Here is a 144179-nt window from a genome sequence, read left to right as displayed (position 1 = left end):
CCCTGTAGGCCTAATCCACTCAGTTTATTATTAAGATTATGAGAATTTTTTTACCAGGGTTGTCTTAATTATTCAATAATATAATTAGACTCGTGAAAGTGTCAACGATTTAAAACAGCGAATGCGAGTCAGGCACGGAACGTGGTGCGCAAATAAAATAGAAAAAAACCGTGCATTCAGATGTGATGAACATTTCGGCTCTTCTTTCGAACCATCTCTTCACCATTTATTGAGATAAGACGATTTTATTCCTGCAGAGTTTGAGGCAGAAAGTTTCTTTCTTGAGGAGATGTCGTGACAAGCAAGCTGGTATGCACGGTTATAATAGACATTTCCACTGTGAAAAGGAAAAATATATTTAATCAATCGTTAAAACTGAAAGAGAAAGGAGAGAGCTCACCTCAAGGTCTGAAGCAGTCAGAAAAGTGCAAAAATTAATTATTCAAATCTTGTTCTTTTTTTATGTAGAGGGTTGGCAAATGTCATCTTCTGCAGCATCTTTTTTTCCTCAATATTATCTTTTTTCTCTGCTTCTTCTGGTTCTTCCTCGTTGTTTGAATCAATCTCATTGTCAGGATCGGTCAATGTCTCCTCAAAATGTTAAACAGTTACGTCGATTTCTTCATCGTAGTCACAGTAATCTATTATAATGTCAATGTTTGTGCATGCTTGACCTCGACAGTTGAAACAAGTCACAGAGCATCGCAATCCAGCTTTTCTGCAGCAGCAATTCACTTTGCAGCCTTTTGTGAATTTGCAAAAGATCTTTTTCAGAATATCCTGCAGAACGGCTTCTTTCGTTGAAAAAAACTGGAAATTAACCATTTTTTGTATATTTCCAGCCCCAATCTTGAGGATTTTTTTTAACTCTGCGCCACTACTGAATCTGATGGTAAACTCTGAAAGAGTGCAGCTGTTTCAGTAGGTGGTAGCAATGTTGAACATTACTTTCAACATAGATTTGGCAAAGCATGAAAATCGAAACTCATCCAAAAAACTATTGCTCTTTGCTCCGTATAAAGCAAGAATACATTTTTGTCCAGTTATGTTAATGAAATCTGAATGAGCATCCGGATCTCCAAAAATGTTTAAAATATTCTGCAGATAATATTCTTTTCTTTTTTAACAGTTTAATAAATTTTATTTTACCCTGCCTGAAAAATGTAAAGTTGTATCGCAACCAGTGAATGCGTGAAGAAATAGAATATGCTCAGCAATATCAGGAATTGGAAGAAAGTAGATGAATAAATCTTGTGCTCTGTTTTTCCCTTGCTCGGTTTCATAACATAAATGTTATGAATCAAATAAATTTTCGCCAGTAATAAAATAAAATCAGTGTTTAATGATCGGCCTGACTGGCAATATATTAAAAATTATAACGACGTTTCGACCTCTATTTTGGGTCCTTATCAAGTTTATGCTGAAAAATATAAATTGCCGGTAATACATATAAAAAAGGGGAACAATAAATGTTAGATTTAGATTATTGTAAGGTTGTCAGTAACACTAAAAGATCAATATCGTCGCCAAAAATTTTCAACTTGTGACGTCCTGGTGATGCAAAGTTACTCAATCTGGCAGAACGCCTTCGTTGATGGGTTCTTCTTCTGCGATTAAGGGGATCCTGCAGTGACTGGCGAACTTCCTCGATGTCGATAATGTCAACCTTTCTAATTTTGTTTTCCTTATATCTGTCTTTGTCTAACGAAATGACATCTGTCCTTTTTTCGATTGCTCGCCATCTCTCGCAAGATCCGGCAACTACTGTTGCTGATCTTCTTGTCATTTGCATCCGTATTTGCATTAGGTACTAAAATAATTTTTCGATGGATCTTTTTTTGTACGCATTAAATCTTACTTCTACTTGCACGATATTATTCCTACATGTTTTCCCAAGGGCAGATGATAAAAATTATGTATGTATAAACTGCAGAATTTTTGTTTTAAGCAAATATTGTCGTCAGGTGACAGCTGCGTATGTGCCCAAATAAGTAACATTTTTAATTTTTTGGGCGTTTTTGATATATAAAATCGCGTTTTCTGCCCTAGATTTTTGTGCGTACTTTAATTCTAGACCAAAAACTTGCAATTCTGTAAAGCCAATTAAAAGATCCATCGAAAAACGATAATGTCGGTAAATCATACGGCTGCAGGATCCCCTTAAGAAGGTAAAACCCTAGGATAATTAACTGTCCTCGGCGATGTGGATTGTGACTCCTCAGTAGGCCAGTCAAATTAGACATTTGAGGTCGAAAGTGATGCGAATTCTTTTATTCCTTTTTAGGGGGCGTGTAGGGGGTGTTTAGAAAAGCTTATTTCTGAGTTGTCGTGTTATTTGACCCAGAGCTTTTTGAGGAAAAGAGGGGAAACCAAAATTTTCGCGGTTTTTTGCATTTATCTCGTTTCGATAAATAGATGGCACTTTTTCGCTCCTGAGAAAGTTGTAGGGCTTGAAAAAAAACGAAGAAAATGAGCGGACCCCAAAAATTCAATGAATTTCGATGTAATGTGCGGCAAATGGTAGGTATTTTTATCCTCTACTTAGTCATTCTTCAATTGCATTTATCAGAAAAGAGACAGAAGCGAAAAACGTGCCTCGAGTTCCGAATGAGCCTGAGCTCAATTTTTGACGAATCGGAACGAGTCACCGCTCATTTTCTTTGTTTTTTCAAGCCCTACAACTTTCTCAGGAGCGAAAAAGTGCCATCTATTAATCGAAACGAGATAAATGCAAAAAACCGCGAAAATTTTGGTTTCCCCTCTCCCCTCAAAAAGGTCTGGGTCAAATAACACGACAACTCAGAAATAAGCTTTTCTAAACACCCCCAACACGCCTAAAAAGAAAAAAAAAGTTTGCATCACTTTTGAGTAAAAGCCTTTTTTTGTCTAATTTGACTGGCCTACAGATCCGTTCAGGATATTACGTGTATATATATATAAAAGTCACGTCGTCTGTCTGTCTGTATGTACGCAAACTACTTTTACATTTATGGGCCGATTCTCTCGAAATTGGTACCAAAGTGTTGCAAATTTTTCGGGGATGAAAATGTCGCGACTTTTTTTTTTGTTTTACGCCCTCCCCCCACCCACCCACGCACGCAACATACGCACCTACGCGTATACACACCCACTGTCTGACCGCAAACTACTCATTTATTAGTGGACCGAATTTTTATCAAGGGTACATGAAATAGGGGTAGAATTTCCTGGGGAGTGCCATAAAATCGGTACCGATTTTCTGGAAACCGGTTTTTTTAATTTTTTCCAATTTTTCGGGAAAAATTGACCGAATCTCAAAGAATTGTATATGAAACAGGGATAGAATTTTCCAGAGTGCTATAAAGTGTGTAATTGTTCGTTACCAATCTTTTGGAAACCGGTATTGGGAATTTTTCCAATTTTTCGGGAAATACGTGACCGAATCTTAAAGAATTATGTATGAAATAGGGGTAGAAAAAACTAAAAAATGTAATAGAATTAGAAAAATTACTAATATAGTAAAAGGGTTTCCGATTTCTGTTTAAAAAAAAGTGTACGTGATTGTTCCAATTTCCGCAAACTTTGAGATATCAAACTGAATTTTTTTTATGGATAATTTTTCGTTACCGATTTTTTAGAAACTGGTTTGAAAATTTATCAAATTTCGAGAAATATCAAGTATTAATTGACCGATTTTCTTGAAACCAATGCCAAAATTTTTTTTAATTTTTGGAGCAAATTCAATTTTTCATTAATGGATAATTTTTTATTAATGTATCGATTTTCTTGAAACCGGAGCCAAAATTTTTCTAATTTTTTGTTGATGATTTTGATGAAATTGGTAGCAAAAGATTACTAATTTTATGGAAATGGCTACTATGGGTTGAAAATTGGGTTTTATGGGGTTCTATTAGTGCTCCTAATTAATGAGTGAGTTCGGGGAGAGGGGAATAGATTTAGTCTGTCTGTCTGTACGCAAACTACTCATTCGTTAGTGGACCAAATTTTTACCAAAAGTATATGAAATAGGGGTAGAATTTTCCGGGGATGAAAATGTCGCTGCTTTTTTTTGTTACCAATCTTTTTGGAAACCGGTTCCGAAATTTTTTCAAATTTTACGAGAATTAATTGACTAAATCTTAAAGAATTGTACATAAAGTAAGGGTAGAATATATATCTCCTAGAGAGTGCCATAAAGTATACAATTTTTCGTTACCAATCTTTTTGGAAACCGGACTTGATCGTTAGTAGACCAAATTTTTACCAAAAGTATATGAATATTCGATGAATTTTTTTAACTTTTTTCCAAGATTTAAGAGTATAATATTTATTACAAAACTTTTGATACAAGTGTTTTATGGAAGGGCGGAACAAGTATAAGATATGGCTCGCTCCACTCTTTCTTTTCTTTTTTTTTTTTTTCTTCTCTTTCTTCTCCACCGTCGCTCGTTCACTCCCTCTCTCTTGGGGTCAATATCTTTATACTTTTTTAAAATTTCAGTTAATGAAAACTGGCATTCATTTCGCGATGTTCTTCGAGAAACGAACAAATAAAGTCAATAGCTGTTTTTGCATATTTTGTTTCGGGACGTCCGGGAACCTCGTACGTTTTCAAAGAATGAAAAAATTTTCGCATACATAAACAGTGATATTGACTTTGGGCTGCAACTAAATCCATTACGTTTAAGATGCGCATACTTACAGTTTCGCACCACGTATCTCTTCTTTTCTTTGCAGTTTCCAAAATATTCTCTTCAACTTGCATCGTACTGATCACGTGCACAGTATCGCGCCTTGCAAACTTTGTTTTTTTTTTTTTATAAATTCTTCCGATGCATCTTCCGCGTAAAACAGACACGTTGTCTTAAAGTCGAAAGATGAAATGCTCGATCTTTGGGAGCCGATTACACTAGGAACAGCTTTCTCCTTGGCTCTCAGTAATGCAATTACAAGTTTTTTATTTATATAAGATTTCTGGCACTTGACGTGCACAGTTACACAGTTTAATCCTGTTGGAGGTCGAAACAAACTTGCGGCTACTACAACGATTATTTATTACAAACGTAGACCGAGTATAATGTGTGAGTATAATATATATGTAATGGAGTAAATTTTCCGCGTGCGGTATCACGGACGAGAACTTTCTGTCTGAGGTATAAGTGGGGAGCCTCTCGGAGCCCTGCGCCTTACATGAGTACCAACGCCTTATAACTAAACTTTGCGTTACTTCTCGCATGACCAATATAAACATAGAGATAATTGTACCTCGATCGGTTTGTCATACGGACTACCTTACATTCTCCTCCTACAAATCAATCTTACATGTTTAATGCGTTAATCAATATTATATAATAGACATTTGTTTACAGCTCCAATCAAGTTTCTCTCTAGACACTGCTTTCGTAAAGCAATCGGCAATCATTTTGTCTGTGTTTAGGTATAATACTTAAAAATCGCCTCTCTCTACTTCATCGCGTACAAAGTGGTATTTTAAGTTAACATGTCGAGTTCTCTTAGATGAACTGGCATTATTTAGCCATTGAATCGCAGCTTGGTTGTCGCAATGTACATTAATCGGCGTATTAAGGTATTCCTCACATCTCAATTCTTTTAGTATATTCCGTATCCACATTGTGTCTTTAACTACTTCCGCTATTGCGCATAATTCTACTTTGCATGTAGAGTTCCCTACGGTTCGCTGTTTGTTACATCGCCACGATATAAGCGAATTACCTATGAAAATAGCTCCTCCTGAAAAAGACTTTTTTTTTTCACCGTTACCCCAGCTTGCATCCGAATATGCTTTTAGTGTCCCAAATTCTTTATCATATGATAGTCGTTTATTTATAGTTCCGCTCAAATAACGCAAAACTCTTTTACCTATAGTATAATGTCGTTTTTCAGGACAATGGTTGTATTGTGATGGGTAAGACGTTAAGCTATATCTGGCCTTGTTCGGTTAGCCAAGTACAATAGTTGTCCAATTAATTCTTGATATGCGTTAATATTGTTGAAAACAGTCTGATGTCGCTCCAATCAACCAGTGTATTGTAGGCGCCTTAAGGGTCGACAGGAGTAAGAGTGGAGACCTCTGTCGGCCGGTCGGGAATTACGGATTCGCTTTTCCCAAAGTTTAGCCTAATTAATTAACGAATCTCATTTTACTTATGCTCGTTTTAATCAGTAAGATCAGCCGCAAGCTGGTACAGAGCCGGATTTTGGAAAAAGGATCGAAATAAAATTTATAATAAATGTGGGGAAACGCGCAGCTAGACACGGGTCAGGTTGGGTCAGCTGCGAGTCCGTATTTTATTTATAATAAATTATTAAGAGCCAAAATGCAAAATCCGGCTCTGTACCAGCTTGCGGCTGATCTTACTGATTAAAATGAGACTAATTTTAATGAGATTCATTACGTAATTAGGCGAAACTTTGGGACAAACGATTCTCACTAGTAAGAGCAGCTTATGGGGAATTTCCGTGGTAACATACTGACAAGGGCTGTGTTCAGAGGTGCCAATGGTGCTGTTTGCCCGCTGCCTGCGCGCCTGGTGGGGACACGCACACAGCTGACGGAGCCGTGTACGTGTGCGCTGGGCGCTCGGCGGCGACTCGGCGCGGCTCGGCCAGCTTCGGGCGGGTAGAAGAGCGCAGACAGCCATAGCCGGTTCGAAAGTCGTATGCGTTAGCGCGTAGGCTGACTTGGCTCGTCTATTATGTCTCGCGTATCCCTTCTCTGATGTTGATTTATAAATAAAATATATATTATGACATTGCAGATGACAATAAAATATCCTTCCCACACTAGTCGTGAAACACTATCGTGTGTTTCTTAATTATTTAAAAGTAATGAAACTAATAACAAAAAATGTTAGTAAAATTGATCGCAATTACATAAATAATATCTAATAAAATTATATTATCTTTATTTTAAAAATAAACTATATAAAAGAAATAAAAAACAGAAAAAGCGTAAATAATAGAAATCCACTCTTGGCCAATATGTACGCTTTCTTCTAAAAAAAATCATGTTATTAATTTAGAAAATAAATTATTTTCAACACAAGAAAAGTGAAATAAAACATTAAATTATATATTGTTTGTTTTAGAAATATTGTTTTGATAGTATAATTACTTTGCTATTAGCAAATACATATAAATATAAAATTAAAAAAAGGAATAAATTATTTGTGCAACAATATGATAAATTTATTGTAATATTTGTTCTCAAATAAATGCATGGACAACGTATATATTTGTTGGAAACCGCGAGAAGGTGGTGGTCTCTTCCGTCAAGAGAAAATGTAAAAATTGTTTTCTTTAATATTAACAATTCTTTACATTTCCTACGAATGCAGATAGAACAGAGAGAGAGAGAGAGAGAGAGAGAGAGAGAAAGACAGAATAGGTATAAAGGATAAACATAAAATAGATATAAAAGGATAGACAAAAATATACAGGACAGAACATAGAAAAAAAGTGTGCAAGTAGAAACTTGCACATTGCTTCCTCATAGTTTTTAAGTGTGCAAGTAGAAACATGCACATTGCTTTCTTATAATTTTTAAGTGTACAAATTATAAATTTGAACATTACTTTCTCACAATTTTCAAGTATGCGAATTATAAATTTGCACGTTGCTTAATCAACATTTTATTTAGCTCATAAAGCTTCCTCTTATGAGGAAGCCTTTTATATGTATAATTATTAGTAAATATTTATTAATTTGGCTTCCTCGAAGAGGAAGCTTTATGAGCGAAATCTTTTGGAACGTATCTATTTTAACATCCCGACTAGAGAAGTAAGACAGTACTCCATCTTCCACCTCGAGTACCACCGTACTTTGTATCGAAAAAACCTAAGTAACAAGTGGTGGACGTAATCTTTGTATCTCCAAAAATCTCGAAAAAACCTAAGCAGTAGTATTTTTATTTCCAAAAAATTATTACTCAAGTGATACACATCACAAAATTACGTTACCTTATCAAAAAATGAGTCGCGCTTCAAGTGACCTATTATTACAATTACAAAAAAGAAATGATATCTATTTTTAAATTACAGCGCCAATTACAGAGAATATACACTGACAATGAGAAAAAAAATTTGTCAATCCCAAGAAATATTTAGTCCGATACGTTCAACTAAACATTTTAGTTAGTTAACTAAACATTAGTTGAATTAATTAATTCTTGATTAAAAAAACGAAATAAATTGTTGAAACAACTAATATTTAGTTAACTAACTAAAATGTTTAGTTGAACGTATCGAACTAAATATTTCTTGGGATTAACAATTTTTTTTCTCAGTGTATTTTTCGAGATACAAAGATTACGTCTACCACTTGTTACTTAGGTTTTTTCGAGGTATATCTTCCACCTCGAGTACCACCGTACTTTGTATAGCGCAAATTCTTGTGTAAATAGGCTAATAATATCTGCAAGTAATTTCTCCAATAAGGTTGACTTTTTTGGTGGCTCTGTATCCACTTTTAAACAAAAACTTTCTCGTCTACTCTTGTAACCTGAATGTTCTCCATATTATGTTGTAAAATTTTAATTTTATCTTATTGTTCTTGTTTTTCTTTTCTCTTTGTACGCTAAAGGGTTTATTACCCGTTAATAAAGTTTATTATTATTATTATTATTATTATTATTATCACAATGTCGACGGCAAAAACATTGCCATAATGAGCGTCGTGCCATCAAGTTGGCGACAACATTGCTCGTAGTTGAACTCTTTTCCACACTACACAAGAGGTAGAGCAAGGCGCGTTCGCGGATATTTTTTCTAATTCTGTATTACGTTGCATTTTGGCACTCAAGTCAACTGTAACCCTTAAAGACTATACCTCAAGTCTCAATTTTGAACAATTTAAATTATTGGCAACTTTTTCTAATTCTGTTATATTCTTCAGTTTTTTCTACCCCTATTTCATATATAATTCTTTAAAATTTGGTTGATTAGACCAACTTTATAAGGCTTCTATGTATGTACACAGATTCTCCGAAATTTCAAACGTCTGTAAAAACTCAAGAACTGATTAATTAAATCTTACAATATTATATATGAAATAGGGGTAGAAAGAACTGAAGAATATAATAGAATTAGAAATAGATCGATATCTAAAATATTGAGAAAACTACAGCGTAAAACACACTTTTCTAAAAAATGAAAATCCCCTTAAAATCCATACCGGTCAACAGATTTTAATAAAATTAGAGGAGAATATACTTTCTATGATACTCTATTTGTGTGCAAAATTTCAACCCGGTATCTAAAAAATTGTAGAAGTAGATACGTGTACAAAAAATCTGTACACACACATACACACATACATACTTCCGGACATTTTCTATTTATATGATTTCTTGACATTTTGGAACATTCTAAATTTATTTTCATTTAAATCTCGAAAAATTTTTTTTTTACTATCACAAAGCTTCCTTTATGAGGAAGCAAAAAGAAAAGAGCATTAGTTTTAAGGTCACTTTACACGATTTATAATTCACGACAGTTTGTGACAAAATTGCATATATAAAAAACAGGGGGGGTCCCAATTGCCTACAAATCGATTGCCTACAGTGTCGTTTGCCAACATCTCATTTGCCGACAATTCGTTTGCGCACAAAAATTATTGCCTACAAGTCGATTGCCTACAAGCACTATTGCGCACAATTAAAAAATTAAGAGACGAATGGACGTTTGCACACAAGATACTATTGCACACAAGCCGCATTGCACACATAATATTATTGCCTACAGATCGATTGCCTACAAGCACTATTGCGCACAATTAAAAAATTAAGAGAAGAATGGACGTTTGCACACAAGATACTATTGCACACAAGCCGCATTGCACACATAATATTATTGCCTACACATCGATTGCCTACAAGCTCTATTGCGCACAATTAAAAAATTAAGAGAAGAATGGACGTTTGCACACAAGATACTATTGCACACAAGCAACATTGCACACATAATATTATTGCCCACAGATCGATTGCCTACAAGCTCTATTGCGCACAAATAAAAAATTAGGAGACGAATGCACACACGACACTATTGCGCACAAGCAACATTGCACACATGAGGTCCGGTTTCTATTGTTGAACGGGCTACACTAGTTCAGAGGGCTGTACTTCTGAATGAACCGCCCTTCCGATTGAGACAGAGTTTTGCAGGTGATTTTGTCACGATATCTAGAGATTATTTATCGATGTCCTATCTTCGGGTTTTTAAAATAGTTTTCCGCCCTTCCGATTGAGACAGAGTTTTGCAGGTGATTTTGTCACGATATCTAGAGATTATTTATCGATGTCCTGTTAGAAATAAAGCGGGTAGACTTCCCGAAAACGGCCCCCCTCCGATTTCGATGAAACTTTGTGAAAAGCTTCGTTTTGGGTTAAAATGAAAGCCCTTAAAAGGAATTTTGGCGACTCCTATGATAAAGCCATTTTTTTAGATAAAATGATAAAAAATATAAGAAAATCTTCGTAATTCTACAGGATGTTATAAATTGAATATATACTGTTTGTATTTAATGATTTAATGTTTTTATTATATACTTACAGTAGAATACATAAATAATATGCTTTGTAATATATTATACTTTCCACGCGAACCGAGGTTCACGCACACCCCCCCGTGCTTTCGGGGGAGGTGCGGTAGTCCCGAAATAGTTCACGCATACACTTTCCACGCGAACCGAGGTTCACGCACACCCCCCCCGTGCTTTCGGGGGAGGTGCGGTAGTCCCGAAATAGTTCACGCATACACTTTCCACGCGAACCGAGGTTCACGCACACCCCCCCCCCGTGCTTTCGGGGGAGGTGCGGTAGTCCCGAAATAGTTCACGCATACACTTTCCACGCGAACCGAGGTTCACGCACACCCCCCCGTGCTTTCGGGGGAGGTGCGGTAGTCCCGAAATAGTTCACGCATACACTTTCCACGCGAACCGAGGTTCACGCACACCCCCCCCCGTGCTTTCGGGGGAGGTGCGGTAGTCCCGAAATAGTTCACGCATACACTTTCCACGCGAACCGAGGTTCACGCACACCCCCCCCGTGCTTTCGGGGGAGGTGCGGTAGTCCCGAAATAGTTCACGCATACACTTTCCACGCGAACCGAGGTTCACGCACACCCCCCCCGTGCTTTCGGGGGAGGTGCGGTAGTACCGAAATAGTTCACGCATACACTTTCCACGCGAACCGAGGTTCACGCACACCCCCCCCCGTGCTTTCGGGGGAGGTGCGGTAGTCCCGAAATAGTTCACGCATACACTTTCCACGCGAACCGAGGTTCACGCACACCCCCCCCGTGCTTTCGGGGGAGGTGCGGTAGTCCCGAAATAGTTCACGCATACACTTTCCACGCGAACCGAGGTTCACGCACACCCCCCCCGTGCTTTCGGGGGAGGTGCGGTAGTCCCGAAATAGTTCACGCATACACTTTCCACGCGAACCGAGGTTCACGCACACCCCCCCCCCGTGCTTTCGGGGGAGGTGCGGTAGTCCCGAAATAGTTCACGCATACACTTTCCACGCGAACCGAGGTTCACGCACCCCCCCCCCCCCCGTGCTTTCGGGGGAGGATAAAAACATAAAGTCACGTTACGTTACGCTACGTGACGAGTCTTTTGCGGTAGCTCCAAAGCAAGGCACACCCACTTTTCGTAACAGTAACAGTAAAGTTTTGACCAATTGCGTTGCTCAATTCTTACTTCTACGGTTATAGACGGCCGAATCGAGCAGCAACGCGATTGGTCGAAACCTTACTGTTACGTTCTACAAAAAGTGAGTGTGCCCTGCTTAACGCTCGTTGTAAGTATCAGATAAAATAACCAGAGTTGGGTTATTACGTCACATGCTGAAATCGTCTAATTAGAACCTAGAAGTAGAGCTTGTGACGTCATAACTCAACTCGAGTTGGCTTGAAACCCGACCCAGTCAAAAATGCTATAAAGCCACCGGCACACGGATTATGTTTTCCGGCTGCATTGCTTGCACAAATACCTCGTACCTGAGGTAGAGCGCCGCACACTTTGTTTACGATTGTCAGGCTAAAATCTAAAAAAACTATTTAAAAAACCCGAAGATAGGACATCGATAAATAATCTCTAGATATCGTGACAAAATCACCTGCAAAACCCTGTCTCAATCGGAAGGGCGGTTCATTCAGAAGTACAGCCCTCTGAACTAGTGTAGCCAATTCAGCAATAGAAACCGGACCTCATGTGTGCAATGTTGCTTGTGCGTAATAGTGTCGTGTGTGCATTCGTCTCCTAATTTTTTATTTGTGCGCAATAGAGGCAATGTAGGCAATCGATCTGTGGGCAATAATATTATGTGTGCAATGTTGCTTGTGTGCAATAGTATCTTGTGTGCAAACGTCCATTCTTCTCTTAATTTTTTAATTGTGCGCAATAGAGCTTGTAGGCAATCGATGTGTAGGCAATAATATTATGTGTGCAATGCGGCTTGTGTGCAATAGTATCTTGTGTGCAAACGTCCATTCTTCTCTTAATTTTTTAATTGTACGCAATAGTGCTTGTAGGCAATCGATCTGTAGGCAATAATATTATGTGTGCAATGCGGCTTGTGTGCAATAGTATCTTGTGTGCAAACGTCCATTCGTCTCTTAATTTTTTAATTGTGCACAATAGTGCTTGTAGGCAATCGACTTGTAGGCAATAATTTTTGTGCGCAAACGAATTGTCGGCAAATGAGATGTTGGCAAACGACACTGTAGGCAATTGATTGTAGGCAATTGGGACCCTCTCAAAAAAACATTCAAAAAATTAGAGGTACATGTAAAAAAATATATACATATACAGACATATGTATACATCATACATGCATTAATTATATATCTTCAAATGTTTTCTTATAGATTACAAAATACAAAACATAACAAATAGAATTATATAATTCTTCTGTCGTGAATTATAGATTGTCTAAAGACTCTAAAGTAACCTTTACACTAGAAATACCAAATAATTTTCTACCGTTTCAATTTTTAAAAGTAATGTTACATTAATCATGTTAAAGACCGAATAAATCGAATAATTTTTTTATTACAATATAAATTTTCTACTTTAAAAAACAGAATATTAAAAAATAAAAACGGTCGAAAATAGCTTTTGGTATTTCTAGTGTTAAATCGGAAAAAGTGCACATGTTTTACTTAATATAATACTGAAAATGATAACATATTTATAGCAAAAATATTTCCGTTCTCATCTAAACTATTACGAAAACTACAGCCAATTTTTGAAATTAATAAAAGAAATATGTTATAATAAAATCAAAATAGATATAAAAATAATGTTATTACAAAAAGAACAGATATAAAACTTAATTTATAAACCACGGATTACATATATACATATATATACATATATGTATTTAATGAAATAATAATATACATATCTTTCTTCCACATTTTTTACACAGAGTGGGCATTTAAAATAGAAAAAGTTGTTCGATTTTGCTAAGGAAACCATTCTATTTAAGGAATGTTGTACTTAAAAGTACAATTTTGTGGGCAAAATTATGTACAGCTATTTAAAAAAACAACATTTTAAGGGGGTAGTACAGTCTGGCAGAGGATTGCGGAGAATCAATTTCAGGATTTATTTGTGACAAAGTGGTAGGCCATCAGGTTCATGGTGTATACGATATTGAAGTACATGTTTAGGTGCATTTACAGTATTTTTATATAAAAAAATATTAAAAAATGTAGGAGTTATGAGTCATCTCTTTGCACGCGCGTTTGACTACAATGTAGGCAGTAGCTCCTGTACGGCGTGCCTGAAATGAAAAACGCAAAAAGGGTAATAAATTTAAATGTATTCCCCACCGGTTGACGTTCGAAAATTGTAAAAATGTTAAAAATTGTGAAAGAGTTATAGCACTTAACAAAAAGAAGTTGGCAAAAAGTTCATTGGCACAAAATAACTTTCTGCTATAACTCTTTCACAATTTTTAACATTTTTACAATTTTCGAACGTCAACCGGTGGGGAATACATTTAAATTTAATACCCTTTTTGCGTTTTTCATTTCAGGCACGCCGTACAGGAGCTACTGCCTACATTGTAGTCGAGCGCGCGTGCGAAGAGATGACTCATAACTCCTATACATTTTTTAATATTTTTTCATATAAAAAATACTGTAAATGCACCTAAACATGTACTTCAATATCTTATACACCATGAACCTGATTGGCCTACCACTTCGTCACAAATAAATCCTGAAATTGATCCTCCGCAATCCTCCGCCAGACTGTACTACCCTTTTAAAAGACTGTCATTCAAAAGCGTACATTACGTACGAAATACGTACATTACGTCCGTACATTCAACGTACGTTGAATACTTCGTCAAATAATAATTTATTTTTCTCCTTACCAATGACTATTTTTAACATTTTATAACTATTTTTAACGTTTTTAACATTTTTAATATATTGTAATACAGACCGTAGCTGTGTTCCGCGAAATTGACTGCCAGTGCTGAAAATCTATAATACATGTGACGCGACCTATACATTTTTAGTACTGGCAGTTTCGGAACACGACCAAGAGTGACATAATTTATATTATATTATTTATTATATTTCTTTATTATATAAATACATAAAATATACAAATATAATATATAATTAGACTTAGCTTTATATGCGATCAAAATTATGGACCTTTGATCGCGTATAAAGCTGGGTCTAATCAAATAAATCTTAAAAAATTATATATGAATTAGGGGTAAAAAAGACTAAAAAATATAATAAAATTAGAAATAGATCGATATCTCCAAATTTGCGGAAGTTAGAGCAACCACGAACATTTCCAAAAAAATTCAAAATTTAAAAAAAAAAAAATCTTATTGCCAAATTCAATACCAACCTTCCTTGAATAATACTCTATCGATTAAAAAAAAAACATCTCAATATCTCAAAAATTACGGAAGTTAGAGCATATATACGGACAACAAAAGCATACATACATACACACGAACATTTTTTTTTAGGCGATATTTCGACGTTTTACAACAATCTGAACATATTGGCAGAAAAAACTCAAAAACCAATCTCTTCGTTGGTTTCTTCTACCCCTATTTCATATATAATTTTTTTAAATTTGGTTGACTAAACCCAACTTTATACGCAATCGAAGGTTCATATACGAAATTCACGAAAACAAAGCTTCCTCTATGAGGAAGCAATAATATATGTATAAAAAAGCAATATAAAGAATAAAATGAATAATAAAATAAAAGAAATTATATAATATTGTTTTGGAATTTATAATAAAAATATGATGTAAAACATCATTCATAATTTGTATGGAAATAAATATAAAGTATTATGTGTGGAACTTGTATTAAAACTAGCTGGTTACCCGGGGCTTCGCCCCGGCGTCTTTTTTTATAACTTTATTATATCTAGCTAATCTTATATCCACCAATATATGATTCATAAACACATATTGTCAATTGTAACTTTTTTACATCGCCCATGATCCTCACCAAATTTAATAACAACCTTCCTTAAATGATACTCAATCCATCAAATAACTTATACATTTTTTAGACATAAATCGGCAACCCCTTCACCGATTCTCGCCAAATTCAATACCACCAACCTATCTTTAATGATACTTTATCTATAAAAAAATTAGCTCGATATCTCAAAATTTACGGAAATTAGAGCAATCACGTAGATTTTTTTTAGACAGAAATCGGTAACCTCTTTATTATTAACAATTTTTTGAATTCTATTATATTCCTCAATTTTTTTACCCCTATTTCATATATAATACTTTAAGATTTGGTTGATTAATTTTTAAGAATAACGTTCAAACATACCCGTAAGAATTTTATATATTAGTACAGCATTCTCGAAAAGTTAGACAAATTTTGGCCGGTTTCCAGTAAATCGGTCCATTAATAAATGAGTAGTTCGCAGTCAGTCAGACAGACAGACAGACATTAGGAAAATTTTAGAACCGATATCCTAAAAAATCGGTGATGATGCGGTTCTCAAAATACGTCTACGGTCTAATTAAGTTAGAGTATCATAAGATAGTATATACCAAATTTGGTTGTTCTAATTTGAAAACTGTAGATTTGCATAGCGGACAAACATACATTCATTTATATAGAGATAGAGATAAAAATATGAATTTATTACAATTATATGTATTTCTTGTGCTAATAATATAATAATTTGTAACAACCCAGATAGCACAGCTGATCTTTATGAATTCAAAAAGATCTGAATCTGATTTTTATGAATTCATAAAGATCAACTGTGCTATCTGGGAAAGTATAATCGCTTATCCATTTTTATATTAGTAAGCTCAATTTTTTTTAAACGTATGGATACAAATTTAGTAGCTTCGGTCACTGCTTTTTCTATATACGTCCCAAAATCTTGTGACACATGTAGATTTCATACTGGCAATTAACATGGATTTGATTCCTTTAATAGGTCTTTGATTTGCATTAAAAATTTGTAGAACAACGTCCATCCAGATTTGTGCATTGAATGCATTAGAAACCATCTCTTATATAGTTCCTAATAACTTTTTTCGTTTTTTTGTTGCTTGCCTATTTATTTCCATACAAATAAAATAAATGATGTTTTACATCATTCATTATTTATACATTATATTACAAAAAATAATAATTTAAGGTGCAAGAGATGCAGTATCTTTTTACATACATTATAATTAGTATGCAGGAAATAAATGAAAACATAGATGAATTTTGTGTTTTGCTAATATATTTATAGAAAATCCACAATAAACTTGAATGATTTATCAAAATGATTTTATATCAGCGGTGCACACGTAGTTTTGTTGTTAAGATTTTGCAGCAAATATTGAGATCCTGATGTATTTAAAAATTAGATGGATAATAATGTTGATTACACTCCGTTTTTTGTTCTTTTTTTTAATGTTATAAAACTTTATTTCACATTATACGAAAATATTTCACAATAAGTTTTATTTCTGTAATATTATAATATGTCATAATTATATATATATATATATATATATATATATATATATATATACTTATTGCAAAGTGTTCTCATAATGATGTTTCTAATTCTCATTTATTTCTGATATTGTCGTATTTTAGAGAGTGACTATAGAAACTATAGCAAGTAAAAAAGTCGTTATTTTATTTTTCTTCTAATTTTTTCCAATACAGAACTGCCTAATTGCGTAGTTTTGTAATAAAATTATTTTAAAAATTATTTGACGAAAAATTGTCACATTATTTGCATGAGTGCATCTGTTCCTGCAATCTATGATGAAATTATAAGTCCAAAAAACGGAGTGTTTAATCAACATTATTATCCATCTAATTTTTAAATACATCAGAATCTCAATATTTGCTGCAAAATTTTAACAACAAAAGTACGTGTGCACCGCTGATATAAAATTATTTTGATAAATCATTCTAGTTTATTGTGGATTTTCTAAATACATCAGCAAAACACAAAATTCATCTAAAGCGGGTGCTTGTTAGCCTTGGTACGTTACTGCCTTCTGCTACGGACGGCCAGAAAGCATTTTCAGGCCGTATTGCTAAAGCGGGGAGCACGCGGCAACGCCGCACAGACGCGGCAACGCCGCAGTCTTAGCATATGTCTCTCTACCGTGCGCCCGCGTGAGCAGTTCAATGGTGTGTGTGCGTATTCACACATAAAACCTAGAAGTTAGTTTCTCGACGTTGGCGACACTGAAACGAAGTTTCGTATTGTCACCGCGCGAGGTCTCCAACATCAATTCGGAGTTCGGCCGTGACTCCTGTCGACCCTTAATGCACTACCAGCGCCACCATCTAAGTTTCCTATCTATATAATTTTTGTTTTGTATCGAGTCTTCTCTCTCTCTTATATAACAAGTCATACATTTTATTATCAGAAAGATATTCAAGCTGTATTAAGTTGGACAAGCTCTGAGTTATAATAAAAGTTCAATATATAAATATATCTATACAGAGCAGAATTTAGTTTCGGCAGATTATCCAGATATCCTTTTTGAAACTTTTTCCTTTTCGAAATCAATTTCCTTAATAGGTTATGGACCCGAGCAACACGTTTGGAATTACACCATTTGCTGGGGCTGACTTTTCGTCATGGAAATTCCGTATCCTAGCACTGCTGGAAGACAAGGAAGTTGGAGAACATGCGAAAAAGATACCGACAGCCACAGATCTAGAATCCGCTGCTTGGAAAACGTCAGATGCGAAGGCGAGGAATTTAATCGTACGGTGTATCGCAAATTCACATTTGGATTACGTGAAGGATAAGTCTACCGCCCACGAGATGATTAATTCCTTGTGTGCCATATTCGAACGCAAATCGCTAGGAACAAAAGTATATCTCAAAAAGAAGCTCATGTTCATGAAATGCGAGAAGGACAAACCGCTTAGCAATTTTTTTATGGAATTCGAAGCTGCCGTTCGAGCCTATAAATCGGCGGTCGAGGTACAGTCGATGAATCAGAACTGGTTATATTCTACTAATAGCCATGCCAAGTGAGTACAACACCGTCGTTGCTACACTCGAAACACTCGAAGAAGACGACTTAACCATGGATCGAGTAAAAGGCCGCCTATTAGAAGCCGAATTGAAGTTAAAGGGCGAAAAAACAAATACGGACGGTACGGCTGGAACACCGCTATCCTTTGAAGCACAAGCTAAAGTAATATGTTATAAATGTGGTAAACCTGGTCACAAGGCGAATAAATGCAGAAGTGTAGAAGTAGGCAAAAATGTAGAAGTAAAGTCGCAAAGAAGAAGTTTACTAAGCAGCAAGCAAATTCAGGTAACACGAGCAAAGACGATACTGCAGGTTCTGACAAACCATTTGCATTCATAACGTCATCGTGTAAGAAGGCATACACAAATTTCGAAAGTGTCATTGACTCAGGCTGCACTGCTCATATTGTAAATAATGACTCGCTTCTTCCTCAGTCACATAATTTAGACTCTCCTATCAATATCGGCGTAGCTAAGGATGGTGAATCCATGTATGCTGTCAAAGGTGGACACATACCTATGAACTTAATGGTCAATGGGCGGGAGAAGTCTGGAGTTTTGAAGGATGTACTGTACGCCCCATCATCACGCCAAAATTTGATTTCCGTCAGCAAGATTGATCAAAGTGGCGGGTCTGTGGTATTTGAAAAAGGCCAAGCAAAGATTTTTATGGATAGAAAGCTAGTTGGAGTAGGTGAACTAAAAGGAGGTCTCTACTATCTACAAATGCATACATCCAAGGATATTGCAAATACTACTGTTTATTGCAAGAACAAAGTAACCATGCTGTGGCACAAAAGACTCGGTCATCTGGGACATCAAAATATGTGCAAGCTGATCACAAAGAAGATGGCAAATGGTATCGATTGCAAGTTCGATGATCTAGATTTCTGCGAAAGCTGTGTTAAGGCAAAACAAACCAAATTGCCGTTTAATAATACAAGAGTCCGGGCTAAGAGACCACTTGCTTTGGTGCACTCTGACGTTTGTGGACCGTCAAACGTTGCCAGTCATGATGACAGAAGATATTTTTGCACATTTATCGACGATCTCACACACATGACTGCTACTTACCTGCTGAGGAATACAAGTCCATGGCAGAAGCTCATTTTGGTTGTAAAATTTCCCGATTGCGCTGTGATAATGGCGGTGAGTATTGCTCAAATGAAATGAAAACTTTATGCAAGTCAAAGGCGTAACATTAGAATACACTACACCTTATACACCGGAATTAAATGGAGTTTCAGAGAGAATGAACCAAACTCTGATGGAACGTGCCAAGTCAATGTTAATCGAAGCCAAGGCTCCTAAGGAACTATGGGGCGAAGCTGTTCTGGTTGCCGCTTACCTGACAAATCGCACGCCTACTGAAGCTGTTCCAAATAAAACTCCATATGAAGCTTGGTATGGTCACAAGCCAGACCTATCGAAGCTGAAGGTGTTTGGTTGTTACGCTTATGCTTTGGTGCCAAAAGAGAGACGTACTAAGTTGGATGACAACACAGTAACATGCATTATGGTTGGCTATGGTCCAAATGGTTATCGTCTTTGGAATCCTGACACTCGCAAATTGATTTATTCTCGTGACGTCAAATTCGATGAAAGCCGTGTAGGTGATGTAATTGAAGTCGACGAAGAAGACGAAATAGAGAATGATGCGCCTATACGTCCGCAAACTCCTGTTAAGACACCGTCGACACTGAGTACTCCAGAGTCTCCTAAGACACCGCCAACCGCAGTCAACAAGAATGCAAGGATGTCGCTGAAGAGGACGAGTGACTTTGAAACTCCTAAGAAACCTCCAGAAAGTGAAACAGATGATGAATTGCAACTCCTGATGCTACTCCTGCTGAATCGCCCTCGACTGGTCGCCCGCAACGTATTTCAAAAATGCCTATAAGATATAAAGACTTTGTCCTTGATGATTTTGAAGGACACATGGCTTATCACGCGAGTGACCTGCTAGACGATGTACCTAAGGATTTTAAGGATGTCGCCGATAGACACGACGAAGCAGAGTGGCGCGCAGCAATTCAAGAGGAACTGAATTCACTGGTTGAAAATGGCACCTGGTCTGTTGTTAAGAAGCCTAATAACATCAAGTTAATTGGCTCTCGTTGGATTTTTAAACTAAAGACTTCCGAGGACGGTGAAAGGAAACCTAAAGCACGACTTGTAGCTAAAGGTTACATGCAAAAGGCCGGTATTAATTATTTTGAAACGTATTCACCGGTAGCTCGATTGTGCACAATCCGACTGTTATTTGCTGTCGGCATACAACACGGGTTTGAGTTTTGTCATCTGGATGTGACGACAGCTTTTCTACACGGACATCTAGAAGAAACTGTTTACCTGAAGCCACCTGATGGAGTACCGGTACCTGATGGTTATGTTCTGAAATTGATCAAGTCATTATATGGCCTGAAGCAAAGCCCCAGGTGCTGGAACGATCGGTTTCATGAATTCATCCTGACTCTGGGTTTTGTGCGTTCCGAATCTGATTATTGTCTCTACGTGTTAGTGGTTGGCCTTACAATCATCTATCTTGTACTATATGTAGATGACATGCTCCTATGTGACAACAACTCAAACGTCATAAACTTTGTCAAACGGAGATTATCAGAAGAATTCCGGATGAAGGACCTCGGAGTGGTGAAGACGTTTATGGGAATGACGGTAACTATCGACAATGAGAAGGGCGTACTGACCATTGACCAATCCGAATACTTGCTACGAATACTGGAACGGTTTGGCATGAAGGAATGTAATCCCGTGAGTACCCCAATGGAAATGAACTGTAAACTGAGGCGAAATGACGACGCTGATGTTACTGAACTCCCATACAAGGAATTACTTGGAAGCCTCATGTATTTGATGTTGGGTACCAGACCTGACTTGTATGTTTTGCTGTTGGGTACTTGAGTAGGTACCAAGACGCTGCCACTGATGAGCACTTTGCACATCTAAAGCGAGTGCTGCGATATCTGAAAGGCACTGCGAATATAAAACTGGTGTACAAACGCTTTACTAAAAGGCCCCTGATTGGTTATGCCGATTCGGATTGGGCTAACGACTTGGACGACAGAAAGTCCACCAGCGGTTTCCTATTTCAAGTATACGGAAATACTGTCATGTGGTGTAGCAAGAAGCAACCAATCGTTACATGCTCTACCACTGAGGCAGAATATGTGTCTGCCGCCGCTTCAGCCATGGAAGCTTCCTGGTTCATTAAAGTACTGGTTGACTTGAAGATTGATCTAATGCTGCCTGTAGTGATTTACGAGGACAAACCAATAAGGTTGTATATACGTCTCTCGTAATCCAGAAACCAAGAGGTCTAAGCACATTGACGTAAAGTTTCACTATCTTTGCGAATGTGTATGGAACAAAAGGATCGAACTCATCGGTATACCATCTGCAGAACAGGTGGCTGATTGCCTGACAAAACCCCTTGGAAAAAAACTCTTTTTAAATTGCAGGACCAAACTAGGCTTGGAGCGAGGGGAAGTGTTGAAAACAGTCTGATGTCGCTCCAATCAACCAGCGTATTGTAGGCGCCTTAATGCACTACCAGCGCCACCATCTAAGTTTCCTATCTATATAATTTTTGTTTTGTATCAAGTCTTCTCTCTCTCTCTTATATAACAAGTCATACATTTTATTATCAGAAAGATATTTCAAGCTGTATTAAGTTGGACAAGCTCTGAGTTATAATAAAAGTTCAATATATAAATATATCTATACAGAGCAGAATTTAGTTCCGGCAGATTATCCAGATATCCTTTTTGAAACTTTTTCCTTTTCGAAATCAATTTCCTTAATAGATAGATTCAAGTATCGATGACTTGCCCTTTTTAAAATTCGCGCGACTCCTCTCAAGCCATCGCCGGACTCTGACCCGCAATTCCTGGCTGCTCTCTCTAGCTTTGTCGAAAACACCGTGTTTTTTACACGCCAGCCTGCGCATTGTTGATGTGATACGTAATATCCTCGCCGTGACTGTTTCTATCAGCACACAGAGGAGAGAAATGTATTTCTCGCGAGAGAAGGTGCCTGCTCGGTGCGAAGCCAAGACATTTCGCAATCTCGGAAACTGTGGAGAGAAAGAGAGAAAATTCTGGCTGTTATCGATATATTTTTAATTACAATATATCGCTGTGTCTCAAACCTGCCTAAAAGTATTTAAAAAAAAAAACAGATTTTATAATGAATATACAAAGGAATTTATTGCTGTATCTTTCAAAAATATCTCTCGGCATCTTTCAGTTTCTAACTTGCGACTCTTAATTCCGAAGGGTGCCGATTTCAGTCCCGTGTTTCTACGTAATACACCCTCATGTAGATGGGCCACGCGAATATACGTACGTACAGGCAGATACGGCTCGCCCGAATCTAGCAATCTCCTACTCGGGAATATGATTAGGAGTTATAAAACCACAACGCGCGAGTGTCGTATCTTATTAGGCTCTCTCGCGGCATCTTACGAGGTGGTTCTCCGTATTATGGCTAGATCTTATTATAATCAGACTTTCATTCTCGTGTACAAACGCAAAGATCCCTCGACGCACCAACGCCAATGCACTAGTCGAGGAGCCAGGAATAATTCAACAGGAATATTGTACTTGTTTCGTATATGCACTACGACACGGCAGCGCCTTTGTTCAATGTTTAATCAAATCGATCTATTCTACTTTTCGAAAAGATAATATCGTTTGAAACTCGGTCAGATTCTTTTTAAACTGATGCAGTCGTTAACGATTCGACGGTGATCCGCTTATCTTTGCCGCAAGCTACGAGATTATAGCGTCCAAAGAAAGTATTCGAATAAATAACGAGGTAAACGAACGAGTAAACATAAATATTCGCAAGCTCCACGGGGCGTGTTCTCCCAACTAGTCCACGACGTGACTTGGCTCACCGCGAGAAGATGACGAGAAGACGCGTATAACTCTGCAAGAACTTTTTGTCGTTTCGCGAATATCCGTCTGCGCATTCTTACGCGTATATGTATATGCGGGCCTCGTGCACGCCACTATTTCGGTTCGCCTTAATGGATTTCGCAGTGTTACGTCAGGACCCCGGAATTTAGGTACATTGGTTCGACGGATAGCGAAGGAAAGGGTATTCGAGGGAGGGGTAAAGGAAGACGTAACGAGATCTCTATGGTATCTCGGGTTCACGCTGAAAGGGCGCGTGCCTCGAGTCGAATGCACCTTTCGGAAAACTCTAGTCGTGGGTCAACGTCCAGAAGGGACGCTATTACGCCTACTGAGAGTTTTCGTGCACTCGCGGTCCTGTTTTCGGTCAAGGATAATATCCCTATTACCGGGGATCGGACCTTGTGCGATTTAGAGAGGTAGTGAGGGGCGAGGTTTTATTTATAAATGAGTAAACATTGAGTTTATTTTAATCAAATAATTACAAGATTTATTGTAAAGGAATAGAACAAATATTATTACAAATTAAAGAATCATTATTGTAATATACGTTGTATATAATAATACGTGGAAGTGTGGTGTGTGGGCGTGTGTGTTGACATTTGTCCTGGTACAAATTCGGAAGATCGGGGAGGATTTTTATAAAGATAGATACTCTGCTCGTCAACGATACATTTGGTGAGTAGATTGGGAAGAATAAGTGCTGACTATGTATGTGAGTAAAAACGAGGGTTCAAATTTGGTAACATAGTTATTGGAATAAAATATTTAAATTTATAAATTTATGATTACGTAAAAGGCTATGATTACGATACGATGATTGGTTAACGGATAGTTATAAATTTATACATTCATATACTATTTCTATAGTAGGGGATGGGGAACGCGGGGAGGATTCCTCGAGTACTTCGATACTCGAGTCGGAAAAGGAGGGAGAGGGTGATCTGTCACGATAAAGGGTGGTGGAACTAGAGGGGGAAGGAATTCCGTCGAAAGGAACAGGGGAGAAGTTGCAGGGTGATCTCTCCCGGAACTCCGCGAGTTCCTCGGAAGGAACTGGAGAGTAGGAAGGTTCAAAAAGGGGGGAAGATTCTGGGGTATCGGGGAACACCCGATACGCAAGGGAACAACGGGCAGATGAGGGAGATCGGGAAGAGGGAGAATCGGGGATAGCGAGTTCGATATGCGGAGACTGTTCGCGTCTTAGAAATGAGGCTAAGAGCTGTTGCTCCACTATGCGGGCGCGCCTGTTCCGAAATAGCCGATTTCGGATAGTTATCCCCAAAAACTTGCGGCGGTGAATTTTGACTTCACTAAAATTATTTTGTGATTTTGATTTCGAAAAAAGAGGGAGATTTAAAGACGATTTTATACTTATATATAAATATATATACGTGTTCTCAAGTATGGTATTCACACATATATATATGTATACTGTAGGGATGTATATAGATAACCGAGAGGGTATCTCGGACTTACTGTTGACGGTTGTGATTGGGGAATCTCTGAGGTGACTGGGCCGGATTCTTCCGGAGGTAGGTTCGGCTCGGTTCTGTGATGTGTCTTGACGCGCACAGAATCGACTCGCGACCCGACAGAAATCTAGTTTCACTTGAGGAATACAGCTGGATGATAGTTGACAAGTACGGCTGGTAAATATAATTTTAAGACGTCTCGGACTGGATCAGAAGTGCCTCCAACTGCACAAAGTCGCGATTTTTATAGGAAGGTTCGAAGGATGGAAGGGGTGGATTTCGTGTGGGATGTGTCTGGTTTTCGTTTAAAGGATTTCTGGTTGGCGGGATGTTTCTAATTGTTATTTAAGGAAATTCTTATTGGGCGAGATGTTTCTTGCCCAAGAGGTAGATTTGAGTTTACGCCTATCCTAAAAAGCTAGAGACGGTTATCGATTTTTCTAGTTTTCCATTGGTAACCCCCTCTTAAGGCCCCACTGTCTTATTGGGGGTGTAACCCATCGGTTCTTTTCAGTGACGCATTTGTTTTTCGGCTATCGCCGATTTCTCTTTTATTAGGGTTCCTTACTTATCTCGCGACCCCGTTTCTATGCTGACAGACGATCCATACTTCTCAATTTTAAGTGTAGTTTTATTGCAAACAGAAACTTCCGCCACGTCCTCTTAAGATTTCTAAAAGCACGTATTAGGTTTCGTTTCTGTTTGTCGGAACATAGCACGGCCAGTTTTGAGTGAGTCGCGAGATGTAATACAGATCCCCATCATCCCTCGTCTGAAGTTAAGGCTCCTTTCTGCGCGTCGTGTCGCCGGATTTATAGTTATGGGCCTTACGAGGTTGACGAGAATCTGGTCACCATATCCCCCGTCTGTTAGTAATTTATTATCTGAGAGGGTGCTTTTAGTTGCCCAAGCAAATGGGTAGTTTGATCATAAAAAAAGAAATGCGAGGAGATCTAACCTCACCCCGATCGATAACCGTCCGTACTTGGCTTGTTTATTCTAATCTTAGGGCTATCTTAGCCGCATAAGAATTCCCGCGAAAAAAGGGATATCGTAGAGTCCGCTGGACGTAACAGCAGTAATTGTAAACGAGCGATTGTTTACGAGCGGACACGTGCGCATCCTGTACACGGACATCCTGGTTTAATTTCCAGTCCGCGTGTAACACATGCAGGTAACTTTCCAAAGTACTTTGAGCGTATCCGACCGAGATTTATTTTAAAAGCGTGACATATGTAAATCAAAACTTTGTTAAATACGTAATAAATAGGAGCCATCCGTAACCACGACCGATCGAATTGCTCCGTTCGACACGGCGACGGCGACGACGACGGCGCGGCGGCGGCGACGACGCCTCGAGTCCCGTCGGATGCGCCGACTGATGCTTTTTGCCATCGATAATAAATTATCCATTGCGATATTTCTTATTGTTAGCGGGATACTACCAAGTGCGTCTGAGGGCTCGATTGACATCGTGGTCTCCATGGTATTTATACATATATAGCCGGTGTCGTGGTCGTTAATCAAAGATATATGCTTTGACCGCGCCACTCCCCATGACGGGCCTTTCCCTCCTCACTATCGACTCGATCTCGCTTTTATTTTTGTATTTTCGTAAGTCGACAATTGCGTATTACAGTTTATTGCGTATTACAAGAATACAATTTAATACAAGTGTCGCGCGTCTCGTCGCGTAAAATTCTCGCGCTCTCTCTCTCTCTCTCTCTCTCTCTCTCTCTCTCTCTCTCTCTCTCTCTCTCTCGCGCTCTCGCGCTCGCTCGCCCCATCGAGATATAGTTCCTCGTCAGCGTTCCCCAAGATAAAAAAATTAAGAGAGAAAAAGAGAAACCTTATATACTGGTGTGTCGTGTGTCATATGTTATGTGTTATTGCCTTATATACTCTATTGTGTGTCGTGTGTCATGTATATGTGTTACTATATTCTCTCTCTCTCTCTCTCTCTCTCTCTCTCTCGCTCTCGCGCTCTCGCACGCGCTCTCTCTCTCGCGCTCTCGCGCTCGCTCGCCTTACCAAGATATAGTCCCTCGTCAGCGTTCCCCAAAATATAATCCCTCGTCAGCGTTCCCCAAGATATAGTCCCTCGTCAGCGTTCCCCAAAATATAGTCCCTCGTCAGCGTTCCCCAAAATAAAAAAATTAAGAAAGAAAGAAAGAGAGAGAGAGAGAGAGAGAGAGAGAGAGAGAAACCTATTGTACGTGTGTCGTGTGCATGTGCATGTGTTATGTGCTTATATACTGGTGTGTCATGTGCATGTGTCATGTGCATGTGTCATGTGCTTATATACTGGTGTGTCGTGTGCATGTGCATGTGTTATGTGCTTATATACTGGTGTGTCGTGTGCATGTGCATGTGTTATGTGCTTATATACTGGTGTGTCGTGTGCATGTGCATGTGTTATATATTATTTTATTATTTTTTTTCTTTTTTTTTCTTTTTTCTTTCTCTTTCTTTATTATTAATATTAATAATTAATAGTTATTATTATTAATAAAGAAAGAGAGAAAAAAAAGAAATAAAATAATATATAGCACATGACACATGCACATGCACACGACACACCAGTATGTAACACATGCACATGCACACGACACACCAGTATATAAGCACATGACACATGCACATGACACACCAGTATATAAACACATGCACATGCACACGACACACCAGTATATAAGCACATGCACATGCACACGACACACCAGTATATAAGCACATGACACATGCACATGCACACGACACACCAGTATATAAGCACATGACACATGCACATGACACACGACACACCAGTATATAAGCACATAACACATGCACATGACACACGACACATGTACAATAGGTTTGAAGCGATGCGAGGTGTGTTTTCATTAAAATTTTATAACGTTTTCGAAATTTCGTCAACGTTTAATAAATTGCAAGCGAAACGTGTAATATTATATGGAAAATGTCCCAAACGCGCAATCTTATATTAAAGACTTGTATATATAATGGAGATGCTCAACAAGGTATAAAGTATCCTTCTATATGGTAACATGTTGCGTTTGAATAAATTTTTAAATGCCCCATTGGGCTCACCTACTATAAATTTTCTGTTTCAATAGTAATATGGTCTTTAATTAACATAATTATATTGTATTTTTAAAAATTCAATTTTTGTATATATATAATTTGTTTATTTCAGTTGCCTTTCGGTCTTGAAAGGGAGTGCTACATGTTTTTAAGATGCGATTTTTTTTTTTTTTTACAATACATTTTATATTACATTTCTTTACTATCAGTTTCATTTTGTATTTGTACGTTTCTTAGGTCTTTCCTGTGTTTGGTCACTTTCCTCATCCAATCTGCTCCTTTTCCTATATTTTTCAAGATGTCCAAGATATTTTTATAATCTCTTAGAAGCTCCACGCAGTCAGACATCAAATGCTCTAGTGTTTCCATTTTCTCGCCACATATTCTACATTCTCTTTCTTCTTCTTTTCTCCAATACTTGCTTCCTTCTTCCTCACTTCCGCATCTATACCTTGCAATCATTCTCTGGTCTCTTTCTTTATATTTTCTTTGTAGATACTTTAGGATGTGATCTGTTTGCAGTTCTTTGTACCTAGCGCAGTACTTTTCCTCCTCTATCCTTTTCTCTTGTTCTGTTTTTTGTCCTTTCCGGTCCGTCATTATTAGTTCTTCCATGTTTTGTTCTTTCAGAGCTTTCATTTCCTGTTTTCCTTGTGCTAGGACTAACTTTCCTATAATATTGGTTCTTGTTTTTTTCCCATTTTGTTTTCTTCCCTTTCTGTCCGTTTTATATCTCTTTCCAGCACTCTGCAATTATTTTGTTTGTCTGCCTTTCTTTTGTCTTCTCTTTGTACTTTATCGCTCTTTTTTCCGGTTTCTATCCTGATTTTGTCAATTTTAGTTTCTTCTCGTATCAGATATGCCAGTATGTTAAAATCCAATCCTAAAGTCTATCTTATATATTTTGATTACAACTTTTCCATCTTTTTCTTCTTTTTTCCATCCCCATATTTCCGCTGCATATAAAAAGATGCTTTCCACTAAACTTTTGAACATTTTCATTCTCCTGTCTACACTCTCCCTGAATTTCCTCTGTTCAATACTTCATACTTGTGCCATTGCAATCGCTGCCTTCTTCACTGTTTCTTTTATATACGTTTCCAGTCCTCTGTTTTTTGCTTCCTCATAGAGGAAGCTTTGTTTTCGTGAATTTCGTATATGAACCTTTGATTGCGTATAAAGTTGGGTCTAATCAACCAAATTTAAGTGATTTATATATGAAATAGGGGTAGAAGAAACCAACGAAGAGATTGGTTTTTTGAGTTTTTGATGCCAATATGTTCAGAGTGTTCTAAAATGTCGAAATATCGCATCAAAATCGCCTGTCCGTATGTGTGTATGTATGTGCAGATTTAATGTCTGTGGTTGCTCTAACTTTCGCAAATATTGAGATATCGGGCTGTTTTTTTTTAATCGATAGAGTATCATTCAAGGAAGGTTGGTATTGAATTTGGCGATGATCGGTAAAGGGTTTCTTTTTTTAATTTTAATTTTTTTAGAAATGTCCGTGGTTGCTCTAACTTCCGCAAATATTGAGATATCGGGTTGTTTTTTTTTTTAATCGATAGAGTATCATTCAAGGAAGGTTGGTATTGAATTTGGCGATGATCGGTAAAGGGGTTCTTTAAAAAAAAAAAATTTAATTTTTTTAGAAATGTCCGTGGTTGCTCTAACTTCCTCAAATATTGAGATATCGGGCTGTTTTTTTTTTTTAATCGATAGAGTATCATTCAAGGAAGGTTGGTATTGAATTTGGCAATGATCGGTAAAGGAATTCTTTTTAAAAAAAATTTTTAATTTTTTTAAAAATGTCCGTGGTTGTTCTAACTTCCGTAAATATTGAGAAAATAAATATAATCATATATAATCATATATAAACATATATAATGATGTTATATATATGTAAATATATATAATCATATAAGACCATATATAGTCAATATATATTAAACATTACAAGGAAGGTTGGTATTGAATTTGGCGATGATCGGTAAAGGGGTTCTTTAAAAAAAAAATTTTAATTTTTTTTAGAAATGTCCGTGGTTGCTCTAACTTCCTCAATATTGAGATATCGGGCTGTTTTTTTTTTAATCGATAGAGTATCATTCAAGGAAGGTATATAATCATATATAAACATATATAATGATGTTATATATATATAAATATATATAATCATATAAGACCATATATAGTCAATATATATTAAACATTGTGCAAGTAGAAACCTTCGCTCACAAAGCTTCCTCTATATGAGGAAGCCAAAACAAATAAATACTAATAATTATACATCGAATAAAATACAAACTTCCTCATAGAGGAGCTTTGTGAGCGAAGGTTTCTACTTGCACATTTCAAAACCGTAAGAAAACAATGTGCAGGTTTCTACTTGCACACTTAAAACTATGAGGAAGCAATGTGCAAGTTTCTACTTGCACACTTTTTTTGGAAGTAAAACCCTAGATATTTTTTCTTTTCTAAACACTTTCGGAATCTATTTCCAGATCCACTATATAAAGCATAAAGAGCGTTGGACTCGTAGGGCATCCTCGCTTTACTTCTTTGATTGTCCAAAATTTGCTTGTTGTATGATTGTTTACTCTGACGACGTTTCTGGTTCTCTGATAAATCTTACCTATTCTTTTTCTGATCTTGTGGCTGATTTCTGTTCTCTCCATTATCTTATTCAGTTCTTCTTTGTCCATTTTGTCAAATGTGGTGCTTAAATCCGCAAAGAAGGGCTAGATTTTTCCTCCCTTGTTGACTAATTCTCTGTTTGTGATGTAATTCAAAATAAAAATGTCATCTATCGTGCTTCTCTCTATCTCGTCTAAATCCTGGTTGCGTTTTTGAGATGATGTGTTTGTCTTTTACTTTGGCCTTTAGTCTTTCTTCGAGTACCATTGCGTATATCTTGTACGCCGAGTTGAGCAACGTTATTCCTCTATATAATTTTTTAAATTTTTCTTATTTCCTTTTTTGAAGATTGGGGCAATCACTTTTTCTTTCCATCTTTCCGGCAGCCCCTCTCCTTTCCATACCCTGTTTATAATTTCTTTTAACCTTTGTATTACCTTCCTGCTTCCATATTTCATTTTCGAGTCCATCTTCTCCTGGGGCTTTCTTGTTCTTTAGTTTAGCCATCTGTCTTTGTATTTCCGCTGCAGTTATCTCGTTTTCATTCTTCTTTTTCTCGTAGTTATTTTTGCCATCTTCTCCCTTCCTCCATTGCTTTAATGCCGTCCTTGTTTTCTTACTTACTGCTTTGCTTAGTTGTCCCATATCAGCTCTCGTACCATCTCGCCTATTACCTGTGCCGTGTAGGTTATTTCTTTTGTTGTTTCTATAAAGTATCTCATGCCCTCTTCTGTCCATATTCTTCTTTCTACACTTATCTCTTCTTGTTTGACGTCTGGATTTGCACCATTTTCTGTGGAATAAATGTGTATTCTGATCGGCAGGTGGTCTGATTGAATTTTCTCCTCCACCGTTAAATTCACCATGTCTTTTTTTAGCTTCTGCATCAACTATCCCATAATGTATTATCGAGTTGCCACACATACCTATTGTTGGTTCGAGAATTATTAGTGGACTGTATTTCACTGGATTTCACTTTTTTATTGAGAGAATCTTACAACGACGTTCGCTTTGTATCACGGTCGTGGCCATCTTGTCTTTTCAGAAACGGTTCTCAAACATAATAGTAATAAGTGCCACACTAGAGTGCGCTGCGCGCTGATTCAAATTTTAGTGAACATACCGGCCCACGTTGAAAGGCACTTTCAAAATTAATCAAATAATTGATGTGTAAGACAAATAAAATTATAACTTTGAGCTATTAAGCAAATAAGGAGATGAATATTTTATACTAATGAATGCTAGAAGTAGACTAATAAATTGAAAGATAATATAAGAACATGACTGCTAGAACAATTGATAAAAAACGTTTTCTTAAATCTAATTACAACTAATTTGTACATTTTTCTTGAGGTAGCGGACAGAGTTTCGCAGTTGTAATCTTGGTAGTCCCTGTCGCTGTTTTTACTGTGGCGACTCTCGCCACTTTGTCCTTGCCTGGATGAATGGAGATGATGCGTCCAAGCTTCCATTTAAAAGGAGGAAGGTTATCTTCCTTGATAATGACCAGCGTACCTTCCTTAATAGACTCGACTGATTTTGTCATCTTAGTGCGTTGTTGCAACTCGGAGATGTATTCCTTGTTCCATCGCTGCCAGAAATGTTGTTGGAGCTTCTGGACTAGCTGCCACCTAGACAACTTTGACTCAGGGAGATGCATTAGTGTCGGGTCTGCCACAGATGTAAATGTTCGACCGATCAAGAAGTGAGCAGGTGTAATAGGAATTAAATCGTTCGGGTCTGAGGACATTGGAATTAATGGTCGAGAGTTCAACAAAGCTTCAATTTGCGTAAGGAAGGTATAAAACTCTTCAAACGTCAAAACTGAGTTACCTGCTATTCGTCTTAAATGATGTTTTGTGGACTTTACTCCGGCTTCCCATAAGTCACCGAAATGCGGAGAGTGAGCGGGAATAAAATGCCACGTGATACCTATTTCACCAGATACTCTTTCTATGTGTTTTTCGCTTCATCTGTTAAGAATTGTGCAAGACTCTTTAGTTCTCTATTAGCACCGACGAAATTAGTTGCGTTATCGGAATATATGTGTGCTGGTTTTCCTCGAGAAGAGAAGAAAAACGTCTAAGCGCAGCTATAAAAGCCTCCGATGTCAAATCGGACACCAACTCCAGATGCACCGCCTTTGTCGCGAAGCAAATGAACAGACATACAAATGCCTTACTTGTTTTACTACCTCTACCCTTTCGATCTTTTATTAAAAAAGGCTACGGCGTAATCGACGCCCGTAGCATGGAAGGGTGCAGTTAGAGTTACACGAAATTTGGGCAACTCACCCATCAGTGTTTGTATGTGTTGTGGGTTGTTTCTAAAGCATCTAACACAACTACGTACAGTTTTTCTAGCAAAGTTCCTGCCTCCGATCGGCCAGAAACGTTCACGTATAGAAAATAGAAGCAATTGCGGTCCGGCATGAAGTATAGTCGTAAATGCTTACTCGCGAAAAGTAATTTAGTAAATTGATGTTCAGATGATAAGACTATAGGATGTTTTTTATCGGTATCGAACTCTGAGTTCTTTAATCTCCCACCTACGCGTATAAGACCCTTATCGTCAATGAAAGGACTGAGTGAAGCTAGTCTCCCCTTTGTTATTGGCTCACCCATTTTTAGCATCTGAATTTCATTCGAAAAGGATTGCACTTGAGCTAGCTTCGCAAGTATATGTAACGTTTCTGTTAATTCTGCAACTGTAAGAATACCTAATCTATGTTTATCACGACGTTTGCAATTATCTATGAAGCGTTTGCAATAAGCCATGATACGTATAAGGTGATTTAAATTCGCAGTAAACTTAAAAATAGACGAATCCGTTGAGCTTAGAGTACAAATCGTCCTTTTAACTTTTAAAGTGTTGGTTTCGAGTATTGGCATGACTGGCCATTCGCGATCTTTTTTCAATAAAAAACCTGGACCATGCCACCAGAGCCTTGATTGTGCTAAGAGGTCTAAAGACAATCCACGAGACAATAGGTCTGCCGGGTTTTTCTTAGTTGGTACGTGTCGCCAATTGTTGCAATCTGTTAAATTTTGAATTTCTGCAACACGATTCGATACAAACACCTGCAATCTGTTTGGCTGCATTCGTAACCAATTAAGAACTATACGAGAATCAGTCCAGCAGAAAATATCATCGAATGACATATTGATAGACTTTAACGCGCGAGTATAAGAGCTGCACAGAGTTCCAGCCTCGGTATCGTTTGCAGCTTAAGTGGAGCTACTCTTGTCTTGGAACATAATAAGTAAACATTGACATTGCCTTGAGCGTCTACTGATCTAATATAAACACACGCGCCGTATGCCTTTTGTGACGCGTCCGAGAATCCGTGTAATTGTAACCCTTTATAATCTTTACAAACCACATGTCGCGAGATTCTAATTTGTTTCAAATCCTTTAATTGCGTGCGAAAAGATATCCATTTGGAATGTAAATCGTGTGGAAGAGATTCATCCCATGTTAGCTTGTGCAACCATAAATCTTGCAACAACATTTTAGCCATAATAATACACGGACTCAAGAGACCCAGTGGATCAAATATTTGAGTTATTTCGGATAATATATTTCTTTTAGTCACCTTTGTCGGTGTTAAATCCCTCTGCGAATATATTAGTACATCGTTGTGTGCCTGCCATACTAAGCCAAGAGTTTTTGTTAGACCACCGTCTGTGAAGTTTACGTAATTTGGAACTTGATCCTCTATAGGGATATCTTGAAGTATCGTGGGCTCATTAGAAACCCATTTTTAAAGTCTGAATCCCGCTGATGCTAAAACACTTGAAACCTTGTGTACTATATCTATCACCTTTTTTATAGAGTCGGCTCCTGATAAAAGGTCATCGATGTAAAAATCCTCGCGGATAATCCTTGCTATTTCGGGAAATTGCTTCGCAATCTTTTCAGCTAATTCTAGTAGACACCCAATAACCAAATATACTGATGCTGCGCCACCGTATATGACAGTGTTTAACTGATATATTAGTATTGGACCCAATGGATGTCGACGCCATAGTATTCTTTGCAAGAAACGTTGTTCAGGTGTGACAAGTACCTGCGCCTAAACATCTTTTCTATGTCTGCTGATATTACATATGCGTGCGTTCTAAATCGAATGATTATTGCGAATAAATCATGCTGTAACGTAGGACCTACCATTTGAATATCGTTCAAAGAAATGCCGTTATCAGTGGGCGCTGAGGCATTAAAGACAACGCGGATTTTTGTAGTTAAGCTTTCGCTACGCAAAACACAATGATGTGGAAGATAATAAGCAGCCTCTTGCATTTGAACATTTTTTAGTTCCGTCATATGTCCTAATTCCTCATATTCATGCAAGAATGACAAGTATTGCTCCTTAGTGGTGGGAACTTTATTCAATCTTGCCTCGAGATTAATTAATTGTCTTGGCGCCTTTGAATAAGACTCGCCTAATACACTCGGATCTTGTCTCAAAGGAATATTAACAACGAATCTACCGTTCTCGTCGCGTCTATACGTTTCAACAAATAACGCTTCACACTCCTTTTCTTCCTGTAAGAGTGACTTCTGATTGGAACATTCTTCGAGTTCCCAAAACTTTGCGATTTGATTGTGTATATCAACACACCTGCTCAAGTTACAACGTACTGAATCTGTACTGGGATTTCTTAATGGCCCTGCTGCTACCCAACCCAATTTCGTTTTTTGCATTGTAAGAAGTTTTTTTCCTACCTTAAATTGTCCAACGCAAAGTAAATTCCAAAAACAATCTGCTCCTAAAAGGACGTCTATCTGAGCAGGTATATGAAACAAGGATCCGCAAACTTAATATTCGGCGGTATTTGCAGCTTCTGTTTGTCAATTCTCATATGTGGCAACGATCCTGTTATCTCTGGAATAATGAGACATGATATAGCGAATTCATAATCATTGTGATGCGCCTTTATTCTAACATTGCATTTATGTTTAATCTGACATGACGAGTTATTAATAGCTTCTAGATTAATGTGTACTTCACCTTTCTCTAATTGTAGTTTTTCACACAAAACTATTAGTAATTAGACTGGATTGTGATCCAGGATCGAGTATTGCACGTGCCTTATGCATCTTACCTTGCTTGTCCTTAATAAGTATCAATGCTGTTGATAATATAACGTGACCATTATTTGCCTGATTATGTGAACATAATACTGCTGTATTAGAATTCTCTTCGCTGCTATCTGCGACTTGAGTGGCTGGAGATTTGTCGAAATGTATCAATGTGTTGTGTTTGGCAGAACCAGCTGTTTTCTACATGAACCAGCTTTACAGTCCTTAATAAAATGCCCTGACTTTATGCAATTGAGACATAATTTAGCGTTCTTTAAACAGTCTACCCTTTTTTGAGCTTTGTAAGCTCTAGGAACGTTGGACATTGTGGCACGCGATGCGCCTCTTTACAGACCGCACAAGTTTGTTTCTGAACTAGGAGTGATTTTGAATTACTACGATCTGCTCCTTTTAATTTATGTGCCCCCTTGCTATTCAATTCTAACGTTTCTAATAGATTCGCCCGCGAGTTGAGGAAAATTTTGAAATCGTCAAAAGTCGAAAGTTTGTAATCTGCACACTGTTTTTCCCATTCTCTTGCTGTAGTGCTATCTATCTTTGTTGAGATTAAATAAATAAGTAACGCATCCCAGTGATCTGTTGATTGTCCCAATGCATTTAAAGCTCTTATGTGTTTGTTAAGCGTGTCTACAATATCGCGAATTTGAGCTGAAGACTCTTCTTTCATGTAATTAATATTGAAAAGCGCCTTGATATGATTCCGAGTCAACAATCTTTTATTATCGAAACGACCGCGTATTGTATCCCATGCTACAGCGTAGTTGATAGCCGAGAACTCTAACGATTTTATAATTTGAGCTGCCTTTCCTTCTAATGCAGCCTTTAAATAGTGAAACTTTTGTATTGGATCTATAGTTTCGTTTGTATGTATAAGCGACTGAAAAGTGTCTCGAAATCCAATCCATTCTGATACATCTCCCCGGAATTTAGGCAATTTAATAGTAGGTAATTTAATACCGGGAGTCTTATAAATAATGTTTTGATTCGCTTGCCTTTGGATGTTAAGAGGATTCAAAACATCATTCTGCTCTTGTGTATGTGGTGCCGGCATCGTTGGTTGTGGTATAGCTGCACCGAGAACTTGTGTCGCACTGCCGCGAGCAAGTAACATTTCTGCTTAAACTACTACATTGTAATACTCTTCTTCGAACTTTTCGCGATATTCTGCCGTCTCAGCTTGGTCTACACTAATTTCGTCGATCTTTATTTGTATTTCGTCATATCTTGTAAGCACTTTGTGTATGCGTTTGAATCGCTCTATTAACTCTTTATGTCGTCTAACGCCTGCGTTGTATCTGGTGAACCGGCGATCACTTTATTAATGTAGTTTTTAAACGTAGTGACTTTACCCTTTTCATAACCGCGCGCTTTTATTAATGCCTCCATTGTACCAATTGACGCGTTTCGAGAAATCACCTTGTTTACTTTGACAGCTGTGTATTGGGATTTTTTTTTTTTTTTTTTTTTTTGAGGTTAGTTCTCTCGGCTGAGAGAAACTTAGTGCCTTCGGTCCCACCCCGGAACCATACGACACAACGATGCTTGACCCAGATTGTGATTATCTTCTTAGCTAGATGATCTTTCCTATCCTTTTTATATAGTTATAAATACTTTTAATAGTAATCCATTCCTTATTCTTGAGCGTTCTTGTAATGTCGATTTCTTCATTGATTCCTCTCCGTCTAAGGTCCCTGTCTAGTATCTCTCTTTCCTCGTCGTACATGCTACATTTCCACAGCACATGATCGATACTCTCGCACTCCTTGCCGCAATCGCACCTGGCGTCCTCTATATACCCCTTTCTTGCCAGTGACTCGTTTACGTTATAGTGATTACTCTCAGTCGGTTAATAAGTGTTATGAAATATCTTTCTTCGTTCATCCCATGAAACCATGGTTTTTTTTCTTTTCCTTTTATAGAAATTTTGAAAGTAATAGATGCCTTTATAACTTGCATCTTTAGTTATGGAATCTTGAGTTTTATTCCAAATTTCCTGTCTAAATCCTTGTCGAAAATCCATAAATGGTACTTTTATAAATTCATCTTCTTCCTCTTCTGTCGCTTCCTTTGCCAATTTATCTGCTGCCTCGTTGCCTTTTATTCCCACATGTGACGGTATCCACACGTAGACTATCCTCTTCTTTTTTTCTTTACAAAGTCTGTAATGTCTTTCCCTAATTTCACTAATATATCTGTTCTTGTATACACTAAGATGGTTATTGTTAATTGCTAATAATACTGCTTTGGCATCTGATAGGATTGCTATATCACTTGGTCTGTTATCTGCTTCATTTTCCATAATTTCTAAAGCAGCCTTGATTGCTACTGCTTCTGCAGTAAACGTCGAGCAATTCTTCGATATACTAATGTTGTACGCCTCCTCCTGTTCTTCTATCACCACACTCGCTCCCAATGATTTGCCTCCTTTCTTCTTCGATCCATCCGTGTATATTATGGTGAATCCTTCTTCCAAGCCATGAGTATTTTTAATTTTTTCTATTAGTTGAGCATCTGTCACTTTTTTTCTCTTACGACAATATCCAGTACTTAAATTTATGTTTACTTTTTGTGTAACCATGTCATATTCCATGTCGAATATTTTGAATTTTCTTCTCGGTCCCATCTTCTTTCTACACCATTTAATTCTTCTCCATGCCTCTCCTATAATACTTCTTTGGTGTAACGGTTGTCTATATCTAGCATAGTCTTCGTTTTGTACTAACTCTTCGATTTTTGTACATAAGTCTTCCTCTCCGTATATACTAATCTTACTTGGAAAATTTCTAGCTAATAATTCTGCTCTGTCCCTGAGTAAAGTTACTTTGGCTTCCGCTATGATAACATTATTTGGTGTACTATTTCTATACCCCAACGCTGTACGAATTCCTAAATATTGAGTTCTTTCTATTTTTAATTTTTGGTCTGCTCTTTTTGGAAAATACACAAAGTTTCCATAATCGGTTATTGATCTAATCAAGCTTTTATACAACATTAAAGCTGTATTAACTTCCATGCCTTTAGATTTTTATTCAAATACACCATTAATGAATTTGCTTTACTAACTTTACCTTTTACTTCTTGGACCTGTTTCATAAATTCTAGTTTACTGTCTAACCAAATTCCTAAAAATTTCGCTTCTGTCTGCGCATTTATCCTAGTATTGTCTAATTCTATATATGTATTATTACAGCCAACATGTTTTGAAAATTGTATCAATACTGTTTTCTTTGGTTCTAGTTGAAGTCCTAACTCTATTAATTGTTCGTTAATACTATTCACAGCCTTCTCTAATATACGTTTATTATTGTCTCTATTATGTCCTTTGACATATGCTGCTATATCATCTGCAAATTGTACTGATTCATATTCTATCTGTTCTTTATTCGTTACATTATATGTATATAACGCATATAACAATGGGCCAAGTACTGCTCCCTGCGGTAAGCCTCTATAAACTCTTCCATGTTCGGATTCTTGTCCGTTAATAATAAATTCTGTATCTCTATAATATAACCATTTACCTATAAACTTTCTAATATTAACTGGACATTTAAGTTTCTTTAATATTGCCATTAGTATACTATAAATTACGTTATCATATGCTGAGGAAACATCTAAAAAGGCCGCTAGAACATATTGATTTGTATAAATACCGTTCCTTATATCTGTTGTTAACCTGACCAAATTTTCTGCGCACGACCTGCCTCTCCTAAATCCATTTTGGTCCCTAGCCAGCTTGTTGTTTCGTTCCGCCCACCAAACCATTCTTTCATTCACCATTCTTTCCATGACTTTTCCTACGCAAGATGATAAAGCGATTGGTCTGACTTTTTCTTTTCCAGCCTTGTTTATGAACATCGTTTGGTATTTCCTCCAGTCTTCCGGGAACCAGTCTGTAGTCCATACTTTATTGCATATGTCCAGCAGTACTTGCTCCATTTCTTCCGTTAAGTCCTTCAGCATACAATATTCTACTCCGTCTCTTCCAGGGGCTGAATTTTTTTTTTATTATTTGCAGTGCTCTTTTTAATTCTTCCCTTGTAAATTTATCTTCTAAGCTGTCTTCTGGATTTTGATTTCCTTCTTGGTCTATCATTTCTACTTGAACACTTGAGGGTGCTAATTTATTAATTTTTTTTCTTATTTCTTCTTCTCTGTTTTTATCTTTCCAGCTTTATGCTCTTTTTTCTTACATTTTTGAAAATCCTCATTTTGTTCCAAACATACGTCTGACTCGTAATCTATTTATTGATGCACAAAAATTATCAAAACTCTCTCTCTTTTTTTTTTATTTATGATCTTCTTTGCTTCTGCTTTTCTCTTATTATATTCTGCCAATGAATGAAGATCTTTCTTCTTTTTGAAATTTTTTAATGCTCTTTGTCTTCTTGTTATTGCCTCATCACAATCTACATCCCACCATTGGACTTTTCTTCCTCTTGGTTTTTCTTCTGTTCTTTTTTTTTCTGATCCTCTGTTGTCTCTCTTCTGTCTTCCGTGATGCTTTTAATAGTTGATTTAATTATCTTGATAAAATTTGAATATTTTTCTTCCCTGTTGATCATGTTTCCAAATAGTGTTTCTTTGTATTCTTCCATGTTGTCCTGTATTATTTTATTCATTGTATAATTATATTCACTCCATCTAGTTTTTTTGGTCGAGAATTTATTTGTTTTCTTCTTGTAACTTTCAATTTCTGTTATTAATCGTAGTAATACTGGATGATGATCTGAGTCCCATAAGTATCATTGATTTGTTCATATTCAATATTGTCATATATCTTGGTTGAAGCGAAAAACAAATCTAAATTATTTGAACGTTGTCCTATTGCTCCCATTCTTGATAGAGTATTTAAATTGACACAAATATACTTATTATCATACATATTCTCATACAGGTATTCTCCTTGTTTGTCTATATCGTAACAATTCCATAAAGTATGGTGAGCATTAAAATCGCCTGCGAATATTGTCTCTAAATTTTTTGTTTCAAATTTGAATATGTCCTTCCAGACTCTATCCGTTATTTCTCCTTTTATAAATTGCAATAACATTAAATTTTTCTTTTGTATTTATAGTTCTTATACCTATAATATCAAAAATATCGTTTATTCTTTGCCAACCATTTATAATTTCAAACTCTATATTTTCTTTGATACTAATAGTAACTCCTCCGCTATTACCTCTACTCGATTTATTATATGATTTAAAACCTGGTATATAAATATTATTTTTGTTACACTTTGTTTCTGTAAAAATGATTATATCATATTCTTGTGCTCTTTTTATTATCTCATTTTTCTTACCATGAAATCCTCTACAGTTCCAATTAATGATTCTTAAATTGAATTTATCTTCGTTTTAATAGTGCTGTGCAGAATCCCGACGGTTTTCTACACGCTCTATCTGTTGCGCTTGTTCTCTTATAAATTTCTTCTTCATATCGCTGATAATCGTTCTTTGATTATACATCTTTTCCTCTAGTTCTAATTCCTTTTTCTTCCGTGTTAAATCTTGTTTAATTTTATGTTGTTCCTTTGCTTCTAATTCTTGGATCATTTCCAATATAGTTCTCCTAAATTCCAAGTCTTTTAGTAATGTGGCCAGATTTGTAATGACATCATCATTGTTCCAGCCTGTATTCTCCGATTCTTCCTCTGATGTCTCCTTGTCCCCACCTTCAGGTTGTCTTTCCGCGTTCTTGAGTGCGATACCTCTCTTGTCTTTTGTAATTTCTTCACATCTATTATCGAATTGTTTAAAATAATTGTCTTGTTTCTTCTGGGTCATTAATTTGTCCTTGAATGGACTTGTTTTCTTCCTATCATCTTCATATGATATTTCTCTTCTAGAAGTATGTGGATGTTCCCATCTTCCTTCCATCTCTTGTCTTGGTTGAGTAAGTTTTGGCCACTGGGTTGGTGCTTCATATCTGTTATATGTTTGTTCTTGTATTTTATCTTGTTCATTTCCTGTCAATATCCTTTCTGCTTCCATACGTGATACGTTGTTCAATCCCATGGCCAAATTTATATTTTTATTCTTCTCATATTCTCTGCACTTTTTCCATGTAGATCTGTGGTTACCTCCACAATTTCTACACTTTGTTTCTTTCGTGCAATTTCCGTGAGCCAATTCTCCACATATTATGCATCTCTCTTCGTTTTTACACAGGGCCTTAATGTGTCCAAATCTGAAACACTTAAAGCATTGTTTGACCGATGCGATAAATGGTCTAATTTTTATCGCCGTTCTACGTCCAAACATATCCATGCTTTTATACGGACTTTGTCGCCCGTGAATGTGATTATCAAATTGCCTGTGTCCTGTTCTGTCAAAATCTTCTTTTCCTTGTCCCACTTTTTTCTATACATCCTTGCGATTCGAATGACATCATCATGATCGTCCATCGACTCCCATAGCTCGGGGATGGTTTCTCCCCAGTCCGAGATTACCCCGACAAATTTCGATCCTCTCTGGTCTATTTCTGCCGATATTCCAGTTTCTTTGGTTAATTTGTTAATTCCCTCTAAACAAAGGTTAGCATTAGTACAATCATCGAATTTGCAGATCGCCGTTGTGTGTGATAACATTATGATATCCTTCGGGGAAATTTGTTCCCTTGTCGCAATTCTCCATATTTTAAATCTATTCTTACCTCGTTTAGTTTGTATATTGTCTTTATTCAGTCTTAGGACTAATCTATACGTAATATTGGCCCCTTCTTTAAATTTAACCTGTTTTTGGCTCGATAATTCCGATGCATCAAGCTCATTAATCCTTTCTAACACACCCGCACGATTCTCAAATATCTCCCGTGCCGATCTATTCGTTGATCTGCTACTGTCCGACATACTCGTATTTCGTTTATCTTTCACGCTTGAATTTATTTCAACGTTACACGAGGTATTCGCGTGTTGCATCACGTCCGAATCTAACGGTTCTACTTCCATCTCACTCGTCATTTCACTTCTAGTGTCTTCCGCGGTGATATTACCTGATTCGTGGATCATTCTTTCCTCGTTACCTGATTGGTCCTCTTCATTGTTGTCCATCTTCGTGGCAGTCTGTTCCTGTATTTTGGCGCGTTTTTCTTTCGCCATCTTGTTTTTTGGCTCAACCAAATGCCAATCTCCCTCTTCCCTCGAGAATCCTCGAGTATCTGCACAATCCTTTTCGTCATCAACCATCCTCTTCTTCTCATTAATAATCTTCGTTGCTGCATTTTCCATTGCTGTTTTCTTTGCAGCACTCATCGGTATCTTTGACTGCACATTCGCCTGCTGTTTGGCCTTCATTATTCCTGATCTCGTATAAAACCTATTCCCCCCTTCACGGGGGGAAATTGACTTTTTCCCCTTTTCTTTTCCTATCCTCACTACCGGTGATAAGACTCGCGGATCCCTAAACCTCTTCCCTTTGTCTAAAAACGAGTGTTACTATTCGCGATTCTCGTCTAGGTTAAAACGCGTGTGTTCGCTACGGCGGCCATCACGCAACTCTGTGTATTGGGATAAGGATAGGAAGGTTAGAAAGTTGCTCTCTTACTTGCCGACCGTAAGACAATAGTGCCTTCGACACCAGCGCTCGCTGATTGGTTTGTTTCCTTTGTCCTGCTTGCTGCCTCGCTCGCTACGACAATGGGCGCTGCCTCTTCTTGTAGGAAGACGACGAATTATGGCGGGATACCTCCTCTTGCCGGAGAATGGCGGTATTACTTTTCCTTGCCGGAGAACTGCGATGATGCTTCCCCTTGTTGGAGAACTGCGATGATGCTTCCCCTTAATTGTTGGAGAACTACGATGATGCTTCCCCTTGTTGGAGAACTACGATGATGCTTCCCCTTGTTGGAGAACTGCGATGATGCTTCCCCTTAATTGTTGGAGAACTACGATGATGCTTCCCCTTGTTGGAGAACTACGATGATGCTTCCCCTTGTCGGAGAACTGCTGGCACAACCAGATTGAATGTGACGTCGCTTCCAATATGCGTTCGTCGATCCTGCGTGTTTGTGAACGCAATGTCCGCCTTGACGACGGCCCTCTCACAATGCTGTCTTTGAACGTTGAAGCTTGCGCGTTTTGTGAACTCAAGACTTGCCTCGAAGACTTTCTTGTTGCTCGATGCTGTCCGTATGATATTACGAACGTTGCGAGTGTTGAAGCTTGCGTGTCCAGGAACGCAATAACGCTTGCTTGGAAGATGGCCTCTCTCTTGGCGTAACCGGATACTTTACGTTTCGTATCGCAGTTTTCAGCTTGCATGCCCTATAGGTTTCCGGACTTATCTACCTCTTCTGAATCGCTCACTTCGATGCCTTGTATCCGGCTCGAAGGACCATGTTGGTTCGAGAATTATTAGTGAACTGTATTTCACTGGATTTCACTTTTTTATTGAGAGAATCTTACAACGATGTTCGCTTTGTATCACGGTCGTGGCCATCTTGTCTTTTTCAGAAACGGTTCTCAAACATAATAGTAATAAGTGCCACACTAGAGTGCGCTGCGCGCTGATTCAAATTTTACTAAACACCTATATACGTCCATTCTTCTGCTTTGTCTCCTTCCATATTTCCGTTTAGTATACTCCATCCTTGTTCTTCTATCAATTCCAACATTGTTCTTTTTTTTTGCATTTTTTATCTTGTCCCTTGATTTTCCTGTTATTGTATTTCCAATTTATTGTGCCTTTGTCTCCTATTCTTGCGTAGAAATCTCCGCCAATCAATATTCTTCTGTTCTGTGGACTGTGAATTATCTGCCGTAAGTCTCCTATTGTTTCTTTGATTTCTCTGCTGTATACTGTTGCGATTCTCCACTCTGTGTTTTTTGAATCAACTCTTTTTTTTTTGAATGTCTTCCTGCTCGTTCATTATTTCTTCTTTCTTGCCATTTTTTGTACTCATCTACATTCAACAAATTTTCGTTTATTGCAATAAACGATAAACATAATCGATGAATCAATACAGCGCAAATGCGTCGCTTTTACCAAGTAACAAAGACAAAATGACACTTGTATTTCGCATTGTTTTCGTACCATTTTTTCAGTCTGTTCCGCGCAGCCTCGGGGGGGGTCTGGGGGGGGCTTCGCCCCCCCCAGTCACCCAACCTCTGTCCGCGCAGCCTCGAGGGGGGTCTGGGGGGGCGAAGTCCCCCTCAGCCATCCAACCTCTGTCCGCGCAGCCTCGGGGGGGGTCTGGGGGGGGCGAAGCCCACGGACCGCTTAAACCAAATAATAAATTACAACAACTAAAGACCTTCTGTTAGGGTTGCGTCCAAGGTGCAAAAATCTCAATATGATACAAATTTAGATAGATTGATAGAAATTTATTTAAATATTTGCTAGTAACTGATCCAACACGTGGAATCTGTATTTCCTTAATATCGTCCAACAATAAGATATCGACCAAGATTGTGTAAAAACATGAAAATATTGACAAGTGATCATCTTCCAAACGTCAAGGATTAGTTGAAGAAATAAAAATAAGAAATGGATAAGAGTAAGTATAAGGAAAGTTTGAATTCTGCTCAAGTCTCGATCGACTTGAGAGAATTAATGATTGAATCATTTCATCATCGCGACGAATTAGTAAAAGCTTTTTTAGTTTTATTCAGTCATCGCATTTCGTCGCATAGTAATACGTCATCTCGATTATACAGAAAACGTGTATCACACGTATAACCCGCGCGTGTCTACCAAATCTTCCCAGATTGACTTTGCTCGTTCGATCGAGAATTGCTTTAAAATATGCTTTTAGTGTCCCAAATTCTTCATCATATGATAGTCGTCGTTTATCTATAGTTTTGCTCAAATAACGCAAAACTCTTTTACCTATAGTATAATGTCGTTTTTCAGGACAATGGTTGTATTGTGATGGGTAAGACGTTGAGCTATATCTGGCCTTGTTCGGTTAGCCAAGTACAATAGTTGTCCAATTAATTCTTGATATGCGTTAATATCACACTCTTCTTTTGATTCATCGGATATCCCATCTTTTCCCTGTACAATTGGCGTATTTACAGGCTTGCATTCTAGCATTCCATGTTTACCTAATAAATTCTTAATATATTCTCTTTGGTAAAAGTGTATCCCTACGTCATCGGTTGCCACTTGTATACCGAGAAACATTATTTTTGATAAAGTTGTTTCATTAACATGAAGCTTTCCAAAGTAAACTTTTTATTCTATCGCAGGTCTTGCTATTATTGTCAATGGTAGTGAAATCATCGACATATGCACCGAGTACAAAGAAACACTCCTCATCTGGTTTGTAAAAAATGCAACTCTCTGATGCCAACGGTATAAATCCATTTTCTGACAATTTTTCTTTCAATGTATAATACCAGTTTCTTCCAGATTGTGGCAGTCCATACAAACTATAAGTCTGCAAACATTTCCTGCCCCAAATCGTATCTTCAGATGCAGGAGGTATTTCCATATACACGGTTTCATCTAGTTTGCTATTTAAATAGGCCGTTTTTACGTCGAAAAATCTCACATTTAAGCCTTTCTTAGCTGCTATTGCTTTATGTTCTCCATGCCTCTATACTTGACACCGGCGAGTATGACTCTTAATAATCGACATTTTTTATCTGATTGTATCTCGCCGCAACTAGTCTCGCTTTAAATATATACCGTCGTTCTCTTAATCTTTCTTAGTACTAAAGACCCATTTACTTTTAACAATCTTTACGTTATTAGGACGCTCAAACATCTCCCACACCTAAACATCTTCCAACGACTTGTTTTCATCATTCATTGCCTCTAGCCAATGTTTCGAATTTTTGTCTTTACATGCTTCGCGTGATGATTACGCGGTATATTTACACGTATGTTGGTGTTTACCCTGTAATCTTGGAAAGCGCCTTACGCCTTCTTTTACCAGGCGTTTTTCATTTTCCCTTATGTATTCTTGTTTTCGTCTTGGAGTTTCCTCTCGCGTACTACCCTTCGGTCTACCTAATTTACGCTCATTTATATCGCAATCTCTATCCGCGTTCAATTGTAAATTATCTTGGTTTATTACATCAGGCTCCTCTGTAACATTTTCGTCCTTGTCCGCGCTTTGCTCGTCAGAGTCTGTATCTTTTTCTACGTCATTATTATCAACCGAGTTGATATCATTTACGAGGTCTTTGATATCCCAACCTTCATATATATCTTTTATTTTGCGATTATTTATGTAACAACTACCTTTCAGACTCTCATTAAAGGTTACATTTCGCTCCTCGACGACCTTTCTATACTCGATATCGTACAATCGATACCCGATACGTTCTCGCAAATACCCTACCATTATAGCTTTTCTACCGCACTAGGTTGTAATTTATTACGCGCATTCTTTGGAATATGATAATACGCACGCAATGCACCCAAAAGTTTTCAAATATACAAGGTTAGGCACTTTGCCTTTCCATAGCTCATATGGAGTCAAGTCTTAATCTTTCTACGAGTTGTATTAGCCGTTTGGGTAACGTATGCGACTGCTTCGGCCCAAAAATACAACGGTAGATTAGCTTCATATAATTATGTACGCGCGCGTTCAAGTAATACTCAATTTCCTCTCTCTCTCTACCTTTTCATTACTTTCTGGGTTATACGGAACCGTTTTTTCATGTTTTATGCCTGCTCTATTAGTGTACTCTTTTTAAATTCGTTATTGATAAATTCAGTGCCGTCTGCTATCAGTACGAATCTGTTTTATTTTCATACATAATATATTCTCGTATCTCTCTTTGAAAATTTTAAACTTGATAAACGCTTCATTTTTTTGTTTAAAAAAAAAAAAAAAAAAATAAAATACATACCACTGTAGTCATCGATTATTAATAATATATACCACGCACCCCCCAGTGATTCTACCGGCATAGGCCCACAAATGTCCATATGCAATAGTTTTAACGGTTGAGCACTTTGATCGTACGGCACTGATTTATGGGGTTTCCTCGATAGCTTGCAAGTTTTGCACGCATCGCATTCAACATTTTAAATGTTGTTACTTTTTCCTATCGCAATATTTTTCTTTACTAGTCTCTGCATGTATTCGTTGTTTATGTGACCCAGTCTACGATGCCACAGATGGTCGACATTTCCTGTAAATTTTTCATGAGCCATCGCATTAACAATACTATTATCCGCTCCAGCGCTGCAACATTTATAATCATTATTAGCACCTGACCATGGACTCGTGTTAATTACAAAATGATTATTCACTCGTTAACCTCTAATTCGTGGTCCATTATGCCCGATCTACAATAGCTGTAGTAAGCTGTAGTAAGCTTCAAGCCGTAAAAAATTGACCAATTACAGGCGAATGTGAGGAGAATAATCAACTGTGATTGGTCAATTTCTTACATCTTGAGGCTTACTACAGCTTACTACAGCTATTGTAGATCGGGCATTTATTTCATTACAGACAGCAAATTATTACGCAAATTAAAAACATGTACAACATGTTGCATTATTACATAATTTGGTATATCCATATCATTTCGCACTCGAGTTTTATAGAGCCTATCCCTTTTGACTTTGACATTTTGTCGACCGGCTAAATAAACTTTACCATTAATCGATTTAAACGTTACAAAATTCTTCTTATCGTTAGTCATATGCGACAAACAACCACTGCTGTCTATGATCCAATCATTTATCAAGTTTCGGACATGTTATTAACGTTAAAAGTTTGAAAATTAACGGCATCTACCTTTTGCTCCGATACGCATTCCGCTCTCTTACAGTTGTTGTTATTTTTATTATCGTTTATGTGTTTCACGATTTTCGGGGATTTGGCCTTGTCTGTCCTTTCGATGGTAACACAGTCTTTCGCCACGTGACCCAACTTTTCGCAAACAAAGCATTTCTTCTTACTGTTGTATTTCTTCTTACAATCACGTGCCATGTACGCCTTCTCCTGACTTTCTCCTACATTCTTCTTCTGCAGGTCCCCTTTTTTCTCCTTCCTGCACTTTGCATTTCCTGGACTTTGTCCAACCTTTTTTCCCCTCAGAGTTTTTAGGATCTCACGGGTTTGACTGAATCTGTACAAGTCCCCTGACGACGTTGTAGACCAGCTGGCGATCGGATATGTGTAAACCGGCTGCATTGCACTTTCGCTAATCCTCGTGCACGGCTCATGTACTCGCTGACCGTTTTGTCATCCGTCATACTGATGATCCAGAGTTTTTCTCCAGCATCAATCGCTCAGTCTTCCGCTTGTCCCGTGTACGCGTCGAGTATTGCATTCCATAATTGTTTCGCATTATATACGGCAGCAAACTGCAATACATGTTTGTCACTCGGCGACAGTCGTATGCGCGCTACGGCGTCAGCATTTTTCTCATGGGACATTCCGCCTGCTCTTTCTTCTTGTCGTCTCCCACTGGCCTAGATCACAGTTTATGGCACTCTGCAGTCTTTTCAACTGCAAGACGGATTCCATTTAAACTCGCCAGTGGAAATAAAAATCTCCCCTCAGTAACGGGATTGTGGGCAAGGCAGTTTTGTCCGCCATAGCTCCTTCACTCACGTTCCTCGCACGTTATTGTCTTCTCTTTGCCTCGTTTCGATAAACTGGGATTGCCTTTCGCAAACCACGCTCTGCTACCAATTGTTGGAGGTCGAAACAAACTTGCGGCTACTAAAACTATTATTTATTACAAACGTAAAACGAGTATAATGTGCGTGAGTATAATATATATGTAATGGAGTAAATTTTCCGCGTGCGGTATCACGGACGAGAACTTTCTGTCTGAGGTAAAAGTGGGGAGCCTCTCGGAGCCCTGCGCCTTACAAGAGTACCAACGCCTTACAACTAAACTTTGCGTTACCTCTCGCATGACCAATATAAACATGGAGATAATTGTACCTCGATCGGTTTGTCATCATACAGACTACCTTACAAATCCCCTTGGAAATAATTGTTTATTGTCTTTTCTTTCTCTACTGCTCTCGATAAAAGTTTTAATCCCTCTCTCTTTGACATCAACTGTATCACCGCTGGATAACGTCTCCTCACAAATAAAACACAGCTCCAAGTTTATAATTTTATTTTAGTATAAAAACACGAAAAACACATGCAGCGTCGACCAAAGCCAATGCTATACTAAATTTTGACCTGAGCCCATCAGTCACCAAAGGACGTATGAGAAAGCCGTTGTGTGCTAGACCCTTCTCCGATACATTTTCAGTCAAAAGTTTGGGGTACGCTATAGATGTTACATTTATTAGAATTCACTATTTATTAGAATATTTAGAATTCACATTTAAAATTAACCGTAATTTGCACAACATGATAATTTAACAATGTTTTATTGTAAACAGTGAGATAATCGTCACTACATCTTTTAATTTATTTAAAATTTTGGATGCTCCTAGCTTTTAACAAGGAGTGTACTTGCAGCACTGTCGAGTAAATAATACAAAGCCAGATGTGTGAAACGACAACGGTTCACTAGCATAATAACAACACCATTTACCTGAAAAGTGAGATACGGCGAGATAGAGTCGCTAAAACCGTCTGTTACAAAAAGTATCCTACTCTTTCTGGCTCTAGCGCCAAAACTATTGGTCGTAGGAAAAAAACCTATAGGTTTTTTTTTTTTTTTTTTTTAGAATTTAATTCTTTACAATATTGCATTAAACTATTTTAGCTCAAGTCTAATGGAAAACAAGATGATCGCGAAAAACCAAGATGGCGGCCAAAGTACACCACAGGGGAGGTCGAAAACTTGGTACATCATTACTGACACCCAAACAAAGCGATTAAAATTTTTTCCAGCCTTGTCCAAATTTGTCGATTATTTTGTCATTTTTAACGACGTGCCGACTAAACTAAAAAGAGGCAAAAACCAAAAAAATGTGTAATGTTTTGTGATTACTGCTAAAATGAAAGCTGACTTGGAGCGCTCATTTTATAGCACGGATAACTTTTGAGCTTTGTACGTATCAATTTTCTAGCTAAAACTAGAGTGTTATAAACTTGTTGTTTTTTACAAAATGGTATATTTTGCTAATTTTACCACATCAACTCACAAACGGCTACAGGTATTGACTTGATTTTTTCTTTTAATGAAGATGTAAATTTTTCCGTAAACTGAACCTATTTTAGCGCACAAAAATAAATTTTTTTAACTGGTTTAACACACAACAAAGAAGGTGAAATTTTCGAAATTTTTTCTTTTTGGCTGCCATTGTTGTAATCTTGACGTATACCAAGAGAAAAATCCATCAGTTCTAAATGATCAGACAATTTGTTCAAAAATTAACAAAAGGATAATTCGATACTTTTAATCGGAATTATAAAAAATGTCCGATTAATGATATCCAATTAATTATCAATGATATTTGAACATTATTGATCGGACATTGTTTTGGCCTTGATCGGCTTTTTTCAATTTCAATTGAAAGCAGCGGATTACCTGTTTGTAAATTTTCAAACAAATTGTCCGATTATTTATTTCTCTGTGAGAGAATAGAGTTGTATTTCTTTTTTAGACTTAAGATCAGTCTATAGAAGGAAATCTCACCAACAAAATTGCGCTAAAATAATTGAAAAATTCCAACTCGTTGACCAGGATGCGTGGCAAGAACAGAGCAGTGCGCAAATTGCGCAGTCGCCTTCACCCAGCAAACGAAAAAAGATTGAAAAGAATTAAAACGGGATTGCCAGGAATTCCTGTCCAAAAAAGGGATTGAAATAGTTTCAATATCATGGAATTCCTTATTTTGGAAAGAATTTGTCTTTTTTGAATCCCATCCAATTCCGACACAAAAATATTATACCACTGAATGCCAGGTTAGGGATTGGAAAGTTTCGTGATGAATTCCATTGAATACCATTAATTCCGTTAACGAAATGAATACCACTGAATGCCAGGTTAGGGATTGGAAAGTTTCGTGATGAATTCCATTGAATACCATTGATTCCATTAACGAAATGAATACCATTGAATGCCAAACTAGGAATTAAAAATTTCCGTATTGAATTCCATTGAATTCCGTCTATTCTGACAATAAAATGAATACCATTGAATGCCAGGATAGGGATTGAAAAGTGTCCGTGTTGAACTCTGTGGCGGTACGCGCCAACAATAGTACACGCCCGCGCGGTATCTGCATTACCGGCAATTCGCGTCGACGCCGCTAGGCGTCGCATCGCCGGGGCATCTTCTCGAGTTCAAAGTTTTGTCTCGACCGCTATGTAAAGGGACCCCCTACGGTGCCTGACAGATCTTACAAATCTCATTTTCGGGCTAACTGCCCGTCGGCAGTAGTGCGTGTAATGCCCTTAGGCATACACAAGAGCTCACCGACGAACAACGGCGCTTGGTCGCCCAACGAAGGCGCGAGACGTTTCCTAAACCATCTAATGCCATGCAACTCCATAACCTTTACGGATTCCGTAGGATTGGATGGAATTTAAAATTTCTTTTTTGGATTCCATGGAATTGGGCCATCTCATTTCGAATCCCATCTAATTTCATCTAATTCCGCCAAAAAAGGGATTCAAAGGTATTAAAAAATTTTAATATCTTTTAATCCTTTTGCGTTTGCTAGGCAATCACCCTTAATTATTTATATTCTCGGAATTTTTACGTCTCGTTTAGTTTATTAAGAAAGCACTAATAACATGCTTCAAAAGAAAATTTATGTATGTTTATTTGTTTGTCCACAAACGACATTTGAATTTTACTCAATGCCGTTTAAACCTTACCATTCTTCTTAAGGGGAATCCTCCTATAGAAAAGGCCAAACTTTTTCTCAATGTCGATAATGTCAAACATTTTTAATTCCGTTCAAATTCGTTTTCAATCATTTTCTATATTACCACCTTATATCTGCCCTTATCCAACGAGAGGCATCTGTCCTTGTTTGATTGCTGCGCCATCTCTCGCTACACGCAATACTGCTTATCCCATCAACCTGCATGTGCTTTTGCATGTATAAAAGTTAAAACAATGACACTTTTTTTTCTAGACTTTTATCCTAGTTGTAATTGCACGATATTGTTCTTTAATGTTTTCTCTAGAGGGCTAGATTCTCATTTTGTATATATAAACTGCAGTATTTTTGTACAACCAAATATTGTCGTCACAGTGACAGCTCCATGTGCCCAAATTTTTAATTTTTTTTTGTTTTAAAAGTTAAAATCAATCTAGCCCTCTACATTTTTGTGCGTACTTTTTTATTCTACACCACATTTTTGCAATTCCGTAAAGCCAATTAAAAGTGGTTTGCTTTTAACTAAATGTCGGTAATTACTGCCACTATAGGATCCCCTCAAGTACCCTGCAATTAAAGAAAATTTGTCGAATATGAAATATTTTTCATGGTGGCCATATGGTTTTATGGGGCAAAACATGGAAAAATTGTAAAATTGCTAAATTTTTTCAGTGAAAAAAAATGGAAAATAAACTTTAATTAACGTTAAAAAATTAATTTTCAGTGCACTGACACTATATTGACCTTAACAAGTCCTTTGCTATCGACCTTTACCATCAGCAAGAACAAAAAAATTGTTTAGTAAAAGTTGAAAAAATACCGCGCAGACATTACCGTTATTCAAAGCGTATCACGAGGAGGTCGCACGGTCGGATTTACGCTACGTTGTGTGTGTGTGTGTGTGTGTGTGTGTGTGTGCGTGTGCGTGTTTGTGTGCGCGTGCGTGTGTATCTCATGGACATGTCAGAAAATTTTCTTTAATTGCAGGGTACTTTTAAATACGAAAAAACGTGAAAATCTAAAAAATAGTATCGATATTTAGGTACAATACAGAAAATCTTAATATTACGTTTAGGTATTACATGTATTTTCTGCACAAAGCAAACTCCATCATTGACTTGCGCCTAAAACCAAATATAATAATGCTAAAAGTCAAATAGCGTATTAAATTAAAAGTCAAGTAAAGATTAGAATTAATTTGTCAAGTCATGTCACATAACATTGACTAAAATAATCTATTAATCAACAACCGAAATTAATCAATCATTATACGTGTAATCGTGACAAACTTGATTAATTATAAAAAGGTTAGTTGCCGTTGCGGGACAGGCGGCGGGGCAGGGAAAAGCCTATAGGTGTGTTTCCGTCGCGTGTATATAAATAAACGAATTTTAGCAAATAAATATGTGGAATATGCATTTGATTAACGGTTTCTTAAGGTTTTAAATCGTTGTTTGTACAATTGAAACTCAAATACGTTATTATCCATATTGAAATGTGGCAATATTACAGTTTTATTTTTACAATTTCACAACTATGTAGATAAATCATTTCAGTCTTGGAAAAAGTCATTTCTAAATATGTAAAAAATTATTTGCACCAATTTTCATTAGATTCTCATCATTTTTAATATGCTTTTGAGAGTTACATTACAGGTTAGGTAACATATTTTTGCCATGTTGCCCGTGTATAACGCGTCGTCTACAATACACGGAGTAAGCGTGGAGTAAGCAGTAAGAGTATAGGCAGGAGTAAGCATTATAGCCTGATTGGCCGAGCCCAAGTATAAGAGTAAGAGTAGGAGTAAGAAATAAAATTAATTTATTTTGCTTACGCCCTTACGCCAGCTCTCTTAAACCGAAAATAGCCCTACAAATGACACAAGTTTTATAAAATATTTAATCGAGTAGCTTCTGACTCATTACAAAACATTTTATATAAATTTTATATAAATTGAATTTTAAATAATCGACATTTATCATATCAAAAATAAAGATGATCTTTAAATAAGAATGTTCTTTTCTTCTGTGATTGCTGTACTGGAATATGCTCACAGCAATGCTTGAAATCTAGGCACAAAGAGAAATTCTAATATAGTACAGAGTAGAGAGTTTATTAGTTGTCCGATTGGACTCGTCGATCAATAAACGTAAATGCACTTTTTGGTATGCGCTTCCATAATATGCATTAAATGCGCATATAATGCGGGACAAATAAATCCTTGGCACTACAGCTCGGGAGAGCCTAATTGGCCTGCATTACTATAGTAATGTGTTTATGACAGGTTTGTTTCATTAGGTGGGTTGTCAGCCCTACGCAAACTAAAAGCACAGTATATACAGTAGCGCAACTCTCTGTCGGCGCCTTTGATGTTGGTGTTGTCCAAAATGGAGTGCGCATGCGCGAAATAAGTAAGCGCCCACTAGCACCAACTGAACGGCCACGTTCAGGCAGACAGAACTGTTAAGTGTCGTCTTATCGACACGCTACGCTGATTCGTTGGATCTAAAAGTATAAGAGCCAATCACGTGCTATTGAGCGGTTTTACGCGCCCAACGTCTTTCTCTGAACTTCTTTCTCAATTGCTCTTCCTTTCTCCGCTCTCACTCCACTTTTACATGAAATTAATCTGAATTTAATGAAAATAATGAAGATAAATATTTATTATGTATCTATTAAAAATAAGAAAAAAAAATTCAAAAATGAGAAAAAATAAAATTATATAAATGTGATTGCAGATTGAATAATATAAATGTATTGAGGTAAATTATTAGAAAATATAATGTTATGTAACATATATTGGACAACCAAAAAGCAAAATATAATATTTTATACATTATACTTGTAAGAAAACAATTATAATTATAAAATATTTAATATAAAATAGTTTTATTACATTAAATGAAATAAATGAATGATTTAATTATGCATCTAAAATAAAAATGAGATATATATTTATGCTTAATTTAAAATGCGATAAATGAAATTTTAATTTTAATACGACGATATGTTTCCGGATAGCACGGAGAATTGAAAAGGAATTCTTTTTAAATTCTCGATTTAAAAAATTTTTAAAGTACTTTTTCCGTATATCATTTCTGTCCCAAAACAACTCTTAAGAGTTCAAAAGAAATTTTTTTCTATGTCACCAATTCTGAGTTCTTCTTCAGATACAAAAAAAATCAATTTCTACTCCATAAAAATTCGTAATATATTCGAAATTATGTTTAGATGGTATTCTAATAGAGCTCTATCTAAGCGCTATTTCGAATGCATTGCGATTTCTTATAGAATAGAAATATAATTCCTTTGTATCTGAAGGATAAGAAATGTATATACTAATCCATTTTATGTTCTTTCTGATGCAGAAACTGTTTTCGGATAGATTATGAAGGATTCTTTCTTATCCGATGTTACAGACAGAATATTAGGATTATAAACACTGAAATTAGGAATATAAATATAGGAAAATATAAAATAGAAGTGACTCCTATATCGATTAATGATTATATTACTAAATTGGTATACAGATTTGAAATATTATATCATTAATTGTTATAACAAACAATTCGTATAATATAAGCGACATATTTATCGTACATACAGACATGCAAAATAAAATTTTATATGCAAAATAATCAATGTATACCTAATATGATATATTATAAAAATATAAAAGTGTCCCGAAAGAGTGGTCGAGTAACGATTCGAAATTCTACAACCATATTGTTACTTCGCAGAAGCAGCGACGATCGTTGTATTTCGGAATTCGGACGCGCTTCCGCGCGTTCCGTTAATGCTTCATCGGATGAGAGTCTATATGTACTTCGATAGATATGCATCAATCAATTGGCAGTAAATGGCTTATATAAAATGTGTCTGGATAGAATAATGGACATATGTATTATATTATTATCTCGATGATTCCCATACGCCGGATTGAGCATTGCGTTTATAAATTTATAAAATTTCTCCTAAGAGCCGTTCTGATCCGAGTAAGCAAAAGTCCACATACGAAAATCCACATACGAAGTTGCAACACCATGGATTTAATAGCACTTTGATATTCCCATTTAAGATAGCAGATACAATGAAAGAATCTATGGATAGATTTGAATATATTTTGTCTAGTCTTAGAAGTGTCGATAGGTTTCCGTTTAACGATGCTAAACTGGTAATAATTTCTGCTCCGGTGTCAGTCTTCAAGGATAATACAACCTGTCTTGTATTTAAATGTAAATCAGGTACACTGAATTTCCTCGATTTCGTCGGCACTGCTATATTTTGCGAATCTATATCCGTAGTTTCATTCTTCTCTGTAGGTACTTGCATGTCGTCATCAATAAAACACGATAATACCTCTAGAACATTGATATAATTTAGAACTGTTGAAAATATATACGAATATGTTATACATTCTTTGTTGAGTTACCTTATTCCGTATGTTATAAAGTTGATTGAGCCGGGATAAAGAGAAATGTACTTTCGTCGGTCGTCCCATTTCAATGAAAAACTAGCGGTTTTTGCCTAGAATCATTTCAGATTTTATTGTCGCAAAAGAAGGTGGAATACCCGTGTCTGGATGTGGATCTCCATGCTTTGTTTCTATCATATAAATTTTGAAATCCTTCTCGCTCGGTATTGCGTTTAGATTTTGTGCATCGCCGAGCGCTAGCTGTTATTGTTATATCGAAACGAGATATCTATATAAATTCCGCAACAATATTAATTAAAATAAAATATTTGATAATATGCCACATTAATATTAAGGGCCGGTTGTTCCACCTTTCGATTATAAATCTCGGCTTACTCGACAGATTACTACCTATAGGATAAATCTTACCGGGTAGTTTACCAGCTATTTAGTGAGCGTTGTTCCACGGTTATTAATCCTATACAAATTCTATATTATCATATTCGTTAAATAAATCTGGACGTGGACGAACTGTATATCGCTTGCGAAGCACCACTATATATATTTCTTCATCAGATTCTTTGTTATCATCTTCGTCACCATAAAGAAATTGATTTTCGCATAATCCTGGTTCCATTTTTCATACCGTCCGATACCGTCCGTTCGATAATATCCAAATTCTTTATCGCAAAATATTAATATACAAATGCGTGAAACGTCAGATACACCAGCGCTGCGCATCTCCCGCTGACGGGGTATGATTTCTAATCCCACTACGCATTTATCTGTCAGATAAGTCTTACACGGTACCCAAAGTACCGTGTAATTTATCTGTCGATAGTGGCCATTTATCAGGAATTAAATTTTACCGAGAAATGGAACAACGCTCTACAGACATTTTATCCATCAGATAAGTTACCAGATAGTTTATCTGAAAGTGGAACAACCGGCCCTTAATGACGTATTAATTTTTTGTAAGTAAGATGGTATAATACGTACTTGTATCTTTTTAGATAAATGTTGCTGAGAGAATATGTTATCTTTCCGCAATTTACTAAAAATTCAAACGGTGGAAGTATCATAGTTTCAACCATGGGCCTTCCCTACAAGAAAAAAAAATCATTACTTTTAATATAAATTCTAAATTAAATCATATGAAACGCTGTTATATGATAACTTACAAATTGTGTTGTATTGTGGAATGCATGCTGGACATTTCAAAATCGACACCACTATCTTTTGTGAAGTCGATATCTGAATTATCTGACGTCTGTTTCAGCCAGAAATTTGCATTTTAATAAGTATTTCAGAAATGTAACCGTTCGTAGACAACGTAGAATCAAGCAGCAATTCTTTTTAGATATTAGAGTATCACAGAGTTAGTTTCACAAGATAAATAGATAAACGATATTCTTAATTTAAGCATGACTGATTTTAAGTACAATGATTATGAATAATTATCCTACCTTCTGAGGTTTGTAACCACTTTATACTCCTAAACTCTTTTCACTTTCATCACAAACGTATAGTTATTCAGAGTCTTTCAAACACTTCTAACAGCTCTCAATAGCATTCAGTGGGTAATTGAGCTAATTCTCTCCAAATTTCTGTTCCAATACAGATAGGCATTTACTTAACTGACCATTTAAATTCTGAGAGGGAGCGGAGCAGAACGGAGAAAGAAAGAGCAATTGAGAAAGAAGTTCAGAGAACGACGTTCAGATGGTGTTAGTGGGCGCTTACTTATTTCGCGCATGCGCACTCCATTTTAGACAACAAGAAATCAGGAGAGTTGCGCTACTGTATATACTGTGCTAAAAGTCACCATGCTTATCGAGCGGGTTGGTGACTTTTTCCTGAGGTATTTTAACCAACGGTTTGGACCAACGGTTTAACGTCTCTTTCGACAGACGGAGCCCAGTTTTCTCCGCATCTTGTACGGAGGGGCGTGGTTTTTTCGGAAAAAACTTTCCATGATACATGGCTCTAGTAAACTCTGATGGTTCCTCAGATTGCGAGTCTGGCGCTCTACCACTAGACCACACCACCGCCCAATGTGGGACAAATATTCACATTTAATGCAAAGTTTAATGTACATTCAAAAGCGCATTATACGCGCATTGGTGCTCCTTGGGTATAAGGACGTAGTTACAACTCTTACATTTGTTTTGGTTTATCAATCATTTTGTATTCTGTGGTTAGATTTTTGACACGTAATATTATGAAAGAACCGGTATTGAAATCAACTACATCAACTGTTTTGTCTGTTTAAAAGATTATTTTGTAAGTAATAAAGACCTGGTATCAGTGCAAGTTGTGCACTGGCTGGGCTCATAACTCATGCAACAATAAGGGAAATTTTTTTTTCCATCTTTCAGATATTTATTAGTTTTCTAAAAAGATTTTTTTTGTTTAAGGTCAACTTGGATAACAAGGATTTTGATTTTATTTCTGTTATTAGCTTATAATTTAGTAAAAACAGGTGATGGCTTTTTCAAAACCATGTTGTGTTGAAAGAGCCAAATTCTCAATTTTTTCAAAAAGATGATTAAAATCTGCTAATGACTAAATATTATTTTTTTGTTCAATTGATCTTATAGATAATCAAGTACACTTGAGTAAAAAGCGGTTTCATTTTATCAACACAAAATTAAATACTTTTTTCACATTTTGAAAAATACTGGCTCTTTCATGCCCACTCTCCCCTACACGTGCACTTGACTATATCTCGATTAACGGATTTTGTTGATAAACTGCTGTTTCGGTTCATAGACATGGTCAATGTCATGATTTATGTTTCCCATCAGTCGTAACATCTTACTTGGCTATTACCCGGACAGCCAAATGCTGTGAGTTTGCTGCCATGTTGTCAACAAGCAGCTTGTCATTAATGCAACTAATTTTGACAAACTCGGGACAAGGTGAGACAGCATTATGCTTGTTGAACTCGTATAAATTATATTTCCAACAGCAAATTGATTGCAACGTTACAGCATCGCAATTTGTGAGGGATTTGTGACAATTTCATATTGTCAACACTTTGTTAGTAACGAGATACAATTAAAAACCTTAATAGCTTGATGACATGTACACAATAACGGATGGAAATCATTATACATGTGTTGTTGCCGTCATGTTTGCATCATGATGCTCAAGATGAATCATTCATGTTGCTGACATGTTGCAGCAACATAACGTACCAATATTGCGGACCGTTTGCTCTTGAAATTGCGTCAACTGATTGCATGTATAAGCAGTCATGTAGCTGTATTTGTAACGTCTTTTATTTATATGTCAGCAAATTTACAGCAAATATATGAAAACACATGCAATGCATTAGTTTGCTCAATGTGCTCCATCACGCTTGGCTATCTGGGTAGTTTCTGCCAAGTTTTCACAATGTCAAAATACAGCAATCGAAAGTATGATATACAAGAGATGGAATTTTTCATGTACACAATTGGCATTGGTGGTCATCTCCACGTAGGAACACGAAACAAACACAAAGGAATCACCTTGTTCTCGCTTGTACAACAATTTCCTGTATATACAACGATTAAATCAATCTTGCATAGGAATTAATTTCAACAAACTATGTAGACTCACTATATATATTAAAATGAAATATTTTTCCTATAGGGTAAATTATATACCATCATCAGAGTAACGTAATTTTTTTCTTAATAATCTTAAGAATAATGGTGAGCGATAGTTAAAGTTGTACTATGAAACTCAATAAAATAACAAATATCAAGGTCAACTTTCAGTTACCTCACGTGGGCCAAAGTGACCCAAGGCGTGTTTAAAACTCGCGCCCTTTTTGAACGCGCAGTGTTGAAAACTCCAGACCAGGGGGAGGGGGAGAAGAGTTTGAAGGTTCTAGCACTAGCCTGGCCACTTGCGAGACTCGATGTCAGTCCCCGGTCGAAGCAGCCGCGGCAGAAAGTGACAAGTGAGACGGTGGGGTTACTTGGACCCAGGTGAGGTAATATTGTAACAAAAACGATTTTTGTCAAAATACAAGTAATCAAGTAAATCTTGTAAAAAACAGTGTATTCATGCAATATAATGATACAAAAAATATTCCGTGTTGTATAAAAAGACAAGTATTGGATTTTATCGGTTTACAAAATCAATCAATACCTAATAGCTTAGCGTCAAGATGTTGATTTTACGGCAGCTGCGACATTCTTAGGTAAACTTGATAAATATTTACAAAACTTTTTTAACCGAAACTGTTTCATTTTTTCATTATAAAGATTATTATTAATCAAAATCTATTTTCCTCTCCCCAAACTCACTCATTACGTAGGAGCACCAATAGAACCCCATAAAATCCAATTTTCAATCCCATAGTAGCCATCTCCATAAAATTAGTAATCTTTTGGCACCGGTTTCAAGAAAATCGATCCATTAATAAAAAATTATCCATTAATAAAAAATTAAACTAATCCTCCACAAATTTAAAAAATTTTGGCACTGGTTTCAAAAAAAAAAAAGTCACGTAATACTTGATATTTCTCAAAATTTTAATAATTTCCAAACCGGTTTCTAAAAATTGGTAACAAAAAATTATCCATAAAAATTATCCATTAAAAAAATTATCCATAAAAAAATTCAGCTTGATATCTCAAAGTTTGCGGAAATTGGAGCAATCAGGTATATTTTTTTAAAACAGAAATCGTAAACCATTTTACTATTAGCAATTTTTCCAATTCTATTAGATTCTTTACTTCTTTCTACCCCCATCTATATATACACAAGTACCTGACGTTTGTCTGTCTGACGCAAACTACTTGTTATTTTTCGAGAAATTGGAAAAATTTCGTAACCGGTTTCCAAAAACCGGTCTTGTTCGCGACAGTCACGAATTGAAACAACTGGTAAATTCCCCAAAAATTTAAAAAATTTCTGATATCGTCTTCCAAAAAGATTGGTGACAAAAAATTATACACTTTATAGCACTCTTCGGAAAATTCTACCCCTGTTTCATATTCAACTCTTTGAAATTTGGTCACGTATTTCGCGCGAAAAATTAGAAAAACCGATTTCCAGAAAATCGGTAACAAATCCTACACACACAACAGATTTCATTTAAAACTAATCGACCTATAAACGATTTAATTCCCGAAAATTATAAAAAAAAAAATTTATTCTTTTTTGGCCTTTGCAGCTTGCTCCATTTCATAATTTAATGCTGCTCTTGGCAATACATCATCCTGACCGTCTTCTAATGTACATTTTTTTTTTAAATTACGTAGATTGTTTTAAGGGGGTAGACCACTGTGTTTCAGGATAATTTTCAGGAATTAATTTCTAACAAAATATTTATGAAACACCAGTACTTTTTTTTTATTATCTTCTATACACATTGAAGAACGTGTCAAAATTTTGTTGCCTAAATAAATATAAAACTCGTCGAGTTAAGCCGCTTCGCGCATCCCTATGACTTTCGGATGGTGTACATGATTTCGCGAAAACCAGTCGTCTGAAACAAAAATAAAAAATATGCTCATTATCTACATTGTATTGGCTTTCGGCTGACGGAGCATTTTATTTTTTTTCATTTTTGGCGACGAGAAAAAAATTCCTGAATTTTTTACTGCAATTGGGCAAAATTCAGGAATTTTTTTTCTTGTCGCCAAAAATGAAAAAAAATAAAATGCTCCGTCAGCCGAAAGCCAATACAATGTAGATAATGAGCATATTTTTTATTTTTGTTTCAGACGACTGGTTTTCGCGAAATCATGTACACCATCCGAAAGTCATAGGGATGCGCGAAGCGGCTTAACTCGACGAGTTTTATATTTATTTAGGCAACAAAATTTTGACACGTTCTTCAATGTGTATAGAAGATAATAAAAAAAAATTACTGGTGTTTCATAAATATTTTGTTAGAAATTAATTCCTGAAAATTATCCTGAAACACAGTGGTCTACCCCCTTAAACAAAAATCGGTAGAAACGTTTCGAGAAAATCAGTACATTAATGAAAAATTAAATTCGCGGTTTCAAAAAAATCAGCATATACACGTCTTTGAGATTCGGTCACGTATTTCCAGAAAAATTGGAAAAATTTTGGAACCGGTTTTCAAAAAAATCGGTAACGAAAAATTATATACACTTGTGCAATTCCCGGGAAATATGTATTCTCTACCCCTACTTTATATACAATTCTTTACGATTCGGTCAATTAATTCCTTAAGTTGGAAAAATTTCGTAACCGGTTTCCAAAAAAATCGGTAACAAAAAATTGTACACTTTATGGCACTCTCTGGGACATGTATATATTCTACCCTTACTTTGTATACAATTCTTTGAGATTTGGTCAATTAATTCTCGTAAACTTTGAAAAAATTTTGGAACCGGTTTCCAAAAAGATTGGTAACAAAAAAAAAGCAGCGACATTTTCATCCCTGGAAAATTCTACCCCTGTTTCATATACGTTTGGTAAAAATTCGGTTCACTAACGATCGAGTAGTTTGCCTACAGACTACAGACAGACAGACAGACAGACGTCCGGTACTAATATATATAGATTGCTATTACACAGAAATGGAGACAAGGTCTCGCAACTCGGTCAACGGCCAAAATGGTACAATCCCATGTGTAACAAACATGTCGCAAAAATATGCAGCACTTGCGCGCGTCGCAATAATTAAATTTTTTTTTATGTGTCTATTTTTAATAAAACAAGTATTTTTCAGGCATTTTTATTGCATTTATTCAACATTTTTACCGATATTATACAAAAAAACATGAATTTTTACCTCTTTATAGACGCTATTTTGTATTAGCCATATGAAACTTTGAAAAATATTTTGTTATTCTTCTACATGTTTATATTTCATGTCCACCAAGGTCGCGCAAGTTTTACGATTTAAAAAAAAATCCGTTTTTTAGAGACAATAATATTTGATCGATTTTCTTCAAAATCATGAAATTTCACTCTGCAAAAAAATATACTTTTTGGAACCAATCGTTATGACACTAATTTCTTCTTAAAGTGCAACTCTTGACCTTTCGAATTATGTATTATAAAACCCTTGTATCTTTTTTTAGTCAGTACTATGTCAATTTGAAAGAAGAGCAAATTTTTTCGCTTTTTCAGAAAAACACGTTTTCTTTTTTTTTAATCAACATTTACATTTTTTAATTTGGAATAATCTAACCTACACAGTTGTGTAGATCTTTAAAAAATATATCGATTAAAAAAAAGACGTCAAATTGATGCATTTGTCGTAAAGATACAAGCTGGAGAAGACGCCAGGGTCACTCTCAGACCCACGTCAGGTAATATCAGAGTGTAAAAACATGAGGTAACTGAGAGTTGAGATCATATAAAGAAGAGTACATTAAAGTACGTGTATATGCGTGTGCGCACACATTAAAAGTTTATATGCTCAAGTGCGGGTGTGCGTACGTGTGTACCCATGTGTGTGTATGCGTTCGTCAATTCATGTTTTTAAACTAAACAAGATCTGTTTACGTGATTATTCGCAGCACGCCAATGATGGACCTTCTGGTGCAGATCGCGACAGCTCACAAATTGACGGCTTCAAACTACAACTTGCAAGCGATCGGCGAACGTGATTTGATTCTACCTCATCATCCAAACACTCCTATAGGATCATTGGACGCTCTTCAAGTAATTTTAACTTTCTGTTTTATATAATAATATATATTCTTTCTTAATATATTCTTCCTTAAATTATACATGTTCTTTATGTACACAGTGGTTTACAGACATGTAAATAGTGGTTTTCTTGCATCAAACTAATTTTTATTTTCATTAAATGTCACATCTTATTGTTGGTTTTATTTGAGAAATATATGAATTTATGTAATCAAATTATTGCATCAAGATTAAAGAAAGAAAAATAAAAAAAATTGTGTGCGTGACCTCCACGCGGCATAGGTGAAACTTTTTAGCTGTGAGGATCAAGATGTAGATTTTTCAAATGAATTATTCTTGTCGGAAGGAAAAGCACAAGTATGAAGTAATATAAAGTCAAATTTAGAAAAAGTTTTTTGTGACGCTCGGATCTGATGGTCAGCTGTAACACTTGCACGCCAAATCGCGCCCACAAAAGTTTCATTTTGATCTGTAAATAATGCAGCTACACAGGAATTTATTAATTTTTTAATTGATTCAACATTTTGATCAATAATATGTATAAAATTTTGGTTTCATGGTGTTATGGATTCGCACACAAGTTGAACAAGTACATATATCGTGTGTCGATTTTTCGTCTGACAAAGCGATAGTACTGTTAATGATCCCAACAATTTCCCTGCGTGTGTCACATGAATTTCTACGCGAAAACGCGCTTTCTAATAACGATTCTCTACGTCGCAATTGAATAAATTACAACAAATTCTTTATTATAGATGGCCACTGTTAATTTCAAGTATGTCTATTATGCAACATGTAAATTTTTTATTTCTCATGGAAGAAAATTAATTGATATTAAATACCGCGCATATATCGCGTTTTATATCGCGGAACGATAACTAATTTACCGAGGCTTTTACAACTAATGCATCAATTGTGAAGCAATTGAAGTCGTTTCTGTTTTGTGTGTGTCTCAGGTTAAATTACTTCCCAAGCAGGGCACGTGCGTGGCGCATAAATCTAAACAGGTTAATCAACCTTTTGAAACGACATTTAGATTGCAGGTAAGGAAAAAAATACCACAAGGTTTTTACAGTTGATATTAATCGCAATTAAAATACGTCGCTTACACGGTTATTTTAGTTTATTATTAAATCTTTATTATTTCAAACATGTTAAAAATGTCGAAAACAAAAACAAAAATTTTCTTTTTCTCAAACTTGAGATATAAAGAGATGTGGTTTTTCGTTTAAATCTTGTTATATGATTAATATTTTTTTACACTCTTCAAGTTTAAAAAAATGAAAAAATAGCGCATAAACATTCTTAATATCTAGAATTAAATAGTTGTAGACATTGTGAATGTTTATGCCATTTTCATTTTATTTATTATTGAATTATTAATAGTTTAAATAAATAATCAAGTTGTTGTGTTAATAATATGTTTTTTATGTTTCAATTTCCGAAATAAATAAAAAATTGTGCAACTTGAATCAACCATCTCTCAAAAAATAAAACTTTTGTCTAATTTTTACAATTATAAAACTTTATAAATTATAAACTCAATTTTTATAATTCTTTTTACAATCTAAATGATATACTTTATATCCATTATAGTGAGTAAGGAATATTATACATTTATGACATTCTTATCATTTCAAAGCAAATATTTTTCACTAAATTTGAAGATGCAAAAGAATTTTGGAAAATTTTATTACATTTTTTTTTACTTGGAATTTTATAATTTAATCCTAAAAGTTAAGGTTTTTTACAAAAAATGCAACATATAAGCAAGTATAGCAAGTAAAAGCAATTTTCTCACACGTATTTTCTCGACAAATGCAAAAAGTAAATGATACACTCTTGTGTGTTATCTGGTTCCTGCGGGAATCGTATTTAGAATCAGTTGCAAACTTGTAATATATTCATAGTGCGGATGCATTGAATCGGTAATGTGATACGCGACAACTTGATTATCGGTGCAGGTACATTTGCCGAGAAATCAGCTGTACGTATCGAGGGTCAGTCCGAAGACGAACCTTGGAGAAATCCTGGACAAAGTGTGCCGCGAGAAAAATCTAGATAGGAGCAAGTACGAGCTTCGTCATCCAGGTAAATATTTACTAAATAAAACTGCGCTTGCAATGCAATAATTAAATATATAATGGAAATACTTTCAAACCTACATAATGTATTTGCAAACTGTGTTATTTAATAACAAGATAATTTAATTAATTCAATTATTTATTTATTTATTTATTTATTTATTTATTTAATAGAAAAGTTTAGATTTTGATACTGTTTCATATATTACATACATTTTTATATATTACATATCAAGGTAAAAGTTTATCTTTACGCAACCACCGTCAATGACTTTGACCTTGACACATGTTCTCAATCCTGCCGAGTGACCTTCAAAAGGTTTTACTCGTTGTTTATCAAGTTATTAACAAAAAATTTTATGAAATATAATATAGTTTCTGTCAGTGCTAAAAAAAGTAATTTGCTGATATATGTGTATAGACAGTACACACATTAATCAAGAGACACGGCAGTGTCTCGCGCCAAGTACACGCGGAGCGAGACCGACCGTGACTCTTTTACGCGACGCGACGGGTTGCGAGTACCCGAGATGTTGAGATCTCGATAATGAGATCTCGATAACGAGTGAACGGATCAAGTTCCAAGTAGGCTTGATCGATAGCTTGGGGTCCAATTAGGGGGGGGGGGGAGTTCTCCCATAATATTCCGCTACGTGCCCTACGAGCGGAGATATTGCAAAAGTCCAAATGTGAAAATTTATTAAGATATTCCTCCTAACGCTCTCATTCAATATTATTATGATTATCAGGGAAATGTCACTTGAACTTTTTTGACGCTGGCGGCGCAGGTATCGCCAGTTTTGATATCGCGCACGTATTTCGAAATTAGGTCGATAGACTTGGCGGTCAAGAGAAAGATTTCTATTTAAATAAATTAGGTATAATATAATATATATTGAGTCAATTGCTTCATGTTTATCTGGAGAGATTTCGTATCCTTACATTGTACCACCACCGCTGCCGGAAAAGAAGGTTCTCTATGCTTGGCAGAAAGTGCCGCTAGGGAATTTAAAAGTCGATTCTTATGAATCAAGCTTGAATTCAATGTCTAGGTATCCCAGGTTGCCGATGACGAGGTCCAGATGGTCCGCTTCATAGTTTTCAGTGTCCAGGTGTAATAATACGTTGAATTCGATGTCTACGTGTCCCAGGTTGCCGATGACGAGGTCCACATAGTGCGCTTTGTAGTTTTCAGTGTCCAGGTGTAATAATACGTTGAATGCAATGTCTAGGTGTCCCAGGTTGCCGATGACGAGGTCCACATAGTGCGCTTTGTAGTTTTTGGTGTCTAGGTGTATTAATAACTTAAAATCTGAATGTAGGACACGTAGATATCGAATTCGAGGTATTAATACACGTAGACACGTGGACACTAAAAACTATGGAGCGCACTATGTGGACCTCGTCATCGGCAATCTGGAACACCTAGACATCGAATTCAAGCTTGATTCATAAGAATCGACTTTTAAATTCTCTAGCGGCAGAAATAAAATTATCATGACATAATAAAAATTGGATGAATTAAAAAAATGTCTTGACGTAATAAAAATTGGATAAATTAAAATTATGTCTGACATAAAATCAATTCCGCATTTTTATTATGTGTATACACATAATTTTAATTCATACAATTTTTATTATGTGTACACATAATTTGTTTTCAAATAAACGTAAAACGTATTTGTTATAATATCCATTATTGAAAATCGATATGCGCGACAAAAGCTCTTGTATATCATTAAACTTGTTATTATTTATTATATATATTTTTATTCATATATTTTCAGTATTATTATTCAGTATTACATTAACATATAATTAACATATAATCAGTACCTAATTTGTTGCAATTTAAAAAATATTTTAGAGAGTAGTAAACTGGATTACACAAGTACTTTTGTTTTATAAGAATATTTTGTTATTAATAAGAAGCACTAATAATGTTTAGTACAACAAAGTTTATTAATTTTTTCAGTCTTTGACATTCGAATTCATTCGAAAGTGCTTGTAATCCAATACTGCTCTAGTACTTGGATAGCGATAATTTCATTAAGGATGCATATATATATATACACACACACACGTGCGCGCGCGCGTGTACACGAGAAAAGAGGAGAGAGGGGAAAAGGGACAGAATAGGATGGTATTCTAAAGACTATTTGGGGGTGACGGCTGGTCTAGTGGGTAGAGCGCCAGATTCGTAATGCGGAGAACCGGGTTCGAATCCCGCTAGGCCACTGAGAAATTTCTCAGCAAAAACGCTGCCCCTTCCCCCATCTAGCGGAGAGAGGTAACCCTAGATGAAAAAACTGAGCTCCGTTTTTCGGAAAGAGACGTTAAACCATTGGTCCAAAGGTGAGAGGAGAAGGGTAGTAATGGATGAGTTGTACAGGGTTGGGTACGTTCCTTTAAAACGCCCTTTAAGATCTCTTGAATCAAGTAAAAGTACATGTCTTTATCTTAAAGACCATTTTACCTCTTCCACCAAAACTTTTCAAAAAAATTATTTTTTATTTTTTGGGTGTACTAGACATCACAGGCACGCGCTACGCGCGCGCGCTATTTAACTTTAATATTTCATTGTTACTGCTCGGGGGGCGGTAGAGCCGTACCCGGATTTGCGATAAAGCGAAGCTCGAAGGACCAGGGGGTGTGTGTAAAGTCTCCCCAAAGCGAATTAAGTTAAGCAAATGCGACTCACCGTTCGTTGTGCCGTCGACTCCTGGATGCTTCGTCTCTCGGTCACGATCGGGCTCGTGCAGCAGCGCAAGCAGGGCAGCAAGCAAGGCAAATGCAAGGCAGGCAGCAAGCAAGCAGGAGGAAGCAGATAAAGGCAGCAAACAAGCAGGCCGAGAAAGTAGGCGATCGCACTCTCAGGGAGCGGGCTGGTGATCTCGCGACTCTGAATATTAGCGAAAGCCTCTGTGCTCCGAGACGTCGTAACGATGAGCGCTGAGAGCTCGCGGCGCTGGAACAGTGTCGCGAGCGAGTACTTGTTCTTCGGGCGGGTGCCCTCGTGGGGTGAGCGAGGGCAGCACCGATTGGTTAGTCGCGCAAATATCGATTCCGCGTCGATCGCGATCCGCCGACGTTTCGCGCGAGTCACCGAAATACTTAATACTAGGTATGCGAAGACTACTATGTACAACGAGTAAGAACGAGACTAAACTAATGAGTATGATACATGCATCTATCTACAGTTTGGTGAGCGCCAAACATACCAAGTACCCACCAAAATACAACGAGTTGTATTTTACTAGCAATCTGAATCGGTCGCCTGTGGAGCAGGGCCCATCGGCAGGGGGCACAGCTTCACTAGGGGACGCGTGATCGTGCCGTCCGCCACCCGCACCGTGGCGACACGCGGGACGCCGTCGCTGCCCGGATGCAGCGCCTCCACTCGTCCTCGCCTCCAACGCAGAGGAGGCATGTTGGCGTCCTTGAGGAGGACCAACGCACCGATACTGAGCGGGTTGACGAAAGTCCACCATTTGGAACGCTGTTGCAGCGTATGGAGATACTCCTGATGCCAGCGCTTCCAGAAATCCTGGTGTATTTGTTGGACGAGTTGCCATCGACTCAGACGATTCATCGGTAGCGGAGTCACGTCTTGAGTGGGAACGGAGACGAGCGGTTCCATCGTGAGGAAGTGACCCGGTGATAGGACTTTGAGGTCGGCAGGGTCGGTGCTCATCGGGCAGAGGGGTTTGGAATTCAAGACGGCCTCGACCTGCGCGAGGACCGTCGTGAATTCCTCTATTGAGAGGACTTGATCACCCACGGTCCGCCGTAGGTGGGTTTTAAAAGTCCTGACTCCCGCCTCCCAGAGGCCCCCGAAGTGGGGCGCTGAGGGAGGATTAAAGGACCACTTGATCTTCTCTCGCTCCGCTGCGAGGCTCATGCGGCTTTCTAGCTCCCGCGCGGCCCCTACAAAATTCGTGCCGCAGTCGCTATAGAGAAGCGAGCAGCGTCCGCGTCGGGCCACAAAGCGTCGCAGCGCAGCGAGGAAGGAGTCCGTGGACAACGAGAAGGCGGCTTCCAGGTGCACCGCCTTAACCGAAAAGCATACGAAAAGGCACGCGTATACTTTGAAGGAGGAGACTCCCCGGGCTCGTCGCGTAACTATGTTGAACGGTCCCGCGAAATCAACGCCGCTGATCGAAAATGGCTTGGCCCGTCGGACCCTATCGGCCGGTAGGTCCGCCATGAGAGGCTGAGAAGTGTGTGGATTTACGCGGAAACATCGATGACATCTCGAGAGTACGCGTTGGATAGCGCGATGCACCCCGAGGACCCAATAATGTTGCGTGAGCAGGTATTGCAGCGTGCGCCGACCAGGGTGCATGTTAGTGCGGTGCACACAAACCGTGTAACGAGATCCGTGAGCCTATGTTTACTGGGCAGTAAGGCAGGGTGCTTGTTCTCGAATGTCAATCCGGATTTAGCAAGCCTGCCGCCCACCCTGAGAATACCCACAGGATCAAGGAAGGGAGCGAGCTTGAGAAGGGGCTTGGGGAGCCTTCTCCCGCTTTGAAGACGATCGATCTCATCGCGGAAAGCATCCGCCTGTACACTCTTTACAACTGCTAGTAACGCGGAATGCAGTTTGAGCTGATCTATGGCCAAAGTCGTGGGAGCTGATTTTGCACGAAAGTGATTTACAAACCTAAGAATGTATGCTATAATTCGACAAATTTTCTCGATTGAAGAGAATCTTTCTAGCAATGAATGTACCGCGTCAGGCGGATCGAGCGCCACGAGCGATACGATTTTCTCCTCCTCGGTCGGAGGGGTTTCCAAACTGTGGGAAGGTTCAACTCGGGATTCGAAGCGAACAAGCCACTCAGGGCCCGCCCACCACATCGAACTGGCCACCAGATCACGAGGGTAAAGTCCTCGGGAGCAATGATCCGCCGGATTGGACTCCGTGTCGACGTGGCCCCAAGCTGAGACCGGCACGTTGTCCTGAATGAGGGCAACGCGATTTCTAACAAAGGTCTTCCACCGTTGTGGTGCTGAGCGGATCCAGGCCCGGGCGACCTCGGAATCCGTCCAAGCATACTCGTCGTCAATGTCAAGGTGTCCGCGGAGGATGCGCCGGACGTACGCGATTAATTTGGACAAGAGCAGGGCCGCGCAGAGCTCCAGACGGGGAATGGTGAGGGGGCGAAGCGGGGCGACCTTAGACTTGGCGCACAGTAAGCGGACCACGACGCCGTCGCGCGTAACGATTCGCAGATAAATCACGGCTCCGCACCCCAGCTCGCTGGCATCGCAGAACCCGTGGAGCTCGCAACAAACTACATGGCACGAGTTAAACGCGCGAGGAACGCGAAGGGAGGATAACACGCCGAGCTCCGTCTGGAAACGGTTCCAACTGCGACGAATGTCCATCGGTGGCTCATCATCCCAATCTAATTTAAGGGTCCACAGACGCTGAATTAAGCACTTTGCGGTAAAGGTGAGTGGGGCCAGAAAACCCAAGGGGTCGAAGATGCGCGCTACTTCCGATAATATAGTGCGTTTGGTGCACTCACGATCCAACGCGTTGACTTGAAACCCAAAACTGTCAGATTGTGAGTGCCACCGAAGGCCCAACATCTTCTGAGATTGATCCTCGCTTGACTCGAAATCTAACATTGATTGGCTACATAACTGCGTGTCGAGGCCCTCCAGCGCGGCAGGATGGCTGCTCGACCACTTTCTAAGCTCGAAGCCGGCGCTTCGGAGAAGCGATAGCAATTGGTCGCGGAGTGCACGAGCCTGTTCCACCGTACGAACGCTAGTCACGACGTCATCCACATACAGCGCCTCGAGTAGGGCTGCGAACGCTAGAGGATATTTCTCGCGGTATTGATGAGCTAACTGGAGCAAACAATAGATCGCCAAGAACGGGGAGGCGGTAAAGCCGAACGTAACGGTTTTGAGGAGATAGTCGAGGATGGGGTCCGACTCCGAGAAGCGCCAGACGATACGTTGGTAGTCGCATTGCTCCGGGTTTATCCAAATCTGGCGAAACATCTGCTTCACGTCCGCGGTTAGAGCGATCGCTTCGGCGCGGAACCTAAGCAGGATGGCGAGCAGGTCTTGCTGCAGCTTCGGACCGCTGAGCAGGGTGTCGTTGATCGACAGACCGTTCGGGCAGCGCGAAGACGCGTTAAACACTACCCGCAACTTGGTGGTAGTGCTATCGAGTTTATATACACCGTGGTGCGGTAAATAATAAATGTGGCCATCCGACGGGAATGGATTGCGAATTACCTCCATGTGTCCGCTATCGAGATAGTCCTGCATGAAACTATTGTAACCAACTCTGAACTCCGGATCAGATTTAAATCGACGTTCTAGTGCGCGGAGACGACTAACCGCTATGGAGCGCGAGCCGACGAATGTAGGAGGATCCGACACGAACGGGTACGAGACCACGAAACGACCCGAGGGGTCACGATACATGGTCTGGGCAAAGATCTCCTTGCAGCGTCGATCCTCGTCCGAACAAGAAGCGTCCTCCGGCACCTCCTCCAATTGCCAAAAGCGACCCACTGATGTCTCGATCGACTCGAGCGTAGTCGCGAATGACAGCAGGGGTGTTGCTTGTACTGACGGGGATACCGCGCCCGTCAGGACCCATCCGAAGACTGAATTGAAGGCGTCGGGTTCTCCCTTTTCCCCCTTACGACGGCCATCCCGTAGTATCGACACAAACGAGTCCGCCCCTAAGAGGATGTCAACACTGCCGGACACATAATATTCGGGATCCGCGAGCGGCAATCCCTTCAAGTGTTTCCACGATTGGACCTCCACCTTGTCATTTTTTTTTTTTTTGAGGTTGTAAACTCCGGTTGGAGTTATAGACGCCTTCAGTCCCACCTTAGGACTATATAGCGTATTTAGGTATTGATCTATTCTTTCTTTCGCTTTATATGATCCTGTTTAACTTTTTAATGAATCTGAATATCACTGAAATTTTCATCCAATCTTCTCTCCTGATTATCTCAAAAATGTCTTCCGAGCCTCTAAGATTCCTGATCTCGAGCTCCTCGTTCAGCCTTTCTCTCTGGTCGTCATATTTTCTGCACTCCCATACCACGTGATTGATATCCTCCACGTAATTTCCACATTCACAGTCAGGTGTCGCTATGTATTCCTTTCTAGCTAGGGACTCGTTCAAATTATAATGATTTGCTCGTATTCTGTTCATCCATGTGTAGAAATACCTTTCCGCTCTTATTTTATGAAACCATGGTTTCTTCTTTTCTTCATCATAGTATCTTCTAAAGTAATCTCTTCCCTTATAACTTGCTTCATTTTTTATTTTTTCTTGTGTTCTCCTTTTTGCTTCCTCCTTGAATATTGTCATATAATCTTGTATAGGTACTTCAATACTCTTATTATTGTCTTTTTCTGTTCCTGTTTTTGCTAATTTATCCGCCATTTCATTTCCCGTGAATCCTTTATGAGACGGTATCCATGCATAGATTATTCTCTTATCCCGGGAAAAAATATTCATATATGATCATATATAATCATATATGATTGGCCATATATGGTCAGATATGGAAATTGGCCAGATCTGAGGATATATGATCTGGTATAATATTATTGTACATGTTAATATCTGATCAGATATGATCAGGTATGATCAGATACGAACTGACACAGTTCAATCTGGACATATATATTTAAGTATGTTTCAGAACATTGTTATATATTTTCAAAAGTTATTTTTTAAGTATGCCACTTTATTATAAAAGTGGACTCCATGATACAACTGCGATACAAAAATTGTGCCGCTTCATAGCGCGAGACAGTGTCGTGTCTTTTTATACCATTCTTATAACACTGTTGGTCAAATTTTAAATACGAGAAACAGATCCCATCGAATGCCATCTATCGGATACTTTGAGATGCAATATCTGATCTGATCATATATAATCTTATATGACTATATAAGTTCATATATGATTATATATGATTTTCAGTTTAAATTATAAGATATTATGTTTGCAAAATAATACGATTAATATATTTATTTATAAGAACTATAATATATAATATATAACAGTTTTTTTCATAAAGGTAAAATTTCATTGTTTATAAAAATATTTGATAAAAATTAATGTCAATTAAAAAAGATTAAGTGTCTTATGCAAAATTAGAAAAAAAGAAAAATTTAAAATAACACAAGCAATGAGATGCCGTTTTTGGTCGAAGTGGATCTGGGTGCTTAATAATATTTCACAATATCAATTATTATTAAATATATTTTTCAGTTTTTTAAACTGCGTGCCAATATGGGCTTTGTCGGACTTAAAACACACATATATATATATATATATATATATATATATATATATATATAAACGCTCTATATATGGGCATGTAAAACTTATATCTGTTTATATCTCATTTATATATGTTCATATACTGTCAGATATGAATATTTTTTCCCGGGATAATATAAAATGTCCGGGAAAATATTCATATCTGACAGTATATGAACATATATAAATGAGATATGAACAGATATAAGTTTTACATGCCCATGTATAGAGCATATATAATCATATATGGTTATCTATCGCCATATATGATTCTGATCACCATATATGATTATATATGCTCTATACATGGGCATGTAAAACTTATATCTGTTCATATCTCATTTATATATGTTCATATACTGTCAGATATGAATATTTTTCCCGGACATTTTTATATCATTATATCCCAGTCTGGTCATATATACATCGCGTCTTGTCATATATGATCATGTACAGTGCCGATATAGTTATGTATGACCATATATAATTATATCTGATAATACATGGCCAAACATTCTTTATATACGATCATGTAAGGCCAGATACGATTATGTATAGTGTCATATCTGCTACACATAATAATATGTCTGACCATATATGAACTTATATGATCAGATCTTGTGTCATGTATAATATACGATCTGATCATATATGGCAATAGATAACCATATATGATTATATATGCTTTATATATGGGCATGTAAAACTTATATCTGTTCATATCTTATTTATATATGAACATATATGAACATATATAAGTTTTACATGTTCATATATAAATATATACTGTCAGATATGAATATTTTTTCCCGGGATTGTATCTTGTTTTTATTTTGTGGTGTCTCCTTCTAATATCTAATATGTATTTATTTTTGTACACGTCTAATCTATTGTTTTTAATTGCTTTTATTACTCCTTGGTTATCTGATAATATTATAATCATTTCCTCTTCTTCTTTATTTTCCCTCTCCAATTTGTCCTCTATTTTCCTTAAAGCTGCATTTATTGCATATGCTTCTGCTGTATATACTGACGAGTTTTTTGGTAAACTTGCATAATATGCCTCTTCTTCTTCTTCTATCACTATTCCTGCTCCAACATTTGGGTTACCCTCGATCCTTGATCCATCCGTGTATATGAATTTGATGTTTTTCTGGTTATATTTGTCCTTAAATTCATCTATCAACTCGTAGTCTTCTTTTTTATATTTCATCTCTTCGATTTTTCTTTTTTCCTTTATTTCCGCTTTATTCTTGTAGATTTCTCCCACTTCTAAATCCGTTTCAATTTCTTCCGTTAGTATATCGTAATTCGTTTCCCATAGTTTGTAAGTTTCTTTTTCTTCTCCTATTTCGTTTCTATATTTTTTAATTTCGTCCCATGCCATTGTAAGCGTACTTTTCTTCTTTTGTGGAAATCTCAATCGTTCTTTAGCTTCTGCTCTCGACAAGTTTTCTAAACTTTTTTTAATTTCTTCGTTTCCGTATTTTTTGACCTTCAGGCAAAAGTTTTTTGCCAACATCAAGGCTCTTTCACTTAATAGTTCTACTTTTGCTTCCGCGATTATTACGTTTGTCGGAGTACTATTTCGATAACCAAGGGCTGTCCTTAATCCTAAAAATTGGCCTCTTTCTAATTTTATCTTTAATCTTTCTAAATTAGGAGCATATATAAAGCAGCCATAATCTGCTACAGATCGGACTAAACTTTTGTACAAATTCAAAGCTGTGTTGCAATCAGACCCTCTCGTTATGTTATTCAAATATTTAAGAATATAATTTGCTTTTTCTATTTTTGCCCTTATTTCTGCTATGTGACTTTCAAACTTTAGTTGATTATCTATCCTAATACCTAGAAACCTAGCTTCTTTTTTACATTCTATTTTTGTTCCCTGAAGTTCTATAAACATTTCCTTATCTATAACTCCGTATCTGTTAAATTCTATTAAATTGGTTTTTTGAAGTTCTAATTCTAATCCTATTGCACTAAGATTTTCTGCCATCGTTTTGACTGCTTGTTCTAGTTTTCTTTTGTTCTCTCTTTTATTTTTTCCTTTTACGTACATTCCTATGTCGTCTGCAAATTCCATAACTATTACGTCTATCTCTAAGCCCTTATCTATCTCATGTGTATTTACTTCATAAAGCGCTGGGCTTAAGACTGATCCTTGAGGTAATCCTTTTTTCACTACTTTAGTTATTGTTTTTTCCCCATCGACGACAAATTCTACTTCTCTGTCTTCTAACCATATATCTATAAAAGTTAACATTCTTATTGGACAATCCATTCCTATTAGTTTATTTTTTAATATGTGAAATTGCACGTTGTCATAAGCCGCTGATACATCTAGGAAAGCTGCCAAACAGTATTCTCCTTCCAATATTGCCGTTTTTGCATCTGCCGTAATTTTTGTTAAATTTTCAATACATGATTTTCCTCTTCTAAATCCATTTTGTAATTTGTTGAATTTTCTTTCCCTTTCCATCCACCATATCAGTCTTTCATTTACTAGTCTTTCCATCAGTTTTCCCATACATGAAGATAACGAAATTGGTCTTACTTTATTCTTATTTATCTTATCAATGAAGAATACTTGATATTTTCTCCATTCTTCTGGAAACCCTTTTCCTTTCCAAACTTCATTCAATATTTCCAATAAAATCTTTAGAATTTCTCTTGGTAGTTCTTTTATCATTTTGTAGTCTATTCCATCTTTTCCTGGAGCTGAATCCTTTTTTATCATTTTAATTGCTCTCATCAGTTCTTTCTCTGAAAAATCCTTATCTAGTACGTTATCTTCTTCTTTTTCAGGTATTTTTACTTTTAATGTGACACTTGGAGCTGCTAGTTGTTCTATGTCCTTCAGAATTAATTCTTCTCTTTCACCAAATTTCCATTTGTTCCATTCTACTTTATTTCTTCCTTTTTTAAAGATCCTCATCATTTTCCACACATATGACATATTACTATATTTTGTTAGTCCATTACAATTGAAACTCTCTCTTTTTTCGTTTTATCGTTTTTCTCATTATAGCTCTACTTTTTTTATACTCAACATAAGTATGAATGTTTCCTATCTTTCGGTATTCTTCCATTTTTTTCCTTCTATCCTGCTTTATTTCGAAGCATTCCTTGTCCCACCATATTGCATGTTGTTTTCTTTCTTTTTTCTTTACATTTCTTCTGTTAATATTTAGATTTCCTCTTCTCTTTCTTCTAGAGTTGTTGTTCTCTTTCTCCTTCTTACCTGAGGCTTCTTTTACCACTTCAATAATATATTTCATCAGTGTACTATATTTATTTTGTAAGTCTTTTCCTAAAATTTCTTCTTTTATTTGGTCTACCTTTTTTTCCAATATATTTTTATATTCATTCCAACACGTTTTTTTGTTCGCTATTCCGTTCGTTTTCTTTATGTAAGGAATTTCTTCAATTTCTATCTTTATTTTTATCGGAAAATGGTCCGATCCCCAACTATCCTTTGCTTGAGTATATTCAATCTTGTCAATGACATTTGTTTCTGAAAAAATTAGATCCAAATTTGAAGGGTTTTGATTTATATCATTTAGCCTAGACATTGTATCTGTGTTTACGCATAAAAATCCTGCATTAAAAATTTTTTCCTGTAATCCTTCACCATTTGGTTCTGTGTTATTGCAATTCCATAATATATTTTTTGCATTAAAATCACCCATTATTAATGTATCCATTCCTTTTCTATTAAAGTTTGTTATTTTTGTCCATTCTCTTGGGTTTATACTTTTATTCGGTCTTCTATATACCCCGATTATATTCATATTTGTACTTTCGTGTTTAATCCTAATTCCACATATATCAAAGTCTTCATCTAGATCATTCCATTCTTCTATTACCTCTATTTTTATGTTTTTTTTACAAAATATTAGAATACCACCACTGTTACCTCTGCTGTCTACACCAATTATATTATATCCTTTTACTTTTATTTTTTCATGTTCTTTTACTTTAGATTCCGTAATTATAGTTATGTCTGTGTTTTTAATATATTCATCCACTTCCTCTTTTTTTCCTATATATCCTCTAGCATTCCATAGTACTATTTCAAGTTTTTCTTTCTTGTTCATAATTGTTTATCAAGTTCTTTGTCTTTTTGATGAATTGTAGTTATAACCAGCTTCTCCTTCTGCAATGACCTCCTCCGTAATATCTTCTGTGGATGTATTTTTAATTCCTATTGTTTTTTCCACTTCTTGTTGAACTATTTTTTGAATTTGCTCTCTGATAAATCTCTTCCAATTTTCTTCTTCTAGTACCTCTTTTATGTTTTGATAGTTTTGTTTGTTTTCATTATTTCCTTCTCCTACTTCCCTCCTTTGTTCCTCATTGTTATTTTTCTTTATATAATCTTTTTTCTTTCTCTCTTTCCAGATTGGTAGTCTGCTTATTTCTGTTTCTTTTGTTCTTGCTATCCTATTTCTGTCGTATTCATTCTCCTTATTTTTATTTATTGTTTTACTATAATATTCATCCTTATTTGTTGGTTTAGTTGTTCCTGCGTTTGCTACAGCTTTTGCGTATGTCCTTCTTTCGTTGTTCTCATAGTTATTGTTTTCTCTATTTACTGGGTTCTTATTTCTTAGTCTCTCGTCTATTGTAGGCCATGCCTTTCTGTTATATTTATCATACTCTTGTTCCTCTGCATCTTGGCCATTTATTATTTTAATTGCTTCTGTATATGTTGCGTTTTTTTTAGCCATTACTATTTTTATTTCTTTGTTTTTAACATATATAGGGCATTTTCTATTCGTTGCCCTATGTTTTCCTTTACAGTTTACACATTTATATTCAAAATCGCACGGACCATGAGCCGTGCTGCCGCATCTTCCACAAAGGTCCTTAGATTTGCAATTGTTCTTGAAGTGACCATATTTAAAACATCTGAAACATTGACTAACTGGTTCTACATAGGGTCTTACCTTTAAGCTACCAAAACCCTCGAATATCGAAAATCTTTCCGGCAGTTTGCTTCCTTTTATTGTAATTATTATATTATCTGTTTCCTTAATCTCTATTTTTTTCATCTCTCTATTATATATCCTTTTTTTCATGACCTCTAGTTGTAAAATATTATCTTTTCTAACTAAATTTTCCCAGAGCTCCTCTATACTATACGGCCAATCCGCAATTATCCCTTTACAGTATCTCGACCTATTATCTATATATACTTGTAATTTATCTTTGTACTCTTTATTTAACCTTTCTATACATTTATTTGCTTCTTCATCATTTTTAAATTTAAGTCTAGCTAGATTAAACCTATCCATCTCTAAGTTATCTGGAATGCATCTAATGCCGTGCAACAAGCTTCGAATTTTCACTTCATTCAGTCCTTTCTTTGCGCACGTGTTTTCCCTAGTAAGTTTACAGCATACTATTTTATAACCTTTTAACCCTGGTTCGAAATATTTACTCGACAATTCTTTGGCAATTTCTTCTTTTCTTAAATTACGATCCTTTTTAACAAGCTTACCCTTGATGTTGACGTATATTATTTCCCCGAAGGTATAATTTCCGTTGTTTTCTCTTTTGTCACTCTCTCTTCCATCGTTGTTTTCCCCTTCTTCACTTTCTCTTCCGTTTGTTAGTACATTGTTTACTAATTGCATCTCATCCTCGTCTCTCGAACCTTCCTGATCCGTTTCCATGAGCATTTCCGTGTTTCCCGTGTTTGTATCCGTCTTGTCCTTTTTCCCCTTGTTTTTATCAGTCATCTTGTCTTCTTTCTTTGACATCATCATTTTCTGGCCTGCTTTATCACTTCTTTTAACCATGTTTACGTTACTAAATGTAGGATCATTCCTAATTTCTTCCGATATTAATTCGTTCTTGTTATTACTAACATAACCTCGCGCTTGTTTCCCGCCTAAGAAACCCCCCTTCCGAAGGGGGGCAGTAAAACTTCTTAATTATTTCTTTTTTTGGTTTAACTTCGCCTCTAGGGTACCCTCTAATCTCTCTTCTATCACTCTCAACTAATAACACCCTATTACTATCGTAAGCTAACTTTCTCGACACGTCTACTCTCTACCGCGTTCGCCATGCGACTCCCACTTTGTCATTAGGCAGCGGCGAGGTTATGCGCGGGAGGACCGTAGCCTCTATTGAGAACCGAGTGTCGTCGCGACCGCGCGCGCGGATCACGAGGGAGGTGAGGCCCCTCGTCGTGGCCGCCCTAGCCTCGTTTATCGCCAACACGGTTGCACTGTGTTTGGTGCGACGAAAGCCGCCCTTCCGAAGGCAGCCCTCGGTAATGAAATTGGCCTGACTCGCGCTGTCCAGCAATATGCGTACGGGGAACGCATTGCCACGCGCGTCTATCGCCTCGGCTCGTACGGTGGACAGGAGGACGATTCTATTGGCTAGGCTAGTCATTGTTACAATCGGCGCATCCTCCGACTGAGGAGCGGGTACGGCGTCCGGTTCGGCAGGAGTCGCGCTAATGGGTTCGGTCTTGGAAGTAGTATTGGAGCTCTGCTCGTAATGCAGAAGCGTATGATGCTTTGTTCCGCAGGACCGACATGTCCATGCGGAAAGACAATTTTTCATGCCATGCCCTGAGCGCAGGCAATTGAGGCACAATTTTAAGTCGCGGGCCTTAGCCTGCCTCTCTCTCGGCGAGAGTTTCAAAAACTGGGCGCACTTTGACCGTAGTGAGGCTCTTTACAAACGGGGCAATCGGCCGTGTTAGTCACGAACGAAGAGACCGGCGTGGACTTGGTTTTGGAGGACGGGCCCGCGACGGCCTCGAGAACCTGACAATGTTTCGCTAGAAATTTCGTGAGTTGAGTATATCGCGGTATCTCCTCAGCCCGGTGAGCAGACTCGAATTTTTCCCGAAGGGAACGAGGAAGCTTGTCTAACAAAAACTAAACTTCAGTAGGATAAAGTCCCATGAATCGGTAGGGAACTTTATCAATGCGAGCGCGCGCGTGTTCTCGGTAAACGTATCTAATAAGTGGTGAGGAGCCTCGGCCGACTCCGCCTTCAATGGCTTTGCCTCGATTATCGAATTCAAGTGATGGTCCGCTAACTTTCTCTTATTCCGGTATCGATCTACCAGCGAGTCGTAAGCGATCAGATAATACTCCTCGGAAAACGGCAGGTTTTTCACCACGTTGAGTGGTTCCCCTTTGAGCGAGGCTAGCAGATACTGGTATTTCTCTATCGCGGAAATCTGCTGGTTGTGTATCGACGCGTTGAACAACGCGATGAAAGAAGGCCACAACGTGAGGTCGCCGGAAAACTGCGGTAGCGGGATCTTGGGCAACTTGACCACCGAGGCCTGACACGAGGGCGGTGCCGGAGCGCCTCCGAGTGGCGCGCCCGTTTCATGATGATAGCGACTCTTTACGGCGTAATGCATCTTATCGAAACTGGCTCGGATTTCGTCCTCTACATCGAAATCCGCCGCTTCTTGGATGACCTTCAGGTGGGTGGCCACAAAATCGTCCGCGATCTTCGCTACGCTCGAGTAGCGAGCGAGGAAGGTCGCTCGGATTGTCGCGTCGGTCGCGGCTTGTAGGGAGAGGTCGTGTATTTCTCGCATACGCCGATTGCATACTTTGCGACGAGCATATGCGTTTTTCGACATGATGTAACAAAGGGGTCGTCCACAACAGGCAGACGAAGCTAAGAGCAAAGGATATGAGGACGGCGAATAGGTAATCGGAGGCGAAGGCAACTCGAACCAACAATATCGAAACCCGGCGAAAACAAACACAAAAGTCAGGTCGCCAAGGTGAGGGATAACGGACTGCTCCGTTCGATGCTCGCGCAAAGTCACGAGGGAATATTCTCGGTAATATGCCTCGAGTTGAACGTGGAGAATACCAGCCGTCGGATTAGCGCGATAAACAATGATGCGATCCGACTCGCGGACGTCAGGACACGCGTCGCAGAAACTCGAAAGGCAAATATTCTCGATCGACGACAATAATATTCTCGAGCGATGGTACTCCCGCACGGATCACGAATGTCGGGATAATACAAGTGTTGGGGGTCGGGCTGTACGTCACCTCGCAACGACGAAAACACGAGCGATGCCCGAAACTATACGGAAAAACAATGCGCACGTGACCGGCCCGTGATCGAAGGCCACGGCCGTTGTCTATGATGCAAAAGTATCGCTGGCCCGGAATACTCGGATATTCGACCGAATATTTCGGTTACGATCTAGCCAATTATATGGCGACTAATTACCGCGTCGAGCGCGGAATCGATTTTAAGGCGACTAACGGCTGCGGCCCGTGCTATGACGAACAAAGTTCGCGCGCGTATTCTCGTTGCGAAGCGAACGTTGCACGAGAGATACCGCGCGAGACACGAGTTGTCAGCACGCCGAGCGTTATTGCACCTCGTTGATGTGAGAACAAATAATCAGCGAATTCGCGTAAATTACAGATGGCTAATGGCCGATTGCGCGATGCTACGCGAGTATTCCCTTCGCGAAGCGAGCGTTGCGAAACGGGAGATCCTGCGAGACCCGCAAGGCCACGCGCTATTGCACTACGCGTTACAGAACACAAGATTCGGTGACTTACAACAATGAAAGGACACGCGAAAGGGCGGCGGCAATAGACTAATCGCGAAGATATGACTATCCGGCTCGAAAGACCAGATGCTCGGGGGGCGGTAGAGCCGTACCCGGATTTGCGATAAAGCAAAGCTCGAAGGACCAGGGGGTGTGTGTAAAGTCTCCCCAAAGCGAATTAAGTTAAGCAAATGCGACTCACCGTTCGTTGTGCCGTCGACTCCTGCTTCGGATGCTTCGTCTCTCGGTCACGATCGGGCTCGTGCAGCAGCGCAAGCAGGGCAGCAAGCAAGGCAAATGCAAGGCAGGCAGCAAGCAAGCAGGAGGAAGCAGATAAAGGCAGCAAACAAGCAGGCCGAGAAAGTAGGCGATCGCACTCTCAGGGAGCGGGCTGGTGATCTCGCGACTCTGAATATTAGCGAAAGCCTCTGTGCTCCGAGACGTCGTAACGATGAGTGCTGAGAGCTCGCGGCGCTGGAACAGTGTCGCGAGCGAGTACTTGTTCTTCAGGCGGGTGCCCTCGTGGGGTGAGCGAGGGCAGCACCGATTGGTGAGTCGCGCAAATATCGATTCCGCGTCGATCGCGATCCGCCGACGTTTCGCGCGAGTCACCGAAATACTTGATACTAGGTATGCGAAGACTACTATGTACAACGAGTAAGAACGAGACTAAACTAATGAGTATGATACATGCATCTATCTACAGTTTGGTGAGCGCCAAACAGTTACTGTTACACCCTATTAACTACACAACTGTCAAAATATGCCATATGACAACAGCCGTTTGTGAAAAAAGTGCAAAGAGAGAGAATCATCAATCGGCATCGCGAAAAAGCGACAACAATACTTGATAGATTCAAGTATCGATGACTTGCCCTTTTTAAAATTCGCGCGACTCCTCCCGAGCCATCGCCGGACTCTGACCCGCAATTCCTGGCTGCTCTCTCTAGCTTTGTCGAAAACACCGTGTTTTTTACACGCCAGCCTGCGCATTGTTGATGTAATACGTAATATCCTCGCCGTGACTGTTTCCATCAGCACACAGAGGAGAGAAATGTATTTCTCGCAAGAGAAGGTGCCTGCTCGGTGCGAAGCTAAAACATTTCGCAATCTCGGAAACTGTGGAGAGAAAGAGAGAAAATTCTGGCTGTTATCGATATATTTTTAATTACAATATATCGCTGTGTCTCAAACCTGCCTAAAAGTATTTAAAAAAAAAAACAGATTTTATAATGAATATACAAAGGAATTTATTGCTGTATCTTTCAAAAATATCTCTCGGCATCTTTCAGTTTCTAACTTGCGACTCTTAATTCCGAAGGGTGCCGATTTCAGTCCCGTGTTTCTACGTAATACACCCTCATGTAGATAGGCCACGCGAATATACGTACGTACAGGCAGATACGGCTCGCCCGAATCTAGCAATCTCCTACTCGGGAATATGATTAGGAGTTATAAAACCACAACGCGCGAGTGTCGTATCTTATTAGGCTCTCTCGCGGCATCTTACGAGGTGGTTCTCCGTATTATGGCTAGATCTTATTATAATCAGACTTTCATTCTCGTGTACAAACGCAAAGATCCCTCGACGCACCAACGCCAATGCACTAGTCGAGGAGCCAGGAATAATTCAACAGGAATATTGTACTTGTTTCGTATATGCACTACGACACGGCAGCGCCTTTGTTCAATGTTTAATCAAATCGATCTATTCTACTTTTCGAAAAGATAATATCGTTTGAAACTCGGTCAGATTCTTTTTTAAACTGATGCAGTCGTTAACGATTCGACGGTAATCCCGCTTATCTTTGCCGCAAGCTATGAGATTAGCGTCCAAAGAAAGTATTCGAATAAATAACGAGGTAAACGAACGAGTAATCATAAATATTCGCAAGCTCCACGGGGCGTGTTCTCCCAACTAACTCTGCAAGAACTTTTTGTCGTTTCGCGAATTTCCGTCTGCGCATTATTCTTACGCGTACATGTATATGCGGGCCTCGTGCACGCCACTATTTCGGTTCGCCTTAATGGATTTCGCAGTAATTGTAAAATATCTCGTGAATTGTCCGCGCGCGTGCATTTACGAGCAGACACGTGCGCATCCTGTACACGGGCATCCTGGTTTAATTTCCAGTCCGCGTGTAACACATGCAGGTAACTTTCCAAAGTACTTTGAGCGTATCCGACCGAGATTTATTTTAAAAGCGTGACATGTGTAAATCAAAACTTTGTTAAATACGTAATAAATAGGAACCATCCGTAACCACGACCGATCGAATTGCTCCGTTCGACACGGCGACGGCGACGGCGGCGACGACGCCTCGAGTCCCGTCGGATGCGCCGACTGATGCTTTTTGCCATCGATAATAAATTATCCATTGCGATATTTCTTATTGTTAGCGGGATACTACCAAGTGCGTCTGAGGGCTCGATTGTGTTAAGGTAAATCAACTTAACTCTTTATGTATGTATCGCCATCTACCTAAAAATTACCATTCTTATATTGGCAAACCTTGTAGGTTGGCTCTACTTGAGTTCCGTTTTCAGTTCCCTTGCTTCTTCTTGCGTGTACGTTTATCACGTCGTGTTCAAAATAAAGATTGTGTGCCTGATATGTCTGCGTTCGAGTTTATTACCGGAAAAACCACATAACCACAATAGGTTATGGGCCCAGATCGTTAACTGCGCGTTGAAATTGTATTCGCTTTCGTTTTTCGGTGATAACGCGCAAATCGGCATTTAGATACGGGAACTGTGAAGAAAATGGCCGACCCCGTGCAACAACACGTCGACGATGGCAGTCGCGTTGTGGCAAGCATCCGAAAGCTAGCAAGTGATGAACAGTGGGAAACATGGAAATGGCAAATCAAACTATGTTTGAAAGAACAGTGTCTTTATTCGATCGTCGATGGCACGCGACCGTGTCCGGATGGGCCACAGGGCACCGAGGAACCGTCGGAAGCGTACCGACGCTGGCAACGAGACAACGCACGCGCAGCTCGAATAATCGGTACGACGCTCGACGAAGAAACCGCCATTCACGTCCGCAAGAAAACTAACGCAAAGGAAATCTGGGATACGTTGGTGTCAGTATTTGAACAGTCGTCTCTGCAAAGGTTATATACATTACTCGACAGCTTCTTCGAGATGACAAAGGATGACGCTACTTCCGTTACAAAACATACATCGAGGTTAGCTAATGTATTCGACGACATTCTTAATGAATTACATAAAAGTAATCCGAATGTTACACTTCCGTTATCGCTGCTTCACCATCGTATTTTCAAAACGCTCGGTCCTGAGTATCAATATTATCGTTCAACTTGGTATCGCGTTCCGTAAGGTGAGCAAACGACGAAGCTACTGATTGAAAATTTGCGTTCGATTGAAAGTTTGGTCGCGTCGCATGGAACATCGCAGATGTCTGGCGCTTTCTACGCAAAATCTAAATTAAAAGATTCACAGAAGAAGAAGCAAAACAAATCAGATTCGTCGTCGACAGAACATAAGAAAGAAAAACGTTCATGTCTATATTGCAAGAAAGTCGGACATATCATCGCCAATTGTCAGAAACGTCTGCAAGCAGAGCAGAAAAATGCAACCAAAGCCAACTCCGGCAAAGATAATTCCGAAGCCGATTCGAAAAAGGATAGCAAGCCAGGTACGTTTTTCGCCACCGGCCTGGCAGTCAACACAGACTTTGTCCCTGCTGAATCCTGGATTTCGAACTCCGGTACAACACATCATATGTCGGCAAACAAACAACACTTTGTCACGTTTGAGAAGTTTCCGATCCCGCAACGCATCCAGACAGCCGGAAATGATTATATTCTGGCTTATGGGTCCGGTAAAATTAACGTCGAGATGCGCATAGGTGATAAATGGTCGCATGCTTCAATGAATGACGTCTGGTATGTACCTGAGGCTCGTCATCAACTTTTCTCCATTCGACAAGCTGTTAAATACGGAAATGACATTACGTTCGATTTCGATGGTGTGAAAATTCGATACGATGGTGAATTAACTCGTCGCGACCGGTGAACTCGTCGGTCCTGTGTACGTCATGAATATGCGCGTTCGTGCTTCGGATTCGCCCATGGAAACTAACCTAGTTTCAACCGAAGAAGTACTGCAAGGATGGCAAGAACGATTAGGCCATCAAGATAAACGTCATGTGCGCGATGTACTATCCCGTGTAGGTATATCGGTTAAGTGTTCTGACGCCGCGTCCTTCTGTGATGGTTGCGTTCTCGGTAAATCACATCGCAAACCGTTTCATCCGCGTCGAGATCGTCCGCAAGGCGTCGGCGAGTTGATTAATGCCGACGTAAATGGTCCGATGTCGGTCGATTCGCTCAACGGTTTTCGGTACTACGTGGTTTTCAAAGATGACTATTCTCGTTACGTTTGTATATTTTTCATGAAAGAAAAATCACAAGTAGCTACGCACCTAGAAACGTTTCTAAATGAGTGTGATACCGCAGGACATAAAGTGAAAACTTTCCGTTCGGACTGCGGTACTGAATTTGACTGTGCTAAAGTGTTGACATTATTACAAAAGCGCGGTATAGAATTTCGTCCTTTGTGTCCATATACGCCTGAACAAAATGGCGTCGCGGAACAATCAAACCGACACGTTACTGAACTGGCTCGTTTGATGCTTTCGGTCAGTGATTTATCAAAATCATTTTGGGCTCATGCCTGTGACACGGCAGTATATCTGATCAACCGCACAGGAAAGTCAAGTGTTCACGGTAAGGCGCCGCTCGAGTTGTGGACCGGCAAAACATTTGACAGTTTTGATTACTTGCGAATTTTCGGATTGAGTGCTACGTGAACATCCCAAAGAAGTTTCGCTCTAAATTCGACGACAAAGCAGATCTCGGTTACTTCGTGGGTTACGTTAATGACAAAGACGGATACAAGGTATGGGTACCGTCAAAGCATCGTATTGTGAAATCGCGCAATGTTGACTTTCGTCCAGAGAAAATATGCACAACAAACAACAAAGTCTACCTCGAATGTGAAAATCAGTGTGAGAAGGCTAATCGAGACGGGGAAGCTCATAACATTCCTCCTGAAGATATTGAGACTGAGGCATTTTCCCCTTGAAGATATTGAGACTGAGGCATCTCCTCCTGAAGATATAGGAGACCGGTGACCCCCAGGAAACCAGCAATTCGAGCTCCTATAGTACCGCCGACGATTCATCCGAAGAAGATGAAATTCAGGACCAGGTTCGGCGCTCCGCACGTACAGTTCGTCCGCCCGCAAGATTTGATGACTACGAAATGGGTTATCAACCTCATCGTTCTCAAGTGAACAGTGCCATAGCATGCTTGACAGAAGCTGTTTGCGAGGATCTCGAGCCAACCAACTTTAGCGACGCCATGAAGAGTCGCAATTCGGACAAGTGGTTGAGCGCAATGAAAGAAGAAATGAACGCTTTCGACGAAAATGACACATGGGACCTGGTGCCATTGCCGCCGGGTAAGCGCGCTATCGACAATCGTTGGGTACTTTGCGTGAAATACAAACCAGACGGTTCAGTTGATCGGTACCGTGCTCGTCTAGTCATTCGCGGCGTATTTCAGCGTGCAGAAGTTGATTACGATGAGACTTTTAGTCCGGTTGCTCGTTACGACTCCATTCGGGCCGTCATCGCGACTGCAGCTAAAGAAAAACTCGTCCTTGGCCAATTCGATGTGAAAACTGCGTTTTTATATGGCGACATCGATACCGAAATCTACATGACTCAACCACAAGGGTTTGAAGATGGGACCGATCGTGTCTGCCGTCTGAAGAAATCGTTATACGGTTTAAAACAATCGTCCCGTCGCTGAAACGACAAATTCCACTCGTTTATGGAGAAGAATGGATTCACACGGTCAACGGCAGATCCTTGTATTTACATTCGACAAATCGGAGCAGAAATATTGATAGTCGTAGTCTACGTTAATGATGGTCTTATCGCGGGAACGACGCAAAAGACAATCGACTCGTTTCTAAAATTGCTAACTTTAGAGTTCAGAATCACGATAGGTTCTCTCGACTCGTTCTTGGGAATGCAAATCGAACAACGTGAATCTGGATTCTTCGTTTCGCAACGAGCATACATTGAGAAGATTCTACAACGTTTCGGCATGGCTGACTGCAATTCGATAAAGACACCTGCTGACAATCAACAATTAGACAAATCGCTTGATGGTGCTCTTGACGATTCCATTCCATATCGTTCAGCAGTGGGATCTTTATTGTATTTGGCCTGCGCTTCTCGTCCAGACTTGGCATATTCAGTCTCGAAGGTTGCTCGATCAATGGCTGAACCTACTGCATCCGACTGGGTCTCCGTTAAACGCATCTTCCGGTACCTTCGCGGTACTTTTGACCTGGGTCTTCTCTACACTTCTACTGGTGATGGATTACATGCGTATTCCGACGCTGATTTCGCAGGAGACACCAAAACACGACGATCAACGAATGGCTTCGTCTCGCTTATTAATGGTACAGCAGTATCATGGACTTTTCAGTTGCAGAAATCGGTTTCTTTTTCGACTACTGACAATGAGGCCGAATTTGTTGCTGCCAACGAGGGTGCCAAAGAATTAGTGTGGCTTAAAAGATTGTCGGCTGAAATTGGTGGAACCAAAAGTATATACCTACTCTATTTGTCGATAACGCAAGTGCAATCAAACTTGTCAAGAACTACGAATTCCACAAAAGATCCAAACATATTGAAGTTTGTTATTACTTTGTTCGGGAACTTTATCAAAAGGGTGATATTAATGTCGAGTTTGTGCGTTCTGAGAATCAACTAGGAGATATGTTTACTAAACCTTTAAGTCCTATTAAGTTTAAAGCTATGTGTTCTAAAATTGGACTTTGTATTTAATCTGCTATTTAATCTAGTTTGTTTAGTAACCCCTTTTTTGTTTGTTAGTTAAGTTTACGAGGAAGTGTTAAGGTAAATCAACTTAACTCTCTATGTATGTATCGCCATCTACCTAAAAATTACCATTCTTATATTGGCAAACCTTGTAGGTTGGCTCTACTTAAGTTCCGTTTTCAGTTCCCTTGCTTCTTCTTGCGTGTACGTTTATCACGTCGTGTTCAAAATAAAGATTGTGTGCCTGATATGTCTGCGTTCGAGTTTATTACCGGAAAAACCACATAACCACAATAGATTGATATCGTGGTCTCCATGGTATTTATACATATATAGCCGGTGTCGTGGTCGTTGATCAAAGATATATGCTTTGACCGCGCCACTCCCCATGACGGGCCTTTTTCTCCTCACTATCGACTCGATCTCGCTTTTATTTTTGTATTTTCGTAAATCGACGATTGCGTATTACAGTTTATTGCGTATTACAAGAATACAATTTAATACAATTGTCGCGCGTCTCGTCGCGTAAAATTCTCTCTCTCTCTCTCTCTCTCTCTCTCTCTCCCTCTCTCTCTCTCTCTCTCTCTCTCTCTCTCGAGCGAGCGAGCGAGCGAGCGAGTATAGACCGATTAATATGTTACCGATATATGAAAAAGTATTAGAGTTAGTTGTAAAAAAACAGTTGGAAAAATTTCTAGATGACAATGAAATAATAACCGAATACCAATCGGGATTTAGGAAACAGCAGTCGTGTGAAACAGCAATTCAAAGTTTTATCGAAGAATGGAAGTTGATAATTGAGGAGAAAAAAATGGTGGGGGTGTTATTCCTGGATCTCAGGAGAGCGTTTGAGACAATAGATAGGGTAAGATTAGTGGAAAAATTATATCAGTATGGAATAAGAGGAGTGGTACTGGAATGGATAATATCGTATTTAAGTAATAGAAAGCAGCAAGTTAGATTCAATGATATGTGTTCTAAAATAATTGAGACAGTATATGGCGTGCCACAGGGATCAGTATTAGGACCTCTATTGTTTATTTTGTATATAAATGATATAGTTAAAGTCTGTCCGGAGGGAAGTATATTTAGATTATTTGCAGATGACACGACCGCAAGTGTGACAGGAGAAAGTTGTGAGGAAATAGAAATAAAACTAAATATGGTGCTCGGTATACTTGAAGAATGGATGAATGTGAATATGTTAAAAATGAATGCAGATAAGACCAAATATATGATAGTTAGAAGTGTAAGGAAAGAAATAAAAACAGACATAATAGTAAAAAGTTTGAATGGAACTATAATTGAGCGTGTCGAGATAACGAAACATCTGGGTGTAATGATCGATAGTAAACTCCGTTGGGAGAATCACTGTGATTATATGTTAAAGAAATAGGGAAAAAAGTGAGTTTTCTGAATAGAATAGGAAATGATATATCGGCGTACACTCGATGTACTGTGTATAAGTCTATCATAGCGCCTCACTTTGAATATTGCGCAACGATGTTAGTAGGCATGGGTGAAACGCAACTGAATCGACTGCAAGTGGCACAAAACCGTGCCATGAGAGTCATACTGCAGTGCTCGCGATATACAAAGGTAGATTTGATGCTGCAAACCCTTAAGTTTATGAATGTAAGACAGAGGCTAATGTACAATGTATGTATTTTTATTTTTAAGATAGTAAGAGGCATAATGCCAAAACACTTAAGTAATAGGATAGAAATAGTAGGAGATGTGAGTGGACGACGAACGAGACAGGCTGAGAATATTAGAATTCAATATCGCAGGACGAAAAGCGCACAGAAAAGTTTATTTTATGAAGGTTTGAATATGTACAACGCCCTACCGATAGAAATTAAGCAATGCGAAAAAATTGTACCATTTAAACGTAGGTTAAGAGAATATATTGTACCTCATGTAGAGGAATTAATTTAAGATATTTTATGTAAAAAATAGCCGAGAAGGCTAATAAACTTCAATCAATCAATCAATCAATCTCTCTCTCTCTCTCTCTCTCTCTCTCTCTCTCTCTCTCTCTCTCTCTCTCTCTCTCTCTCTCTCCCTCTTTCTCTCTCTCTCTCTCTCTCTCTCTCTCTCTCTCTCTCTCTCTCTCTCTCTCTCTCTCTCTCTCTCTCTCTCTCTCTCTCTCTGATGTGTTTGCTCCCACGAGGGTATTCGTGGTCAGAAAGCCTCCTGCACGATGGCTTACGTCTGAATTGGTGGCTCGAATGCATGTCCGCAACCAGTTATACAAACAGGCTAAACGTTCCTGCTCTCTATTGGGCTATGCGACCTACAGACTTTTCCGTAACCAGCTGAATGCTGATATCAAACGTGCTAAGAGTAATTTTCATTACAACTCACTCATCAATATTACTGATCCGGCTAAATTATGGAAGGAATTGGCTCGGCTGGGACTTGCGAAAACGACTCTTATTTCTCCGTTACACTTTTTTTCGCCTGATCAGCTTAACTTATATTATGCTTCGGTTTCCAATGCCCAGCCTACTTGCACGTATTCTGATTATATCTCAGCCATCGCTTTAGTTAACCCTCCTGTTAATAGACCTAAATTTGTTTTCTCTTCTGTCTCGCCTCGCTCTGTTTTTGAGGCTATTTCCGAGAAGCCTCTTCATTCATATGCATCTGGTGTCGACGGTATTCCATTGTATGTTTTACGTATTGCTTGGCCAATTATCTCGTCATGTTTGACGTCTTTGCTGAATCGATCACTTCACACTTCTGTGTTTCCGTCTGAGTGGAAGAGAGCTTATATTCGTCCGCTCTCAAAAATTCGAACACCACTATCTCCGTCTGACACTAGACCGATTGCAAACTTGCCAGAACTGTCTAAAGTATTTGAGAAGATTGTCGCTGCACAAATACTTGATTATTTATACGAACATGACATCCTCAATCCCAGACAGTCTGCGTATCGCTCGAGTTATAATACTCAGTCGGCTCTTCTGCGTGTTTGCAATGACATCAGGCAGGGAATTGACGATGGTTTAATCACCATCATGATTCTCTTTGACTTCAGCAAGGCGTTTGATACTGTTCCCCATTTGCTGCTACTTATTAAGCTTAAAGAAATTGGCTTCTCCGACACTGTCTTAAACTGGTTATTCTCGTATTTAACTGGCCGTTCTCAAGCGGTTATTGATGATGCCGGGAACCTTTCTGATTGGGTATTTACCTCATCTGGGGTTCCGCAGGGCTCCGTACTTGGCCCTCTCCTGTTTATATTATTCATCAACGACATATGTAAAATTTTGCGTTATGTGCTTCACATGATCTTTGCCGATGATATTCAAATTTATCTCTCATGCTCACCTGCCAATATTCCACATGCCTTGGAATTAATTTCTAGAGATGCTAATGCCATTTTTGACTATGCCATGTCAAACGGTCTCAAGCTTAATCCTGCTAAATCCAAGGTTATTATATTCGGCAGTCAAGCATATGTGAACGACATTGATCTTAGCAGCATACCGCCTATTGTTGTTAATAATACGCCTTTACCTTTTGTGAGCGAGGTACGGAATTTAGGCGTCATCTTCACGTCTAATTTATCCTGGACGAATCATATCTCGTTGGTTTCGCAGAGAGTCCATCATGCGTTATACAATCTGAAATACAACAAAAACTCTCTTTCCACCAATCTCAGGATCAAGCTCGTAACAACCTTGATTATACCGCATATAGATTACTGTTGCCTTGTATACCACGGTCTGACCAAGGAACTGAATACTAAGTTACAGAGACTTGTCAATTGTTGTATTCGGTTTATCTATGACCTAAAGCGTGATGAACATATTACTCCATATCGACGTAGGTTGAAGTGGCTTTCTGTTGAAAATAGACGATACTACTTTCTTGGATGCCAGATTTATCGTATCCTGCATATGGGCTCACCATCATACTTGCGTGAACTTTTTACTTCCCCTGATCCTACTCTTAGGAAGTCTGATCGGCTCGCTTCATCATCTACTCAAACTTTTCACATTCCTGCTCATAGAACTGTCGCCTATAGATCCTCTTTCCAGCTTTCTTCCATTTACTTCTGGCATTCTCTTCCTAATTCAGTTACCTCAGCATCGTCTTTTGCATCATTTAAAAGCTCACTTCGCATGTTCTTGCTTTCATCTGAATCAGACGTGTAAGTCTTGTGTTCTTTTCTCCGTTGTTCTGTGCACTCCCTTTTTTGTACTTTTCTTGGATCTTTTCTTCTTCTTGCATTTTGGTTTATATCGCGTTATTCTGTTGGGTTTTGTATTGCGCTAGTTCCTAAGTTGCGTTAGCTATAAGTTGTTTTGTATTATACTACATTGTCTGAGAGTGAGCATATGCCGTTGTAATCAGACTTTGTTATCTTATTTTTGCCCCTTAGCCATTGCTCGGGCATAATTAAACTTATCAATCAATCAATCAATCTCTCTCTCTCTCTCTCTCTCTCTCTCGCGCGCTCTCTCTCTCTCGCGCTCTCGCGCTCGCTCGCCTTACCAAGATATAGTCCCTCGTCAGCGTTCTCCAAGATATAGTCCCTCGTCAGCGTTCCCCAAGATATAATCCCTCGTCAGCGTTCCCCAGAATAAAAAGATATATATGAATATATATATATATATATATATATATATATATATATATATATATACAGAGAGAAAGAGAGAGAGAGAGAGAGAGAGAGAGAGAGAGAGAGAAAGAAACCTTACATACTGGTGTGTCGTGTGCATGTGCATGTGTTTATATACTGGTGTGTCGTGTGCATGTGCATGTGTTAGATACTGGTGTGTCGTGTGCATGTGCATGTGTCACATACTGGTGTGTCGTGTGCATGTGCATGTGTTAGATATTATTTTATTTTATTATTTTTTTTCTTTTTTTTTCTTTTTTTTCTCTCTTTTTTTATTATTAATATTAATAATTATTAATTATTATTATTAATAAAAATAATAATTATTATTATTAATAAAAAAAAAGAAAAAAAAAAGAAAAAAAAAGAAAATAATAATAAAATAATATATGACACATGCACATGCACACGACACACCAGTATGTGACACATGCACATGCACACGACACACAACACATGTATAATAGGTTTGAGGCGATGCGAGGTGTGTTTTCATTAAAATTTTATCGCACGAGCTCTTGTATACATAAAATATACTAAATCGTTTGGTTGGGAGGACGAAGCAGTTTTGTATTTTTGGTTGCTATATAACACAAGAGATACATAATATTTGACATATATTACATATATTATTAAATAATATATAAAAATGAAAAAGAAAATATTCCTGCTTAAGAGTTTGACTTGGAAATATATCAAGATGATATTAAACCCCAAAACACTGTCTGCACAGCCCTTGTCCACGCAGCCTCGGGGGGGGGTCTGGGGGGGGCGAAGCCCCCCCAGACACCCAGCCCCTGTCCGCACAAACTCTGTCCGCGCAGCCTCGGGGGGGGTCTGGGGGGGCAAAGCCCCCCCCCAGTAACCCAGCTCCTGTCCGCACAGCCTTGTCCACGCAGCCTCGGGGGGGGTCTGGGGGGGGCGAAGCCCCCCCCCAGTAACCCAGCTCCTGTCCGCACAAACTCTGTCCGCGCAGCCTCGGGGGGGGTCTGGGGGGGGCAAAGCCCCCCCCAGACACCCAGCCCCTGTCCGCAGAAACTCTGTCCGCGCAGCCTTGGGGGGGGTTGGGGGGGGCGAAGCCCCCCCCAATGAGCGAACCGCTTAAACCTAATTAACAATTACTATTAATTATTAATATTAATAATAAAGAAAGAGAGAGAAAAAAAAGAAAAAATAATAAAATAATATATAACACATGCACATGCACACGACACATGTACAATAGGTTTGAGGCGATGCGAGGTGTGTTTTCATTAAAATTTTATAACGTTTTCGAAATTTCGTCAACGTTTAATAAATTGCAAGCGAAACGTGTAAATATTATATGGAAAATGTCCTAAACACACAATCTTATATTAAAAACTTGTATATATAATGGAGATGCTCAACAAGGTATAAAGTATCCTTCTATATGGTAACATGTTGCGTTTGAATAAATTTCTAAATGCCCCATTGGGCTCACCTACTATAAATTTTCTGTTTCAATATACGGAAAAAAAAGATTAGCCACCATAGCTAAAATTAAGGTATGGTAGCTAAATTTGCGGTGTAATATAGGGACACCTAAAATTTTAGCTGCAAGATCTATTTTAATTAGCTGAAAGCTTATGACTGTAACACACAAACGTTTAGCTACTGTACACATCGCAATAAATAGCTATGACAACAATATGTTGCAACAATTAGCTGTGGCGCGCACATGATTTAGCTATAAGAGACATAAGTTTTGCTGTCATCGCAAATATTGTTGTAGATCCGCAGTTCTTACAGCTAAAATGGTGTCAATGATAGCTATAATTGATTGCAATCTATTGCAATCTACTATATATATATATATATAGAGATTTTATTTGGAAAAAATATGGAAACGAATAAAAACACACACACAAGTGCAAAAATTTTCTTTATATATTTTTTTTATTATGTTATAACGCTCTTAATACAAAATAAACTTACTTATTTGCGATTATAATTATAATAATATTATTATAATATGTTCTAGACAACAACTTGCGTAAACATTACATAAAATAACGTACCGCTCACCAGTTGCCATGATATAAGCAAATAAAGGAAAAGGATCTAATAAATCTTTATGTTTAACAGAAAACCATTCTGTACCACGTTTTACCTCAAAACCACCAATATTACAGTTTAAGCCTATATTTATAAGAGAAGAACAAATAAAAAATGGACTATTTTCATAAATAATAATAAACTGAATTTCGGCAAAAATAGTGCAGGAATTTTCATCTATTCCACAAACTAACACCATTCTGCGTTGATACCGAGTGCCTTTACAATTAACCCAGTTTGCAACAAAAGAGTATTGATTATCAATTATATATCATTTGGCAACGATGGTTCAAAAAGATGAAAGCAATCATGCTTACTAATATTAATGTTTTTTTTTTGACCCTACCTAAATGTTTGGAATAATACTTTCCTGAGCCATAAGTTTATAACAAAACAAAAGCTGATGCCGAGTAGCAATGGAAAGAGCAATATTTTTTCTTGACATTACAACATTAGAAATTTTCTCAAGATTTTTATGAAAACTCTCAAGTCTCATCACAGATAATGAATCAAGTGGTCCAGATAGCATCATGACACGCGTATAATGAATAAGATTGTGATGTTTTGGTTTTAAATGTTGGTTCGTACATTTCATGTACTGATTATTATGTTCCAAAACTAATATTTTAAATGCAGAAACAGATTCCTCTGACGCACTGATCTACTGTGCAAAACTTTAATAATTTCTTTTAATAGCAAATACAATTTCCAAAATTCGTCATTGTAAGATTTTATACGATGCCCAATAATTATTCCAAAAAGTCTACAAAAGATTAACATCTCTGATGCTGTCATTTTAAGTTTGGTTTTTGTTGCAAAAGCATCACTTATACAGGGTGGTTTGTTCTGTGCATCAAGACCGTAATCAAACATTTGCAGACTGTAATTGAGTCCTGACAAGGTAAAATCACCAATATTAATAAAATGTGATATGATTGGAATCATATCATAGTGAGCGATCCCTTCTGCGATATCATGCATCATGTCAACATAAATATTATCTAGCACATGAAATGAAGTAACTTTGTTAAAAACACACTCTTTTTTGATTCCGGTGAGTAAACTATTTTGTAATGCTACATCAGAAATATAAGATGCATGTGTTCTGAGAACAGATTTATCTTCAATACATGTAGTTGCAGAAATATTACAATGTAATTTGCAAAACCTACATGAATAATTTGCTCGGAAACTTTCAATAAATCCGCACGTGTCACCAAGTAATAAACCTAGTACAAAGTATATTTTACAAGTGTTACCATTTACATCAATTGTTATTCCAACATGTTCTAGATAATCAAGTTTTTCAATCAGAGGTGCAAAGGTTTTCTTGTTTCCATATTCTTTACGGTCTTGAGATTGGAACAAAAGAACTAAAAAGAAATTTTCCAAACGAGATAGACATTCAGGTGGCAAGCAGGGTACATGACAATATACTCCTCCAATAGAAGAGGAATGAGATCCTAATGGATTATTTGTTTGCCAATCATGGTAATAAACAAAAAGTGGTAGGACAATAGCATTATTTCCAAAACTTGTTTTCTTTTGATGCCAAAGTTTAGATTGAATAAAATTCTTTATACTATCCGATTCTTCAAGTGAATTAATATAATCCATTGTAGCAGTAAAAGTATCAGGCAGTTGAAAGAATTTCTGTAATACTTGTCTCAAAGGTATGAAATAACCATAAACGTCTTTAATTTTTTCAGCAATAAATGATTCAGTATTTTTACGTACTCTTTCTTTTGCCTATAAGATACTAAACAGGAGCTATATAATTACCAGACAATTTAAAATATGCCAAGCGTTGATACTCTGTTGTAAGATGATCAAATGGATTTTCTAGACAATCAAACATAGATGTAATATCTGTCACTATTTTATCATCAGAATCAAATGCAGTTTTTAAGTTGAAACAACTTTTTCTTTCAAAATGGAAACATGACTATTTATGAGAAATGTACCGTCTTCAATAATAGACTGAATATGATTTCGCGGGATTGAAGGTTTATTGTATAATTTTGCAACAAAAGCATTACTGTGATCTGTTAAAAGACCCTTAAATTCGGTAAGAGTTAATTGTTTATTAACAGAAACTTCTTCTAATGACATATCAGAGTTAGTCGTTATACTTTTGTCAACAAGTTTGTTACAGTTTTGTTTTTCATTCAATTTAATACGCTTAGGAAGAGGCTCGTTTAAAAGAGACCAAGCAGGAAAATTATGACAAGATCCAAGTAAATGTTTTCGCAAAGAATTCCACGATGACCATTTTCGATGGCATCCAGTTTCACCACATTTAAAAACTTTAAATGAATTAGCGTAATGTATTATGTTAAAATGTGTCAACAGACCGTTGACAGAGGTTTCTGTCTCTTTACATAAAAAACATGTAGGCACGATGCTATCAAAACACTTAATTACGAGTTCTATTTAATTATAATTAAAGTGATTTGTATTCTTGAATTGCAGCAAGAACACTAGTAGTAAGTTGAGAGTTTTTTTGCTTATCCCACACAGTTTCAATATTATATATAGCTCTCTGTAGAAACATGAAGAGCTGTCCTACTTTGGGAGGATATTTAATGTTTAGAGCATTACATGACTTGAAAACACAAAGTCCACGGCTTTCAATGGTGACTCTACCTCATACCTGAATTGATTGATTGAAACAAAGCACTGACTGATTTCGTCAAAAGATGGACCAACTATCACTGCGATGGGTTGCAAAGTCAAACCAAATGACTGTAGTTTATTTGTTCGTTCTTCTAATTTTGTTTCCAAATCTGCAATTGTCCAACAGAAATTAAGATATTATCAATATAATATAATAAAAATAAGTAGAGTACAATATAGAATAGAATATAATACACACAAGTAAGTAAAGTAGTTTTATTTTAATAATATAATATTTATTTTTTATCATTAAAAATATAACGTATATAGAAGATGGAGAGATAAAAGTAAAAGTCAATTTAATTCACCTTTACATGTAGAAGAAATGCTTCTTCACATTCTTCTCTAAAAGGTCTCCAATCTTTTGGTTTTCCTTTTTTTTACTGTAATCACAGGAAACAAATGAGGCATCAAAAAGAGAGTTGCAGTTTTGATACCATCTGTTGAAATAAGAATAAATGTATTAAAAATATAAAAAATAAATTAATATAATCACTTTACACTAGTATAATCACATCAATAAATTAGACATAATTAATCATCTTACCTGGTGTAAAGACATGATTCAAACGACTTTTGGCTTTGGTACTTAATTTGTTACATATAAAATCAGATAGTTTTGGCCAAGCAACATAAAATTGCATTCCGGATATAATATTTCAAAATCTTGTTCCAGCTTAAAAAAAAAAAAAAAACAAAGTTATTTATATATTATTTATGTATCTGTACAACGCATGCGCGTGTGCGCGTACATTATACATACACATACATACAAACAGAAAATACAATATATATTTATAATAGTAAATAACGATTTGTATTCTTTATATTAAAATAATGTGATATACTCACCAACAGATAGCCTAATGGATCAGAGAAAGCTATGGAAACTGATCCATATATTCATGACAAGATTGATTACTTGATGCAAAATTTTCAAGTCGTTTTTTAAAAGTCAAAGACCAGTAGTCACTAACTTTGGGCCATGGATTAGAATTATTTTTCAACCATAATAAATATTCTTCATATCCGTCAATGTCATCGTCATTTAACTCATCTAAAAAAAAATAGACAAATGCAATGTTAAATAAAAATGATATTTTTTACTTGAAAACATTTTCTTATCAGATAATATAAATATTATTAAATTAATCTCTGACAACGCTAAAACTTACTTAAACAAAGTTTACTATTATTTTCAGTAGTCGAAGCCTTCACATTGATCAAGCCTGCCTTGATAAGTTTCCTTCGCGTTGCGTAGTATCTTGTTAAAATTTTTCCTTTACCTTGTGACTCACCTCTCTCATTTTTTATATACCACACACTCTGCAAAATAAAATTAACAAAATAATTAGAAACAAAAGATTAGCAAGTATACTATAACTTAATTATATTGTTTTATTATTTTTTTACTATATTATACATAAACTGAATTAACCTTTTCTTCAGTAGGAAACAATTTTTTTACATGTTTGCTCAAGAAGGATACTCTGTTGTTATTAAGAGTGTAGTTTATATCAGGTGACAGCTCATTACTGACAATTATTTTTGCAAGCTTATTTCTTAAATCGTTGTTTAATCTGCCTTTGTTTCTGTATACACCCAACACAAATTGGCCTTCTTCAGATTTGTTTAATATGGTTTCAAGATTTTGCAATAATAAACGTGACAAACAAAAATAAACGTAATCTTGTAATAAAAGATGTAATAAATATGGGTTAAATATATACATATATTTATCATATAATATAGTTGTATTATATATATAATTGTATTATATAATAAATAAATAATATGTATATATAAAATATGTATCATATTTCTTACGTATTCATCATCACTAATTAAGCGTCGTTTCACACCTGATCCAGATGTTTGACTTTTTATCAATAAATCATCTGGAAAAAAAAAAAAAAAAAAACCAGTTATTATTACATAACCAAATATTATTTTTTTATAGTTATTACTATTTATTTATTTTATTAAAATATCTATTTATTATATATATATACTAGCTGGTTACCCGGGAATCGCCCCGGAGGACATGTGTAATCAGACACGCAAATAGTCTCTCTCTCTCCCTCTCTCTCTCTCTCTCTCTCTCTCTCTCTCTAAATACAATTCTTTAAAATTTGATTAATTATTTCCCGAAAATTCGTCAAACTTTTGATACCGCTTTCCAAAAAAATCGATAACAAAAAATTATATACTTGATAGCACTCCCCAGGAAATTCAACCCCTACTTTATGTACAATTCTTTGAGATTCGGTCATTCGGAACCGGTTTTTAAAAAGATTGGTAATAAAAAATAGTACACTTTATAGCACTCCCCGGGAAATTCTACCCCTACTTCATGTATAATTCTTTGACATTTAATCAATTATTTCCCGAAAAATTGAAAGAATTAAAAAAACCGGTTTCCAAAAAGATCGGTAACAAAAACTGTACACATTATGGCGCTCGCCGTAAAATTCTACCCCTACTTTATATACAATTCTTTCAGATTCGGTCAATTAATTCCCGAAAGATTGAAAAAATTTCGATACCGGTTTCCAAAAGATCGGTAACGAAAAATTATACACTTTATAGCACTCCCCGTAAAATTCTACCCCCATTTCATGTACTATTCTTTGAGATTCGGTCAATTATTTCCTGAAAAATTAGAAAAATTAGAAAAACCGGTTTCCAGAAAATCGGTAACAAAAAACTATACACATAGTGGCACTCTCCGGAAAATTCTACCCATATTTCATATACTTTTGGTAAAAATTATTTGAAAAAATTTCGATACCGGCTTCCAAAAGATTGGTAACGAAAAATTATACACTTTATAGTACTCCTCGGAAAATTCTACCCCTGTTTGATCTATAATTTGTTGAGATTTGATCAATTATTTTTCGAAAAATAGGAAAAATTAAAAAAATCGGTTTCCAGAAAATCGGTAACAAAAAACTATACACATAGTGGCACTCCCCGGAAAATTCTACCCCTATTTCATATACTTTTGGTAAAAATTCGGTTCAGGGGTTTGGGCTGGGCGTTGATGAGTCAGTCAGTCAGTCAGTCAGTCAGTCAGAACAATCGTGAAAAAAACACATTTTACCCCTTTTCACCCCCTTAGGGGTGGAATTTCTAAAAATCCTTTCTTAGTGGATGCTTACGTCATGAGAGGAATACACCCTCCAAATTTCAAGTCTCTAGGTTCAGGGGTTTGGCCTGGGCGTTGATGAGTCAGTCAGTCAGTCAGTCAGTCAGGACATCTTCCTTTATAGATATTTTTTTTTTATTTATTAATATTTTATACATTTAATAATTATTAATATTTAATAAATTTCATACTTTTTCAAATATTTATTTTACTAATTTATTATTATTTATAATTATTAACATTTACGTTAATATAAAATAATTAGACTAATATAGGATTAATGTAAGAATAAAAAAGATTGTCTTGTAACTATAAATTCAATTTGTAAAAATTGTGGAAAATGAATAGAATAAAAAATATTTTATTCTTACCACCAAGTACTGGAGTAACTGTATTCACAGTTTCAGGTGATCTGAGAGAATTGTTATTTGGAATATCGGCATTAAAATTTTGTTTTGGAGTTGTAACTATGGTCAGAATTTCAGATGTTGATATGACAAGACTATTATTTGGAATATCGGCATTAAAATTTTGTTGCTTTGGAGTTGTAACTATAGTCAGAGGTTCATGTGTTGATATGAGAAAACTGTTATTTGGAATATCGGCATTAAAATTTTGTTCCTTTGTATCTTCAACTATTATTGCTCGTAAAATTTGTCGTTCTAATGTGTAATCTTCTACAGAATTTATATCAACACATTTTTCCTGTTGCAGTGACGTCTCTTGCATATGCGATTGTGGAATCTTGACAAAAATTAATACCAATAAATCATTAATGACAGTTTTTAATTTATGAAAAAAGTTTATTAACTCAACTGTGAAATATCATGATAATTATATAATGTGGAATAAATATTTACTCTGGAATTTTCTTCGGGGTCCCATGTTTGGAATCAGATTTTTAAGATCCTCTTCTGTTAATATATTAAACTGCTCTACATCAATTTCTTGAGCTGTACATGAAAAACAATTATGATTAAAAATTATTGTAATATATTGTCACATAAGATATTGTCGATAAGCTGCTTAATCGTTACCAAAATAGAAGATGATGTTTTTCTTTTTTTAACTGATTAACAGAAAATAATCATTAATTTGTATTTGATGCATTCGATTTTTAATAATTTATTACGATAGTCAATAGCCAAGCACACGCGTTCGATATCCGATAATAATGTACAATTTATCTTTGAATAATTTCAATTATTTGGAAATTTATGTTATAATAGCTACAAAGACATGTATCAATTGCTTTGGTATATTAAATATATTTTGCAAAATATTAATATGCGCGAGAAATAGCATTGCAGCTATGTAAAAGAAAAGGATCGAGATTGTCGAGATTATATTCTCACGATTATTATCACAACTTATAGATAGACCTGCCCCTACCGTAAGAGGCAGCGTGGCAACAATATACGGTGCAGACATATATAAGCCTTTCTGGCGTTTAAAAAAGTGATCTACCAGAAAGCATCTAGAAAGGCTATGTTTGCACCGTATACATATGTCGCCCCGCTGCCTTTTACGGCAGGGACTGACAAGTCTATGATTATTATAAATAAAGCAATGATCCACCATAAAGCAACTTACATACCTGTAAAATTTGCAATTACCTCATCACTGACATTCCACTCGAGCAATAAACGCGTTGCTGCGTTAGACGCCATGTTCTCGAAAATTCTCAAAGGTCTTTCGTAGCATCGACGAGAGCCACGCACGCCTCTGCCGCCGAGCCGTTGATGTTTTTCTTCGTCTTTCGACGAGAACCACGCGCGTCTCACGCCGCCGCGCCACCGAGCCGTCGACGTTCTTCTTTTTTATAAAGCGTGCACATTTCGATCGACAGTAACAAACGCTTGTGTGCCATACCTAAATGTATAGCTCACATACCAATTCTTTTCATTTCCGTACAAATATTGACATGTTAGTGCTGAGTGAAACATATCAATTAGCTGGCATAGCTAACTGTATGTTGCTAAATAAAATGTTTGTGACAGATATGCATAGTTTGCTACCACATCAAAACATTAGTAACAACAGCAAATTTGTTAGTTACAGCAGCAAATGTTATTACAGCAAACCATGATTAGCTATAGGAGAGAATTCTTTTTTTTCCGTGAGTAATATGGTCTTTAATTAACATAATTATATTGTATTTTTAAAAATTCAATCTTTGTATATATATAATTTGTTTATTTCAGTTGCCTTTCGGTTTTGAAAAAGAGTGCTACATGTTTTTAAAATGCGATTTTTTTTTTTTTTTTTCCAATACATTTTATATTACATTTTTTTACCATCAGTTTTATTTTGTATTCGTACGTTTCTTAGGTCTTTTTTTTATTTGGTCACTTTCCTCATCCAATCTGCTCCTTCTCCTGTATCTTTCAAAATGTCCAAGATATTTTTGTAATCCCTTAGAGGCTCCACGCAGTCAGATATCAAATGCTCTAGCGTTTCCATTTTTTCGCCACATATTCCACATACTCTTTCTTCTTCTTTTCTCCAATACTTGCTTCCTTCCTCCTCACTTTCGCATCTATACCATGCAATCATTCTCTGGTCTCTTTCTTTGTATTTTTTTTGTAGATACCTTGGGATGTGATTTGTTTGCAGCTCTTTGTACTTGACGCAGTACCTTTTCTCCTCTATCCTTTTCTCTTGCTTTGTTTTTTGTCCTTTCCGGTTCGTCATTACTAGTTCTTCCATGTCCTTTGTTCTTTTAGAGCTTTCATTTTCTGTTTTCCTTGTGCTACAGCCAACTTGACTATAATATTGGTTTCTGTTTTTTTTCCCATTTTGTTTTCTTCCCTTTCTGTTTGTTTTGTATCTCTTTCCAGCACTCTGCGATTATTTTGTTTGTTTGCCTTTCTTTTGTCTTTTCTTTGTACTTTGCTCTTTTTTCGACTTTTATCCTAATTTTGTCAATTTTAATTTCTTCTTGTATCAGATATGCCGGTGTGTTAAAATCCAATCCTAGAGTCCATCTTATATATTTTGATTGCAACTTTTCTTCTTTTCTCCATCCCCATATTCAATTCAATCCTTTATTCTCTCCCCTTCCGGGGTTGAAAAGGCGTTTTATTTTGGGCAAACGTTCCCAAACCCTTACATATTATTCATATAAACACATAATACACATTTCACATGGCGTTTTATAGGGACGTACCCAACCCTTTACATAAATCCCTTAACCAAACTTATCACCTGGCCTTTTTACGACCTTACATATCCTATTACCCATCCCACCCCTTCTAGGACCTTTTCTCTCTCTTCTTCTTTTGCTCCGCTTCGTCCTCGTCCGTGCTCATCAGCAGCTGGTCTTCCATCTTCTCTACGATCTCGTCCTCCGCCGACTTCCTGGTCCCCCCACTTTCCTCCTCTTTCCTTTCCTTTCTCTTTTCCCTCTCTTTTCCTTCTTTGATCACATCTTCCACCGACTTATCTGCATCTATCTTTACCTTCATCCTACTTTTTTCCTTCCTTCTCGCTTCCAGTACTTTCCTGCCATCTTTTTCGCTTCCCATCTTTACGAGGAATGTTATCCAATCCCCTCCATGTCCTATCTGGTTCACCTCCTTTACCTCTGCCCTCACCTTAAGCCCATCTGTAAAAAGTTGCTTCACCTTATTCAAATTCGAGCTACCTCCTCCCCATCTCTTCTTCTCGACCCTAATTATCACATTCTTCTTTCTTTTTTCATCGTCTTTCTCTTCTTCTTCTTCTTCGTACCACCATTTTGTTTTACATACCTTATTATTTTCCTCCTCACTCTCGCTTCTCTTTTTTTTACCTGAGCATTGTTCGAGTCTGTATACCTTTTTTTTAGCTTCTCTATTTCCTCTTTCATTTCCCTCATCTCCTCCTTGTACTCCTTCATCGCCTTCACCATTCGTTCTTTTGCTACCATCTCCATCTCCTCTTTGTCGATTGCCACCGTTCCTTTGCAAATTAACTTTTGCTCCATCTTTATTCCTTCACCTCCTGCTTATCTGAAATCAAAAGACATTTATTTAATCTCTCTCTGCTTAGCTATCATTGTACTCGCTTGCCTTCTTTTCCTTTCTAATTCCGCCATCCACTTTTCTCCTTCACCCTTGCTGTCTAGTATTCTTTTGATTCTTTCGCCAATTCCTTTTCTTTCTTCTCCTTCTTCGTCTCTTGTGCACCATTCTAAAACATGCTCCCATGATTCTGCCTCCGCGCCACATATCCTGCAGCTTGTTTTTTCTATTGTATCCCAGTATCTTCCGCTTCTCATCTCGTTACCTAATCTGAATCTCGCTATCCTAATCATAGATTGTTCTTTTCCTTTTCTTTCCAGGTATTCAGGTCTCCCGTTTTCTACTACCTCCTTGTACCATTTGTTGTATCTTGATTCTCTTATCCTTTCGTCCTTTTCTTGAATCTGAATGTCCCTGTCTCTTTCCGCCAATTCCTCAATGCTACTCCATCCCTCCCCTCTTTTTCTCTCCATTTCCTTAACTGCATAACCTCTTTGCTCGTAAAAGCTCTTTCTTTCTTCTTCCCATTTTGACTTTTCTTTCCTATCCTTTTCTCTCATTTCCCTCCAGCACTCTCTTGCAATCTCGTTTCCTTCTCCTCTCTCCAATTTTTCTTCATACTTTATCGCCCTTTTACCAGCGCTTATTCTTGCTTTATCTCTTTTAGTTTCCTCTCTTATCATATATCCGGGCGTATTCCAGTCCAGGCCCAACGTCCACCTTATATACCTTTCGTGCATTCTTTCTATTTTCTCTCTTTCTTTCCATCCCCATATTTCTGCTCCATATAAGGCTATGCTTGCAACCAGCGAATCATATAACTTGATCCTTCTTATCCAGTCTCCTCCAAATAACCTTTTTCCTATTCCCCATACCTGTCTCATTGCTATGGTCGCTTTTCTTACTCTCTCATTTATATGCGCATCTTGTTCTCCGTTCTTTTGGAATGTGTAGCCTAGATGGCACAATTCCTTCACCTCTTCTATTTCTTCTCCCTTCCAACTCCACTTTACTTTCTTCATTTTACCTCCTCCCTTCCTAAATCTCATTACTTTTGTTTTCCCTACATAAACTCTTAGCTTCTTTCTGTCAAAGTATCTTTCTAGTCTTTTCAGCATTCTCTTCATTTCCTCTTCATCCTCTGCTACAGCAACTATGTCATCCGCGTACGCCAACGTCCAGAATTTTATTTTTCCTAAAACTATCCCTCCATCTTGTCCTTTCCTCATTGTCTCTTCCATGTCTGCCAGCAAAAGTATGAAGAGCATAGCGCTCAGCGGGCATCCTTGCCCAACTCCTTTGACCGTCCAGAAGCACTTTCCTTTTTCCCCTTTTACCCTTACCACACATCTTGTCTCCTCATACAGGTCTTCTATCCTCGTCCTCAATTGCTCACTGATTCCTTCTTTCTTCAGGACTTGCCATATTTTTTCTCTGTCCACTGAATCGAATGCGGCTTTCAGGTCTATAAATGCTGCTACTAGTTTCCCTTTTCTCTTGCTTATAGCTTTCCCAATCACATAGTTTAGCGCGTATATATTCTCCATTGTTCCTTTCTTTTTTCTGAATCCTGTCTGTGTTTCTGGTAGCATCCCCTTCTCTTCTACCTCTCTCTCTAGCCTCTTGGCCAAAATTGCTGCATATATTTTGTAACTTGTATTCATTAGTGTTACCCCTCTGTAGTCCTGCGCTTCCTTTCCTTCTCCCTTTTTTTACTATTGGCACTATTATTCCTTCTTTCCAATCTTTTGCCATCTCTCCCGTTCTCCATGCTTTATCACATACCTCCCATATTTTTTCTCTCAGTCTCTCGCCTCCATAGATCCATACCTCGTTTGCTAGTCCATCCGTGCCTGCAGCTTTCTTTTCTTTCATTTCTTTGATTACTTCTTCCACTTTTTCTCTTCCTATTCCTCCCTGCTCTTCTTTATTCCCTATTCTTTCCTCTCTCCTCCTATCCTTTTCATGCGGCTTCGTCATAACTCCATCCAGTAGTTTGATCAAGTGTTTATTCCATTGCTCCTCCGTTATCTCTTCGCATACCTCTTTCTTGCTTTTCCTTTGTCTGTTTATAAATTTCCATACTTTGGTTTCATTATTTGCTTCTCTCGCTTCCTTCATTACTCTCTCCTTTTCTGATTCCTTCTTTTCTTTTACTTTCTCCTCATATTCCTTTTTCTTTGCCATGTACTTTTTTTTGTCTGTCTCTCCTCCTCTCCACCTCGCTAGATTCTCACGTGCTTCCTCCCTTAGTTTTGCACATTCTTTATCCCACCATCCGTTTTTTCTCTTTGCTCTCCCGTCTTCTCTTATTTCTTTCCACTCTGCGGCTCGCTTTGTCGCTTTCTTTATTTCCTCCAGTATTTCCTCTATGCTCGTACCTTCCATCTTCTCTTCTTTCATTCTCTCTTTGTACCTTTCTTTTCCTTCCCTCGACCAATTCATTATTTTTCTCACTCTTCTCTCCTCTTCTCCTCCTTCACTTGTTCCTTTTATTTTTATTGTTACGGGTTGGTGATCCGAGTCTACCTCCTCATACCTCCTGGTTTCCGATTATATAGTCAATTACCGACTCTCCCCTTCCTCCTGTAAATGTAAACTCTCCATCGGTGTCTCCTTTTGTTCCGTTCAATATTCCTAATCCTCCTTCCTCAATAAACCCCAGCAGTTTCCTTCCTTCCGTGTTAATTTCTTTATCCTTCAATTTTCTCTTTTCCCCCATTATCTCTGTTAGGCCACCTTCTTCCCCAGTTCTTGCGTTAAAGTCGCCTCCTATTATTATTTGCTCCCCTAATCCTCCCTCGTTTGTGAATTCCTTTATATACCTTATTTTCTTCTCAATATCGTTGTTCACATATATACCGCTATAATTCTCCACGTTTCCTCCTTTGTCCTTGCTATTCTTTCTCCAATTCCTTCCTCTTCCCTCTCTTCCGTACCGGTTGCCGTCATTTCTTTCCTAACGCCTGTTATTATCCCTCCTCTTGCTCTTCCTTTCTTTTTTTCTTTTGTCGCAGGTTGGCATTTCCATACGTACTTATCTGATAACATTCCTTTGATTTTGCGCCAATCTTTTTGCTCTACCCACGTTTCTAGCATCGCTATTATATCCCAGCTTTCCATTTCTTTCCAGAATTCTTCGTTTTTTCTCTTTAGTCTAGCCATGTTCCAGAAGCCTATGCTTAATGTACTCTCTTTTTCTTCATATTTCCTGTTCTTTTCCTTGTTCCCTCTCCATATTCCCTCTCCTCTCCCTCTGCTTCTTATGTCTCTTCCCTCGTTTTCTCTCTTCTTTCTTTTACTACTTTCGAAACCCAATCTCTTCCTCCAATTTCCCCTTACTTTCGTTCCATTTCATCTCTTTATTATCTACCCACATCTTTTGGTATCCAATCGTGGTTTTCTTTCCTGCCTCTCTTTCTTCTTTTGCTACTCTTCTCATCTCTTTTTGTATCTGCCCTTCCAATCTAGTTGGATCGTCGTCCAGATAGCATTCATATTTTTTACCCAGTTCCTTTCTTTTTGTCATTATTTCTCTTTTGTCCTCCCAGCTCTTACATTTCATCACTGTCATTTTATTTCTTCCTTTTCCTATTTCATGTACTTGTTCGCGATGGCTATTTTCATCTCTTTTATTTCGCTCATCATCTTCTCTACTTTCTCTTTCTTTCCTGCTTCGCTTCCTATCGCTGTTCCTTTCACTACCATGTTATTTCTCCTCCTTCTTCTCTCCGCCATTTCCATATTTCTTTCCATCTCTTTCATTTTTTCCACAAGTATCTTCCTTCGCTCTTGTCTTCCATGTTCAATTCTGTTTTTTCTATTTTCTCCTCTACCTTTTTTATTCTTTCCTCCAGCGACTTTTTTGCTGTTCCCAAATTTCCTCTCTCCTTTTAAATTCTTCTTTCAGCTCTCTTATTTCTCCATCCCCATATTTCCGCTGCATATAAAAAGATGCTTTCCACTAAACTCTTAAACATTTTCATTCTTCTGTCTACACTCTCCCTGAATTTCTCTGTTCAATACTCTATACTTGTGCCATTGCAATCACTGTCTTCTTCACTGTTTCTTTTACATGTGTTTCCATTCCTTTGATTTTTTAAAAGTAAAACCCTAGATATTTAAATTCCTTGACTTTTTCCAGTCTGTCTCCGTTACATCTCCATTCTTCCTTCTTTTTCCTACTCCTTTTTTTTTAAAGATTATAAATTTGGATATTTTAGCGTCAAGTATCAATTTTTTCTTTTCTAAATACTTTTGGAATCTACTTCCAGATCCACTATATAAAACATAAAGAGCGTTGGACTCGTAGGGCATCCTCGCTTTACTCCTTTGGTTGTTCAAAATTTGCTCGTTGTATGATTGTTTATTCTGACGGCGTTTCTCATTCCCTGATAAATCTCACCTATTCTTTTCCTGATTTTGTGGCTGATTTCTGTTCTCTCCATTATCTTATTCAGTTTTTCTTTGTCCACCTTGTCAAATGTGGTGCTTAAATCCGCAAAGAATGCCTAGATTTTTCCTCCCTTGTTGACTAATTCTCTGTTGTTGATGTAATTCAAAAAAAAAAAATCGTCATCTATCGTGCTTCTCTACCTCGTCTAAATTCTGGTTGCATTTCTGGGATGATGTGTTTGTCTTTTACTTTGGCTTTCGGTCTTTCTTCGAGTACCATTGCGTATATCTTGTACGCCGAGTTGAACAACGTTATTCCTCTATAATTTTTAAAATTTTTCTCATTTCCTTTTTTGAAGATTGGGGCAATCACTTTTTCTTTCCATCTTTCCAGCAGCCCCTCTCCTTTCCATACCCTGTTTATAATTTCTTTTTACCTTTATTACCTTCCTGCTTCCATACTTTTTTTTCGAGTCCATCTTTTCCTGGGGCTTTCTTGTTCTTTAGTTTAGCCATCTGTCTTTGTATTTCCGCTTCAATTATCTCGTTTTCATTCTCTTCTGGTTCTGTGGTCTCATTTACCCCACCGTTGCTATATCCTGGTGATTCTGTTTTTTCTAAAAGCTGCATAAAGTAGGCCTTTTATTTGTCCGACTCGATCTTTTTTGTGATTTCTGTTGTTTTCTTTCTGCCTCTATTAATGTATTTCCACGCTTGATTTTCATTGGTGATTTGCTGTATTTCTTGATCTTCTCTTTGCATTTGTCCTCATCTTTTTTTCTCGTAGTTATCTTTGCCATCTTCTCCCTTCCTCCATTGCTTTAATGCCCTTCTTGCTACTCTTTTGAGCTCCGTGCACTCTTTATCCCACCATTTGTTGGTTTTATCCTCCATTTCCTCACCTTGATTGTTTTCTTACTTACTGCTTTGCTTAGTTGTCCCATCAGCTCTTGTGTACCATCTCGCCTATTTCCTGTGCCGTGAAGGATATTTCTTTTGTTTTTTCCGCAAAGTATCTCTTGCCCTCTTCTGTCCATATTCTTCTTTCTACGCTTGTCTCTTTTTGTTTGACGTCTGGATTCGCACCATTTTCTGCGGAATAAATGTGTATTTTGATCGGCAGGTGCTCTGATTCCGCAAAATCCACCATGTCTTTTCTAGCTTCTGCATCAACTATCCCATAATGTATTATCGAGTTGCCACACGCACCTATATACGTCCATTCTCCTGCTTTGTCTCCTTTTATATTTCCGTTGAGTATACTTTATCCTTCTTCTTCTATCAATTCCAACATTGTTCTTCCTTTTGCACTTTTTATCTTGTCCTTTGATTTCCCTGTTATTGTATTTCCAATTTATTGTGCCTTTGTCTCCTATTCTTGCGTAGAAATCTCCGCCAATCAATATTCTTCTGTTCTGTAGACTGTGAATTATCTGTCGTAAGTCTTTTACTGTTTTTTTTATGTCTGTGCTGTATACTAATTTTGAATCAACTCTTCTTTCTTGAATGCCTTTTCGCTCGTTTATTGTTTCTTCTTTCTTGACACCTTTTCTACTCATCCACATTCAACAAATTCTCGTCCATTGTAAAAAACTAGAGACATAATCGATCAATCGTTACGGTGCAAACGCGTCGTTGTTATCAAGTTACAAAGACCAAATGAAACTTGGAAACTTGTTTAGCGCATTGTTTTCGTACCATTTTGTATCATTGTCCGCACAGCCCCTGTTTGCGCAGCCTTGGGGGGGGTCGGGGGGGGGGCGAAGCCCCCCCCAGTTACCCAACCTCGTTTTACGCGGCCTTGGGGGGGTCTGGGGGGGCGAAGCTCCCCCAGCAACCCCAAAACACTGTCCGCACAGCCCCTGTCTGCGCAGCCTTGGGGGGGGGGTCTGGGTGGGGCAAAGCCCCCCCCCAGCAACCCCAAAACACTGTCCGCACAGCCCCTGTCCGCGCAGCCTCGGGGGGGTCTGGGGGGGGCAAAGCCCCCCCAGTGGGGGGGTTGGGGGGGGCAAAGCCCCCCCCAATCTACGGACCACTTAAACCAAATAATAAATTACAACAACTAAAGACCTTCTGTTAAGGTTGCGTCCAAGGTGCAAAAATCTCAATATGCATAGCGATAATACTAAAATACCCAGCGCAAACAGTCATGCAGTGTTTGACGCGACACAAACTGATTATTGACTGAAAAATTATTGGCTTTAGGATACGAATATTTTTCCGTTAGTTTCCAAGTTTCATGATTAAAAAGATCATGTCGTATTATTAACGTATACCAAAGATTTATAGAATCGTTATTAATTTTATTATATATCTCAATTGCGCGAATCTCAAATATGTTTTGTAAAAATTATGCATAATATTCCTATCGAGGGGGTAACCACTAGCTGAAATGTTGTCCCACCAATTTCATGATTTCATTTGATTTCATATGATTTCATCTGATTACAAATGATTTCATCTGATTACAAATGATTTCATCTGATTACAAATGATTTCATCTGATTACACAATGATTTCATCTGATTACACAATGATTTCTTATGATTACACAATGATTTCTTGTGATTACACATGGACATTTTTGAGTCGATAGATGTGATAAAAAAGAATACGCTTCGCGTTCCAAGGACTATACATGAAATTGACTATAAAAAAAGGTGCTTCGAAGATTGGAAAAAACGTTGACACACAAGTATTGTAGTGGGAGGGAATTATTTTGACGGGGACAAAATAAATTTAAATAAATAAATTCATAGTTTATTTTTTATTGAACGAGTCCCGTTGATCACAGTAATATTAAGAAAGAAAACAAAATATAAACCATTACAAACAAAACGGAATATTAAATTCGATGCCAATATAATCACAGATTATTTTATAATTAGTGACATATTAAAGTAGACCTTAAAAAAAAAACGGAATATTAAGTATACATAAAGTATATAGCTTTTTATAACAGCAAAATAAATGACATTATTTATTATAGAAAACTTTTCCTCTAGCTTGTAATTTGAAAAGTCCTGTGGAGAGAATGATCAAAGTCCTTTGACAATATTAGGAGACGAAAGCTTACGTGCAATATTAACAGACTAAACTACACATATATCGTCTTGTTTTGGAAAGTAAAATAAATACTTTTTCTTTTTCATAAATTTAATGGTATATTCATTCTCCTTTGAGGAGAGAGAGAGAAATTACAACTCCTATATAATAAATAACGGACTTTTTAGTTTCGAAAGAAACTAGTACAAAATCATTTGGCTCAACTATTGGCTCAGTCTCAACAAAAGATTTAATATATTTTAAAACACTCTCATGGAGTTTTAATTTGTTCTCTATAAATCCATTAGTAATAGTACATACATAATTTTTTAAACTTGTGTATCCATGACTCTCTACTAATACAGGTTTAACATTTACATTTCCTCCAGTATCGTAACTATACCACAAACACAATACTCTTACTTTACGATTTGATTCATAATTAATACGTGCATATTCCTTGGAAAATTCTTTGCATTTTCTACTTTTACCTTAAAGGTAGGAAAAACTTTTAATCAAACCCAAGAGTATTACATTTTTTTCGATCTGTCGAAACAAGCACCACTCTCCGACAGTTACATCGTCACAAGTTTTACAAGATAGTGTTAATAGATTCGATCTTAAAGTAGATTTTGGTTTGAAGGAATATTCCTTTTTCATTACACGTTGTAAACGATCACTACTAAGGCGATTACAATTTTTATTAAGAAGCCAACAGATGGACGATTTTCCAACAACTATTTCTTTACCATGCGCATTTGTAACAATGGTAAATGGACTTGTTTTATTTGGTGCAAGGGTCGTTTCACCATAATTTTTCATGTTAAGATAACCATCAGATACGCATGATAAAGTGCGGACACATCCTCAAGAATATCTTTTGCTGGAAATTCGTCATCTTCTTGTTCTATACTTTTAGAAATAGAAACTTTAGTAGGAGCTGATGTAACTGTACCGTCTACATAGTCATTCAAATTATTATTTTCATTATCAGAGGAGTCGACTTCCGAGTCATCAACTCTTGTATCACGTACTAATGGTAAATTGCAATTTAATTTTCCCGGCTTTAGACCAAACTTGTGAGTATCAGTGATTGCTTTTTTTCTAGCTTCATCAATAACTTGAAAAATATCGTCATTAGTTGGTAAACTAGACTGAATTTGTATTGTTTTTACTTAATGTTCCATTCTCGAGAAATTAATATTTTTATTTAATTCGCTCGCCAAGATATCGCTTTGTAATTGTATCTTCTTAATTCTATGTATGACATCAAGTAAACTACAATTTACAATAGTCGAGTAACTAGTAGACATAGATCTGATCTGACGAAAAAATGCTTCACAGGGCCGACTACTAAACAATGGCGGCATGAACAGATGTGGCATATTGCAATCTCTTAACTTTTGTATTATATTTACCATACTATGTGCATTAATTTCAATACAGGCTCAACACGTTAAACTTTTAAAGTTATATCTGTTAAAGTATACATTCTATTATTTTTTATCCAGTTGCGCCAACGTCGTATTATAAACACAGAGTACCATAATTTAGAAAGCCTTTCCAAAGGTGTTAAATAAGGATCAGTGTATGACAGTATTATATAATTTAGTAATTTTAAATATAACACGGTACCCTCCGAATTAGAAATATGATAAGTAATAATTTCCAAACTTTAAAATTTATTTTGTCCTTGGGTTCAATATCGGACAAAGATAACAAATGCTTGTTCTTGGATACAATATTTATCAGTATTTTTAAATGACTTACAGAATCAAGTGTGTTTCCGAACGATAGCAGAATAGAGTGTTTCAATAATCTGTTTCAAAGTTTTGTAGCTATGTGTATGGCATCTTGTACAAAATAATTGTCAGTATATATAGCATTGAACCAAGGCCACGTTGAGGTCAATTTTGGATGTGCCGTATTGCATACCTGTGAACGTCCTAAACGTGTTTCTATGCGCATTGCTTTTAATAAACAAAAGTCTCCATCTGATGAAAATCCGAGTACAGTTATTCCAAATGCAGCTAGTTCTTTAAGAATAAATTTCCAGCGTTTAGTAACATTCTGTGAGGTAAACTTGATATCGGTACAAAATAATGACAAACAAAATGGACCAGAATGTTCTGCAATGGGTTGTGCCATAATGGTATAAACTAATGAGGCAGTCTTTCCTTCATTGAAATGACGTTCAATTTCCTTCGCTGATCTGGCCAGAAATGAATAGGATACAGGCATTCCATGCTCATCAAGTGGTAAAACTAATCCTACCAACTTATTTGTTGAGAAATCATATTGAATTTTACCAGTTGATCTTGTAGCATCTTCCGAGATCCATACAATAGAAGGCAAGTTTCTTTCACGTAGGTAAGATTTCACGTGATCACAACGTACGTCTCCCTCAACTATTTTTTGTCCATTCTTTTGCAAATATCTACTTACAGATGTAGCAGATGTAGGAGAAGGTAATGGAAGATTCTTATACAGTGTTTCGTATAGTAATCTCCCTCCAAGCATAAATATACATGTTGAAAATAACTCGAGTGTCTTACTGTATCTAGAACCGGTATTTGACTTTCGGTTTTACACGTTTACATTCTTTTCAGCAGATCAATCAATTAATATTTGTAATAAAAAAGTATTTTTTTTTATCATAATTTTCTCAAACATTTTCTCCCGAGTTTTCTTCTTGAATTAATAAAGCATTCTTTAAACATATTTCCAACTCTTAATTTTTTTGTAAAAAAAAGTCAGTCATTTAAAATTTAAAAAAATTGCGGTATTCGAGTTTGGTTTTTTGTAATAGATCTATAACGTAATCTTTGTGCCTTGTAGAATCGAGATCTTTTGTCCTTGCGTTTTATAATTTTGTCTTCAAGTTATTGGCGCGCGATGGTGAGGGTGTTTTTCTGAAGCAATATGCGCCTCGATTACTCCAAAAAGTTATTCCCCCAAACTCGTTTCAGAGATGTTCATCGCGTCATCGTCTTCAAGCTGATTTTGCGAGTGATTTTGTGGAGAGGATTGCAATAAAAAGTTCTCAAGAGGCATTTGCTTTGTCTTCTCAGTAGGATTGTTACTGCGGTGTATCGGTGTACATACCACGAGGATTACCCGCCGTGGAAAAATGAGATTTAAAGTGCTTCTCAAAATTTGATTTTACCCATCTCATTTTTCCTTGTTTCCCATATTCGAGTTTATGGGCTTTTGTCTTTTTCTGACATATAGGGCAAATAATATTAGCCTCGACTTTAGTCAGAGCTCTCTGAATCATCCTTTATTCCTTCTTCAATGATGGTTATTTCTACAGAAGCAGACGAAAATTTCTCAACAACTTGCTTCTCGACTTTTTTACTTACCTGTAAATAATAAATAATTTTAGGAAATTGAATTTAACATTATTTTAATTTAGATTATTATTACGTAGTTACATGAAGAAAACACTAGTGATATCACTTGGCTAATGTAGCAACAGCAATTATTAATACAATATTTATTTAACGTTAATTCACACAACTTTGTTTTCTAATCGTAGAGAGTACGAATGTAACAACCAAGGTAACAACCATAGCTGTTTTCTCCGTGTACTTGCATAAAAATTAGATATTTGTATTAAATTATATACTTTTTTTACTTTGTTTCTTTAACCATACCATTATTAAGGCATAAAGACTGTCATGCTCAGCGTTCAAATTGATCTACCGTTGGCTTGCTGCGAAGAGCTTGGTAAGGAGCCTTCATCAAGGTCTTGCATAGACTTTTTGCTTCTGATTAAAATTTTCTGTTAATTTTCGGGGTTGACACGTGGATTTTTCAAGTCTTAACTCGGGCATGAAATACATTCTATCCGTGGAGAGTTTGTTAGCAACGAATTTCTGTATTTCATCGAGTAGTGCCTTATGTCCGGTTGGAATGCGGAACTCACTAGGACAAATATGATGATTGTTGAAATAGTCGCTGTACTTTTCACCCTCTTTTATGAACTTGGCATTTTTGTTCTACCAAACAACTCTAGCTTTTTAGTAGTAGTATCTGCCTACATTTTCTCTATATCAATGGGTGTGTCATATCCTTTAAGACGCATGATATTTACAAGTATACAGGAATATTCAGCCCCATTCCTTTCCCTATAATGTGCCACATTACGTCTGTAGCTGTTTGATCCTCTTCCCGAGTCTCTGTCCGAGTTCCAACACTAACGTAGATTTTGTTACTCATCACCGCGTCGTACTTGTTGCCAAGCTGGCTACCGTCTTCTCGGTCATTCTTGTCGTCCATCATACTCTAATTAGAAAACACTCGAGAAATCAACTATACTAGAATCCGGCAACGTTAAGGTAGGCGTCTCGCTACGTGCTAGTCATGTGACTGTTTGCAGGTTTTCACGTTCAGAAATATATTTCAGGCAATTTTTGCCAAGGGAAAAAAAATTTTATGAATTATGGTGTAAAATTTCATACGTGACAAAACATGTTATTTTTTTCCAAATTATGTGATTTTTCTCATTTGACTCCGTTTTGATCAGCTGATTATGCGAGTCGTCGAGAAAGGTTACAAGTGAGAAAAATACTTTTCGATTGAATGTTGACACGTACTGAGAAAGGGTTTCAAAACGTATGACAGGGGTGTCACGCACTATCCACGTCGGCTAAGAAAGACGAGCCCCATAACCTGCAACTACAGTGCGTATAGCCAACGGCGTTGCCAAGTCTTCCCAACCTCACCTCGACCAAAAAATGTCTGCTCGCGTACCGCATTTTCACTAAAATAAACTAAAAAATTAGCAGCGAAATCTCCGGTAAACTATATATTTTATGGTTGCATCGGAGATTCTTCGAAATCTAATGTACAAAAAGCAATGTTTTTTCTCACTTTATCTAATCGAAAAATGCGAAAATATGTGATTGAAACCGTGATAGAGCCTTCTTTTCTGTATAAAGTAATGCAAAATTTGTGATTTTCGAGATTTATTTTCTAGAGTAAATAGTCGGTAAGGAGCCACAGAAAAAATCGACTGCAAAGCTGATTATATAATTTGATGTAAAATCCGAAATTGAAAACTTTATCTAATACATGCCCTGACGAGACGACTACCTTAAGAGATTGTACACGCACGCTTTTGACATGCAGCCATCTCATTCCGTGGTTAACCTAACCTAACCTAACTTTACTGGGAAGGGCGCTTGCGAGAGCGATTGATAATCGATCGTAATCAATCAAACACGTCACGATGCGACACGGTCTCAACACTGACTACGTTTACACGGCCCGATTTAAGCCAAAGTTATATAACATCAATGTTACAACTACTGACGTTAGATGCCGTGTAAACGCTCTTTTACGACAAAGTTATTACATCGGTGTAGTAACTTAAAGTCGATTGATGAAGAGGCTTAGGCGGTTACTACATCGACGTAAGAAGGACGTGTAAACGGTCGCACTGTAACAATGGCGATAATGCCAACCGTAAAAATTAAGCATTCTGCAAACTCTCAATTATTTGCAGAGTACGTGATTCTATAGTACAGAATACAGAAAGCAAAGAAAGTGAAAGAAATGGAAACCAAAAAGCGCAAGTTGGGAAACCGAGTAAACTCGATATTTTCTCAAATTAATGAGAGAACGCAAATCATGAAAAGTTTAGATGGCGGAACAACCTTAAACATAATATCTGAAAAAATTTCAAAACATTTGATTATGAGATAGTGTTTAAAATAGAATGAATACAAGCAGTGAAATGTTACTAAGGTGAACGAGCAACAGGGATTTAGTTATCTCAGTATATTTGCAAAAGCTCTTCCTGATGAGCAGAGACACAATATTAATAAAGCATACAATAGTAATCAATATAAATGGCAAACACATAGAATAGTAGCACAGTTCACATCAAAGTCGAATAATAATCATCCTTATGTCCTAAAAATAAGAGTAAATTAAGTATAAAATTTACAAAAGGTTGGCAATAATTATGTTAAATTATTGCCTCTTGAAGACACTGTATGTGTCGTGATCGCATTACTTTTCTATCTCGCTACGAAAACTTAAACTAATACTTTGAATAATACGCAACGTAATGTCGAAACTAAGAAATATAAATGAATATTAATATAACGCTATATAATTTGGTAGAACATGTAATGTCTTTTCCGAGAATCTTTACTTTTTGCTACTGGAACGTAAGAGACCCGCGTGACGGGCTAAAACAATGAGGTATCAAATATCAATGTTGTTTTACCGTACCGACATAAACACAACGAAGCGTCTCGAGTCAAAAACAACGCGGAATTCGGTAGAAATACAATTAATGCGTGTACACGTGGCGTAAACCGATGCGCGCGGCTTATCGATATTGCGATCTATCTCGCCATAGAAACCGTCGTTAGACAGCATTATCCGATGTAATCAGAAGGGCTTGAAAGAGCCCGCAATGGCGTGGTCCACGCTTATCCGAAACACGGACAGAAAGGAAACGAAGTACTTAACGTTGAAGAACTCAGCTCGATCGTCATAGGCTGCATTAACCAGGGATGTAATTCTCGAGCGCCAGCGGAATTCGTCCTTCTTATTAAGCACGCGTCCTTCGTCCTTCGGGCGTCGGCTGGAATGTTCTCGCTCTCTCTTTCTCTTTGTCTTAGGCAGTAATAACCACGGAAATCGCACGCACGCAGGAATCAATTTCGTCGTGATCTCGAGAATCACACCACGCGTGTTAACGCGGGCACGAGGCCGAAAGTACTTATTCAATGGCGCAGCTTTATGCGATACTTTCCGAACAGAATATTCTTCCGTATTTTCCGAATCACGCCTCGTACAATTAATGTATACGACCGAACGATCTAACTCGATCGTACTTTATCGGGATTACGCTTATTCGAACGAATCTTCCTAATCGAGCAAAAGAACCACGATCTCGAAACGTGCGTACTGTATCCCAGACCTTGAGCGAATGGCGCGGAACGCGGCTCGTCGCGTCGCAAGCTCGGACCGGTAACGACAAAAGAGAATCGGTAGCGCGCTCCTAGCTTCCGGCACCGTGGTCGCCGCTACGCTATCGATTTCACGAACGAGTCGATATTTTTGAGAACGCGCTAAATTCGAACAGATAGACTATATAAATATTAATTATTATTATTATGAAATGTAATATTTTGCTTTTATTTTTCACATTTAATTCAGATTTAAACGCCATTCCCGTATAAACTGAGAATCATATATAATTTTTTTGTGATGTTAAAAATTATTTTGTTACCTACTTTTTTTTTTTGTTATATTTTATATCAAGTTGTACCGACTATACTCTGTGATTATTATATCAAGTTGTACCGACTGTACTCTGTGATTATTACAACAAGTTGTACTGATTTTACCTGAATGATTACTATGATAAAAATATAATTATAAAATATAATTATTGAAATTAATTTTCTTCAACTACTTTTCAATCGGGGATGGTTTTATGAAAGTTTGCACAAGGGCGGCTCATTCCCACACGACGGCCCTAAATATCGATAACATATATAAAGAAACATTGTACATTTTTTAAATAAATACTTTTATACATAATTATAATTTGTGCTATAAGACAGGTAGCAAAAAATCAACTCATAAAGAGTACAGGTTATTTTTATATTATATATTGTTTATGTTACAAATGTTCTTCAGAGTTTCAAATTTTCAGCCAAATAATTTTTTAGGGTATCCCTTAGCTGACTGGCAATAAAGTGATCCAAGTTATGAGCTCTTGTTGGTTCTGATTGCTGAATTTCGACTTGTACGTCTGTTACTGCATGCTCCCACGCTGGTAAAAATGTTTCTTTTCGCGTCTCGACTATGTTATGTAAAATGCAGACGGCTGATATTATATTTAGTACGTAAGTATAGTGTGTACGTCAATTCGTTCAAGTACTCGTCGCCAACAAGCTTTCAGTCTTCCAAAAGCTATTTCAACACATACGCGGGCAGAATTTAGATATACATTAAAGGATTCTTCCTCAGGAGTGAGACGAGCACTCTTGGTGTATCCTTTGATGAGCCATTCCAGTGACGGATAAGCAGGATCTCCTATTATAAGATAAGGCGCTGACCATTTAATACCGTTTTCATTCCCTAAAATTAAAAGTTTTACGTAAATTTGAGAAAATTATATAATATCAACTTTAGTAAAGAATGAAACATTTTTTACCAACTTTGGGAATTAATAAATTATAGTTTTTATACAATTTTGAAGTCTGAAAAACTGCAACATCATGACACGATTCTGGTGAACCACAGTAAATATTACGAAACCTAGAAAATGATGGCGTTAATCAATTATTCTATTAAAAACAAAAACAGTGGAATGAACAAATGATATACTTGCACACACCTATAGTTGTTATCTACAACCGCTTGCAATATCATAGAGGGCCATCCTTTTCGATTAATGTAATCTCTATATCCATTACTAGGAGGAAGAATAGGGATATCCCGTCCCATCAATTGCTCCAATTAATTGTGGAATATGCGTTTTCTTCTCAAAAGCCGCAGCTATTTTATAGCACTCATCATTGTCAGGCATGGTTATCCACAAGCTCATTAGTTTTGTGTTAATTGCATCAATTACTCTATGAATACACTTTTACACGGTTGCCTTATGAATTCCAAAATTATTTCCAACTATGCGATATTCACAGCAGCTAGATAAGAAATACTGCAGACAAACAGCGACCTGCTTTTCCGATGTTACTGGTTCTCGGGTTCCTATCTGGTTTAAACTTGGAGCGAGTACTTTTCGTAACTGATCATACAATATCACATAACCAGAGAAAAAGTTGCTTTAGTCATCCGAAATGTTTCTAACCAGTCTTAATCCTTAAAATGACCATATTTCTCTTTCTCGAGATAATTTTAATATAGGTCCGAGATCAAGCAAATTATTTGGTGGCGTTGAATTCAACAAGCGTTGGTAATAGAATTTCTTTTAGACGCCTTCGCCGTTTGATCAAAATTTTTTGGATATGTAATGTACATTGCATGACCATGTTTTCCACAGTTGTCAAGTATACCCCAGCAAACGCAAAAGGATTAAAAGATATTAAAATTTTTTAATACCTTTGAATCCCTTTTTTGGCGGAATTAGATGAAATTAGATGGGATTCGAAATGAGATGGTCCAATCCCATGGAATCCAAAAAAGAAATTTTCAATTCCATTTAATCCTATGGAATCCGTAAAGGTTATGGAATTGTATGGCATTAGATGGTTTAGGAAACGTCTCGCGCCTCCGTTGGGCGACCAAGCGCCGTTGTTCGTTGTTCGTCGGTGAGCTTTTGTGTATGCCTAAAAGCGTCGTCTACAATGGCAGCAGGAGTATGCAGTAAGACGTAAGCAGTAAGCTATTGACCAATCACAGTCGATTATTCTTGAATTGTAAAAATCCCATTAGTCAATAACTTACTGCTTACGTCTTACTTTATCCTGCTGCCATTGTAGACGACGCTTAAGGGCATTACACGCACTACTGCCAACGGGCAATTAGTCCAAAAATGAGATTTGTAAGATCTGTCAGGCCCCGTAGGGGGTCCCTTTACATAGCGGTCGAGACGAAACTTTGAACTCGAGAAGATGCTCCAGCGATGCGACGCTTAGCGGCGTCGACACGCGAACTGCCGGTAGTAATGCAGATACCGCGCGGGCGTGTACTATTGGTGGCGCGTACCGCCACAGAGTTCAACACGGACACTTTTTAATCCCTATCCTGGCATTCAATGGTATTCATTTTATTGTCAGAATAGACGGAATTCAATGGAATTCAATACGGAAATTTTTAATTCCTAGTTTGGCATTCAATGGTATTCATTTCGTTAACGGAATCAATGGTATTCAATGGAATTCATCACGAAACTTTTTAATCCCTAACCTGGCATTCAGTGGTATTTATTTCGTTAACGGAACCAATGGTATTCAATGGAATTCATCACGAAACTTTCCAATCCCTAACCTGGCATTCAGTGGTATAATATTTTTGTGTCGGAATTGGATGGGATTTAAAAAAGACAAATTCTTTCCAAAATAAGGAATTCCATGATATTGAAACTATTTCAATCCCTTTTTTGGACAGAATGGAATTCGGAAAGTCCTTAATTGAATTCCTGGCAATCCCGTTTTAATTCTTTTCAATCTTTTTTCGTTTGCTGGGACGGCAACAAACGAGCAAACGCTTTCCATGTTCTCCCCAATTGTTTCCAATATTGATAACAATTAACCTAAAATTTTAATTTCTTGTTAGTTATATATTACATTTTACTTGACAAATAAATATTTAATGATTTTCAAATTTATTATGTAACCTAAAAGTCCACTTTGTTTGTTGACTTGATTACATTTTTTCAGACCCTAACCCTACGACAAGCAAGCATCAAATTTTTAGTAATTTTATATTGGTACCAATGGAAATCTCACTCGAAAGTTATAAGTTATTTCAGCTTGGTGGGAGTAAGATGAGGCTGAACGTGTAAACGCAACTCACCTCAAGTAGGAGTTTTAACATCAGCGTTACCAAGTCAAAGTTGGAAGCCGTGTAAACGTACACTCACTGTATACGAGATTTGATATGATGTTATCAAATTTCACCGAGGATTTCATGGTGATTTCATGGTGATTCCACATGATTTCCAGTGATAACACGGAGATTCAAAATGATTTCTGCTGATTTCATATGATTTCTAGTAATTTTATATTTCTTGTGATTTCATATGATTTCTGATGATTTCATATGATTTCATAATGATTTCGGGGACATTGTCCCACGATTTCATTTAGTGGTTACCCCCTCGGAAACTTGTTTAGCGCATTGTTTTCGTACCATTTCGTATAATTGTCCTCACAGCCCCTGTCCGCGCAGCCTCGGGGGGGGGGGGTCTGGGGGGGGCTTTGCCAAATAATAAATTACAACAACTAAAGACCTTCTGTTAAGGTTGCGTCCAAGGTGCAAAAATCTCAATATGCATAACGATAATACTAAAATACCCAGCGCAAACAGTCATGCAGTGTTTGACGCGACACAAACTGATTATTGACATTTAGAAAAATTATTGGCATTTAGGATACGAATCTTTTTCCGTTAGTTTCCAAGTTTCATGATTAAAAAGATCATGTCGTATTATTAACGTATACCAAAGATTTATAGAATCGTTATTAATTTTATTATATATCTCAATTGCGCGAATCTCAAATATGTTTTGTAAAAATTATGCATAATATTCCTATGCAAGGATACTTGTTTAATTATTTCGTCCTATTGCTCAAGTATAGAAAAATATACAATTTCTATGTGTTTGCACTTTTTATTTAATGAACAGGCAATTAAATATATATGATTCAATTTTCGTCCATGTCTCTTATTATTGACTGACATAGTTTTATACTTAAAATTTTTTTCTTTTCTAAAATTCAATCAATTGAATAGCAAAAACTACCCATGTAGCACAACAGCGCCTGAAAAGCGTTTTGAAAGCGCTACTGCGGGTGCAGGAATTCAGCGCTTTAGAAGCATATTACCGCTTTAAAAGCGCTTTCAAAATCCACTAGAAGACCAGCGCAGGAAAAAATGCAGTTTTATAGCGTTCAAAGCGAGCTCAAAATCCGTTCAAAAAGCGCATTATAAGCGCATTATAAGCGCGTAGATTAATATAGTGTGGGAAACGTTATTGAAATAAATAGTCATGAAATAATACATAATATTATGTATTTTAATACTGATTTGTTACAAATTGGTTGAAATTTTTATGGCATTTAACCGTCGATAGTTAATTGATAAGCATTATTCTCACATGTCAAACATAATTGGGAACATAATTGGAAATAATCTATTTCGATTTTTTTTACAAACTTTCGCGATACAAAATAAAATAAAATGCTTCTGCGCTGCATTTACGGATAGCCGTGCGAATATCGACTCAACTTGGTTATAACCACTCGTGTACATAACATAATTGGAACATAATTGGAAATAATCTATTTCGATTTTTTTACGAATTTTCGCAATACAAAATAAAATAAAATGCTTCTGCGCTGCATTTACGGATAGCCGTGCGAATATCGACTCATCTTGGTTATAACCACTCGTGTATATAGTCCCGCTTTCGTTGTTACCTGCTCTTGTCACCTGTAAAACAAATTTTTACATTTATACCTGTTTGTTATATAATTTCATATATTTTCCTTTGACAACCTCTATTTTGACATTGCAAAAAACATAACAAAAAAGTATCTGTACCTATAGGGGAGGTAATCAACCTTTGAAAAATCTTTATCATCTTGGCAAATCAACATTATTTATGGCTCTCCTCTTTGAATTACTTCGAAGCCACGTACTTGTGGAGCCTGTGACTTTTGATCTCGAAAAATTTCCTTTATATTGTTTGCCACATGCATCTGAAAAAAGATTTAAAAAATTACAATATTATGCATGAGAAATACTAAATACAGGATACAAGTTGATAAGTTAATCATCATATTTATTAAAAGTAGATCAAGTGTATTTTAAGGGGGGAGCCTCATGTAACCAGTAAAAAAAATCGAAAAAATTTTATTGCACAAATCATTATAGTATAATATCTCTAGATCATGTTCCGAAAGTTCCAGAGCGAAATTCAAACTTGAAATAGGCGATTTTATACCTGAGCGTTACGCAAGTAAAGCGCGCGCTCCGAGAACTTGAAACTTTAAACGCGTTTTTCTCAAAACCATGTTTTTCAAATTGGCGTGCAAGATTACTGATAAACTATTCGACCAATCGACTTGCCCTTTGGCATGCATGTAGATAACTAAATACCATTGTCTTTAAACCTACTTGTTTAATCATTTTACATGAGGCTCTCTCCTTAAGACACAGCAGGACTGAAAGTAAGAGTTTCATGTTATTTTCTCAGAATTTTCAATAACTTACCAATAATGCACGTACCGCACTTTAGTGACTTGATTCCTTTTTTTATCTCTGTCCCTGTCCAATTCAGTTGTGATGCAACCTCAGGAGAGAAAATCTTCTTACATATACTAGTAGCCATCGTGTACCCCTCTCCCAGCTACAACACTAAAATGGGATACCTGTACAGAAAAAAAAGTTGATGGCAAAAAGTTATATTGATGTGTTGAGATGAGTTGCCAAGTTTTCATAAATGCAGGACATTAAATATTTACCGCAAAATCATAGTTGTCGCCGTTTTGGAGAAACAACTCTTATTCATAAAAAGAATTCATGTCACGTAATGGAAGAGTAGGCCATCCTTCTGGTTTTTTGACATTTTCGGCAGTTTGATCTAACAAGGTCCATAATAAGATTCAGTTTATGGTCTACATTTTGAAGATTTCGCGACAGTTCTTCTTGCTTAGAGAAAAACTGCCTTCAGCACAAGCACACCTGTAATTAAAAAATTGAAGCCAACATATATCCAGATAGCAAAACCTGTAAAGACAAATCACATTTTCAAAAGATGTATTATAACGTAAAAGATATATAATAGGATAGTTTTAGTATATTACCCAGTAAAAACAATTTAGTCAAAATGATGTCAGTCATCAAATCGATGAGGAGTAATGATGTCAAAATGAGTAATTAAAATGATGGCAAAATAAATTAAAATATGTTTACACATAAATAATACCGAATTTTATTTGTATTCCAGAAGATGGATTGTGTACTTTAAAACTTTGTGAAAATTACAAAAGTAAGCGAATTCACCAGGTGACCAATAAAATGTTAACCAATGAAATTTTAAATATTCTAGTATAAATTCGCTCACTTTTGTAATTTTCACTGTTTTGAAGTACATAATCGACCCCCAGGTAGGACAGAGAAAGTGATGACGATTTTGACGTCATATTGACATCATTTTATAGTCAAAAGCCTAGTGGCTGTTTTTACCGAGTAGAGTAGTGAAAAAAAAAAAGTGAATAAATGTTACAATTACATATACATTTACCTGCCGAAGATGAAGATATATCTTGATCCAAGTTTGATTCCTTTGCCGTTGAGAGCGCTAAACAAAATCAAAATGCATTAAACAAGACAGTGAGATACAACACAGAGAAACAATATATATCGTACAAACGTATTAAAGCTAGCTATTCAAGCTAATCTGTATTTACCAGTCAATATTTTTTGCACATTCAATGCTGGAGATGTTGTGGCGAGTTTGTTAGATGCGACAGAGCTATGAACGACTAAATGTGGCAGACTGGTTGGATGAGACAGAGCTTGAACGGCTAAATGTAGAAAACTTTGGATCAAGTGCAAGGGCAGAGATTGGACGTTGCCTATAGGCTGACAAGTTGTAACGGACGTCACATCATCTGTATTATCTACCTCATCTGCAATAATAAACAAATAACATGATACACCAGCATATCTCAAAAATATTTCAAATTCCAATAGCGCTTACCTATGGGTGGAGGAATTACTAAAGAAACATCAGGCAGGTTTCTCTCTGATTGTACATTCATATCATACTGGTCACTAGGTCTTTCATTTTCTTCATCTATTACTCCCGGATTCTCTCGCACATGAGCCTCCGTCTCTTTTTCATGCCGTGCTTTCTTTCATCGTTCCTGAATTCTTTTGCGAGCTTTTTCAAGTTCCATATTGATATCTTCTGCACCGCATTTTTTAGGTACTTTTACATTATCATCAACCATTTCTTCCTCTGTGTCTGACCTTTCATCAATTCTCCTCAATTTTTTTGTAACTCTTTGATTTTTCAATCTTTGCAGAGCATTCCGTACAGAGCTACTATTTCTGATTTGAAGATTCTTTTTATAATTAGACTTTGGTGGCCTGGGTAGAGCCTTTCCCTTGGAAATTCGTGTGTGATTTTTCTCCTTCTCTTTCTCCTCCTTTTTTTTCTCTTGCCTCTTCCGGTTTCTTTTTCTGTATCGAGCCCATCTGTATCCTCGGCCATTGGCAGCATTTCTCTAGCTTTCTTATATAAATCTTGAAATAAAACAAGCAACAAATGTTTCAACAGTAAACTTACTAAGAATATCAGATTTTTTAGTTTAGGATATAAACTCACCACAAGTTTTTCGCACTGTACATGGAAGAATTTTCCATGTAACACTGTCTGGATCAACATATGCTTTTACACAGCTTTGCTTTCCTCTTTTGGATTTTGTGGACATGGAACAAAATCATCAAAGATCCACTTGGTTGGGACACAACAGATGTAATTGTTTGTCCATTATTATCTTGTGTTTCTATAATGCTATACTGCTTTATCTAAAATAAAATATAATGTTATAATTTTCCTGCGTAGAAAACAAGAAAAAAAACAATGTTTGCACATATACCGCCAGAACATTTGTTAAGGAGGGTGGTTGCTAGCTCAAATCAATTTGATAAGAATTAGTTCAAATTTATGGAGGATATTCGTCTATGGGAATCTATCGTCCATGCCAAAGTTGAAGACAATTGACTACATAGTTGTCGAGTAATTAATTATTAAAGTTATACTCTTGTCTCTCTCTTATACACGGGCGACACAGCAAAAATGTTATCTAATCTGTAATGTAACTCTCGAAAGCATATTAAAAATGATAAGAATTTAATGAAAATAGGACGTGCAAATAATTCTTCACATATTTAGAAAGAACTTGATCGAAGACTGAAATGATTTGTCTTTATAGTTGTCAAGAAATTGTAAAAATAAAACAGGACCACATTTATTATTTCCACATTCAACGTGAATATAATAACGTATTTGACTTTCAATTGTACAAACACACAACTCTTTTTAAACCTTAAGAAACAGCAATTGACGGAGCATTCTACATATTTATTTGCTAAAATTTGTTTATTTTACGCGACGAAAATGTAACATATATATGCTTTCCCCCTGCCGCGCCGCCTGCCTTGCAGCGAAATGTCAACCAACCTCCTTAACCCCAGACATACTCACTGGGGTGTTACGGGACCCCACGCGAAATTCAAATTGAGCCCCTGCCTTAGGAAGGTTAGTTTTCATACCGAGACCCTAACCATAATTCAGTTTAGTCATCCGGCAGTCGACCTCCGTCATTCAGCGAGTGCGTTAGATCCGTGCAGCAGCTGAAAACCGAAAAAGAAAATTGTTTGGGGTGTCCGTACACCCCAGTGAGTCATTTACGCTCGACATTTACCACAGTAAAGTATATTTCAGATTTTTTGTGAAAATCGGTAACGAAAAATTTATACACTTTATAGCACTCCCCGGAAAATTCTACCCCTGTTTCATATATAATTCTTTAAGATTCGGTCAATTATTTCATTTTTGCTCTTCTTGCACAGCAGCTGATTAAAACTAAAAGTTTTTGTCGAGTTAATTTTACTGTTTCTATATACTTTTTCAACTTTTGACTACCTTTCAAATAAATAATAATCGACAGAATCTGTGTTTTACTTTCCATTTCTTGCGATTTTTCCCATTCGACAGTTTTTCGTCATTTCCTCTACTTCAGATGTTCAAAGAAATATATGTTTTTTTTAAGAAACGAAAAAATCGCTTACATGCCCTTGAAGGTTGTCTCGTCGTCTTTCAAAATCCGTTGGAAATTTTAAAATTGGTGAATTTTATGAAAAACTAGAGCATTTTTTATAAAAATAGTCATTTCAGCCCAATTTTTGGTTCTTTTTCTTGTTTTTCGAAATTTTTTTACTGTTTTTTTTTTACTACCGCAACGTGACGACTACTATCGTCTTCCCTATTAAACAACAAACAAAATTATCTATTAAAAAGTTGTCCAACAACAAATAGAAACATTATACACGCGGGACAAGTTTGGGGTATCGTGACACCCCAGTGAGTCATTCACGTATGAGAAAATCAAGTGAGTATGTCTAGGGTTAAAAGTTGTAATAAAAATTATGAAAATTATGAAACGTGTAATTAATTCATAGATTAGATATCAAGTTAATAGAAATTACACGGTGCGTATATATCATAAAACATTGATCAAAGTGTAACCTGCTTGAGCCATTTTTATTTGTATAATTGTATATGTAAACCATTTACTATATAATAAAAGTCCACTGTACACAATCTATAATTTGCGACAGAATTCGAGACAAAATTCTATTTTTAATTTTATACGTTATATAATACAGAATACATATGAATAATTAAAATTTATAAATTGTTCTACAAAAACGCGTGAAATATGCGCAGTGTATAAATACCCGTGAATAGTAAATGACATATCTACTATCAAATTTGATCAATAATCTAAAGAAGAAAAGGAAAAAAAGTATATATGACAATGTCTTGGTCCAGGAAGCAAGTTACTTGGTTATTTTTTTATTAACTGAATATACGAAATATTCTTGCATATACGTAGTAATTTTTTCTTGTTTATAATTAGATTTAATAATATATTTAATATATATCTATATATATAATTATAAATAAAATTATGTCTAAATTCTGTCATAAATTATAGATTGTGTACAGATTTTAAAATAATCCACATACCTCAACGGATAAACAATTATTTTTAGTTGAGAAATTACAAAAGATGGAGCAGAGGAAAAACTGCATATTCCAGTTCCCCACAAAAAAGACAAATGCATTTATAAAGAACGTCAGAGAAATCATAAACAATAAAATTCTCATTCAGATTATATGCAACACAAATCCCTAAATCACTGGATGGCAATGGGTACTCGTACAGATCTTTAGTACCTTCAAAAATTTTAACGATAATTTTCAAGCCGTTAACATCTCCAGTATTTACAATGTTTTGAACCAGCCCAAACATTCCATCCTTGAGGAAAACACAATTATTTGGTTGACTTATAGTCAGAGTATAAGATTTGTGTTTATATCTTTTATACTGCGATATGACTGGAACTATATTGGCTATTGGGCCATTTACATGCTTATTTATAAGACCTCTTGCTTGATTTTTAAGATAATTTGTATCAACTAATTCTCTTTCACATAGCCTACGACAAATTTGCTGGAGAGGCTTGGAAGATGTTTTAATAAGCCTTTTCAATCCACCTAACTTGTTTTCAAATGGATAAGCAAAGTTCATAAGGTTTCCAAACCTCATCACATCAGAAATCAAGTGCAATAACATATGAACGCGTTGTATACAACAAAACCTTTTCCAAAAACTGTGGCACTGTACTTTACAAACATGTCAATGAAATTACTTGCATCAGCCATATGAATGTCAATTAGGGTATCATTGTACAAAATATACATTGCAGTATGAAAAAGCAAAAATAGTTTGTAGACTTCATCTCTTAACACAAACTCAAGTACCACAGGCCCTAGATATAACATCATCAGTCTAAATTCTGTTTTTTTTTCCACTCAGAAAAGCGTCTCAAACTAGGCTTTCTTGAAAACTCAATTGGGATGTAATCTGCAAGATCATTAAGTAAACCTGACAAAGTCTGAATTTCTTGTCCGCTCATGCGAGCTGTAACTGGACCTCTAGCTATTACAAATTGCAATATCCTCTTCATAACTCTTATTTCTAGCAAATGAAAACTATTCATAGGAAATTGTGAAATAAATTTTGTTTGCAGTTCAATAAGGGGAGAATGTGATTCCTGTGTGATGTTCTGGGTCTCTTCGACTATCAAATGACTCATCAATTCTTTCTATCCCAATTTTGGTAGAATAATAAACGAAGCCATCGTAACCTCCTTCCTGATCGCATCTTTCACATCCATCATGTGAGGTAGAACCTGTTTATACACTTCAAATAGGCACGAGCAGGTGCATCACCCAAGTAATACCTAATATCGACATCAAAATATCTGTTTTCAAATACGACACCTTCACGTCTAAGATCTTTAATTTCTTGGATAAAGTTACTTGAATAATCTTGAATTGGTTTAGGTTTTCCCAATCCGTAAAATATTCCAATAACAAATGGCGTAGAATCTACAAAATCTTTGCATCTGGCCAGAATAGGCCAACACTCTTCGGAAACATTTCTATAAACTTTTACGCCATCAACAAAAACATCTAGCATAATTGTGTTACAATTTTTGATGCCATGCTTCAGTTTTGACATGACACCACATCTTGGGCCGACATGGGAATATTCCCCATTAGAAAGCACACTCGGTATAGTTTTCCTTGGAGTTTTCTTCAGAGTTCTCGAATCTCTAGGCAGGGATGAAAAGGTCTCAAAATGTTAAGCAATGCATTAACAGCCACACTGGTAATACTGTATCTATTACTCCACAGTTGCAGAGATCTTGTTAATAAATCATCGTCATCATCTTGTTCATAATGTTCAATATCATCACATAAAAATTCATCGTTATGATGGATGTCATTGAAAACAAATTTTCTGAGAATATCTTCAACTAAATTTTGCTCAATATCAACATGCTGAATAGGAACATGTGGCAAATCGGGCCGCAAATCCTCAAACAAAAAGTCAGGATTGACGTGTGAACAGCAGGGGACAAGGGAGCGGGCAGATCGGCAGGTACATCCCCATCATCGGGAAGCTCAGTTCCAAGTTGAATATGTGCTCGAGGATTTTCAATATGGATTTCATTATTGATAGCTTCCTCTTGTGAAGCATTAAGAATTTCTTGGAGTTGATCTCGAGCAGCAGATGCTGCCTGATGCTTTATGTAGCTCGTTTTAAGAATCTTCTTTGGAGGCATGGTTACTTAATAAACAAAAAAATATTCTCAAGTATGTAATTACAAAAAAAAGTCACTTAAGATTTGAAATTAAATTAAAGAAAGTACTACAAGGAAATAATATAAACTAATGTCATATAACAATGTCTACTGTATATGGAGAATAAATAAAAATCTTTTTCTATATATATAAAACATACAAAAATATTAAGTAAATCTATATTATTATTAAGAAAGAATAAATATCTAAATATTAAAAAAGATTTTTATTTATTTAAACTTATACCAGTCTTTGGTAGTCAATAAATCAAGAGAATCAAGAGAAGGTACACGGTAGTATCTCGTAACAAGTAATACTTACGGAAGAATTCATGAGTAACCACGTCCGAACACGTCAACAATTTCGCTGTTTTGATTGTTATTATTAGCTAGTTGGTATATTAGCTAATCTATAACGTAGCACCATGCAGGTTCCTGTTCCCACTTGTGTTGTCAGGGACGACACAACTAGAGGCAGCAAAATTAAATCTTGGAATAAAAAAAAAAAAACAGAATTAGAACACAAAAACAAATAAATGCATATAATAAATTTATTTGTAGAAATACATAAACTCTGTATCGTAACCTCTGGGTGCGTTCCGAATTTGTACATCAAAACGCAGAGCACTATTTATTCTTCTTAAACGTTCGATGAACATCAAAGACAAATAATATATATACGCTATGCGTCTGATGCGCAATTCGGAACGGACTCTCTGTAAAAAATGCTTGCATATATTACAAGCTGGGGTAATGATACGGCTCATGTACTTTTACAAACGTACATATATATAAGAAACTAGTATATATAAATAAATACATGAGAAAAAATGTAATACTTACAAGAGTATCCACGTCCGAAAACGACGACGACCTTGATGACTAGTCCAGACAATATTTGGTTCAAACTCTCTTGATCAGGGGCTGTACAACCATTACTCAAAATATATGCGTTTATTCCTCTTCTTTTTACTCGTATATATTAACCCACTACCACACGGATGATATAATTAGGTCGTCAATTTTTACAAAATTCTATACCGGACGAAACACAAATAATACGCTATGCGTCTGATGCGCAATTCGGAACGGATGACTCTCTGTAAAAAATGCTTGCATATATTACAAGCAGGGGTAATTATACGACTCGTGTATTTTTACACGCGTACAAATATATATGAGAAACTACTTACAGAGTATCCACGTCCGAAGACGACGACGACGACCTTGATGACTAGTTTAGACAATATTGGTTCAAGCTCTTTTGATCAGGGGTTATACGACCATTACTCAAAATATATGCTTTTATTCCTCTTCTTTTTACTCGTATATTAACCCACTACCACACGGATGATATATTACATTGTCAATTTTCACAAAATTCTATACCGAACGAAACACGTCTTGACGCGTTTGCACACACAGATCGAGACTACGCCGCGGGCCTTGATCGAATAATAACCTCGACGAGACTGATGAACACGCACGCACGTACATACAGACATGTTTACGATTCGCGACTTTGAAAATGACAATCGGACGCAGGCGTTGTGGGCGTGAGTCCGACCCCCCTCCCCCGCCTCTCTCCGTACTCGCGAGTAATGCCGCGTGCACACATATGCATCCCGCACTTGCCACGCTCGAGATACATTACGACGCGGTAGCCAATTATCTATTCTTTCGCTTATACGAAAAAGCGATAAATTAACTGGCTACCGCGTCACGTTTCGCCGTGCGCCAATCGTTGTCGTTATGCAAAAGCCGAATCGCGCCCGTATATATGACGGTATCGCAGCGAGCGTCTGATATATTTAATAAATGTCGTGTTTTAACCCTCCACAAAGACACGAGCAGGGCGAGTCATGTTTTTCTCATGCGAGTCAAAAATTATTTCTAAAAGATTTGAAAGTTATTATAGATGTTTTATACGCGATTTGCACATTTCCACAGCAATTTTAGAGGATGCATTCTCAACAGCGCTTTCAAAGTGCTTTGCACGCGCTCTTGTGCTACGTGCGCTTTCAAAGCGCTTTTTACACGCATGATTGACGAAAATGTTTTTAAATGTTTTGCAAAGTAAATTACATGTTTTCAAGCAACCTTTGATAGTCTTGGAAATAATTTTTGGCACACTGTGAATCAAAATCCATCAAAATAGCCACTTGCCAAAAAAGTGCGTACTGACAGCGGTTTTGGGAGGTGCATTCTCAACAGCGCTTTTAAAGCGCTTTTTACGCGCATGATTGACGAAAGTGTTTTTGAGTATTTTTCAAAGTGAATTACATGTTTTCAAGCAACGTTTTAGTCTTAGAAATCATTTTTGGCACACTATGAATCAAAATCCATCAAAATAGCCATCTGTCAAAAAAGTGCGTAACTGACAGCGGTTTTGGGAGGTGCATTCTCAATAGCGCTTTCAAAGCGCTTTGCACGTGCTGCTGTGCTACATGGGTACGTTATCATAGTCCGAGAGCTGAGGGACCAAAACTGCAAACTGCAACAGTTTTAGAAAGGCTGATATTACAACATTAGGTCATGTATCGGTTGTATATATCAATAGCCGGCCGTCAGTCAGCCAGTTTCGGTAACAGCTGGCGCGGGGGCGGCTCCAAACTTGTGAAAAAAACATGTATGTCGCAACTGTTTTATAAAATCTGAAAATTAGTTTGTAGATGGTAAATCAACCAACAAACTGTGTGGGTGTGGTCAGTCAGCAAAATATTGCAACGGTACGCGTCAGCAGCGCGCTAAAGTCATCAAAAAATTCTAGTTGGTGAAGGTGTTTTTATAAAATCTAAAATTTTGCATACAATTAGTTGATATTATTTAAAACAGGAAAAACATTGTCAGTCGGAATTTTTATGTAACAAACGCCGTCAGCAGCTATAATAGAAGGGCACGCCGCGCGCTTGATTTATATAGCGCGCTCGATGGCGCGGGCTGATTATATTTAATAATAAAATAAATGGTTATATTTAATAATAAAATTAAAATAATTTTTCAAATTAGAATCACTGCTATATACAATCATATACTTTCAGAAGCGTCGTAATTTTCTTCGATATCAGTTACCTCGGACTCTGCATCTGCAAATTAGTAAACATGTAATACATTTGATTAGTTTATTAATGAAAAGAAGACTGACAAATTTGCTTGCAATTATTTATTACCTGATTCATCATTTCCTTCTGATTCCTGCCAACCATTTTCGACTGCAAACTTTGTGGTTGGTATCTTTTGGTGTGCGTGGGTCCAAATATCAGATATACATATGCACTGCGATAAACTTGTTTGATGACCTCAGCTCTGCTGCATGGCGAAAGATTTGACGCATCGTAATTCTTTGCATTAATTTCAAAAGTGTCCTTGTTATTTTTAAATGTGTAGCTTTTTAAAAATATTGCGAGACGAGCTTTATTTAAATTCTTAATTTTTTCGTGACCATACAATCGACAGACAAATTCCTCCATTTTTTTCATTACGCCTGCGCCTGTACGATTATCGTCATTTAATGCGCTGAAATTCGCAAATGCTTTTTGAAAATCCTCCGACTGCACCAACAAATTATATGGACGCTTTTTTCCTTTTCGGAAAAAGGCGGGGTTCTGGTCGCGCAGTCAGCGAAGGCATGTTAAAGCCGGAAGAGCAGCGCAAATCGATTGTCCTAAGCGTTTATGTATCTCACAGTGACGTTGATTATTAATTACTCATATTACCCAGCATGACCCAATTATGGAGTATATCGGTATCAGAGCACTTGATGGAGACGTTAGCATCATAATTAAGATTACAAATCTGTTGGATAATTTTTGTATCGGCTTCTTCATGCGAGGGGCATGAAAAAACTCATCTTCAATGCTCTTGATGACTAGTCCGTTTTCAACGTTGTATTTGTAGCAGTAGTCGAAATTCAGATACACCGTTTTATTGCAAAAATAGGGAGCCAACTCTGCCCTTTCCCAATCCTGTATTAGAAATCCAACTAGAGCTTCCTTGAACTTTTTTTTTTCAAGTTTTTTTGTGAAATCCGCAGGACGTTTCTGTTCTTCTCCGGTGATGTGATGGTCACGCTTCTCACTTGTGTCTCGAAGAGCGTGCTCGTTATCTTTAATAGAGGGTGACTGTCTATTTATAAAAAACGATGGAAACATTTCTACCATGTTGCCTTACCACGGCTTGTAAAATTTGTCTGGAAATGTTACCAAATGTTAATGGTATATCTTGAAAAAAAAAAAAGGAAAAAAAAATCCATCAATCACTTTTTTTTCCAAGCACTTTAACAAAACCGATTTGTCAGTCTTGCACATTGTGCCGCCCAAATGGCATAGGGACAAGGGCACGGGCGTTAGCGGAGAAGACAACATCTTCTCAACATTTATTTTTTGATCCAAAGAAACAGCAAGCAGCCGTCAATGGAATGAGCAAAAGACTGAGAGCTAGAATCAAAGAGCTGATAAGATAAAGAAACAAAAAGCGTGATTAGATGTAATGGAGAAAAAGGACCGTGCTTTTGGACAGTAAACGGAATAAGGCAGGGATGCCCTCCGAGTGCGCTACTATTTATATTGCTGCTGGCGGACTTGAAGGAGGTAATGAGAAAAGGGCAGGAGGGAGGGGTAGTTGTAGGAGATGCAAAAATATAGACGCTTGCATACGCGGATGACATTGTGGCAATTGCAGAGAGAGAAAAGGAAATGAAACAAATAGAAAAATAGAGCAATAGAAAAATACTTTGACAAAAGGAAACAAACAGTGAATGTTGGGAAAACAAAAGTCATGAGATTTAGAAAAGGAGGAGGTAGAGCCAAAAAAGTAAAAGTGGAAAGGAGAACAAATAAAAGAGGTAAAACTAGAATTTTGCTACCTAGGATACATATTTCAAAGAAACAGAGGACAAGAATCACACATAAAGGAGAGAGTAAGAAAAGCCACAGTTGCAATGAGGCAAGTATGGGGTATGGGAAAAAGAATTTTTGGAGGAGACTGGAAAAGAAGAATGAAACTCTTTGACTCGCTGGTGGCAAGTGTGGCGATGTATGGAGCAAAAGTATGGGGATGGAAGGAAAGAAAGAATATAGAGAGGATACAAGAGAGGTTCATAAGATGGACGTTGGCATTAGACTGGTGCACGCCGGGTTATATGATGAGAGAAGAGACTAAAAGAATTAAGATGAGAACAAAAGCGGCTAAAAGAGCAATGAGATACAAAGAAAAATTAGAAAACGGAGGGGAAATGGCAAGAGCATGCTGGAAGGAAATAAAAAAAGGACGTAAGGAAAGAAAAGTCAAAATGGGAAATTGAACGTGGAAAGTTTTACGAGTGTAGAGGATATGCAGCGGAAGAGATGGAAAGGAAAAGAGAAGAAGGGTGGAGTAGCATAGAAGAGGTAGAATGTAGAGATGGAGACATACAAATACAGGAGATGGACGAAAAGATGAGAGAATCAAAATATAATAGATGGTACAAAGAGAGATGGTAGAAATCGCAAGACCAGAGTATCGGGAAAGAAGAGGAAAAGAAAAATCGGTAACAAGGATAGCAAGATTCAGACTGGGAAACGAGATGCGTGGTAAAAAGTACTGGGAATCAGAGGAGAAAAAAAGTTGCAGAGTATGCGAAGCAGAGGAAGAAACTTGGAAACATACACTGGAGAGATGCGCGAGGGAGGGAAGCGATGACATGGGAGGGGGAATAGGGGAGAGAGTAAGAAAAATTGTGAATGGCAACGGAGAGGGAGAGAGATGGATAAAAGTTGGAGGAGAAAAGAGAAAAACAAAATACAGAGGCAGAAAACTGTTAAAGCTATAATATTCTGCTCTGTTTGTTTGATTTGATTTGTATGTATACAATATAAATGAAAATGTATAATGTCTATATGTATGATATATATGTTATGTGTAACCATTTCAAGCCGAAAGGCAGAAATAAATATATTCTATTCTATTATTTCTCAAAATTTTTACAATTTCCAAACCGGTTTCTAAAAATTGGTAACAAAAAATTATCCATTAAAAAAATTGTCCATAAAAAAATTCAGCTTGATATCTACAAGTTTGCGGAAATTGGAGTAATCAGGTATATTTTTTTAAAACAGAAATCGTAAACCATTTTACTATTAGCAATTTTTCCAATTCTATTAGATTCTTTACTTCTTTCTACCCCCATCTATATATACAAGTACCTGACGTCTGTATGTCAGTCTGTCTGACGCAAACTACTTGTTATTTTTCGAAAACGTGGAAAAATTTCGTAACCGGTTTCCAAAAACCGGTCTTGTTCGCTCGCGACAGTCACAAATTGAAGTGACTGGTTACGTCTCCAAAAATTTAAAAAATTTGTGATATCGTCTTCCAAAAAGATTGGTGACAAAAAATTATACACTTTATAGCACTCTTTGGAAAATTCTACCCCTGTTTCATATTCAACTCTTTGAAATTTGGTCACGTATTTCGCGCGAAAAATTAGAAAAACCGGTTTCCAGAAAATCGGTAACAAATCCTACACACCCAACAGATTTCATTTAAAACTAATCGACCTATAAACAATTTAATTCCCGAAAATTATAAAAAAAAAATTTATTCTTTTTTGGCCTTTGCAGCTTGCTCCATTTCATAATTTAATGCTGCTCTTAGCAATAAATCATATCCTGACCGTGTTCTAATGTACATTTTTTTAAAAATCACGTAGATTTTTTTAAACAAAAATTGGAAACGTTTCGAGAAAATCAGTACATTAATGAAAAATTAAACTCGCGGTTTCAAAAAAATCAGCATATCAGGGCCATCGCAACACGTCTTTGAGATTCGGTCACGTATTTCCAGAAAAATTGGAAAAATTTTGGAACCGGTTTTCAAAAAAATCGGTAACGAAAAATTATATACACTTGTGCAATTCCCGGGAAATATATATTCTCTACCCCTACTTTATATACAATTCTTTACGATTCGGTCAATTAATTCCCAAAAATTTCGTAACCGGTTTCCAAAAAAATCGGTAACAAAAAATTGTACACTTTATGGCACTCTCTGGGACATGTATATATTCTACCCTTACTTTGTATACAATTCTTTGAGATTTGGTCAATTAATTCTCGTAAACTTTGAAAAAATTTTGGAACCGGTTTCCAAAAAGATTGGTAACAAAAAAAGCAGCGACATTTTCATTCCCGGAAAATTCTACCCCTGTTTCATATACGTTTGGTAAAAATTCGGTTCACTAACGATCGAGTAGTTTGCGTACATACAGACAGACAGACGTGACATATATATAGATAGATATATATATATATTGGGCATATATATATATATATATTTGTTTACGTTCTATTCCCATCAGTATCGCACTAAAGTATTATTGACCCGTGATCTAATCCGAAATTATTGCAAAGCAGAATTTATGACAAAATCTCGTGAATGCGAAACAATATTTTTAATCAAGACGTTTTATGCAGGGCGCACGCAAAGAGATGAATACATTATCAGTGCTTTCAAATAAAATACTGCGATTGCTCGTGCGCGGCGACGCGGTATCTTAGTTTTAGAAAATAAACAATGACAGACGACGCATGTGCGTGCGCCAGAAAAGCTGCGAATGAGATGAAAAAAATGAAACTTTTATTAGATGTGCGTACAAAAGTGTTGGAAAAAGAGCAACGGGGGACGCAATAAGGTACAGATTATTATATATAATGACTGCAAAGCGTAAAATGCGAGAGCCAAATTGGAGGCGTCGCGACAGCAAGTGACAAAATAAAAGTATGTCGTATAATATATAGTTGTATAGTATATTATGTGCAATTTGGTTGAAGAAAATAATATTTGAATGGAATATTTTACCATTTAACATCAATAGTGTATTATATCGATATCGTAAAATTTATTTTGTACTCTGACTTTTTTGTAGAATTATGCGCGATATATGTGCGATGACTATCGCGTAAATGCGAGAAAATTTATTCACGTTTCTTTCATTTCTTTTAACGATAAGCTCACGCAAACGTATCCGTAACATTTATATACCTATAGCATAATGGCGTGCCTCTGCAAATCACGACCTTGTTTCTCAAAGCCAAGATAATACTATCCCACGAGCGACGACACGCTTCTATTTAAAATGTCTATTATACAAGAGATGAGGACTCTACTCTTTTCCCCATCCTGCGTTGCAATTTTCTCTCTCTCTCTCGCGCTCTCTCTCTCTCTCTCCTTCTCTCTCTCTCTCTCTCTCTCTCTCTCTCTCTCTCTCTCTCTCTCTCTCTCTCTCTCTCTCTCTCTCTCTCTCTCTCTCTCTCTCTCTCTCTCTCCTCTCTCTCTCTCTCTCTCTCTCTCTCTCTCTCTCTCTCTCTCTCTCTCTCTCTCTCTCTCTCTCTCTCTCTCTCTCTCTCTCTCTCGCGCTCTCGCGCTCGCTCGCCTTACCAAAATATAATCCCTCGTCAGCGTTCCTCAAAATATAATCCCTCGTCAGCGTTCTCCAAAATATAGTCCCTCGTCAGCGTTCCCCAAGATATAATCCCTCGTCAGCGTTCCTCAGAATAAAAAGATATATATGAATATATATATATATATATATATATATATATATACAGAGAGAAAGAGAGAGAGAGAGAAAGAGAGAGAGAGAGAGAGAGAGAAACCTTACATACTGGTGTGTCGTGTGCATGTGCATGTGTTACATACTGGTGTGTCGTGTGCATGTGCATGTGCTTATATACTGGTGTGTCGTGTGCATGTGCATGTGTCACATACTGGTGTGTCGTGTGCATGTGTCATGTGTTACATACTGGTGTGTCGTGTGCATGTGCATGTGTTACATACTGGTGTGTCGTGTGCATGTGCATGTGTCACATACTGGTGTGTCGTGTGCATGTGCATGTGTTAGATATTATTTTATTATTTTATTATTTTATTATTTTTTTCTTTTTTTTTCTTTTTTTTCTTTCTTTCTTTATTAATAATAATAATTATTATTTTTATTAATAATAATAATTAGTAATTATTAATATTAATAATAAAGAAAGAGAGAAAAAAAAGAAAAAAAAAGAAAAAAAATAATAAAATAATATGTAACACATGCACATGCACACGACACACCAGTATGTGACACATGCACATGCACACGACACACCAGTATGTGACACATGCACATGCACACGACACACCAGTATATAAGCACATGCACATGCACATGACACACCAGTATATAAGCACATAACACATGCACATGCACACGACACATGTACAATAGATTTGAGGTGGTGCGAGATTGGTGTGTTTTCATTGAAATTTTATAACGTTTTCGAAATTTCGTCAACGTTTAATAAATTGTAAGCGAAACGTGTAAATATTATATGGAAAATATCCTAAACACACAATCTTATATTAAAGACTTGTATATACTATAATGGAAATGCTCAATAAGGTATAAAGTATCCTTCTATATGGTAACATGTTGCGCTTGAGTAAATTTCTAAATGTCCCATTGGGCTCACCTACTATAAATTTTCTGTTTCAATAGTAATATGGACTTTAATTAACATAATTATATTGTATTTTTAAAAATTCAATCTTTGTATATATATAATTTGTTTATTTCAGTTGCTTTTCGGTCTTGAAAAAGAGTGCTACATGTTTTTAAGATGCGATTTTTTTTTTTTACAATACATTTTATATGACATTTCTTTGCCATCAGTTTCATTTTGTATTTGTACGTTTTTTAGGTCTTTCCTGTGTTTGGTCACTTTCCTCATCCAATCTGCTCTATCTTTCAAAATGTCCAAGATATTTTTGTAATCCCTTAGAGGCTCCACGCAGTCAGATATCAAATGCTCTAGCGTTTCCATTTTTTCGCCACACTTTCCTCCTCACTTTCGCATCTATACCATGCAATCATTCTCTGGTCTCTTTCTTTGTATTTTTTTTGTAGATACCTTGGGATGTGATTTGTTTGCAGCTCTTTGTACTTGACGCAGTACCTTTTCTCCTCTATCCTTTTCTCTTGCTCTGTTTTTTGTCCTTTCCGGTTCGTCATTACTAGTTCTTCCATGTCCTTTGTTCTTTTAGAGCTTTCATTTTCTGTTTTCCTTGTGCTACAGCCAACTTGACTATAATATTGGTTCCTGTTTTTTTT

At 37.2% G+C, this 144179-nt stretch overlaps 2 protein-coding genes and 1 long non-coding RNA gene across 17 annotated transcripts; all 3 read right to left on the bottom strand.

Moving 5' to 3' along the window:
• Positions 1–51580: 51580 nt before the first annotated feature.
• LOC139814738 (uncharacterized) lies at positions 51581–124905 on the bottom strand. Its single transcript, XR_011732569.1, has 2 exons — positions 123479–124905; positions 51581–52303 (listed from the first exon to the last, which is right to left on the bottom strand). It is a non-coding gene; the product is annotated as an uncharacterized lncRNA (long non-coding RNA).
• LOC139814733 (uncharacterized) lies at positions 96911–103769 on the bottom strand. Of its 2 annotated transcripts, XM_071781208.1 has the most exons (5): positions 103313–103769; positions 101620–101691; positions 101232–101443; positions 100969–101119; positions 100051–100850 (listed from the first exon to the last, which is right to left on the bottom strand). In XM_071781208.1, exons 1-5 carry the CDS (start codon positions 103668–103670, stop codon positions 100675–100677), a joined length of 969 nt encoding a protein of 322 aa, XP_071637309.1. In that variant the 5' UTR covers positions 103671–103769; the 3' UTR covers positions 100051–100674. The 2 variants fall into 2 exon arrangements, 1 of the variants encoding a protein (XP_071637309.1); XR_011732554.1 differs by lacking the exons at positions 101620–101691; positions 103313–103769 and adding an exon at positions 96911–99903 and having other exon boundaries at positions 100102–101119.
• A 1190-nt stretch (positions 124906–126095) lies between the features above and the next one.
• Positions 126096–142087, bottom strand: LOC139814737 (uncharacterized). Of its 14 annotated transcripts, none has more exons than XR_011732559.1 (16): positions 142073–142087; positions 137224–138242; positions 135247–137139; positions 134897–135153; positions 134376–134542; positions 131868–134040; positions 130907–131100; positions 130320–130468; positions 129438–129640; positions 128808–129355; positions 128515–128736; positions 128349–128405; positions 127567–127831; positions 127316–127473; positions 126644–126801; positions 126096–126532 (listed from the first exon to the last, which is right to left on the bottom strand). XR_011732559.1 is itself a non-coding variant. In XM_071781217.1 (13 exons), exons 7-10 carry the CDS (start codon positions 128866–128868, stop codon positions 127755–127757), a joined length of 372 nt encoding a protein of 123 aa, XP_071637318.1. In that variant the 5' UTR covers positions 128869–129355; positions 129438–129640; positions 130320–131100; positions 131868–134040; positions 134376–134542; positions 134897–135153; positions 135247–135664; the 3' UTR covers positions 126096–126532; positions 126644–126801; positions 127316–127473; positions 127567–127754. The 14 variants fall into 14 exon arrangements, 2 of the variants coding, with proteins under 2 accessions (XP_071637318.1, XP_071637317.1); XR_011732563.1 differs by having other exon boundaries at positions 130365–130468; XR_011732560.1 differs by having other exon boundaries at positions 130320–131100; positions 134897–135165.
• Positions 142088–144179: the final 2092 nt, after the last annotated feature.

This window comes from Temnothorax longispinosus, chromosome 6 (assembly GCF_030848805.1).
Source record: "Temnothorax longispinosus isolate EJ_2023e chromosome 6, Tlon_JGU_v1, whole genome shotgun sequence".
Taxonomy (NCBI): domain Eukaryota; kingdom Metazoa; phylum Arthropoda; class Insecta; order Hymenoptera; family Formicidae; genus Temnothorax; species Temnothorax longispinosus.
This window is presented reverse-complemented; position numbering and strand designations above follow the sequence as displayed.

Bases quoted from the DNA above. Each gene is read 5' to 3' on its own strand.
- LOC139814733 (XM_071781208.1), bottom strand. From the start codon at position 103,670: ATGCAAGAGACGTCACTGCAACAGGAAAAATGTGTTGATATAAATTCT. The intron at 101,692-103,312 runs GTAAGAATAAAA...TTTTTTTTCCAG, and splicing joins AGTTACTCCAGTACTTGGTG to ATGATTTATTGATAAAAAGT. The intron at 100,851-100,968 runs GTAAGTTTTAGC...ATTTTTTTTTAG, and splicing joins TAATAGTAAACTTTGTTTAA to ATGAGTTAAATGACGATGAC.
- LOC139814737 (XM_071781216.1), bottom strand. From the start codon at position 128,868: ATGAATGTACAATCAGAGAGAAACCTGCCTGATGTTTCTTTAGTAATT. The intron at 128,737-128,807 runs GTAAGCGCTATT...TTATTATTGCAG, and splicing joins AGTAATTCCTCCACCCATAG to ATGAGGTAGATAATACAGAT. The intron at 128,406-128,514 runs GTAAATACAGAT...GATTTTGTTTAG, and splicing joins TGTGCAAAAAATATTGACTG to CGCTCTCAACGGCAAAGGAA.